Source organism: Dromaius novaehollandiae, chromosome 2 (genome assembly GCF_036370855.1).
Source record: "Dromaius novaehollandiae isolate bDroNov1 chromosome 2, bDroNov1.hap1, whole genome shotgun sequence".
Classification (NCBI taxonomy): Eukaryota; Metazoa; Chordata; class Aves; order Casuariiformes; family Dromaiidae; genus Dromaius; species Dromaius novaehollandiae.
Window position 1 is genome coordinate 16,792,347 of NC_088099.1, and position 131,636 is coordinate 16,923,982.

Below are 131,636 nucleotides of genomic sequence, written 5' to 3' on the forward strand. Positions count from 1 at the left end.
CGGCAGTGCTCGCTGGGGCTCTCAGGGGCAGGATGCACTTCAAAGGGTGCCTAAGTGTTAATGACATGCATTGAAACTGTATATCTCTATAAATGCTCTCAGATGCCCAAAGACCCCTGTGAGGGAGTGATTTTGTTTCTTGGGCACTGCCAAGTTCTTCCTTCTAGAGATTTTCACAGCTATGTCTATGCAGGCACCCATCACCTCTCTAAGGCAGGGGGCTGTATGTAGCCTGGCTCATGGCGTGAAATTGGCTTTCCCTCTGCATCCAAGTCTAATGTTGGGCCCTGGGGGGACATGGAGCACTGTTTCTTCATCCTGCTTAACAACGGCCTTGTCCAAGCACTTGAAAATGATGACGCTGGGACAGACCCATGTCAGGAGTGGGGTTGTGAGGCGACCTGGGGCACATCTGGAGAAATCTGAAGTAGTTGTAGGGGAAGATAAGTGTCTGCAGTTGAAAATATGAAGAGGGTGGGTGTTGGCTGCCAGGAATTTGAGTGGGACAAGTAAAGTGGTGAATAGCGGCCATGGTGGCCCATGCATCCCCATGGGCTTCCTGCAGTGTAAGGGGCCTCTCTGAACCTCTGCACAAAGCAGAAGGGCAGAGCCAGCTGACTGCCTGCCTCTTCCAGGTATGCAAGAAACTAAGGGTATAAATGGTATCTTTTTTAAGTTTCAAGAGATTTAGCCATGTAAATCACTTTTTCACCAGGTGAAGAAATGTCAGCCCTTTGGAACTGCTGGAGATCACCAGGTTATGGTCACCAGCAAACCCCTGAGGCTCCTTCCCCGCTGCTCCCCATGGAGGTGGCAGGAAGCTGTTCCAGTCAGGTCCCCAGTCGGTGCTTTGGTGGCCTGGATAATGCTCCTCTGTGGGTGTCTGTGTTACCAAATCCCCAGTCCATAAATGGGAGGTCTGCCTGGGCATGGAGGCTCTGGCAAGGCCAAGGTTCTGGGCAGGACACCACAAAGGACTCTGTTATTAGTTGAAATCAAGTTAGTAGCTGGAGAGCAAATTAGCTAGTGACGCTGTTGCTCCAAATATGTATCACCACAGCCCATTTGACCACCCCTTCTGTGAAAGCAGGTTGCAGTGTGCTCCTGCTACCCGTGGCCCCACTGGGACATGCTGTAGCCCTTACCCTGCGGGTGGAGGCCAGCCCTTTCCACCCGACAAACCATGCAGCCAAGCTGCATTTATAGGCCAGCCTCTTATTCTAATCCTCCCTGAGAACAATTTTTTTGCAACATCTGTCCTGGGTTAATCCAAATCTCCTTCCACCCTGGCGGTGGCCGCAGCCGTTCCCCAACAGCTGGGACACCACCACTGGCTGCAGGCAGACGGCGTGGGGCTCGGTGCGGGCGCACAATGGGGCCGGTGGGGCGGCCGCTCATGCGAGCTAATCCCTGTGGCAGGCTGGCGAGCGGGAACAAGGCGAGGATTGTTCCTCAAGGCCCGGAGCGGGTGGGAGAGCTGGGGAGGAGGGATGCGCCACCACCCTCTCGGAGCCAGCGGTGGCAGTGGGGGCGACTGTGGATCCGTTTCGCTAAGGGCTAATGGCAATCCCAACTAGTCGTGACATGAAGATTTTGGACTCTAAGATCTTGTTGCTATTGGATAAAAGAGCGAGTTTCCTCCCGAAGGAATCAGATCGTCAGCCCCCGGCACAAGTTGTTAGCAATTAGCTATGCCCTAATTCACACTGCTAAGGGGTTAAAAAAATCCGTAGGCACGATCGCGGTCTTTCTGGTAGGAGCGGAGAAAAAACAGCGGTGATGTATATGGGCCCTGGCAAGCGTGCAGTGTCTGCAGGGCTCACCCACGTGAAACTCTGTGTGTGTGTGTGGGGTGTGTGTGTGTGTGTGTGTGTGTGTGTGTGTGTGTGTGTCACAGGCCAAGTCCTGCAGCCGGGAGGGAGAGAGGCGGTGGAGGCAGGTCCAGGCCAGGGCTTCGCTCCCTTGGCCCTGGTGGTGGCATCCAACCAGATAGGACGTGTCTTCTTCGTGCTGCACCCGAAGAGATCCTCAGGGAAGGAGATAACGATCAGGAACATATTTATGTAGCCACGGCTTTGCCAAAGATTTGCTGCCACAAAGTATTCCTGCCGTTAGCAGTTTCTGCTGGTTTGAGTGTACCTCGCTTGCTGCTTTGATGTGCAGGAATTTGGCGAAGCGAGGCGGTGGGTCCACCACCACTAGGGAAGGGCCGTCAGGCCTTGGGTCCACCACCACTAGGGAAGGGCCGTCAGGCCTTGGGTCCACCACCACCAGGGAGGGGCTGTCAGGCAGTGGGTCCACCACCACCAGGGAGGGGCCGTCAGGCCTTGGGTCCACCACCACCAGGGAGGGGCTGTCATGCGATGAGTCCACCACCACCACCTGGGAGGAGCAGTCAGGTGGCGGGTCCACCACCACCAGGGAGGGGCTGTCATGCGATGAGTCCACCACCACCACCTGGGAGGAGCAGTCTCTGGCATGGTTGTGCTGCTCCCAGTTCAGCCAGTCGAGTGCCTTGCTGAGAAGAGCTTGCAATTTAATATCGGCAACAGCAGAAAAGACCAGTTAAGTTTGTCCACAAGAGTAAACAAAACCAAGTGTAAACAAAAACTTAGAGATAAGTTCAAATAAGAACCGGTTTATGTGGTTTGGGGAAAAGGCAAGGGAACTTCAGAGAAGTGTGTGTTGTGTTTGATTGGAAAGGAATAAAGGTTTACAGAATTTTTCTTTCTCAATTTAATTTCTTCCACTGTCCCCACGTTTACCCTAATGCTATCCCAGGAAAAGCCTCTGGCCAAATATTCTGAAGCATGTATTTCTTTGCATTAGCCTAGCTTAGGACCCCTAACATAAGAGAGCTGGAAAAGTTTGCCCACTGCTTTTAATAGCAGTGAGCAACGTTATTAACAAGATCATCAACAGAAAATCCAGTTCCCATTGGGAAGTTTAGGACTTCTACAGACCTCAGACATTTTAGAGCAACAGTAGTGAGACACTGCCTTTTTTTTTTTTAATTCCTGTTTTCATTTTACAGCAACGCAGATGTACACATCACTGCTGGGAGTCACCCCAGCCGCCCCTGCCACCGCACCGAGCCCAGCCGGGATCAGGCAGACCCTTCCTCAGCCAGGACGCGGTAGTCCTTGCCGTGGCGACTGTGCCGCAGGGAATGCTCCAGGATTTTGTATTCGGTAATTATAGGAGCAAGGACGGGGAAGGTCTTTTCCACTTTTGCTGATGAGTGGCGACCTCTTGACCAGGGAATCATGCTTATTTGACCTGATTAATATTTATGGCTTCCATACAAAAAAGCGAGAGCTTCAGCAGGGCAGTGAGAGTGCACAGTTGGCCTTGGGTGGAGGAAGGGGCTGGACCAGGGTTTCACATAACTTAGCCAACATTTTAACCACAAAACCCATGGGTGGAAGTGGCAGCAAGGAAAACAAACCCCAGAACCTAGATGAACCAAAACAGAAAGTCATGATTCATGCATGGGTCCGCAGAGAGGATTCCCTCCTCCCACTTCTTCTATGCCTTCAAAGAGCTGAAAAACTTCCCCCTTTGTTTTTTTAAAAATGGGATTAGATAGTTACAAAGAATATTTGGAGAGAGGTGTTTAAACCCTTGCATGGAAAGGGACTGGGATCTACCCTCGCTGGCAGCTATTCCAGGCTCTACCAGGGGCACCTTCAGGCTCCCTGCACTGGCTTTTAATCTCATGATTAGGTGCCTACCTTCTCCACCTCCGCTGTGTACCTGGGATGTTGGGAATCCTCATAGGGTCCCATTGCAGCCCAAATCTTCCCTATGACTCAAGCAAGGGCCCATTGGTTTCCATCCTGCGGGCAGTACGGGGTAGCAGGACCGTTTCCTATGCTTGGAGCCTGAAAATGCCAGATAGAGAAGGAGAGCTGGGGAATGCATCCAGCAGGGGTGGCAGCTTTGTCTTCTGCACATATTACTTACATGATCGTTTATATATGACTCGGTGAGTTTATATCCAAGATGCATTTGTTAAGAAATATTCATTAAGGTCAGACAGAAGCTAGCTGCTCTCTTAGTTACCTCAAATACCTCAAGCTACTCACAGCACTACACATTGTACACAGTATTTATCCAGTTCGACATGCACGTGTTTTTATATATATAAAAATGTCGGTGTGCATATGTGTGTGCAAATATATGTATGTATACATACATTTGGATTTCTTATTCCTCTGGATAGTCCTGTTTTGCTGATCCTTTGATACAGAAACAGGCTTGTGGATGCTCTGTGAATGCGGTGACCTAATTCAGTTTGTGACATGAGTTTTAGGTCAGGCAGAGGCTGAGGTGCCATGCACATGGTCTGAACCCGCAGAGGCTGACGCTGGCGGTGGGTCCGTGCTGCCCGGCAGCCACGGCAAGCGCCCACCTCGAGGCCCCGCGGCCAGTGGGGAGGAAGCAGCGGCCCCAGTCCCGCGCCGTCCGCGGTGGGGCTTGGGCTGCAAAAAGCAACACGGTGCAGCCTGAGACCTGCGCCAAGCGTCAGAAGAGCTTGTGGTCTGTTTAATACGGCCTCCTCCGAGGCAGAGCCGGGGCTGGCAGAGGTCCTGCAGGCCGCCGCAGCTCCCCGGGTGGAGCCGATGCCTGTGCTGTGGAGCGCAGCAGCTGGCAGCTTGGGAGCACGCTGAGCGCTGCCCACGTGGAGGGTCGAACCAGCACGGTCCCGCTCATGCCACCGTCCCCGGTGCCTGCGTGCCCGGTGGCCAGACCAAGGAGGTGGTCGGCAAGCTGGGCAGCTTGCTGGCGGGTGACCCTGGTGCCGCAGCCAGGCTCACTGCCCTGGCGACGGTGCTGCAAAGCCGCTTGCTGCCGCCGCTGTTCCTGCGCAAGCACCCCCAGGGCATCAGCGAAGTGGAAGATCTTGTCCTATACTCTGCTTTTCTTGGAAAAATATATGTCACTAAGTATTGACTCACTCTGCAGAGACTAACACTTTCCAGACAGCTGCAGGTCCGTCCTGCCCTCTAAATGCTCTGATGGAGAATGATGTGGAACATGTTCCCCTCTCAAACCTCATCTTTACTCTCAGTGTGTGTGTTCATGAGTGTGCAATACCGTCACTGACATTACCCAAGAGTGTCACGTGCTGGAGACGCTGCGCAGTTTATTTCTGTAACAACACTTTTAACACTAAAACTTTTGAACCATCTTCTAAAAATGAAAAGCAGACAAACAAGTATTGGGAAACTCCTGTTCGAACTGTGGAAAACGGCTCCTGGGGGAAAAGGCAGCAACATTTTTATTTTGCTTAGTTTATGAAACACTTCATAGAGGCCAAACTTCTTTCCTTTGTTCACAGATCACAAGTGGGGATACGGAAAGATTTTCTGAAAGACTCATAATGTTAGTTGCCGAGACAGACTATCTTTTTTTAATTAGTTTTAAATAATTAATCTTAATAATTAATTAAGATGCTGATGGAGGGCGTGAGGGCAGTGGGGCTGCATTTACACTAAAGTACCTTGATTTCAGTCTACTTCTTAAGCTGCTTTCTCCTTGCTCTCCCGGGAGCTCTGAACCAAGCTGACTGTCAAGCCAAGCTGCGTCCGAGGCCATCCCTATCTCCCCTTGAAGAGGGGGCATGTGTTTGCCCGAAGGAAAGGGAATATTGAAGAAAACCCACCCAAAACAGGAAAGGGCATTGTGTTTTGGACTGAATCGCGGAGCAAGGCGGCTCGCTCACTCGCTCCCCGGTGAGTCACGTCCTTGCTGGCCGTGAGCAGCAGCTACAGCCGCAGCTTTAATCAGGATGTTGACGGATTCCAGGGGCAGCGATGGGCATGTTTAGACTAAACCGAAGGCTTGGGTCGCGGGCAGAAGGGCTCTGGCAAACACTGCAGTAAAACGAAGATGTACCAGGCTTGACACAGCAGTTTAGGGGCATTTTGTCTGCTTTACGGGCCCTTCTGGAGCACTCTGCGCTGCTTGTGACAGCGTCCAGCGTGTCACCTGTGAGAAGAGCCATAACTTTAATTGCACCACGATTAGGAAACTCCAGAGACGGATGGAGGAGGTTTGCTGAGGGTGTTTGGGCAGGGAGGAGCCTCTGGCACCGGAGCGCGAAAATGATCTGTGACTCAGTGGGAAGAGCCCTGGCCCCAGGGGTGCTGGCAGCCCCCCGGGCACGCTGTGGGCACGCTGCCGCGCTGCCGGCCTCTGCTCTGCCTGCGTGCTACCATTTCTCTTTAAAAGTTATGGAATTAAATTGTTTGGAGAAGTATAATTCATAATAATGTTTCACTTGATTAACCTTTAGGTCAAATGTGAAGCCAGGAAAATGCTATGTTAACAAATCAGGAGGTCAACATACACTCTTGCTACTCGACAGAAGTATGTACGAATTTTGCTTTTACTCCATGACATGGGAAGGTATCTCCAGTTGACCCCTGGCCTTTTTGCTGACACTACCTCTACTTCAGATTTGTTATAATTTTATCCCTGAGTGACTGACTTGGACAGGTCAAATATCTGACTTATTCCCATCAATCCTGCACATGAGAACACAAGGAAGTGTAGAAGTATTTCTCGGGACAATAGTAATTACTTGCAACTTCTGATTTGAAATATGCAATTAATGCTCTTTCACATGCCAAGTGTCAGTCATGCAATGACAGCATTCTGGTGGTAATTAGGAATTCCAGAGTTTTAGGGCAATTGCCATACCAAAAATGCTGCTCAGCTTGTACAAATTGTCCCTGGGCAATTATTAATCCATACCTCCCAACAGCGGGACTGCTTGCATCTCTCAGGAACTCTCTTGCAACCTACTCTCCAAAGAGATTGCAATTTTTCTGTACTGAAGCACATCTGTGGATAATAAGGTAACCCCAGAACCTGCTCTCTCCCTGCAAAAATCCATCAGTGAATATTAAAGCTCCTCCTGCTCCAGGCTTTGCTTACTTGAAATCTCCTCCTGTGCAACCTCCAAAACCTCCCTCTCTCCCTCGTAAGCCTCTCCTTCCTCTATGGAGACAGTGGGGCACGCAGGCCTCTAACCCGCTGACCCATACGAGAGCTCTGGGACGGTGACGGCACCACTTCCCTCCACTGCAGTCACTGGAAGGATATATTAACACAGCACTTATGTGACTCAGGAGGGTGTCTCCCTGACAGCAGCCTGGGAAGAGATCTCCTCACTCGTCCTTCAAACATCAAGCAAGCAGAACATCTTGTGTTCTGCTGCCTGTTGTGCCAGAGGGTTTCTAAGCATGAGATCTGCACAAAACCACCCTCTCTTGCTAGCTGAGTCAAATAAGACCGTTTTACAAAATCTAGCAGCCCTTGCCTGCTGCCTAGCAGTTTGGGCAAACTGAAACCACAGAGTTATGTGCTGTTTACCCATGGCTATTCTGTCTTCATTTTCATACATCCAAAGCATCTATCCCCGATCTGAGGTATCTGAGCCATGGCTAAGTGTGTGACCCACCTACCAGTAATATTTTCCTTTGCAAAAACATCCTGCAAGGGAGCGCTGCCCATCACCTGCTGGTGACGACACCTCTATTCTCTGCTCCCGACACAGGAGCCAGAGGAGTGCAGTCGCATCTGTTGGACTGGGAACCAAGCTGGCTGTTGATTTCTGTGTGTTTGTTTTTTCGCAGTTACAGTGAATACAGGTGCTTGGGGTATTTGAATGGTCACCTCAAGACATAGCAGAAGATCAGACGAGTTGCATACTAACCAAAGTGCGAACAAGCAAGTGGTCTGCCTGCAGAGCCTTGGCTGGGCCCTCCCTCCCCACCCCACCACTGATGACAGCCCCGAGTTTCAGCGGGAGACTGAGCTGCAGTCATGAGGTCTTGCTGCAAACCAGGTGGCCTGACCAGAGCTGCCAATGCCTGGGCACAACAGACAAATCTACGCCACAGCCGGAGTTGCATAGGTGCACTGGATCTGGCCTTAACCCAGCTGGCACAGTGACCCTTGGCTGTGCACGTGCAGAGATACGGACTCCAGGGCAGGCAGAGACTGCTGTGCGAAAGCGGCATCCTGGGCAGGCTTGGTCCTTGCCGTAGCAAAACCTGTGCCGCTGCATTTCCCCTGCTAGGCTGGCTAACCCGGCTCGAGCGACAGCACGGGCGCTTCAGCTTGTGCTGAAGTCACCCTGACTTGTAGCATGGACCTGCAGAAGGACCTGTGTGTAGAGGTAAGTCAACAACATCTTTCCTTGATAAATTGTTTCACGTTGTCAAATAATTTAACATAATCACCTTTGGAGTGTGGAGTGTACCTTTACATTGATAACTATTCTTTCCTCAGTGCCTTCTGATTTATTAATTAGGTTTTATATCTTTTGGAGGTGAGACATCATGCAGAGAGAAGTGCTGTGTTATCCTGCTTTTGTGGTGTTGGTGCGTAGCTGTGCTCTGTTTGCCTCCCTGCTGCGCTTGCCCGGAGGCGACTGACGGTCAATGATTGCATTTGCCTGTATATGACAGGGTATCTTGACTTCACTGCTCTACAATCTTTGGCATAAAACTGCATATATGACAATGTGAAAATGTCAAAAAGAGCAGTCCCCGGTGCTTTGCAGGGTATGTTGTGTCTGTGGCTGATTAGCTATGTTCGATACCACAGCGATGAGCATAATAAAGAGTAATCTCAGTAAAATCAAACCCTTTCTAATACCCGCTGCTTAAAAAAGAAAAAAGATTATTTTTGGTGTGTTCTGACATAACGGATGTTTTTCGCCAAGTGTTTTCCACAAACCACCCCAGCAGCCCCTGGGATTAGCCGTCCCGCTGCCCCGCGCCAGCCTGGCTTTGGCTCTGCAGGGAGCTCCCCGCTCGAGCTGCGGTCTCGCCCTGCCGCCCCCGAGCCGCAGTGCGGCCATCTCCCGCTCCCTGCGGCACCGCGCGGCTGCTTCCCGCCGCAGAGGCCTCTCCTCCGCCAGGCCACCTCCTGGGGCTGCGTGAGCACAGCACGGGGAGAGGGGGAAGATCAAGGGAAAAATCACAAATGAAGTGAATATTTAACATCTAAAATGGGCCAATCACCATGGAAAGTATCATCAGGCTCAGGCGGGGAGGCTCTGCGTATCTGAAGGGCTTTTACTTGCAAATGAGTTTGTTTATTATGGACTTCAAAAAGAAACTCTAGGTTACAGGATTGCTCTTTCTTTTTGATTTGCAAGGAAACAAGTTTGTCTTCGTTACCAAGTGCCTCCTACCCTTATAGGCTGGGTTCCTCGTGATCTGTTACTGCTTCTCTGAAGTATTTTGAACTAACTGCAACTTCCAGACCTGTCCCCAAGCCCCGCTGGCAGTGCTGGGAGCAGCTTTTTGAACCTTTCATCCCTGGGTCCTGGTGAAATATGATCAAGCAGCTTCCATCAGCTGTCACAGCTGCAGGGCCTGATCCAGCGACCACCGATTTCTGTCACTTTTGCTGAAGCAGCACAGGAGGCACTGAAGCAGAGTCAAACCCGGGTCTCACTGCCGGTGTCCCACGGGTGCCTGTGACGGCACCGCAGGTGCTGCCAGTCCTCTGAGCGGGAGCGCTACCCGTCCCGCGCGGTGAGCCGCTCTGAGGAACCGCCGCTTTTTTGTCTCTTCAGCAGCTGAGCTGACATGTTAGCCAAAGAAACAGAGATCAGACTGTATGTGAAATTTTCACGTTTTTCTTGTAGGTTAAAAGGATTTTTTTTCCACACAAACCACTCCATTTGACCCAAACAAAATAATTTTTTTCTGGTATTTATTTATATTTTTAAAAAGCTACATACACACATCTGTTCCCACGTACACAGATGTGCCCTCCACCAATAGCACCTCCCACAGCAGGGGGGAAAGATGGGTTCAATTCTCCCATTTCCTAAGAGAAATTTAAATCTCCATTTCTCACAGCCTAAAGCTAAGCTCCAGGCTATTGGGTATCCATCCTGAGAAGGTGATTTCTTGCTTTCTGTTTTCGTTCATACCAGCCCTCCCGACAAAAATAAATATTGACTGTAATAAAGACACCTTTGATGTAAGTTACTGTATTAAGCATGGAAATGAAAGACAGAGTGGTCCAGGGCTTTCCCCGGCGCCTTTACAGGAGTCGCTCCATGCAGCAAGTATAAACTGATCCCTGTGTGGGAAATCTCAGTGTATTGCTGTCTTTTCCTTGTTGTTTTTAGTGTTTGCTGTCCGTTCTTTGGCTTCGTCCTCTTTGACCCTGCAACACCGCTGGGTGCGGTGCTCTCAGGCGGGAGACGCGGGGGCTCAGGGCTCCTCGGGGACGGATTTCTCTTTGCCTGGGCTTGGAGGCCTGTTTGTGGTGAGGAGAACTACCACCACCAAGTAATCATGACCTTTTTTTTCCATAAAGAACTATTTGGATCAAATTTCTGAATAGTTTTGGGATGCCTGAAATTAATTTTGGGGCAGAATTTACAATTTCATGTTAAGAAACTGCCTAGGCCCCCCAGTTACCTACTATCAGCACTTCTGAAGCTCCTCTGGGCAGACAGAGAGCATGATGCAAGTGAGATAAAACCTTTTCTGAGCAAAGATCTAATTAAGGATTAGGCAGCCTGATCCCCCTGTGCAATTAGGAGATTACGGCATGGCATTGGCCTGGATTAGACTCCACTGAAAAATCCCTACCATGCTATAGAAAATCTTTCGGGTTTTGAAACAGAAACCTATAAACAGCTCTTTGCTATCTCAATGCCCTGCGCTCAGGCAGCCTTGCACCGTGTGGACGTGGGGACTGGACGGAAACCCGTGCGGTCCCGGGGTTGAAGTAATTCCTGGACTCTGGAGAGGCGCTGGAAGGAGGCTGCTGCCCGCCCCGCCGTGCCCGCAGGGACCCGGCCGCGGCTCTGCCTCCTCCCGCTGGGGCCATGCCTCTTTCCTGCACCTGCCCCTGGCTCCCGGCCCCACCGAGGCTCCCCGCCACCATCCGGGAGCGACTCCTCCTGCCTCCCGTCCCAGCGGCCCTCCGGCACCCGGGGTGGCAGCGAGCAGGTCCGTCCTCGACCGCGCTCTGCCTGCAGGGAGGGAGAGGGGGGAACCCAGCTGCGCGCTGCTACGTCAAGCAAACGCAAAGAAAATTCTGAGAATCAGCTACACTGGTTTCATTCCCTTGCCTCCTACCCTAATGCATTTCTAAAATCAATAATTCAAAAAAAAAAAAAAACCCACCATACCTCTGAATGGGTCCCCGACAGGGCAGCCTTTGTGTGCTCGGGGTACATTAGTTGATTAATTCTTGCTAAAAGTCAATGAAACACTCCAGTAAAGCATCCCTTGAGTCGGGCGGTGTAAGGCCAATACCGTCGTTCAGTCGCGGCAGTTTTTGTTGCGTCTGTAGCTGTGTATTTACTGGAAGAGAACGAGGGGAATGGGGACGCTGGGACGATCAGTTTGCCACGTGTTTCTTCGGCACGCAGCATGTTTCCAGCAGCAGGGCTGGGCAGTTCCCACAGGATCTTTGCCTCTCCTTGTACCCCTCTCGCTTGTATATAGGATTCAGCCTATCATATTTTATTGTATTACACCTGCTCTCACTTATTCACAGCAGCACGGACTGTAAATGCGAACAACTGTGAATTCATTGCTTACCTGGGGGTCGCATTATATGCTCTCCTTCAAAGGGGTGTGCAAGCCTCCAGCACACTGGTGGGCAATCAAATAATAATCTGAATTTTACTGCAGTCAATTAGCAAGAATAAATTCATGGACAAAACATATGTGACAAAATTCTAGTGTGAGAAGCCCCTGCATCCTGTACAGAATCGATTTTCTGTTTTGCCTTACGAGGATTAAAAATCAATTTATATTAAAATTTTAGTAGCCTTCACATGTAAGTGCTGGAAAATAAGAGAAGATCTTGAACAAATCAAAGGCTTTGGGAGTACTGCTTTTAACAAGCTCATTTGTCCTTCTCTTGCTGTGCAATCACAGAATAAAAAATTGCAGAATTTACAGAAAAAAAATAACCAGCAGATCATCCTGTCAAACTGTGATTTGTCTGGAGACAAACGAGTGCCAGATTTCCTCAGCCTAGAGGCTTCTCTGAACACTGTCTGTGGTCTAGCAATTTCCTACAGTTCCCAGCACCGACACCAAGCCAAGCATTCAGGAAACTAAACTGAGGCTACTTAAATATGTGAAGTTTTGAATAAAAATTATTCCAGGGGAAGCAGTTGGATTCTTAGATCCATCCTCTTTTTAGTTATCGTGTGGAATTATTTCACAGTTTCATCTATAACGTGAACTAAGCCTTTGTGGCACACCGTGGGCTTCTCCAGTGATGTTAATTGTCTGCCATCTGAAGTCTGTTTTCCGTGGTCGAGATTATCACCTCCTTGCGCACCCTACTTAGCCTCCTCCTACCTGACAGACCAATTAAAAGTTATTTGGAACTGTAAGTAAAGAAGGGGAGATTTAGAACTATAAAAAGTAACCTGCATATCTCCATAAAGGCACCTCTCTGTGGGATATTAAATGACTGTAGCATACAGTGAGGAAAAAAAGGTAACACAGCAAATTGGAGCTGTCATTTCATCTCACATTCAGAGATTAATTAATTTCCCTTTCACAGTGATATCAGTTGAGCTTCAACATAAAGACACACAATATGAAAGTATAAAAGTTTCTTTTAGAAGTGTGTCCTGGTAGTCATCTGCCTGGATCCCATAATGTACTGCAGGGTTTTTTCACATTTGGCATAGCAGGAGAGGTAAGGGCTTCGTCAGAGGATGGAGAAAGCCAGCGCTGGTGCTCTTCCTCCAACTCAGCAGCTCCTGAAATTGGAGTGCATCCCTATTTCAAGAGGATTTTTTTCTGGTTTTGTAAGATGCTAAATAAGGATCTTATTGCTGATAAAATATCTGGTTGCTTAGAGGGATTTTAAATGTGTTTCTTCTCACTTGTTTTCAGAATTAACCATTGGGAGAGAGAGAGAAAAAAAGGCTGCTTGTACCTCTAACCAAACGATGTGTAACGAACTGTATTTGGGAAAAAAGCCCACCCGCTGCGCAGCCGTCCTGCTCCGTGCAGTGACTCCATCGCTGCGACACTGTGGCTGCTCCACGCGCGCCCGCAGCCCCGAGGGCAGCTCCTTCCCATTTTCAAGCATGCACATTTCAACGCGGCGATGACAAAACCAGTCTGTGGCTGCTGCTAGCGATTTAACCGGCCTGGCTTTATTTCCAGGCATTCAGCCGAGGTGATGGGGTAGCCCGCCCGGGTTTTCCAGCAGATGGCAATCACCCCCAGTGGGCGAGCAGGGCGGCGGGACGCGCTCAGCCCGCGGCCGGAGCCCCGGCGGGGCGGCAGCCTCCAGCCCAGCACCACCACGTCCCCGGGGTGCCCGGGGAGGGAGGAAGCGAGGAGGAGAGAGCCGGCCAATGAATAATAGATCACTAAAATCTAGCCAGCTAGAAAAGTGCATACACAGGAGAGGGGAAGAGTGCATAATTCATCTGTAATTGCTGTGGGGGGAATTTTAAATGAAGAAGAGAGACAAGCTGCACATTCCCTTTGTGGCTTTCTGAGGTTCTACTTTTTCTAAGTGTGTTCTTCTTCACCCACCTGTGCCTTAGATGGCAAAGGTGACCCCGCTTCTGTTGTACTGTCTGCCAGGTGATGTGGCCGGTCACGCAGGGGACACCGAAGCATGACCTAGAAAGGACAACAGCCCGTGACACTGCAGGCAAAAGTGGTGACTGCAGAAGATGCGGCTTTAAGAAGACTAGGAAACAACTGTGGTAGTCCTGGGGATGGCCGTTTCGTAGCTCCTGAAAATACCACAGAGGAATTTCTGTCTTCTGATTTGTTGCTCATCATCCTGTCCACTTTGCAAGCCATTTCGTCAATGTGAGATGGGCTGTTGTCATATCTAACTTTCTGGTGTTCTTACAGAATAAACAATGAAACCTGAGAGAACAATATGGGTTGGCTAATCCGGAATCTATAAACAATGTTTCCTCAGGGATCAAGCAAGTATGTGTCTAGGAGGGACAATTTTATGTGATAAACCTATAGCCTGCATTTGGCCAGATGTCAAACATTTGTCAAGATTGAAAGCCTCAACATTATTATTTTATTGGGATTACAGAAAGCAACATAAATACAGCTCCATAATGTCAGATATGGGCCCATCTCCACTAGTATCTCTTCTCTAAAAGTCATAAAATTGAAGCTGTTTTGGAGGAATAGTAAATAAGACAACATGCCCTGGGTTTCTTTTCTCCAGGGGAAGGTACTATAGACTGGTTTATGCTGTAAAACCTGAGAGTTTATAATCACTGTCATTACAGTGCTACCTGTCTAAAGCTCCTGTTGTTTTTTCGTCTTGCTACACAGTTGGACTCGGTGAAAGATTGTGGCACCAAGTTGCAAGTTCTAGCTGTGTGAAAAACTTTCTCAGTTTCTAATTTGTAACATTTCAGTATCACTGAATGTTCCCTTCTTTTTTTCTTTTCTTTTTATGAAACAGAGTAATTATGAAACTCTTGATCATCTTTCTCTTTACCATGATGTTGTATTTCTTCTTATCATGTTTCCTTGCACTGGCCTCTCCCATAAAAGAAAGCATTTTAATTTTTTCAGCCTCTTAAAAAAAAAAAAGAAGGCAAAATAAAGTGGTAAGAAAGAACAGGTAATGCCTACTCATAAAACATGCAGAGTAACACTGAGATATTCCTGCAAGAAAAGACACTTCTTCCCTTTTTACATCTCCTTTGCTCACTCCTGAGAAGCACATGAAAAGGGCTGAGAAAGGTAATTGGTTTTGGTGGCCATGTGATTGAGATCTTAATAGTTACATAACTGAAAGCTCAATAGTTGAAGACCTGTATCTGCTAAAATATAGTAAATTTTTGTTATTTACCCACTGCTGTGCCAACAGGCCTATTTTGATTTCTGTTGGCATGACAGCTTCTCAGCATCCACAGCAACAACTTGTTCCACGATTATTTTTGAACTGTTGTGTGTCCAGCATCTAACGAGACATCCTGTTTGTGGCATGGATGGAGCATGTGGTCAAGATTACCAGTCTTGCATCTGCTTTATTGTTCAGTTAAGAAAAGCCGACGCAGTGAGGTGAGAGTTAGCACGTCATTCAGTGCCAGGGGACTGACACAGACAACGGCAGTTTGAGAGACCCACTTCAGAACTGAGTATCTTGTATTTTATTTTCTGACCAAGAGACAAAATGCCTGTAAATACTGGGTTTCACTAATGATAACTTGTGGTTACTAATGCACTTAAACTATTTCCATTAAACAAGTACTAAATAAGTACAGATGATATATCTCCCAGTGAATAGTAAAATCACCAAAAATATGGTTTCATTCATTCAGAAACTATTTGCAAATTTGGTCTGAATTCATTTAAATGATGCTGCCTAGGGAGAGAAAAGAAAAAGAAATGTCACTATATTTTCACCACCGCACTGGGGAGGGGTGGTGTCTCTTTGAAGGCTCGTTCTAAATGTGAAAGACAGGTTCAGTGTCTGCTCAGGGGACTCAAGTCCCTTCCACCGTCTCTTTCTCAGTACTTCTTCACACGCTAACCACCAGGCCATCAAATATTCTGGGGTGCTTGCAGTCTCTCCTGTTGCTGCCATTTCACTTTGCATTAATAATTGAATATTCACTGCCAGAGGGACTGAGCTTCAGATATCATCCATCCCAGATGAGTGCTCTAGACATGAAGTTAAGAAGCATTCATGTCCCTTGCTTAAATGACTTCATATATTTTTGACAAACCAAAACAGGGCTGAGCAGAGAGATTGAAGGTGGCCCACTTTAAAGTGACTGTCTCATGGTGAGGATGCTAATCTGAGGGAAATGGTAAACATGATTTTAAATCCTGTTTCTGCTTCATTTCAACTAAACTACAAGGTCTTTGTTTTGGCATAGAAACTCCCACAGCTGAATTTGTTTTGACCCAGATCGAAGGCTAGTTTTGTTTTTAATCTTCTTTTCCCCCTTCCTTTTCTTGTCTTGGCAGGAAGCCTAACAACTTTCTCCCCCTTTTCATTAACTGTAAACATAATGATAACAAAATACTAAGCCAGTGAACACCTCTCCCTTGGCTTTGGAGTTTACTCATCTTTCAGGTGCAGTTCTTATTTCATAACTGGAAGCACCTTCTAGGTGCCCTTTTATCAGCTGTGTTGTACGTACTTACAGCTATTACTTCCTTGTGAACTTGATCCGGTGCTAACAGCCTTTATCTTGGCTCAGCTGTTCTCTGGGACTCCTCCCTTTTAGGACACAGTTTCATCACGAACGAAACCAGCACCCTACACAGCACGACTCTGCCTTCAGGCAGACAGGTGCTGCCCCACATTTCCTCCTGCCCCGCAGGAAGGATCTTGACCGCAGTTATGCAAAACAGTGGACAGAGCTTACATTATTATGTATTGCTAAAGTCATGACCTGGTACGCACAGTGCTTCTAGACTTTCTAGTTAGGGACTGAACTAATTAGAACTGACTAAAATGACCATATTTTTGACATGTTTTTATTTCGTGGGATTCAAAGGAGACACAAGGCTCTCTCTGTGCCAAAAACGCTCATGAATATTTGCCATGAACATTTGCACTGAAAAGCTGAGGAATTATTAAATTGAAATCTGTTTTTCAAAATAAAGTTTGAAATTACATGAATCAGTGGTTTTGATAACAAGTGAGTGAGTCTGGGGATCGGTTTAATAACAGTTGTATTATACGTAATTTGTACCCATTGCCTCTCGTGCCGTCACCTCAGAAGAGCTTGGCTCCACCTTCTTTACAGCCTGCCTGTACAGGACAGTGAACCACTGGGGCTGGGGGAGAAGGAACTGGAGAAGGGCTATGGCGAAGAGGAGCAATGCCATGCCACAGCCAGCACAGTCTTTCCTCCCCTCCTTTCTTTGTGCTGCAGTAACCATAAAGCTATGATCTAGCCCACATGTCTTACACGTCAGCTTGGGGCTCAAAACCTGCACTGCTCTGGTCAAAATACTACAACACTCCATTCTTTCTAATGACAAATCAATTTTACTATTAAAAAAAATACAAATAATTAAGACTAAAGCCCAGCCAGTCTCTTTTGATGAATTTCTTTCATGGTTTGCTCTCTAGTGAAAAACCCAAATGACTCACTTCTGGCTAAAACCAGCTGAGACAACAGAACCAAGAGCAGTGTTGGCTTTTGCTTATGGCTACTCTAGCCTCAAAGCAATAAAACATTTTGCAATGGTTTCTTTTCCATTTTCAGTGGAAAACAAATGGGCAAGCAGAAACAGCAAGGAAAATTAGCAGAGAAACTTGTAGGAAAGCAAACATAAGACAAAACAAGGACTTGGATTCCTGATGATAATCTCTATTTGAGGAAGGAGCGACAGGAGTTGAAAGGGTTTGGTCCCTGAGCTCCAGTGACTCCTTGGGAATGGCTATGATATGCTGAAATAACCAAGGACTCAAAGCCAGCACATAGTTTCCTTCATACCAGCCCACTCAGGGACTGGAAATAACTTTTTGTCGGAAGCAAAACACAAAATTGAAAGAAACAAATCTGGCATGCCATGGAAATGTCATAACCTGCCTCTTTCTCTATGTATTGGCACAAAAGGTGGGTTTATCTTTTACCAAACAGAGAATTAAACAGACAAGAGAGAATGCAGGGGCTATAAGGGATCAAAGGAACTGGAGAAGCCCGAGTAAAAGGCGACATCCTTACTAGTAAATTAAACATGGTCACAGGCATGGGAACCTGATCGCCTGTACAGTTGAGTTGTGAGAACTGTCCTTGCAACTGTTTTGGTCAGAGGCTTGCTTGCCGGGGCCCAGCCATCTCCGGTGATGAAAGCGCGGTGCCCGTGGGCTGTTTAGACGTGAAAGCAGGCTCTGCAGAGCAGGAGCATTTGCGGAACGGCTGAGGGCCCTCTCCGGGCCAGCTGGCCCCACTGACAGAGAGCAGCCTCAGGCCTCTGCAGTTCAGGGATAGAGGCCCAGCCGCAGCGCGCTTGGGGAGCTGCCCACTCACTGTTCATCCCTCCTGTGACACAAGCAACCAGGGCAAATTGGCTTTTCTCTTAATATATCTAACAGCATCTTGGAAGGAGCTAGATTGTTGCTGATCCCAGCGCTCCTACTGAAGGCCACTGAAAATCTCCATCCTCCTGACAGCAAAGAGTGTTTTTTCTTCTTCTTCTTCTTCTTTTTTTTTTTTTTTTTTTAATTTTAAAGGCCAATATACATCCATTTTGCTTAGGGAGAAAAGCTTTTATCGGCAATTCCTTTTGGTTTATCCCCCCACATGTTTACAGAGAGTAATTGAAACCCCTCTCCACCTTTGCTGTATTCAACTAAGTACAGGAGAAAGGATACGGCTAGGAACCTCCCAGGAGATGGACTGCACCGCTCAACTATTTGAAACCACCGTGTCAAATAGTTTCTTTCATGGGCTGACAAGCTGAATGCTAAAACTAGATAGATATTTTTTACCCTTGCCACTACCAGCAACAGCAATTTCAATTCCTATGTATGGCATGGTTAGAAAGCCTCTCCTGATTTCCAGCTCACATCTATTTCCAGCTAGAATAGGACAGCCCTTCTGCACATACAGTACCTTCTGACTGTAGCCAACAACTGAGTCTAAGAACAGGGGAAGAATACAATGATACTTTTACAGCATATTCTCCCAGGCTTCACTGATCTGCAGCTTTTATTGAGCTAGAGGTGTCTTTGTACTTAACAGCCCTCAGTCAAGTCTCTCATGAATCTGCCTCACTGCTTTTAAAGACGAAAACTTTTGGCATTCGCCAGTTCCCATGGCAATGCTTTCCACTGTTTAACTACATCAACAGAATCTAGAGTGCACCTAGCCTGACCACGTGTAGGTGCCTGCTTGAAGAGATCAGTTGTTCTCCAGGCTCCTTCAACTGTAATGAACAGATCTCCATGGCTTATAAAGGGAGCTCAACATCTAGCTTAGATGTAGATACATACCAATAGACACCTAAACCTAGGCAAGACGAATCTCTCCTCTAACTTTCAGTTATGTTTATTAAGGTGAGATGAATCCTATTTACCTGATCTATTTCTGCTGTTCCTCAGAAACAGCATTCAGTGTAAATCGGACATCCTTGGACAACTTTGTGTTGACAGTCCACAGGAACTTCATGGAGCCTTGCAAACCCTCTGCTGGTGCATGGGATTAGTAAAGCTCAGCATGATTTTGAAATCCTAGTTTCAGACTGGACTCCAAAATGTCTGGTCCAGAAGTGAGCATACTGCTAGCTCAGCCACACTGGGGCCCTTGCACTGGAGAAAATTCTGAACTCGTATGATTTGGGGAACTGAAGATGGCCTCATGTTTCTTCTTTAACTGAATTTTGTGTAACTCTGAATTATTAAAAAAGGAACTTCAATATGAATAAAATTTCATTTAACACAAAAGGCTTAATTTTATTCTTTTTGCACAGCTATGTAATATCTTTGCATTTCTTTTGTTTCTGCTTATCAGTAATTCATAAATATAACTATTCGTTTTTCTTTAGACAAAAAAAAAAGCTATTTAGAAACTACACAGATTTGTGAAGGACCCTCCTTAATTCTCCAGGGTATAAAGGGACATTTACGTTGCAGTCTTTTGAATGTCAATACCTTTCATTATAGGTTTACTCCAGGAAAGAGACATCACTGTTTAAAGGATTAATTATGCATTTGTATGTTTTGTCTGCTAGCCGAAGCCATTGCCCGGATGAAGACAAAACTAGTTGTGCAGAGCTGACTGGTTTGACGAAGTTTTAGCTTTGTGGTTCTGTGCTAAGGCAAGGTCTTAAGTCAAGGCAGTACAAAGAAATTTCCTCCTTCACCCATTATTTGCTTTAGTGATTCTATCAGAAAACCATCGGGTACCCTTCTCCATTTTAAATTTTGTGCTCTGACTCAGAGAAATACTTTAATGCCCAACACAAAAGCGATACATTTTAGAATACTATGCTGAAAAAGAGAAAAGAGATACACAATTTTACTTAATAGGTAACTAGCAAGCTTCTCTTCTCCAAGAACAGAATTGTTCCAACTCTGACCGATACTGGAGGAAAACAAATATTAGTTTGTTCTTTGATAAGGCTGACAATCAGATAGTTGTACAAAATTGGTCTTTAGTCTGAAACTGAGACTGCTATACAAACAATAATTAGATCTGAGTTTTTGTAACATTTTCCACTGGATGAGCTCAGAGAAATACAGAAACATTGAACATCACAGTGCCCACGTGGCAAGTGAACAGAACAAGGTAAAAAAACTAGGTGTTAACCACAGTCCATTCTAATTCACATGATGTAAAAGAATAATCTGCTGGAAAGACAGAAGACAAATTGCGCTCTGAATTTTCATGGTAAAACAAGCATTTTCTCTGAACTTTTGATCAACCATTCCTCCTTAAGACAGAGAACATTCCTTCATGTCGTAATGGTGGAACAAGTTCTTTGCTGAACTTCGGAGAAATCTGGGTTCCTTTTTTATATTCTTTGCTTTTTTTGTTCCCTTTTCACTTCATTTTCCTTATAATGCACAGTTACATAAATAAAAATGGCTCATCTGTTAGTCGAGTCAGGAGATGGGGAGCAAATTGACAAGTTCATGCAAAAAACCCACAGTTCTGCACTTTGTTAAAAAGTGCTTTTGTAGTAGTTATAAAGAACAGAAAGAAGGAATTGATTGTATGCATATGTGTAGGTGGTAGAACTATTTTTAGATAGAGGTGAGAGGCTAGAAGCCTGTCAAAAAATTGAGAGTAGGAGCAGAGTAGACAGGAGATGCCCCAGATGTACTTCGTATCAGGCAAACTGAACCGTTTTTTAAAATAAACTTTTAAGTCAAATTTGAAGCTACTTTAAAACAAAAATATTTTCTATTTGTATCAGAATTGTTTGCTTAATTAAGTGCAATTCTTTCTCTAAATTCAGAATGGTTTCTCTATTGCATATGACTACCTAGGTTATAATATAAAACACAGAGAAAAAGTCACCAAAAAAAAGGAATGAAAAATGCAGAAGAAAGCAAAATGAGTAAGGTGGATACTTGTAGCATGTGTTTGCTAGATGCAAGAAAGCTTTTGGTGTTTGCCTTTTCAGTTGATTCTGAAAGAAAGAATCAATATAGCTCATAATAAGATTAGTCTGGTAAGGGGAGGGGAGTTAAACAATGAATTAACAACCTGGACTAAATAATGATCACAATTTAGGCAGCACATTTTTATTACTTACCTAACATCAATTCTGGCATTATGAATAACAGGATGGCAACGCATCTTAGACATGCATTTCAGATGAGTCAGAGCATCACACTCATCTAGCATTACTGCAACTGAGGTATACAATAATGGACAGCTGAACTTGCAGAGATTTCAACTAGAGGACTCATAGGGGAAAAAATGGCAAAAAAGAAAAATGGGATCTCGCCCTTTCAATTTAATGGACTCAGGTTTTTATACACGTGAACCTCATATTTCTAAATTTTGAATCTAAGATGAGTCATAAGATCGTAAGATGATCCTCTCCATGTCCAATACAAATGCCAGAAATTCAATTTTCCAAGACTGGATTTTCACAACTATGAAATTTGTTTCCAACGGATTTGTGTTTTATGAAAGATTGCAAGTATTGGGTCAACCTATTCTCCGTGACTGGTGCCATTGATAACTTTCTTATGTGGCTTTTCTTACACTCCTCTACGGCTGCCTGTTTTCCAAAACTTGTAGGAGCTTAATTATCTTTGAAGACAATTCCTTTTTGGCAAACACAGTTGAATGTGGACAATGGTTTTGAAAGATATGAGGTGACAGGACAGAGAGACTCAAATCAAACACTGACTTTCAGCGTGGAATCAGTCTGCAAAGATAGAGATTCAGTACATTCAGTATGTTACTTATAATATAGAAACATTCAGAATGCAGTAGACAGAAAAACTAGAGACTCCTGTAGTTTCTCCCACAGCTCACTTATACTGTGTACAGCATTTGTATTTAGTGATTCTTTTGATCTGAAATTCATTAGGTCACTCCATGTGCTGGATCTTTTCGGCTAATGTACATATATAGTCCTATCTGAGGTGTCAGTACGATAGCCATCCTACGCTAGCACGTCTCCAAGAAAAACAAGTCACGATGAACAAACATTCTGAACTCTCTTTTTACTTCAGTGAAATTAGAGAGAGATTTTTCACAAGCAGAATGTGTAACAGATGCTAAAATTGGAACTTGTGCTGGACAGTTTATTTGTAATACAGTAGTATGGAATCTTGCATGACTGTACTTGGGCAGGGACTCAAAACTGCGTATCTCCTGGCACCTTCAGCTCTATTATGCATGTCAACAGTATGTGGGAGCATCAGTTCAACACTGACTCAGAGGGAAGAGTGCCTCACACTGAATCATAAATGCCATATCCTGCAGCACCCTGTAAAGCCTTAGCAGTAAGGAAAGATAATGACAATGTGGTTACTGTGACTGATTTTTGAGATGCTTTTATGTATACCTTAGGCCTATCAGTAGATAAATTGCAGTGAGCTTGATTGGAAATACCCAAGGCTTTTAAGTATATTATTTTCTACTGCTGAACTGGGTATACAAACAGAATGCTATGAGACAAAAACACGAACTGAACACTATCTTCAATTACTCTGTGTCTTGTAAATATATATGTATATATTTATGAAAAAAAGCAGGAATGCAAAATAAAACTACTTTCCTTTTACAAGTTTATTTTGCCTTTTAATGATATAAATGAACATCCATAATAAAAGATTATGTTTCCCTTGCATCAGAAGCCTTAGTCTTCACTCTGTTTCTCCTGACTCTGCGGATAACTTCGGAGCCGGTAGGTGTGACAGTGGCCCACCTGGTCAGCCTCATTCCACCAATACCGTTTGCAGAATTTGAATGACGATCTTCTGTGGACAGAGAGCTAGCCCAAAGTCAAATTATCCTGGGTGCCCTGGCAACATTTGCATAAGCATGCAGGCTACAATACACAGAAGCAAAGCTTTAAGGTATTGCACTATTTACTGTTTGTCTTGAGTGTTATCACACGTCACCTGACGGAAGGTATCGAGGAAATACCAATATTGGGAGTATCACTCAGTATGAAAACACGGCCACACGCTGGGCTGCACCTATTTGCGCCATTGCTCTCCCTCCCTTTTCCTCAAACACAGTCTCCGCGTCGTGGGTACCCCTCCAGCCTCTTCCCACGGTGCCTCCCTCCCCTCAACCCGCTCTGAAGGGCTTCACCGGGCGCCGAGGCGGTCGGCAAGGAGCGTGGCCCAGCACGCGCCCCGGCCGGCGTGGCAGAGCGCAGGCCGCACCAGCACCGCAGTGCCGCCGCCGCCTCGGGCCCTTCGCGCCCCCACGGCCCCACCGCCCACGGCTGTCTTTGCAACCGTGAAAACGAGACACTATTTTTCAAAGCGAACGATAAGATTACTTAAAATTCGGACGCTACCAAGGTCACGTCAGTTTCCAGGCTGGATCGCTGGCTGAGGTAGCCAGAGGCACCAGGCGGGCTGGCTCCCAATGACGGCGCACCACTGTCATTACTCCTTTTCGGGGGTATGACTTAGGGCAGACATTTCCTTCTCCACCTGTGTTTTCCTGAGGAGCAGAAAGCGCCGGCCACTCCGCACCGCCAGCCGAACCGGCAGCCGCCGGCAGCGGCCCTGAGTCGCCCCAGGAGGCGGCGGTAGCGCCGGGGGCGGGAAGGCTTGCGCAGCCCGTGCGCGCCCGGCCTCGGGCCCCCAGTGACCCCCGCGGCCGCGCTCGGCGCCGCTGCCGGGGCCGCCGGGGGACCCGGGCGGGTTCCGAGCGGCGCCTCCCGCCCCGTCCGGTCCGGTCCGGTCCGAGCCGGTCCTAGCGCCGCCGCGGGGGACCCAGCGCCCCCCAGCCTCTGCTGCGGCGGGTCCTAGCGCCCGCCGCCTGGCGCACCTCCCCCGCGACACACCTCCGCCTGGCCTGCTCCGGCCTGGCCCCGCCCCTCCCTCGGCACGTGACGCGGAGCGGTGACGCCGCTGTGCCCTGGAGCTGACACTCCGGCGGGCGGAGGGGCCGGGAGGGAGCCGCTGCCGCCGCCGCCACAACCGCCAGCGCCGCCGCAGCGGGGAGCGGGCCTGGCGCCGCGGCAGGTGAGGGGGCGGCGGGGGAGCGGGGCGGAGGAGCGCGGGCCGCCGCCGCCGGGGCAGCCGGGCCGGGCCGGGCGGGCGGAGGGCACGTCCGCGCCCGCGGGTACGGCGCTCCGCGGCCGCCCGCCCCCGCCCGGCCCGGCTCGGGCTCGGCGCGGCGCTGCCCCGGGCGGGCGGGGAGCCGGTGGCGCCGCCCGCCTCCCGCCGCCGGGGAGCGCCGCCCCGGGGAGCCCGCGGCGCGGCTCTCTGGGGCAGCGGGCGGGGGGGCGGCCCCTCAGCGCGGTGCGGCGGCGGGAGCCGCGGGCTCGGCGGGCCGCGCGCAGCCGCCTTCCCCCGCCGGCTCGGCTCGGCGCGACGCGGCTCGGCGCGGCGGCGAACAAAGGGCCCCGCGGGCGGCGGCGCCCCGCGCGCCGGTTTCGCCTTTCGGCGCCCGCAAGTAGGTGGGAGGCGGCGGGAGCGGGCGCGGGTTTGCGGAGCGGTTCATGGCGCTCGGTCGAGGCAACAAGTTAACAAAAGCGGCCGGCGCGGCGAGGCGAGCGGGCCGCGGGGCCCCGGGAGCTCGTCAGGGTGCCGGAGCCGTAACGTGGCGTTAAGAGTTGCCCTGGCAGTAGTTTAAAATGCGTCGCTTGTTCAGGGCTCTGAGTCAGTAGGCAGTTATTAAATGGTTACTTATTATACCTTTGATTTTTAAGGAAGTCGGAGCTCTGGGAATGCGGTGTTTGAAACAGTGCTTGATCTCAGTAGTGTTTGTTTCCGAGGAAGGGTAGAGGAGCCAGCTTGTTTTCAAAGGCTTGTGGGTTGCCCGTGTTTTGTTTATATTCGTTGTTTGCATTTGCCTCTGATATTTTTTTAAATGGCTTTTGCTTACAAATGACTGCTGTGAAATCTTAAATCGATGTCTCCTGAACAATGTGTGTGTGAAGAAGTTGGCTTTGTGACACTCTGATAAGAGAGTGGGTTTCTGCACACATTAGATGAGTGTTACAAGTGCTACTCCAAGCTGGCGCACTGAGAAACCTACACTCTGCAGATGTTGTTTTTCACAGGCGCTAGTTCAGTGAGGGTTGGTTGTCGCTGTTGAATCTGACTGAATTGAAAATTTTGCTGGAAAGTTAGTTCTGCTGGATGAAGAATGGTGCCCATTTGGAAGAAAGGTATAAATAGGGTCAAATTCTGAATGCAAGCCAAGATTATTGTAGGTTCAGTCTCCCAAGAAGTAGGCATGCACTGTATCTCCTTGAACTACTGAGAAAACTGACTGCAGAGGATATAATCATGAATCTAGTCAGCTGCAGCTGAAGTATTTTATCTGGCCTGAATTGATAAGAATTCATCCTAATTTAGTTTCAGTAATTGGGTTTATTTCTGTATCATCATCATAGAAGGGTTCATTTCAGTAATGGGTGAAGTTTGATGCTGAAAATGGAAAAAGATTACACAAGTCAACTGCTGCTGCTTTGTAGGACATCATGAGCAAGGTCACAGGAAGAATTTTAAGGAGATCGGTCAGAATCCTCAATTTTTTTCTATAACTTATCATTTGTTTGTATCGTGAAGCAAATAAAAATTCCATAGCCATGGTGATTAAGGTTTTCTGAGAGGGAAATGAACTAGAAAAAGACTTCCTGGTATATTGCAAAATTTTAATAATCTGGTTCTAGAAGATTAGAAAAAATATTCTGTATGATAATTTCAAAAGAGAGGTATGACACTCATCTATTGTGTACATGCTGTGTTTGGTTTGTTTGTTTGTTTGTTTTTGCTTTGTTTTGGTCTGAATTCTAGGAGGATGCTGAAGTTAGTCATGACTATAAAATATATGTGTGTGTGTTAGGACCATGCTGCTTTCAAGACCATTTGTATGAGCTTTAAGATCAATTTAGTGAGCATTTTTCTGCAGTTAAGATTAAATTGATTTGAGTACTCTAAATAGGTGAATATGTTACTATAGGGTTACGCTGGGCTAGAAAAGGCCTGCTTCTAAACAAAGATATCTGAAACAAATCCGTCTGAGAACGTTAGAAGATGTCATTGCAGTAATTCAGGTTTGATTAGAAAAGATCCCAGTTTGTTTAGAAATGTGTAAAATCTCGCTAGTGTCAAGCGCTGCCATGCGAAATAGAACTTTATCTTTATTCCCTCTTTGAGAAAAGCATTTAACTCCCCCCGGCCCGAGGTTTCCAGTGGGAGCGGGGAGGGTGGGCTCCTGGGGAAGGTGTGGGGTTGTGCTTCGCTGCTGTCGGCACGGGCCCCGCTGCGGCCAGCCGGGTGGCCAGAGGGCAGGGGAGCAGCAGCACCCTCCAGGTAGGGCTGGGAGAGGGAAGGGGAGGGAGGAGCCGACCTCTGTAAATACCAAGCGTTGCCAGTTTTACTCAGTGTTAGCTGAGTAAGAGTTGGGAACGGTTCCCATCGGAAATTGGAGCCTGAAGAAATCTATGCCTGAATACCTAGTGAAAGATCTCTTAACAGTTTGTTTCTTTAGTGTGGGGAGTACAGTTGGGTGCTGGCTTGCAGCTGGTTTCTTAGTGAGATGATGAGCAGCCGATGCCCTGTATGTAATCACAAGTGAGCTCTCTCTGTGTGCTCGAGTGCTCTGTAAGATGGTGGAACGTATTTCCGTGTGGGGACGTAGTCCACCTTAAATTAGTTACCTGTAGCATTCAGGTTTTACTTTACCAAAACACAAGTGTGGCTCAAGTCTGATTTTTGGTGTTCATGATAAGTTTTCTTGTATCCTTGTTAGTGGGTCTGTTCATAATTATGAACCTCTTAATCAGGTAAGATAATTCAGAGACTTTATTTAAGGTGCTAAAGCTTACAGATGTCCTCTGTGGAAGCAAATCATTTTATTTCATACTTATCTTTTGCTAATTAAGGTTCTCGAACCTTCTTTACCGAAGTGGGTGTCATCTTGCATCACAGGTAATGGTACGGGGAAAAAATACTGTGAGGTTACAAAGTCTCCCACTGTGTTGCCTCAGTTGTCGGCCAGTGGCACAATAAAGTCATACGTGCCAGGCATTGATACTGCGCGCTTGCTTCTAATCGTACTGCGCCCTTTGTGGCAGAGGTCCGGCCACGGCTGTGCTGCCTCTTGAGCCCGAGCTCACAAGACGGATGCTTGGACCCTTGGAAGAGCGTTACAGGTAGCTGTCCCCTGGGGTGCACGTAGGGTACGGGAAGTCTGTCTTCTCTGGCAGTAGAAATAAAAATAATATTAAAAAAAAACAAAATAAAACTTACTGCATTTGAGTCTGTGAAATAAAGACTATGGTAGTTAAGCTGATGTTAAGAAAACTCAGAGTATTGAGCCCATATTGAAACAACGCTAAGCATGCATGTTTATGTATGTAATTATACATAATAAATTTTCCCCCTCCTCCCCCCCTCGCTGGATAGGTATATGGAGTAGGCAAAAGAGAAATGAAAAAATCCAAGCTTTTAAATCCTTGGTAGCCCTGTGGGAAAACATAGGCTCGTGGGGGTTTTTTTGGCTCCTGTATGGGACGAGAAAACTGAGTCCTCTTACTTACCATTTATTTCAAACATAGCAGAGCTTAGTGGTAGACTGTAACTCAGAAACACTTGCATTTTTCTGGCATACGACCTTGAGGCTGTGAAAGGGATTGGTAACAGTTTAGAAGAAGTGTTGGGATGAGTCACATTTAGTGACAAGAAAAAATAGCATGTGAATGAGACAGCTTCCAAAACGAGGATGAGAGTGAGAATGGCTGCGATTTGTGTATGTTTACCTTCTGTTACAGTTGCTAAACAACTGTAGATCTATGCAGAACAGCAGGTAAGCTAGTTATTTTGTACCAGTACTGTAAATAGACTATAAAGCTGCTTATTTCAATGTCTAGCTTTATGGCAGAGAGAGTAAAACAGACAGTCCTGGTATTTTTTTCTACTGTTTTGTGTTTGTTTTGTTTTTGTTGTAGCCAGCTTTGTCTCGATGTGGTACCATCTTTTCTTTCTGCCCTGGCCTCCCATAAAGTTGTAAGTCTGATCTTGTTATTCCATTTGAAGTCTTGTAAACAATTACACCTTTAAAGCTACCTGTAGGAAATACTTCCTGGGTGTAAAACAAGATGGACTGAGGGGGAGGGGAAAGGCTATTTAAACACAGGTGACTTTTTTTTTTTTTTAGGCTGTGTTCTTGAGCTGTTTTTTTTTTTTTCCTACTGACTTAAATGGGAAGTGTATTGTATTCAAGGATCAGCCCAAATAGCAGAAGTGGTGAAAGAAAGAAAAAAGAAATGTTACAGAAAGGGGTTTCTGCTTCAATTCTCCATAGAAGTCTTTAGAAGTCTTTTTTTTTGTCACTGAGTGACTGTTTCTGCAGTTAGGCCCTAGTATGGTAGCTGAGTTCACGCTGCATCTCCGTGCCTGCGTGGAATTGCATTAGTTCCACTGTGTTGCAGGATAAGCCCTGCAGATCTCATTGTAAAGTCTGAATTTGCAGAATTGCAGGTTTCTAAATTACTTGCCTTATTCATGAAAAAAGCGTTTTTTTTTTTTTTTTTTTTTTTTTTTTTTTTTAGATTTATTCATTAATCTTTCTAAAATTAGCTAAGGCAGCATTTCTCTCTGGAAATTCTGTCTGAATGTTAAATATCTTCCATCCTATTTATATGCTTGATTTTTTTCAAGGGTAAGAAATCAGATCTTTCTTGTTAACTTGTTACATAGTGTTTAGTATAAGTTGTTAAGTTTGGTTCTTACCAACTCATGAATTGTGCCTTTGCTATACGATTAAACAGGAAACACTTGGAGTTCATGGACAGGAATACAGTTGTTATCTGGACTACGAGATGCAAAAAGTCCTTTCCAAAATTTTCATTTATTATCCTTTCAATTTATTTATTGTCCATTCTTGGTTCAGGTTCTTACTCCTGTTTTGTTATGTTTTGGTTTTAAGTTTGTTTGTTTTTAAGCTCTTGTAACTTTTGGTTAGCTTGGGTTTTCTGTGAGGTAAGTATCTTTACAAGTGCTTTTAAAAGCAAAGTAAATGGTAGCATTTAAACCACTAAAACCAAAGCATCTTGGAAACTCTAAATACTTTTATTTAATACTGCCACGGTTATGGGTAAAATTCAGCTATGGTTATGGGTAAAATTGCAGTTATGCTAGCAATTTAAAGAAATAAATAAAGAATAATTACACTACCAGTTTTAAAGACAACATCCAGGTGCAGAGGCAGTGTAATCTCTATCCAGAGACAGACTAGGTTGCGTTGTTTCCTAGTGATTGGCTTTTTCCCTCAGGTGAAGGCTGGTGTGTGGAGAGCGTGCCACATGCCTGTGACAAGGATTGCTAGCCCATGCTGAATTGGTGACCGGAGTGCAGTATTGAAGGGAGAATTAAAGGGTTTTGTAGGGAATTCTGAGCACTCTGAAAGACTCTTGAGCAGAAACAGGATTTGAAATAAGCAAACAATAATCCTCTCCTTTTAAATATTTCTTCAGGTATTAGTATTCTGCTTCTTAAGCAAAATTAAGCCTATATGTAAGCACGAGATTGTCTCAGCTATTCCCCCAAGCCCCCAAACATGATCAACTTTACTTAGTAACAAATGAAACAGGCTTAATGGGTAACTTAGAGATAACAAGATGTGTGCATATGAGGGTTAAATTTGTTACCAAGTTTCACTGCTGGCTTTCTAGTTCACAGCTGAGAAAGGTGTCTGAAAATCTTGCAATTTTTCATTGATTTATTAGTCTGAGGTCGACATAAATTGAATATGCAGTGTCACTTTTGAAATGACTTTCTTCTGAAGTGCTCTTAGACAATTGCTTCATTACATGTATATATCTCTCTTTCTTACAGCTCTGATTAAAAGCAGGAAAAAATACTTTCCAAACAGAATGCGGCTTACCTTTTGCCTGAAAAGGTGAAATCTTTCAAGCAAAAATGGCTGACAAAGGTGTGAAGATACTTCCAGGACAAATGTACATTGAAGTGGAGTATGACTATGAATATGAGGCCAAGGACAAGAAAATTGTGATTAAACAAGGGGAGAAATACATCTTGGTGAAAAAGACTAACGATGACTGGTGGCAAGTCAAAAGGGATGAGAATTCCAAACCCTTCTATGTGCCAGCGCAGTACGTGAAGGAGATACCCCGAAAAGCACTGATGCCACCTGTTAAGCAAGCAGGTATGCTGCCAAATAGCACACTGAAGTTGACACATGTATTACAGAGATCAACAGAAAATGTGAATAAGCTACCAGAGCTTTCTAGTTTTGGAAAATCTTCTCCGGTTCAAGTGTCTTGCTTAGTTCGAGATGCCAATCAAAATGTGGGACCAAACAATAGCCCCAGTCAAACTCTTGGTTTGAGTCTGGACCTTACCCAAAACAATGGAAAACTTAACAATGAATTGCAGTCTCCCAAGATTTCCAATCAGTATAGAGCCCTCTCTGTGGGCCATTTCCCATGTCCAGAGTTCTTGGAAATAGAGAAAACCAGCTTCTTGCATGAACAATCTTGTGATTCAGCAGGAGAAGGCTCAGAAAAAATCCATCAAGATTCAGAATCTGGAGATGAACTCAGTAGTAGCTCCACAGAGCAAGTGCAGGTAAGCTAAAAAATCATCTCTGTAGATCTGTGGAGTTTTCTTTTTACTTTCAAGTATTACTGTAATTGTTTTCCTACTGTTTTGAGTTTTCTTCCTAATAAATTAAGATTTATTTTAAAAAGCATATTCAAGTAAAAAGTCTTGCCTCAAATTTAAGGAATTGATATGCATCTATTACTTGCAAAAATGCTTTGATTAATTCGATTTACATTACCCTGTGATTTAATGTTATATGAATATTTCTGTTAAAATTTTTTCTTTAATAAGATTGTTTTGAGGTGACATTGAATTTAGGTAGTACAGTGATTCTCTTCCAGAGTCAGGGACTCTACTGGTGTAGCGTCTTGTTTCTAGGCTTGTTGAACTTTGAAACTAGAGGAAGATAATGGTGCCAGTTACAGTAGTCAGCTTTGTCTAAGTATGTGTACAGATAGGACTATGAGCTGTAAATTAAAGTATTAGTGAATTTAATAGTTTTAAAATGGTACATTTAGAATTTGTACAGAATTTAATTTCCAGATCTGTTGTTTTATTTGTAGACTCTTCTTGTAATGAGTCAGACTTGCTAATTCTGCTTCCCACAGTTTTACTCTGGATAAAACTCAAAGCATGCGAGTTCTCATTAATTGGTATGGAAGAATCTCAAGAATGATATACTCCCTCCTTAGGCTAAAACTGAGCATTGATGTCCTTTTTAACTTAGTAAAAGGATGATGATTATTTTTTTTAATTACGTTTTAAATCCTCCCCCCCCCCCCCCCCCCAAAAAAAAAAAAAAAAAAGTGTCACTCTGACTTAGTTCATCAGGTCAATTGTGGTAAGGGTAACCAAGTTAATTCAAGACTATTGTAATTCCAGAGTTGTTCTTGAATGATTGATGTATGTGTACACACAGGTATGTATGTGTGTGTATAGGTATAATTTTTTTGGCCCCTTATGTTTTTTCTGTAGAGAGACGTTAAACCATTTCAAAATTCTAAGGTTAATAACTCCCTACTCTTCTACACTTTCTTACGCTTAGTAATATGAAACTTGTGGCTTGGGTAAAAACTGATTGCTGTAGTAAATCTCACTTGCCAGCATCTGTTCAGAATATGAAAGGATCTGACTTCGTGTTTTATTCAAGTAAAAGTTGATATTAGCTTTAGAAATAAAAATCTTGTCATGGAGAGTGGTGGACTGATACCAGTTTGCTGATAAGACACTACTAAGACAGTGCTGCTTAGTTCATGTGAGTGCATACGGGAAGATCTGAAAGATAGAATGGATGATTTATGTAGTCTTCAACTGCGTGAGCTCATATATATACATATGTATATATGTTAGGTATACATATTAATCAACACTCAGAATTGTTTTTTATATCTCACTCTGAAACTGAGTGAACTCATGCCTATATTAATCTTGCATATTAATCACTTGGAATTGGTATATTTTTATGTAGCTTATTGTACTCTTGGCCTCTTTCTTGAAATTCTGAGTTTCTCTAGGTACAGGGCTTCATGCCTCTAATATTTGTTATCTTTTATGACAAATTTAATTTCACTTATGCTTTTCCCCCCCCTCAAATAATAAGGAATAAATAGGATTGCTGTATTTAGTTGCTTCATTTTTTTAATACTTGTTTAATGTGAGGATTGATCAGTTTTCTTTTATTTTCTTTACAGCAGTGTCCTAGCTCACTATAGTTGGTTTGAGCCACTTAAAACTTGTAAGGATAAAATATTTATTTGATACTTACTTTAGAAGCATGTCTGTTAGCCCATATACTGTCCTAGTAACTATTTGCCAAATTAATGAGAGCACTTTTTGAATTTTTGAACATTTCTTTATATCCTACTTTAAATAATTTACCATATTTACATTTATATTGCATGTCAAGTCCGTTCCTTTTGCTGTATTGAATATAACTTGATGTGTCACTTTCTGTATTTAAAGCAGATGAAATTAACATTGCATGAGTGTGTTTTGGCAAACAATAATGAATATATGGCCTGCGGTTTAGTCTCCAGGTGATTTTGTCAATATTGGTATCAGACTTACTGTTTTCAACTCTTTTCTTTTCTTCTTTTTTTCTTTGGTCCCAATTAACTGAGTCAACACCAAAACTTATTTTTAAGTTTGGATTTGAGTGGGGCAGATAGGCACGTATACCTACAGACCTTGCTGTATTATGCAAGGTCTGAAGATGTAATATTTTTAGGATCCATACTTTTAAGCTTTAAGAAAATTTCCATTTCATCTATAGAAAAAACATGGCTTCGTTTTACTAATGTTGCTGTGAAACTATTGCTGTTTTTACAGTCTCGGACAATAAGCGTGTTGATACTCAATGTGTTTTGCAGTTGTCTTATTTTAAAACTCTGAAGTAACCTAATTTCATCATGTGGAATCACAGCCTCTTTAAACACAATTAAAATACTTGACATTTAGTAGCCATAGGGTTTAAAGCAGTAGTAGCACTGATGTCACTGTTAGCTCAGTCTAGATATTATGAGTGCCAGCCTTCTCTGCTGGAACAGTCCCATGTTTTTTATAATTCTTTCAATAATAAGCATTGTTTAGCAGAAATCAGCTGTGCAGAAATTAATGGCTTAGAAAGCTGTTTTTATTGCTCTTAGTCTGTAGTGAGAACATCAAGTTCCAGGCGTTCACACACAAGCACAACTTTCACTTCGCAGGACAGGCTGACTGTGCATCTCCATCCTCTCTGCCTGTTGCGGAATTTAGTTTTGTGCAGTCTGTGTCATAAAAACCTTCAAGTTATGGTGAAATTTAAGTAGTATTTTGTCTTAGATTTGTAAGAGTGGAGGCTTGGATGGCCTTAATATCTTTTATGTAGATGAAATTTTCTGCCTACGTGAACTCAGGGTTTAAGCTGTCTGGATTGACAGGCTGTTACTGCTGATGCAGGACAGAGCAGATATAGAGGTAGACTGAGAGTTAAGGATCCTGCCTTTGTTATTTGTGTCTTTTTGGAGAAGGAAACTTTAAATCAAATGAGCTCCATGGCTCTGTTTCCAGGCAGATGCAGAATTGAGGGATGGATTAGTCTGAGATGATAATATTCATCCTTTGTCCAGCCTTCAGCGTTTTTTGTCTGTATCCTGAGTACAAATGTATGAGAGGCAGAGGAGTGCTTGTATTATGAGAAGATCATGCTAAGAAATGGTTATGTCATTCTCTGAAGATTATTTTACAGCTCTTTTCCAAAATTAAAGTGCAGCTTCTGTAGCTGGACAGTCTCCAGCTCAGAGGTTTGTTGGCTGTGGAAATGCTGGAGGATCCACGTTCTCCAATGTACTGCACAAAGAAAGGGATTTTTTTTTTTTATTTTTATTTTTATTTTTTTTTAGCAGTTAAAATCTTGCATGAAATGAAGGGTAGAGAGGTGACAGTGTGAGAGCAAAAGAATTCGCTGATGAAGATATGAGCAAATGACCTGGTCAGGGGAACAGAAATGGGTATGAATTCCTCATGCCTTTTATACAGAGAAACATCAACAACTGGGCGCAACTCTGATGCATAAAGTGTTCCAAGAATCAGCTGATTGCTTGTGGACTTGAGTTGTAGGAGGGATAGAGATAACTAGAGGAAGCTAGGGCTTGGGCAGAAACAAATTCCAGTTCAACCAGGTTTAAATTAATAGCAGTCCGTTCTGGTGGGGATTGTAACCACAAGTAGAACTGGAATCGAATGAAGCAGATCAGGAGTGCAGAAAGACTTGAGAATCACTGCTTACAGTGCTTGAAGCTGTGAGAATCAATGACATTGTTCAAAATTTTAGGAAAATGGTATCAGTTGTGAGAAGAAGGGCAGAAAATACTCCTCAGGGAGGCTAACATTGGGATAGAAGGAGGCTGAGAGGAGAGTTTTGTAGCTGAGGTTGGACAATACTTGAGAAGCAGCTGGGAGGTTACAGCGATATGGGGTCTTGAGTAATTGTTCTGGAGAAATGATTTTATATTTGTGCATACCTAACTTCTCAGGAAAGAGGAGTTGAAGCAAAACTGGGAGAAGTTAAAATGGTCTTGAAAAGGAACTTTGGACAGTGTTTGGAGATAAAAATCTCTCTTTTTGAGAGAGGATATGCAGGGAGAAAGAGTTGGATAAGTTTGGAAGTCATGCCAAGAGGGGAGAGAATGGTGTGGTCTCAGGTCCTCTCACAAGAGACTGTACGAATGGTACTGCAGGATAGATAAAATTGTTCACAGACAGGTATTAGAATCTGCTTTCAGCAATGCTAATGCGTAACTTACCTAAAATATTTTGTTTCAGGTGAGGATGAGTGTTCCCTGCTCTTCTGTCATAAAAGACATAGAATATATAAAACTTTAAAATATTTGCACTGACTTAATGTTACTATTTTATGCTTATTAAAAAGATACTTCTAGCAGCAGGCTGCTTTTAATCATTATAAATATAGACGGTGACCTATTTGCAAAGATTGTTCTTTCATCCTCTTTAGTAATTGACTATTGCATAAACTGTGAAGCACTAAAGGGGATTATCATGAGGACGACTGTTTTGCTTTGATTAATTCTGAGTAGTAAAGATCTTACAAATGGAGCTCTTTCTCTTTTACCTCTGCAGTTTCTCTGGGAATTGCTATAACTTTGTTTTTGCTTAGTTTAAGAAAAAGTGTTGTGTTTCTATAGAAAGCGTGAGAGTGCTTCTGCAGATCTTGGCATTCTTGGCTTTGTCTTGCCATTTAGTGGATAGTCTAACACTAATGATTTTCCATCAGTCATTCTCGTTGGTCAAATATGAACCCTCTAAATAAATGACTACTGGTTTTCTTCGTCCCATATTTAATTTGCTTCTATTATAAGAAAAGTGCTGCTTTTTTTTGAACTTTAATTCTTATGCTATATAAAAGATTTATGCTTAATGAAACTGAACATGTTTGCAGATTTGTGGTAGTAGGTATAATGTAATATTTTAAATGAGGTTTTAAGTGCCATCTTTTCAATCTCGGTAACTTTTTAAAATCAGCATTAGAATAACTATGTTAAATGCTGAAATATGCCGATTATAATGAGGTAAGAACACTTCATAGCTTATAATGACAAAGAACTAAAAGATCTATAATTCAAGGAATTTTGTAAAGCACTAAGACTAGGGTTTTTTTCCCTATAACTGCTGGTAGAACCCTAACCAACGCGAAATATATTCTGAATGATATTGGTAGCTCTGAATGCTGTCTTTCCAGAACCTTTCAGGAATGGTTTTTCTGTTTGTGTGTTTTCTTTCTTCTTACTCTATGTTAGCAGGCCTGGATAACTTGAATTTGCTGTTTTTGATCAGATCTTAATATTTTTAATGTGGAACAACTGCAAGCCATCTAGCAGATAGCTGTCCCTCCTTGTCAGGATGAGTAATTCTGGAACTAGGTGCCCTAAAATGAGAAAACTGCATGTCCCACTAACCCTGCTTGTAGCCCATATGCTCCTCTGAACTTCCCTGCTGCAAATTAGATTGTCCTTCTTTTCCAAAAACAAGCATTATTGCTGCAAGACAATTGTGGGAAAATCATAATCTGGGAGAAAAATGTGTTTTAGTTGGCAGGCTTGTTCTAATACCGGCATAAAAGCCGGTGTCTGAATGTTCAGCTGCCTAAGACACAGATCTGCTTGGTATATGCAGTTTTGTTTTGAGTTCAGAACTGGAACACAGGTCCAGAGCACCGTTAAAATTCTGCAAGTGCCAACACAGTTTTCTGACTTTTCACCCCTATTTACCTTAATTTCGTGCAGAAAATGATGAAGTGGAACTTCCAGGACATCAGCTTCCGTTCATATATGCTTTAAACCCATGCTTCTGATCCTGATAGGACTCTTTAATATAGCTCAAATGAAGCTCAAGTGGCACTGCTTAAGGAAAAATAGTCATAATATGGAATTAAGGTTTCTGGATTTCACCCAGGAAAGCGTCATTTCTAGTGTGCAATATGAGTTTTAGTGCCTGCTGTCCCACCTGCCTTTTCTTTAGGTAGTGCAAAATACCACCCTTAGCACTGATAACAGCAGCATCTTTATGGAAGGCAGAGTAAATGCTTAAATAGAGAAGCAGCACTAGGAAAGTGAGCTGATGTTTTGGCTGAGTGCTGCCTAAACTTAAAGCGGTTGGAGATACTGGAGATTTCTCCGTGGGCAGCTCTTCTGCCAGTTTTAACTTGAGAACCTGGCAGACGTAGAACAAACTCTAACCTGCTTTGTAATAAACACAAACACTGCTGGAAAATACTGGATCGTATCTTGTTCTTATGCATAACATAACTGTGAATGTAAACAATTACATTCTGTATCATTTAACCTAGTTACTATCTAGGCAGTTGTTTAATATTGCAGTGCTTGCATATTAAACAAGTATGCTGTTAATTTGTGGAATGTTAGAGAAAGTATCACTTGTTTCGCTGCAGTGAGACAGAATGGTGGGGGACGTATGACTGGGCAGAGCAAAACGCACAACACTTCTTTCAGATAGGCTGTTCTCTCTGGAATAGTAGAGACGTTTGTGTTTAAAAAGGCAAATAAAATCTATGCATGTCTAGTGCCCAAACAGCTGCTCTTTCTCTGACGTGTCTTGTTGGATATGTTTAATAAAAATAACGCAATCAGAGAAAGGTGTTTTGTTCTTGCATAGGTTTTATTTTGGTGCTGAATTTCTTGACAAAGAGTCTCTTTCCAGTATAGTAAGAATTGATGATGATTAAGAGTTTCAGAAGACTTCCGTGATGGTGAGTGATTGGAAAATACTGTGGTAGATTATACTTACCAATTTTGAATTTAGTCTGTCTTTATATGTGCAGTTGATGGCTTCTGAACTAGTTCTCAAGAAAGATCTTGACTTTTTACTAAAATGCTTCATGAAAAAGTGTCGGGTTAATGCAAAGAAGCAGTCAAACAAGCAAAGAGAGCATTGGTAGTAGAAAGCAGAGCAAAACAAAAATGCAGAACTTTGCAACTAATTCCATGGTATTTCTGTATTTTAAATACTGTGTGTGGTTTTTGGCCTACCTCATCTTGCAAAGGAGACAGTAGAGCTGAAACAGCTTAGAGAAGGGTGGAAAGTATGAACAGAGGCATAGAGCAGTTCCTGTGTGAGGAGCAGCAGCTCCTCAGGTTGGAAAAGACAGGAGTGAAATGGGAATGTACTGACTTTAAAGAAGCTGTATAGAGTGTGATTGTCCATGGTATCTTTCAGTGCAGTAACTGGGAATTATGAAATGAAATTAATGTGGCAACAATAAACAAATAAAAAAAAGGAAATTCTTCATACAACACTTATGCAACACTTGGCTGAGCTCTGGAAATTATAACCACCGGAAATTGTGAATGTTGAAAGCTTACCTGTGTTTAAAGGATTGATTTCATACTTTCGTGGAAGAAGACTCTATCGAGGCCTATCAAGAAGAGAACCCTTACCTATGGCTTAGCTGGCACTTGAGCTATGAATCGGCTGAGACTGAGAATACATTTGGGATGTCAGTGCAGGCTTCCTGTGCCTCCCTGGGCAACTGCAGTTGATGGATGTTTGGTCCTTCTTATTCCTTAGCCTAGTGCCTTTCACAGGTGTGTCCCTGGTATCAGAAAGATAATGGATAGTAGGAAAAGCGTTAATTCTTGAAAATTTGGCAGATGTCAAAGGCTTTGAATAAGAACCATGCAAAAAACTTACACTCCAGTAGATGCGCAGTTAGTACTACATACAGAGAACTCCTAATTAAGTAGGTAGCATATTGTAAGTATTGCTGCTGAAATGGCTAAGAGATTGTTGAGAAGTAAAATAACCTATTTTTGATATTTTATTTTCTTTCTACATTTTTTTTTTCCTCCTTGCGCTGTCTTTTCTGTTGTAAGCTTTTCAGAGACTGCGAGCATCATTGGGAACAATGATGTTCTGAGGACTGGCATAGGTGTTCTGCCAAGCAGGGGCCATGTTTTGATGAGTTCTGGTTCTCCTTCTGATAAAACAGTTTGGTAAACGAAAGCTAGCAGTTGAGGAGCTGTCTGAATGGACTGGGTTTATTGCTTTATGTTGGTTTTTGATGTTGTTATCTGGCTTCAACTTCTGATTGTAATCAAAAATTCACGATTAGAATTTACTGCCACCTGTCTTTAATCTTGCATATAACTTTTTTGAATTTAATTAACACAGTTTTAATTGTTCACCTTTTAAATGGTTTGCCTGGGGCTTTTGGGTGATCTTCAGATCATCCCGTTAATTTAAGTAGCTTCCCTGTATTCTGTTAAACTTGCCACTGAAAAGTGGAGTTTTATGTATGATTTTGGTGGTGGCCTGTGTAAGCAGTTGTCATCTTTCTTTTACTTTCCTGCGTTATCTTTCAGTCGGAACACTTTGCTGCTCTAGTCACTGCATGGCTCTACAAATATTTATTGACAGTATGGCACTGAGAAGAAATGGTACTGCCTTACGCAGTGTTGTGACCAAGTAGGTAAATACTGCAAAGCAGTGTAGCAAAGGCCATGCTCCTTTATAACAAATTGAATAGATACAGTCGAGTGCAAAGCTCTGCAAATCTCACAGGCGGAAGGACAAACTTGCCTTTTTAGTATCACTTAAAGGATGATACTTCTGCTACAAATGTGCTAATGTATAGAAACACTCTGAGAAAACATTATATCTGATTTTTTTAAAAAAATACTATTCACAACGTTTCCTTACTCTCAGCTAGTTGTTCAGTGCATGTAATGGCGTTGTGAACACATGTCTTTTCTAGATAGCTTGGTAAATTGCCAGGATGTTGTTTAGAAACGATTCGTGCTACAACAGAAACTTTACACCATGTTGCTTTTAGTCATTGTTTGCTCTTCAAGCATTCAGAAAGATATTTTATATTTTATATTAGAAGAAACTTTGATCTATGGGAAGGTATTGTAATGCTTCGAAAAAATGAGGTTCTTGAGTAACTAATTGACTGCTTTTCCCACTGAAATTGATAAAAGGCTTCCCCCCCCCCCAGGATGTGTCAATACATTTAGCACTATCCATATCAATTCCTGGTTATCTGCATCCAGTTCAAAGAGCTAACTGATATCTGTGTCATGCATAATTGCCTAGTGCTTTTAGATGCAGGGGAATACATCTATATGTGTCTGTATGTATGCACCTGTGCGTGTGTATTTGTTTTCTCACATTTTTGAACAAGACATAAATAACTGCTTTATAACCAGCCTAACCAAGGCTGGCAGTTCTTCCACTACCGTAGTTTCCTGACTTTAGATTGGGGGCCAGTGTTCTGTTTCTTGCAAGCAATTTGATCCTCATGTGCACCCCCAAGTGTTCAAGGTGCACTCCTGCACAGTAACTTCCGGAGATACAACCATCAGTATCTGATGTGCTGGGGGGGGAGAAGGGAGCTAGGAGGTGAAGAACGTGTCCTGGCTGAGGTCTTATCTGTCTTTATCCTCCTTCCCAGGTGGTCTATTCTAACTTCTGATGGTATCTTCATGCTGCCCTAAGGCCCTGTATTCCTTTCACCATATCCCTTGTTACTCCTTAATCCCTGTTTCCCTGCCTACACAGATATCCCGGAGGATTTCACCACTTCTGCCAGCCTGGCTCTGTGTCTGCCTGGCTCTGTGTCTGCCTTGCTTTAGCTAGGGAGCTTGTGCCTGAGCTCCCCCGCAAGAGGAAGCGAGGCCCTGCCAGCGGCCCTGCTGTCACGGTGCATTTTCCTTCCAAGCGCGCTTGCTCTCAGCTCAGCTGCTCGTACCTGCGCCCGCGGCAGATCCCGATCAGTCATCCGTTGCTGCCTTCACAGTTATGAACTGCCACTTTTAGCTTGCTTGCTTGCTTGCTTTCCTCTCGTCTTTGCCAACTCAAAGGGCTACGTTCTTGGTGCTCTTCCATGCCTCTCTCCTTGAGAGGCCTGTCTCCGTTCCTCTTCTCCCTAAGTTTGAGAACAGTTGTTTTTGTAGCAAGGTGTGGGTTGTTATGTGCCAAGACAGAAATTTTCCTGTAATTTTGTTGTTTACTTTTTCAGTCAAGTTAACTGTGTATATAAAAACTGCACTGCATCCCTCTTCTCTGCTTCATTTTATATGAATGTGGAGAATATGCCCTTAAATATAGCATTTATGGGGGCTGTAGACAGAGTGCTTTCCAGCAGGTTGTTGCAGCTGCATGTCTTCAGCACAAATTTTTATTAAAACAAACAGAGAACTTCAGGGGGAAACGAGAAGTTACACTGGCAATTTCTTTCCTTGCAGTTGATTTCTGAGGAAAGATTTTTCTTTCTCCACTATGTAGCAGCCAGCAAGAAGGGCCACACTTGAGGTTAACCCTTTCTGTGGCTGTCTGCTTCTTTCACTCTGTTTCATGACTCTTCCTTTGGCTTCTTGTAACAGGATTTCTCCCTGTAACAAATGCAATCAATATTGATAAGTGGTGTTTTTTTTTTTTATACTGTGTGCTAGGCCAAGGTGACTCCAACTTGCTCATTCAGCGAGTGGGAATGACAGAGCAAAATCATGTTGCACTTTTGTGAACTGCTCTGTTGTGGCTAGTGGTCCTAGCTGTGCTCAGAAAGACCTGGTTAAGTAAAACTGAAACATGTAATGATAAAGCTCCAAATTCTGCGATGGAAGTCTCATTCTCGCTCATCTGTACCAACTGCATTACCAGATGGTAGGTCTTCCTTTTGATTAGAAGATTTATCTACCTTTTACCCACTGATCATTTGCTGAAAGTTGCAAAGCTAGCGTCTGGTTGCTCATGCTGAACACAGCCAGGCGGGAATGGCTAATTAGGCAGTCAGCTGGGACTAAGACAACAAACTGATTATTGTAGCTTGAAAAACTCTGTTCAAAAACTGTGTCCACAGTTGGTGTCAAGTATTTCATGTTCTTTTCCTGCTCTCACTTCATCCTCTCGCAGTACCTCCTTACTGTCTGTCCAGAAAATGCTGCTTTGCTTTGCTACGTGTTATGTTGTCAACTGTGATTTGCGTTCTGAAGATGAGGCCTCTATGTTCTCCTTTGTACAGCTGGATCTGGGCTGAAGTGCAGCTTCTAAAACATTTTAAAGTAAATAATAAAAATTCCCAAATACTGTATCTTTCTATATCTCTGTCATAGGAAAAAAATGCTGGTTTAATATCTAGTTTCATTGAAAAAAGTGATGGTTTAAGATCTAGCTTGTTTGAAAATCTGTTTTAAATTAGAGTATACTTCTGTCACTTCATTTTGTATTTCAATTTACTCTGAATACTGAATTACAGCAATAACTGTGTTCTTAAAAATGAAGGAAATTCTTGCTAGAGTAAGGAAAATAAAGGGGAAGAAAGAGTACAGAAATGTGTGGCTGTGTTTCATGTTTTCTGCCCTAAAACTGAGTGCCAACAAACTGTCTGCAAATAGAGAAACAGACTAAGCACAGTCGTAGAGCAAATGCATATATTTTTAGTTGTTGTGGGGGAAAGAGATGCAACCTGATTTAAATTGCTGTGAGAATTATTGCTGTGCTTAGTTCTGCTTCAACTAGTACGTACAGCTTGTTGCTGCATAAAATGATCGAGTGTCTCTGGGATTTTGAGATAGTCTTTAATAGCACAATTGTTTAGTTCTTCCTTTCTTCATTTAACAAAAACTGAAAAGTGATCTTAATCTCTGCTAACTTCTTGAAGCTATGCACTGTGGGTTGGATATATCTCTAACAACATTTGTTTTACCGTTTTGTACACTTTGCAAAATGGAATCAGAATATTAAACTCTTTGAGTTATCGTAGCCTATTCTAGCTCATTTAAAGATTGAGAATTTAAAAAAAATGTAGAAGCAACATAATTATTTATAGGCTTTTTTGTGTGGCCTTAAACAGCTAGTAAAGGTAATATTCTTACTTTGCTCAAATTTTGATAAAAGATCTCTTACCTAAATGTGCCAACTACTAGCACTTACTTTATTCATCCTATTATGTCTTTTAAGATCTTTCAGAATTTGAAACTGAAATCTTGACTTAAATGGATGTGTGCATGTCCGGTTGGGCACGAGGCTTGACTTTGTACCTGATTCCTCATTACCAGAAAAATTAGTTGCGCATCATGTAATAGTGGATGTTTTTTGTGTGAAGTCACTGTAATACCTATGAGCATGAGGGAGTTTGAGCAGCCCTAGTAAAACTCCAAAATTTTGATTGTGCTCTGGAGCGAATCCATTGTGGAAGCAGCGTCTTCTGAATTTAGAAGGACTTGTGGCATTTTGTCCTTATTCTTCTTCTCTTCAGTTCCATATTTCCATATATTTGCAAGCATAAATGACAGACATTAGTATATGTGAAATTGTTATGGTTTATTTGAAAATTTTATCATGCAAACTAAAAAGCTGAGTATACGTGTATACTGGAGGTGACAATATATGTAGCCAGCTTGATGTCCTGTTAAGAGCCCAACTTATAATGGGAGTTTAATTTTGAAATGCTTTTCCAGTGAAGCTGTAAACTTTGTTTACACAAGTGCCTGACATTTTCCTAGTAAACCTCATTAAAGGGAGGTAAGGTTGATTAACTGTGTCTTTTATAACATGAATGTTGGCATCCAAAATCATTATTGCTTTTCCTCTTCAGAAAGGTTTAAATGCAAAACTAAAATGTTGCAAAAAACAAGGAGCACATGTTGACTTAATTGTAAATGCATAGCTGAGATCATGCTTTTGCCCTCTTTTGCTTGTTGCCTTAAGGCTTCCTTCAGGCAGGTTGGTGAATGTCCCAGTCCAAAGTCCTCGAAGCCAGCAAGAATGACAAAAAAAATGCAGTATCCTAAAATACCAAAGACTCCTTTGAATATTAAGCAGCAATCACCGCTCCGAGTTGTTTCACAACTGACTTTGTCTTATGCCTTCTATAAATCTTGCTGTCTATCATGCAGCAGTGTTGCAGAGTGAGAATGTTAGATAATATTGGCTACAAATGCTGATTTGGTAAAGGATGATCCAGTAAAGGGACTGATATGTGGCAAGTGGTTTTTACAGACAGGGGAGACTTAGCTATTCTCTGTTGGTTGAAATTTGCCAGGTAAAAGAGTTTTGATTTCAAATACAGATGTTTTAAATATTCTGTTTTCATAATGAGCTAAATCAGTAAGTGGGAGCTTAACATCTAATTTAACATCTAACAGTCAAATGATTACCCACATTAATTGAAATAATGTTTACATATGTTAAAACTATGAATAGCATGTGAAAATATTTATTGTATCATCTTGCTTCAGTGATGCTTGGGGGAAGGTGTATGTGGGTAAAAGGGCCTATCAAACCGGCAATCAAAGCCATACCAAACAGCTGCTTATCCCAAATTCTTTCCAAGTGAGGATTTTTTCCTCCATATTAATATATTATACTAAGCCTTTCAATAAAGGTATGCTTAGTAGAGACAGAAGTGACATCTTTTTAATTGATATTTGTAACTTCTTGTGACTGCTAGATTTTCGTTTCTGTGTGGTATGTCAGTATGGCCAAAAGCTAAATGTGACATAAAACTTCTGCTTTTCCTCCTAGCTGACTCTGTGTGATAAAGCATAAAGTATGCACATGTGTTTTAGCAATGTTTAGCAGTGTAAAATCTTCCTGTGACTTTTCTTCCTGTTTCTCTGAGATGAATGATGGCTGCGTGGCTAGTGCTATGTTGAGTCCTGCTGAACGCCTTCAGGTGTATCTGTTTTTAGGGTTTTTATGCTGGCGCTGTGCCAGACTGTTCGCTTATCTTCTAACCCCTCAAGTTCAGTGGAATTCAAAAAGCACAAATACTAATTATTTCATTAAGTATTCTTGAGAAAATGTAGGTAATCACCCCATATACTCAGTTGTAGCTCCTGTGAAGACAAAAGAATTTGGGGTAATCTTACTCTAAAGCCTACTAAGATATTTAAAATCTTCCAGTGAGGTTTACATTTTTAATATAGCTGTGACTGAACAGCAAACTTTTAACGGTCATCAGTCAAAATAAGCTTTATTTAATGACAACAATGTTTCAAAATGCTTTCTGGGTAGCTGGCTGATCAAATTGCAGCTCTGTTAATTCTTTTACTGACCATCATAGGACCTAGAGCCTTGGACTCCTCGAATGCCTGAGGTTACCAGTATCTATCTATCTGCCTAGAGAAACGCAATGCATGTACTGAAAATCTCTCTACAAAAAAGCATATAAATCAATGGCAAAGCGTTTTTGTGAAAATGCTTTTACAAAGCAATTTTAAATACTTTAAAATCCTGTTTTTCTTTCTGTTTTACTCATGGCAAATTATTCCATTTTCCACAAATAGTAATACTTCAAATATTTTTCACTTGTTCATGATAAGCTCCTTTAGCTAACTCATGAAATAAATGCAACAAAAGTCTAAGGGCACATCATTTGCTGTCATATGTAGTAGAAAAATAACATGCACTGTACCCCCATATATATTTTTCTTGGCGACTACCAGAAAGTTCAGCTTCCATTTTAACACCTGTGTTTTCTATAGCTGAGCAGCTGCTTTCTGTCAGCTTTGAAGAAAAGCTTTAAGTGCTGGGCTTTGCTGTATACTTTAGTGCAGAAAGTCTGCTGCATGTGTATCCTCAAAAGCAATTTTTTCAGGAGCCTGGCGGATGGTGCTGCGATACTTTATTATCCTTGCAGTTTCAATGAGAACCTTCTCCAAAGGTTTGTCGGGGTAGCTGAGCCTCCGAATGCTGAGCACAGAGTTATAATTCACTTGCCTGGGGGATGGTGGTGTTTGCTGTAGTGAGTGCTAGGGCTCCCGCTTACTGCCCCTTGCTTAATCAGCATGAAACTATTAGCAAATTCCTGCAATCTCAGCTATAACGTACTGCTAATAGGTTTGCTTTATTGCATAGTTAAGTTTTTTTTTTCTTTTTTTTAAAAAAAAAAAGCCTGGAATGTTTTAGTAATTTTAAGTAGCATAACATTCCCCTTAATGAAGTTTGACAGCATTTTCTAAACTCCCTCGCATAATACACAGGAATGCATTTATTGTACTCTTGTTATACAAAATGCTGCTAACCTACTTGTTTCTTTTCCTAAGGAAAACTTTTCTTACATGAAACCTTTTTCCATAATTTTAATTTATAATTTATTACATAAAATGCATTCCTGGCAACAAAAGGAGCTGTGTAATCAGCTCCTTTTGAAGTATTTTTGTCAGAGTTTTTTATATTTGTCAAGAGAGCTTATAAATTTTATTTTGGTCCAAAGATTTTTTTTGGTAAGGTTTTTTTTCCTGTTTTTTTCCCCTGTAGTTCAGAAAATGCTTTGTAATCTGGACTATGGGATGGCCGGGCTGTCGGTGTGGCCTGCTTCACTCAGACCCGCAGCAGCGAGTTTCAGAGGGGGCTGGGGCCAAGCATCTCGGTCCTGCTTTCTCTTTTACTGCTTCTCTGCCTTTTGCTGTAGAGGCAGTATTTGTTTATTCTTTGCGGCAGCTGAATCACTTCATTTTACTGATGAATCAGAATGAATCTCCAATACCTAGAGATTTTCATTTTTAGCTGTGAATGGTGAAAACTGGTGTTATGTGGCAGAAACCAGTTTAACTGTGTTACCTTGTTTTATCTCTTTTATTAATTTGTGGAACTAGTCAGTCTCCAGCCGTGGGAGGAACTGGAAGGTCACTGCGTCTCCCCACTTGCCGGCTTGGTAGGTAGTATCGGTGGTCTGTGGTGTGGTCAGAAGTGTGGCAAAGAATAAAGCTTCCCATTTCTATTGCAGGATCTGATTCCCCCGCAGCTGCATTAACTCATTTATGTCTTACAGCTGAGTGTCTTATCTCACTTCTGGAGCCAGCCTTTGAGAGAGGTTTTTACAGTCTAAATCCAGCAGTGTTGTTCATAATTGGAAGGCCTCTACTTTGCAGGCTGTCCCCTAAATGGGATGACAGGATGCCGTCTTTGGCAGATACACCGTGAAGAGACCCCTCCTGGGCTGATCTGACTGCGACAGCCGACCTTTGACAATGGAGCCTTCACTGAAATATCAAAATACTTGAATTTCTTTGGTATTTCCGGCAGGCTGTACCTCTTTGTAAGAGATCTTTTTGTAAGAGATATTCCATCTTATGAAAGCTTTGCTTGAGAAGGACTTGCAAACAAGCAAGAGTATTTCTTTTAAATGTTTAACTATGGTTAGTTGTTGACACTTATGAAGGAGTGAAATAAACATAGAAAGCTGGAATAAGACTTTTTTCCAACTTTTTCAATCAACTGTTACTTAGCAGTTGATTTCTATAGCAAAAGCAACATTTTATGTTGAAGAGATAGTTGCAGGCCTTTAAAAAAGAATTTTCAAATTAGGATGCCAAGTGTGAGGTAATGGCTTGTGGTTTGTGGTATTTATTTTTTGTAAGGTGTCAGAACTGAAAGATATCACAAAGTCGGTGATGTTTGAAGTAACTGCATAGTCCGACTAGTTGCTAAAGTTATGTAGATGGTTACAGTGGAACAGAGTAGTCCAATCTATAAGCTTTTTTTTATACTGAAAGATGTTATGGGAAACTTGGCTGGCATTCTGTACGGTTTAACCGTCCTCTGTTTCAGGTTTTAATGCTAGGGCGCAGCTGGAAATACTAAAGTGAGGGTGTTTTCTTATTAAGTAGATCAGAGGAGCCAGAATATTAAATATACATTTTAATTTGATTATTGAAAACTTTATGAGGAGTTGTTAATTCTCAAAAAGCCTGAATTTTTATTTAAAATCAAGTGGCTTTTCTGTGGCGTGGACATGTAATCTCTTGGTTCTCATGGTGTTGGACTGTTAAACTATAAGGCTTCCTGTTCAGAACTAGTCATGCTGGGGTGGCGGTAGAAAGGCCGTCAGGGTTTTATGGTGTGTGTGTGGTTTGTTTTTTGTTTTTTTTCCTCTCCTCCTTACAGTGATCAAACTTTTAGCTGAATGCTAAGGTTTGAATTTTTTTTGACTTGCACAACAGTACATATTTAAGGACAAAAGGAACCACTAGAATCTGTTCTGACACAGCTTTTGTAAAACATACCAGAGAACATCATATGGTAATCTTCTGTACGAAACCTATAGCTTGTGTCATTAAGGAAGGCCACTTTTTTTTTTTTTTTTTTTTTGGAAGATATTCAGATTTATTTTTGGCTTTTGAGGATGAGTTGCTGGGCAGAGCTTCTGGGAAGGGGAGTTTAGTCTACTGTTGAGAAATCCATTCATTATTATTCTTTGAATATTTTGGCACGCACTTTACTTGTCAGAAAATGTTTCCAGAGCATGTAGCATTGCCTTCATCCCTTCACCAGCTCTTTTGAAAGGTCGTGTAGTAACTTGCTATACATTGTATATGTCATGATTTTTTTTGTGGTTCTTTTCTCGATTGCTGTAGTGCACAGTCCACAGCATTTTTTTTGTCTTAGTGGCTACACTAAAGGCCACGAAGATGAGTAAGGGACTGGAGCGTCCCCCCTGTGAGGCGAGGCTGAGAGAGCTGGGAGCGTTCAGCCTGCAGAGGAGAAGGCTCAGGGGGATCTTGCCCATGGGTTTAAAAACTAAATCCCTGATGGAAGCGAGTGAGGAAGACATAGCCAGACTCTTCTCAGTGGTGCCCAGGGCCAGAGGCAACAGGCACAAATGGAAACAGGGGAAATTCCATCTGAACTAAAGACCGTGAGAGTGATCGGACGCTGGGACAAACTGCCCGGAGCAACTGTGGATTCTCCATCCCTGGAGATGCTCAAAACCTGACGGGACGCAGTGCTGGGCAGCCTGCTTTAGCTGACGCTGCCACTGCTTTGAGCAGGGGGGGTGGACTAGATGATCTCCAGAGGTCCCTTCCAACTTCAGCTATTCTGTGATGTGATATTTGAACCAGAAAAAAATGCAACTAATCAGTTCTGAAAAGCTAAAATATTTAAGCTTGGATTGCCTTGCAATTGCCCAGAAGAAAAAAACCAAAAACAAAAGACAAAAACAACCCCTGCCAAACCCAGTTCACTTTGCTTGTAATACAAAATACAGCTCTTGCAAATAAGCAAATGATGAAACAACTTGCATTTTGTAACTTCTCAGGGAAGACAAGTGACATGACGTTTCCTGTCAGTGCTGCAGCTGTGAAAGCTAGTAAGTCGGAAATAGCCACAGATCTCAGTAAAACTATCCTTCATTGAACATGTGGATATGCAGGGCATGCATACTGCCATCTGTCATTTCACATTTCATGTTTTTTTGCAAATTGTATCTGGGAATTGACTTACCAACTCAATTTCTGATGGTCATAAAGTGATAATATGTAACTAAGGAAGAATAATTCAAGCACAGATGTTTCCAGTTGTCTGACAGGCTTCAGTAATTTGCTTCAGGTGATTTAAGTTCTTTGCTAGAAAACTTTTTTCATAGGCATGATTTCACTGCCCTTGATAGTTGTCTTAAAACACAAACATGGGTTTGTCCATTGTTGAATTTACCTGCTCTGAAAAATCTACATACTAACTTTGCACAGTGTAGTGTCATGTACATTTTCTTGTTTTCTTTTGCTACCATCTTACTAGATTTCTTGGTTAACCATGTTGTTGAACAGGACAGGTGCCATGATGGAGTGGAGTTGAGTGGGTAAATGGGGGCATGTTTTTGTGTGAAATCTAAGAAGCCTGAGTCTCCAGAACCCAGCTCTCAGATCTGCAGGAATGCCAGAAATGCGTGACTGAAGTGTGGAAGCTTCTTGCTTTATCCACGTCAATTTTGCTCCAAACTGAAGAAAATCGTCTTCAGCTTTTGGCATAAAATCTTTCCTTTCTTTACCAATATGTTTCTGAATGTTTTACAACTCTTCTGGGTTGTAACTTATTTTAAGTATTGATAGACCCTGGAGATTTGCAGAGGAGAGAAAATACAGTATCTTTTCATGCTTAAATTGATTTAGATATTCCCACCATACCTGACCCATTTTTTTTTTGCTAGAAATTAATATTAGTAAAATGAGTTTTCTTAACTTTACAAGAAGTGACTATGAGCACTCTGAACAATGTGTTGTTCCTCTTTTCTTTTCTGAAAAACTGGCAGACTGCAGTCTAGCATAGCTAAGAATAGGTATTAGTCCTTTGCCTGACTGTACTTTCTATCTGTCTCTCTTTGACAACTGCGTCAAAAGTATCCTTTTTCTTCTTTCTAATTATATTAAGAAATACATTAGGCCCAGGGGACAGAAGCGATAGGGATTTTTCTGCAGTTGCCCCGCAGACTGATGGCAGACCTTCTGCATTACCAGAATCAGCAGGTGCCTCACTAGTAAACAATCAACTCGTGTCCTAGTCTATGCAACAGCTGAATTTCCTAGGTGTGCTGATTTTCAGGTACTTTGGTTTACCTGTTTCCTGAGATAATCATCATGGGTAAAGCTTATCATGAAGTTTCTTCTTGTACCTACTTCAGCTGTCAGTACGATATCCTTTTCCTATGGTTGGAAGGACCCGTGTGGCTGTGAAGAAAATGTTTTATATTGCATATATAAGTATTGCATGTATTCTAATATACATTAAAATAACTTTTCTCTAAACATTAACAAAGTCACTTTGTTTCTTTTGCGATGAAGTTTTTTCACTCCAAATGGAAGACTTAATTAGGCTAGTGGGCAAAACTATATTTCCATTCTTTGCTCTTATCATTCATACTATTAATGTGTTCATACTATCTGCTTATAGCAACAGCTGTCCTTATTTAGCTTAATCCTTCGTTATTCTCTATTTGAGCTGCTTTGTGGTAGTTCTTTCTTTGGTTGCATGTGGCCTTTTCTACTTAAGATATGTTCTTTAATGCTCTGATTGTTTTTGTACTGCATTGCTTCTTATAGGCTGATATTCTTCCTATCAAAGCAAGAACCTGAGCTCAGCACTTCATTGTGCATACTTGTACAATAAAACAGCTTCTTACTCTACATTTTCAATAGCTTGTTCCATTTCTGTTTCTAACTTGAGATGAAAATGTGCTGACCTTCAGAATAAGGGTTAAGAATGTGTTGAAACCTTTCAAGAACAATAAAAGTAGAGAAGACTCTGCGAAGTAGTCCTTTTCCCTTCATTGAGGCAGAAGCAAGTATACCAAAACTACCACTGAAAGTTGTGGACTAACCTGCTTTCAAACAAACCTTCAAGAAGAGTCCCCTATTTTCCTGATTGACCTTTTCCAAAGTTTCATTCCTTTTACCATGTCCACTTCTCCCCATCCCAAAGTAAACCTTTCTAAGATTAAGCCAATTATTTATTGTCCCCAGCAGAAATTGGCAACTCTCGACTTCCTATTATCTTTAAAAACAGATTCTGTTTTAGATGTTGGAAGACTGTCTGTCTCCCAGCTGCCTTCAAATGTGGTTTCATGATGCAACTAAACTTACCCAAGAGCTAGAAGAGATTCTGAAAGAGAAGGTCCTGCCTTCTACTCTCCTTAGCTAGTAAGGCACTTCAAGGGCTTTTCTGGCTCTTTCAGGGCTTTGCAAGCTCCTAAAGGGGCTAAATGTTTGTTTTAAAGCAGGGAAAAAAAAAATCCAACTTGGTAGAGTGATCTTTCTGCCCCTCCAGTTTCCTCCATCAGCCTGCTGCAGGCTCTCCTGAGCATCAGTGCTGATGCCACGGAGGCAGCAGCAGCTCATAGCTAAGGGGGAGGGAAGTGGGGTTGCTCCACTTGGTCCACCTGCTACCAGCTTAGCTGGATCCTAAAACTGTATCAGTAGTCTTTTTTTTTTTTTTCCTGGATTTTTTTTTTTATTTTCTAAACATCGAGTTGTTGGCTGAGTTCTTTGAACTGTGTGCTCCATTAATCTGGTGCCATGAACTGAATTAGCAAAAGTATTTGCTGAACTTTCGGTATAAGCAGAAGTGTCACTGTGGCTCCTGCCTTTATGCACAAAGGAAATTCTTTTCTTGTGTGCATGGGGAGTTAGGGTAACTAACTCATTTAAAACAGCAGATTACTTTTCTCTTGGCTTCCCTTTCTGTTAAGATATGCAGACCAAACAGTTTCAAAAAAACAAAAAAGAAGAGCAGGAATACAATTTTTTGTAGTAAATATTCTGATGTGTTAAAGGCAGCTGCCCAATAATTCATCTGAAATTAGAAATATGGGAAAATTGATGACTTTGCATATACAGACTGTAAGAACAACTGAATCGTGAGACTCAAATGCCCTAACCTAGATCTGTTTTATGTTAGAGTATGACTAAATTACTTGATGAAACATTTTTATCATAATTTTTCCAGACTCTGGGTGTATAATTTGATTTTTGGTTTGCAGAGATTCAGAGCTAACGTAAGTAAAATATGGCACTTTGAGTCATATTTTAAGATTGTACAGCAATTTAGAATCCTTAAAGCACACTTTCCAGATGTTGCTCTCTGTATATAAAGTGTACAGTCTTGGAACTTGTTTCTCAGGATTTTTTTAAACAAAAGCTAACATAAATAGCTGTAGTAGCTGTTTTCTGAAGCGACGACTTTCCCAGTGAGATGTTCTAATCAAGTAACCAGCCCATGGGAGATTTGGGGAACGCAGTAGCTTGATAATAGTTGTGGACAATAAATTTAGAGAGGTCTGAGAAGTAGATGTGGGGGGTGGCAGCTGTCTATTAAACTGTGTGAAGTGCAGCTGCCTGACCCTTAGGGAAAGGATAATGCCTGCTCATTGCACAACAGAATATATTCTTGTTGAGTCATAGTAAGCCAAGCCAACACGAGTTATTCTAGTATCTGGTTTCATGCTATACATTGATTATTTTCCAGGCCTGTTAGCTGTGTATTAACTAGGTTTTGCTTTCTTCATTTATTACTGTATTTTCAGTATAGCAATAAATGTACAGATTAGGGAGGATTTTTCATACCATTTGAATATTGGTGATGTCTTGTAGCTGCATATGTTATTAAAAACTTTAAAACCTTGCAGTTGACACGTTCAACAAAACATATTGAAATTATGCTAACACCTGACAAAGAAATACTGGCGTAACAAATGTTTGCGGAACTTGCTGCCATAAGATTTACTGAAGCAGAATTTCACACAAGCGAAAATTGCTTTTGCAGCAGAGTAGAAGGACAACAGCTGTAAGTAAATTCTGTGGGAGTTCTGCATTTTCTTGTGAAGCGTTTGGAATTGAATACTCTTTCTGACAGAACACAGATCTTGCAAATTGTTGTTTTCTTACTTTTTTTAAAAAACTTAACGCCTCACTTTGCCAATATTTTAGTCTTTTTTTTTTTTTTTTAATTCTTAATGGCTCTTTTTTTCTTTCAAGTAGTAGAATGCTATAGTTTCTGTTCTAATAAATCTTGGCGGGGGGGGGGGGAATAAATTTAAGTAGTATTAGTTAACTTCATTACACCTTTGGCCGAATGGTGCACAAGCTGTCCTTCAGGCTTTTTGAATGTGCTCATTCATACAGCTTCAGCAACTGTTCAGTAACTTGGGAATGTTATTGGAGGTGATCTTTACTTCCTCATCTGCCCTTTCCCTGGGTGCCCAGCTTTACACCGCTTTGCACAAGCGCTGAAAAATACTCTTGAATGTTATTGGATCTGTATTTTTGAAATGTAAAATGTGGGAAAAATAGCTATTCAATTTGAAGTGACTTAAACTAACGGAAACTTTTTTGCCCATTAAGCTATTGTAAGTTCAAATAACACTCTCCCCATCCCCCCAATCGTGTTTTATAGTTGCTAACTTTTTAGATGTGCTTTCATACTGTAATGGTGACAACATAGAAGTCCTTAGAGATGCTAGTAATCTATCTTAAAACAAAAAACAACAACAAAAAAATTACTTTGACTTTTTTGAGGAACATGTAGGGCTACACATTAAAATGGTTAAAACAAAACAATAAATGACTTAAGTGAGAGCTGTCCAGTACTCTTGAGACTTTGCTGTTTGTTTATCCTAACTGTAGGATAAAGATCCTACAAGTGTAAAACAGCTGAGGAACTTGTGTGCCTGTACTAGCAGCATCTGCTTCATCAGTATTATGGAAAAACTGCATTTTTTATTAGTGAACTACTTGTTTATTGACTGAGAACCCAGTTGTCAAAGCACTGGATGTGAATCTGAAACACATAAATGTGACTCTGTAAGAAAGAAGCAGGCCTAAAGGATTTCAGCCTGCGCTGTCCGTACTTAGACACCGTTCCTCCATGGTGGTGCTAGTGAAAACTCAGAGCAGTAGAAGGAAATTTCACTGTTGCCTTGTTATGTCCTTTTTGTTCATAAAATGCTTCCAGCTCACTTTGCAAAAATGCCAATCAAATAACACAGAAAACTAAGTAACTGTCAGACGTGTCAGTGTTACCACTTCTGCTTTGTACTGTTTCTCTTAATAGTAGAAGAACTTTTCCATTTACTTGGAAGTATTAGGCAGCTGTAAGGATGGTAGTAATGACTATTACTGCCTCAGAGAAGCAATAGCTGTTGGGATGTTACAGGACAGTTTTTGCATTGAGGAAAATAAGTTATGTTTTCCTGGTATTTTCTTAATGTAATATCTCTTTATAGAAATTAATCCTTAGATATCACAGTGATACCTGAACAGCTTTATTCCTCACAAATCTGCATTCAGACATGTACTTCAGTTTCCCTAGAGGTCAAGAACTGACACCAGTTAAACTAAAAGTCAAAACAAACTTTGTTTCTGCTAGCTTTCTTCAGACATCTACATTACTGAACCAACTTTATACTGCTTCCATGAAGCTGTGAGAGGAGGGGGAAAAAATGTGTAAAACTATTACTATATGTTGAAGATGTGCATGGCCAGGTTGTTCAAAATGCTGGCTGAATCTGTGAAGTACGATGCAGATGCTATGTTATGTCTGTTGAAGAGTATCAATATGTGTGGTGAAGTAGATGGAGTAAAAAAGGAGTGGAGGAGATTTACTGGCTGACTTCTCTATATGTTAAATTTGACTACTTTTGCTAATCTGGGTAAGCTTTTTGTATAAGCATGGATGAAGCAAAGTGCTTATTTAAGTGTTATTTAAATTTGCTACTATAGGAAAAGCAGCTTTGTCTATATCCTTGGACAAAAGCTTTTCTATTGAAGGGAAAAGCTAGAATGTGCAAGTGGCAAAGTACAAGTACGGTAAACACTGTCATCTTTGTGCATATTTTACAAAGGATCTCATTGTAAGAGCTTATTTCTGTTTTTTTATAAAATACTTGACATCGCTTTTGCAATCCTTTGATCAATTATATATTTCCTATTTTGCCCTAAAACTCATAAGTCCATATATAATCGTGCTCCTCATTGAGATGGTTACAAGTGCTATACAAGTGTGAGTGAGAAATCTGTAGTGTGTGCAGAAAAAAGGCTTTCCATCACTTTTCTCTGATCAGTTGATTACGACTGATGATCTGGGAGCGCTGGCCCCGCTAATCAGTGCCCTAGCCAGCTGCCAGGCCAAGGCGCAGGCCGAGGCGCATTAGAGAGCTGTCTTGCCGGAGTGGCTCTCCGGCGCACGTCGTAATTGGTTGCGGATGTGATGGGAGAAGCAGCCTCGCGACTCCCCGTGCTGCCGCAGCTTTGCAGAACGCTCTGATGAATCATTGTCTGGATGACTACAAAACTTGGGGCTTGAAGTCATTTGTTTTAGGCTACCAAGAAAGGGGAGTGTATTTTCCTTTGATATTAATCAAACAATTCACTGTGTCCCTCTAAGTTTTTATTTAGTGTTGTCCTCAAAACGTAAGTGTTGGAAGCTTTTTGCTACGCTTCTAGCTTTTTTTTTATTTATTTGTTGATAAGGCATTTCAATATCACCGGATGAAGATCTATATTTTCAGCAGCTCTGGGAGACACGTTTGTTTTGTTCTGGGAGAGCTAAAGCAGAAGGGAACTCAAATGGCTCAAGTAACACGAGCTTTCTGGCAGAACATCATGTTTTATGTACTAAGACACTTTGTTTCATAATCTAGTTTCATAAAACAAAATATTAATAGAAATGTTTCCATTAAAATTATTTCTGTGGTTATTTACATACAATTAGGACAAAGTAATAGCTCAGTCTCTATTTCCATGCAAGAAAAATGCAAAATGACCAAAAAATATAATTAGCAAAAGTAAATCAAATGCTTAGTTTTATTATTTTTAATCTGAGGAGAAGTTATTGGCTAGCCATTTTTTTAGGTTACTTTCTTGAGAGTATCTAATTAGTTTTTAAGTGGGTCATTTTAAACATTTAGCTGTTGAATGGCCTTACTAGGCAAATATATTTGAGGGATGTACTTCTGAATTTTATTTATTTATTTATTTCCATATAGCTTTATAACACCAAATCAACTGAGCATGAAGACTTTAAAGCTGTTAAATATTTGCACCAGTATAACTTGTCCTAAATTCAGTGAACTGTTAATAGGCTTATAACACTTACTGTCTTTGTTTCATGCTTTCCTTTAGACTTACCCATTGAATCATCCACTACTAGGCCAGGGAAGAATTGCATAAAGAATTGCTGTGGATTACCATTTTTAATTAGCTTTTTCAATTAGTTTGTTATTCTTACCTATTAAGTAGTAGAAGACTTACTGAAGACCTCTTGCCAATTGTTAGGTGTCACAATAACTTTTAAATGTGCCTGAATGTGTTGGTACGATCCAGAACATGGTTGTAAAAACATAAGCCAAGAGCAGAAATGGGACAGAGGAGATTAGCTAATTATTCTAGTTGAAGACTTTCTTTCCTAGCACAGCTGTCACTTGATAAAAGATAAAATGTAGTGTTTTTCAGATTTCTTTGATATCATTCCTGACTAATAAAGCTGGTATTAAAGTCCCAGGCCTTACTAAAAGGACAGTGGCAATACCTTGGCAATAAGCCCAGTTGCTGAGGAAATTGGGATTTTCTGTCTGTGGATGTTGCAGAACATGCCTGTTCCCCTTTCCTTCCTGCCAGTGCTGCGAAGAGGCAGTGTTCCCTCTTCTGCTCTCTGTGCTCTGCTCTTCCACCAGAGTATGGACGATCTGGTGCATATAGCTTCCTTACGAATATTAAGGTGAGGTGTATGTGTGGTGGTATGTGTGTGTTGTTCCCCCCCCACCCCCACCCCCTTGACTTTCAGCAACATGAATGCTGTTAATGAAATGGAAGCTCTTAACTTCAAGGTCATAATGTTCAGAAAAGCTGCAAACAGTTGCAAGACAATTAAAGCTGTTTATTTGTGTACCAGGCAAAATCATATTACAGCAGCTTATGTTTTGAAAGCTAGCATTGCAATCATACTTTAAAAAGTTGTTTTCTAGCAGTTTTTGCCTTGGATTTAAGTGCTGTAAAAGGAAAAATGTAGGTGACAATTTCAAGGAAATTTTGTCTTTTAATTGCTGGCATTTTCAATGCAGTATGTTCTATCTGCATGCATATGTTACATTTTTGGGCAGAGGCTAGCTAAGTTGAGATCTGTGGTCCTTGTTTCTCCCAGAACTGCAGTTGTATCCTGTTGGCATGCACTGGGCCTTTTCTTTTTAAGTTTGCTTTAATTTTGAATCCTTGAATGAATCCTGTCACCTAAAACCCCATTTATATAAAGTGACATTAAAAGTTAAAGTGCTCTCTGAGAAGCTGATATGCATTTTGGTATTGAAATGTACCTTCTGAAGTATAAGAAGTTTGCTTTACAGGGCATAGAGTTAAAAGTAAGGCTCAGAGGCCCGAGAGTCTATGGCCTTCATTGAAAATGTTGACTGTTCATTCATGAATGATTAACAAGTTGTTTTATTTAAAGGCACGTATCTGCTTCATACTGTGTCGGTATAAAAACTGAGCTCTGGAGAAGCTGTGGGTACAGCCCACATCTGAAGAATGTTTCGTGTTGACCCTGAAAGTTTTGTCCTTCTCTTCTTTATTGATTTACAAGGGTTTACAGCTAGCAGACTTCTCTGTGTAGATACTGCATTAAGACCGAACTTAAATGTGGTGGATTTCTACAGTGTTTAAGACAGAGAAAACTACAGAATTTAGTGAGAGATCCTTATATTCCTAAAGCTGTCACAGTGCTTGGTGGGCTGTAGAGTTTTAATTCAAATTCTGGTAGATTTATTTTCCTGTTTATGAGCAATCTGAGCTCTTTAGTGCAAAAATGAAGCTCAGGGAGGGATGTGCTAACTGGAAGTCCTCATGTACGTACAGAAATGTTTATTGTTTAACATACATTTAAGTTTCCCTTAACTGTACATGTCCAGCTTGGGGGAAAAAGTCCATGGAAATTGTTAGAACTATTTTATGTAGTTAATGCTTTATCTATTTAGACTTATAAATTTGCAATAAATAATGGGTTTAGTAAATGAAATAAATACCTTCAAGTAAAAAAAAATTAAAATAATTTAACTGCAGGAGGTTTTTTTAGAATACAAATTCTTTTTAAAGCAAAACACTTTCACCTTAAATGAAATTGCAAAGTTGTTTTAGGTCCTGGAGCTCTACAGTGACATCTAGTGGGAAGTGTGCCCTTTAATACGCTCTCCCCCCAAAAAGTGGGATTGACATTACTTGACATTACTGCCGACACTGATTTAGAAAGTACGTTAGAGTTAATTTCACAGAACTTGGAGCTTTTTAATAATTGCCTTTATCATCAATAAATGATAAATTCGTATTACGTAAAATCAGTCTTGCTAAGCGTCAGTGTCGTTGAACAGAGTGTTGTAGAGATGACACTGTAGGGCTTCCTTGCTTGCCCTGAAGTCTGAGGTTAGTGCCTGCCGCTTGGTTATGCAGAGCAGTTTCTGGTAAGAATATTCTGTCCCTCAGAGATGTACTTATGAGCTAAGCTGTATCTTGTAGTTAGATTTATAGCGATTTTCTTTTCTTTTTCTTTTCTTTTTTTTTTTATTCACTGAAAATAATAACTTACAAGGGTGCCTTTTAAAAATCCTCTGTAAGATTTTTTCTGGGCAAATGGTGAGCAAGAGCAACAGGGAATGAAAGTATCTGGAGATCTGGTTGGCAGGGTGATTAGCTCTTTGTTCAGGACAAAAGCAAATTTTCTTCTTTCCTCTGGCTTTTCTACTTGAATATCAGAAATTGATATTTTGAACTTAGAAATACTAAGCATTCAGAAGACAAACGCTCACTTTATCTACTACATTGCTTGTGTTACATAGCAAGCAGTATATTGGCCATCAGCTTCCTATGTTGTCCTAGCGTAACATGTATCCTGCAGTCTCATCTGGAGCTGCTTTAGTCATAATACTGAAACCTTTGAAAATCTTAGCACGTGAAATCCCCGAGCCAGATTCTTCTTGTGTGTGCTTGAGAAAATGGTTTAAACACAGTATTAAGCATACTGTGTCATCAGCTTTATATTTCGAAAACATTTTTATTAATAACCAGAACTGTTATTCTAGTAATGCTCTTCATTCTCTTAGCCTTTTTTTTTAAAGGCAACTAGTAAATGCAAACCAGACAGAAAAAAAACTTTCTTTTTGTCCTTTTCATGGAAGAGACAGAACCAATCAACTGTCTTCCGCACCCCTAATTTTTTTCAATTTTTAGTAAAACCTCTAGATAGCAGCAAAATAATGTTGCTTTTGCCACTTCCTTTAAATAGAGGAAGAACCTGGAGGTTTGTACACTGTCCAGTGCAGGTATGTGTTGGTTCAGGGGACAAGCCCAGTAACGGCAGCCCACTTTGCGTGGGCAGTGCGGCTGCCCAAGCCTATTAGGAGACGGATGCAGAGACTGCCCAGCCCAGCAGAGGCTTTGCATAGTGCGGGTTGGGAAGCTGATCAGAGTTATTCTCATGGCATCTAGGGGGATGCGCTCATCCCTGAAGATAGTGGGGTGATTTTTTAAATTATTTTTAATATAAGAAGAGAGAGATAGTAGAAAAGTGTTTTACTGTTTCTGTCAAGTTTTGTAACTTTTTTCTTCTTAGAATTAGATGGAAGTGGATACTCTTTTTGGCTCACTGGTTTTGCCAGTGGGGCAACTCTTCATTATTTTTCTTTCCATGTTATTTGCCGTGTGTTCCTGTTAAACATACTGTACTTTGCTATATCTGTATCTGGTAAGTTGTCTTTTCTCTTTTAAAGACACACACCAAACAAGTCTATGCTTGCTTTAATCTCATTAAGTTCCTCCCTAGCAATTTCCCTTTTGGCTGTGGGTGTTGCCCGTGTTTGGTTATAGCTGTGGTGCAATCGGCTTGTGTCTGGTTGTGTGGTACAATATGCTGTCTTGCCTGAGCAAACCCCAATAACTTATGATTAGATATGGCCTGGATTAGCAGTTTGATTTTTAATGCTTAAAAGCACAGCATAAAAGAACTTTTATGTGAAGCAGGACGTTCGTGTCCCCCCACCCCCACCCCCCTCGCTTTGAAAGAGGCAACAGGAGGTGCAAGGACTTGCCTCCAGCAAGGCTTCGTTTTAAAACTAAGCAGGGAGAAGGAATGGTATAAATTACATTGTTACTTCCTTTAGAGCTCCTATATAACATGCCCTAAAATAGAGAAATAGTTGTGCATTAACAGGAAACTTTATACAACCTGGAAGCAGCTCGTTACTGAACCATAGTCTTACAATCACAGTTCTCGTGAAAGCGGGCTGTTGCATTCTGTATGGTGTGTTTTATATGGTTGTAGTCTGTTTTAAAAAATGAACACCAGAAAGTTTATTTTTTTTCCTAAATGCTCTTGTAACTTATTTAAGACTATTCATAGTTTTGGTGAGTGCCACAGACATTTAACCATGTCTTCTGCTGACCTTCATGTTAGCAAACTATTGGTGAGGCATCGTCACTGATAATTTATTTTCTTGCAGATATTTACCATTTACTTGTGTGCATATAAATAAAATCAGGCAGATAAAAGTATTCACTTAATTTCTATAAGAAAGGGGTGTGGTAATAGGAATGATATAAAATATTTCTCAATAAGCATCTACTTGGAAAGGCTTACAGGTAAGCCATCCAGGTGTTTTCCAGAGTTTCTTAATCACAACATTGTGATCATCTTTTATACTGAACTGTTTCTTTAGATCTTGCTGACAAGATAGAAGTGCTGCCTTATATTCACCATCATCTATATAGCAGGAGGGGAAAAGGTTGGGGAACCATCTTTGCTTAACAAGCTGCATCTAAGAAACAGTACACTTGGTCTCCGAGATCATGTTACTTATAGTCACTGAGCAATACTTGAACTGTAAAGCTGAAGTTTTCTAGCAAGGGAAGCATGTAATTATTTTGATTCCAGTGTATTTCAAATCTATTGCAAAACGTAATTATCAGCTGTCATCTGGAGAAATGCTGAAAGATTGTTTCAGTGTTAAGTAGATACAGCTTGTGATATTAACCTTGTAGTTAACAACCTAATCCTTTCATGCCCCCGTGTCTTGTTGTAGTTTTTTGTTCTATATGTAACAACAAAAAGTAAGGGAGTTTGTTGCTTTGTTTTACTGCATAATATATTTTGATTTGTAAGAGAGCATTGTAAAACTCATTTGCCCTTATTAATATATTTCTTTTCTTAATAGCCAACAACTCCACCAAGCCAAGGGAGGCCTGATTCACCAGTTTATGCTAATTTACAAGAACTGAAAATATCTCAGTCTGCACTTCCTCCACTACCTGCAAGTGCTCCAGTCCAAATAAATGGGGAATGGGAAACCCATAAAGATACCACAGGACGCTATTATTACTACAACAGAGGAACACAGGAACGAACCTGGAAACCTCCGCGTTGGGCCCGAGATGCAAGCATAAATAAAGGGGATTCCCAGAGCCATGCAGATCATGAGGTAGTTCTTTCAGAGATCACAGACAATGAGCTTGTAATGCATATGACTACTGTTTTTCTACGGAATTTGATAATGATTTAATTTCCAATCATGTATCTCTGCATTTTGAGGTTTCAAGGAGTATCTTCATTTGTCTTCTCAGTCATGTGGCTTGATATGAAGTAGTAAACATAAACAATTTATCTCTTTGTTCACTTATGTGTACAATAATGAGTATATGATGTGTACAGGAGATCCAGAACATCAGTACTTACAGTTATGGAACTGCTTTACAATTCCTTAGCTGAGTAGTGCAGTTTTTCTTTGAAAAAGAGACAGAAATCAATAAGAAATTTTGAACCTATTAGGGATCATCTAGTTGATGATCGAATGAGATCACTGTAACTTCTGTGCCGCAGAGCGCGTCCTTTTGCAGTGCGTTCAAAGTTCTGAGCGTGACAGTGCTTTCGGAAGCAGCGTTTTTGGGGAGGAGTGGAAAGGGGAACTGAACACTTCTCTTGAGGGAAAAAAAACGGGGAGGGGGATTTATATGATTGTTCAAACTTGAATCATATTCCATTCATGAGTTCTTAGAGGTGGAATAATCATAGTGAATAGAAAAAAGTGAGTTTGGTTGTATGACTTGTTACGGCATTTTACTTAGCATTTGCTTAGGAGATTTGAATTTACACATTTGTCAGTGACTTCTGTGTGGAACAACCAAGAGAAAAGGCAGTTAAAGGAGCAATATTTTGTTATAGAAGTTCTTAAGTTAGCTTTGAGCAAACCTGTTCTTCATTCTGTGAATGATATCTGGGTATCTTAAAGCATAAAAATTGCTGTACTAGAAGGTCTGCATAGCCAAGTGTCTTGGTCCAACAGTGCGAATGCTTGGAAGAGAGGAGGAGGTAGAAGGGATTCATCCCAGCTTTTGGCAGCCTGGCTAAGGAGCTTTTGATGAGATTGCATTCAGACAATGAACACTGAGTAGATCAATAGATTTCTTTTGTCATTTATGCAAACCATTTACACTGAATCTTTTGTCCATGATGTACTCTTGAAAGCTGTCTTCAGTTGTCCTGCTTTGCCCCAGATCTGATTTAAGACAGTTAAAACTTAATACAGAACTATTTACTTTAAAAGATTGTTTGGGATAGTATTTCTAAAATGCAGATATATTGTGTGCAACTGGTTGCCAGGGAGAGCCAGGCAGTGGTGTTAATTTACCCGCAGTGGTTCAGCTAGAGCGAGGTAATGGTGGAGAGATGCAGATTACTATTTAAATGTGCTTAAAATAGTACTCTTAAAATAGTGCTCTTGTATCCAAACAGTACTTAGGCTGGTCAGCTTCCTGATTGAAAGACAAAGCAAACGTCTACAAATAAATCTTCCACTTATTTCACTTTTGTATACCCTTTAAAAATATATATGGTTTAGACAGATTCCCTCCTGAGGTGCTGCTCTTGTATAGTTCTAAAATTTAATTTAATTTTGAGCTGCTCTAAAATTTCAGATTGCTAAGAGTCCTGTTGTACAAGTCTACCTCTGGATCACTAGTGTCATCAATGGGCAAGAACAGAGAAAGGAACCCCTCTTCGTCGGCATCTGCCGGCACGTCGGCAGTCTTGAGGGCTTGTCTTTGGCTGTTGGCAGCAGCAGCAGTGAGATCTGTGAAATGTTTCTAACCGTCACTTTGCCATCTCTGGCAACTGTCTTATTAATTTCTCACTCAACCTTTTGCTGCGTAAGGCCTTGGTTCTTATGGGTAAGATAATTGCTTTTTGGAGTGTTAACTCTCCTCACAATGAATGTAGCTGGTTTTCTTTTGTCATCGTTCTTCCTCCTTTTCATGGAGAGGACTTCCAATAAGTCTTTGTCTTTTCTCCGCTCTCAGCCAGATGCCTCATTTGCAGATGTGTTATTCATATCTCTGTACCACCACTTCATCATGTGGTTGCATGTTCAGAAACCCTTATTTTTAGTGCCCATATCTTATTTCGCAAACAGCGTAGTTCTTCAATTTATTTGTGATGCTTAATGCATTTGGCTTTCAGATAATTGTTTACCAAGTTTCCAGTCTTTGTAATAATTAGTAAAAACTGATGTAACTTATTTTAATGGAGTAAGTTAAATTAGCTTTTACAGGTCTAGTCTGAGTTACCCTCAATCATTTCAGATTTAGACAGTAGTAAAAGCATATGAAGGAAGGTTAAATGCCGGTTGTATCTCTAATAATTTGTCTTGAGAGGAGTTGGTAGCTTACATCTTGTTAGATACCAAAATGGCAAGGTGAGTAAATAGGAGGACTGTTTATAATTTAAAAATATTAGAACCTGAAGTAGCTTGTAGTTGGTCTTAGAATGCCATTATTAGGAAATGGATTTTTTTTTGGATAACTAATAACAGGTAAAATTGTACTCAATTTTGGCAAGGAAATTGATGACTTAACAGATGGCACAAAGAAAACAGTTGTAAGTTATGGCACTTATTTACAGTTTGGGGGGAGAATGGTGAAGCCCTAATGACAGGGGAGTAGTATAGGAAATTACGAAAGATTTTGGAGTTATGGATAAAAGATTTCAGAGGTACTGACTTAACATATTTGAGAAAAGAAAGACGACTAAACATTAACTGGGAGAAATCTGTCAGACAGTAAATTGATTTTAATTAAGGTGGACTGTATGTATATGAAATGAGATGTGTTGGCATATCTGAGGAGACAGGCAAACCTCTAAGATGTACCTAGGTGACCATAGCATGAAATAGAGATCAACGAAATATGTAATCTGTAGAAAAGCAACAGGATTACCTTTAAATTGAAAACTGTACATTTAAAATATGTGACCAAAATATAATTTAATTCCTTTGGTTTTCTGTTTGTTTCAAGATTCAGCAAAATATATTGGACTGATGAGAAACTTCTCTTAAGTTATTCCTCCCGCTGGGCTGGAAACAGTAGGAACACTTCCAAATCTAGACAGGTTACATGACAGAAGGGAGAGCAGAAATGCCTCCCGAGAGTGTTTCTTTTTTTCCGGGTGCTATATGCCCGGAATAATTTCCCATGTAAATGGAAAAACGACAAGGAAGATGGTAGCAAAGATGACATGGGGGCATTTTTGTCATCAGCTTTTTAGTCCCGCAGCTCTGTTGTTAGGAGGCAGAAGGTTTGGTGTCAGGCTGCTTAGATGGTTTCAGTGAGGAGTGGTGTAGTGTCATGGGGAAGGGGACTGTGGGAGAAGCCATGGAGGATGTATTAAATGACAGGGAGGTGAAGAGCATATAGGCAGTTAATGCTGAAGAAGTGTTGAAAATGAAATTGAAAATTGTTGAATGTGGTTTAGCCAGAGTTCTCCTAAACCCCCATTTAAGCAGCTGTCCTCCTAGCTAGGGGATAAACAAAGCCTTGGCTTGATAAACTTAGTAACAACTTAGGAATTTTGTTCATGTTTAGATTTGCAAAGGTTAAATTCCTAGATTGTATAGTAGGTGGGATTAGTTAGGCCTTGGAACAGCAAGGCTATTATTATACAAATGATTTGCAGATAGAGGCATATTAACAATTCTTCTTATCAAGCAAGGGTTTTTTTTTTTCTAGCAGGATTTTCACTTGTGAGCCTCCTGTTTTAGTTTTAAATGTGTATGGTGGTACTTCAGTATCAGAAGTTGTTTGGAAGAAGTAAATACAAATGCATTATGTTGTTTGGCAGTAATTCCTGTGAATAGAGAAGTCCAAAGTCTCTTCTTTGAACAAATCTGCGCATGATATTTAATCATTAAAACATAATGTAAATTATGTGCATATACTATAGCTATCTTATAAAACAGCTACTCAAATAGGCCAATAGTATTATTAACTTCTCAAATTCAGTTCTTTTAACTATAAAAATGTGACTGAGGACTCCCTTATCCAATGTTTAAAATTAGCAGTTCAGACCTTCATGTTACCCCACGTGCAAGAAAAGTAACATTAATGCATGCTCACATTCTGCAGGCCCTTGAAGACATTTACATCTTTCACATTACTTTATTAGTGACTGAAAGACTTCCTATAGGTTTTGCTGTGCTTGATAAGCAAGCTTATGTCTGTTTAGGGAGTTTCTCTCATGCAAGTTGTAAACTACTCTGAAAGACAGGATTAAAAAACAAAAAAAACCCTATATAATAATCATTTGGAAATCTCACTGAATACTTAGTCTTTAAAAAACTGACTTAAAAATCTGAATTTCTGGCTTATGGTTGATTTTCTTCTCCTCCCCCCTCCTCTTTTTTTTTTTTTCCTTGGTAAGACAGGCTTTTCAGGAGAGGATTTTTTTTGTTTAGCTTCAGATTGAAATTCTGTCTTTCTCCTGCTTTGCAGTTTTCCTTACAACCCTTATACTTGTCTCGTAGAACTTTTGTCTGTATTTAACTATCATCATCTTTGAATAGCAAGATGTGTTCCCTCTTAACAGTTATGCATGCTACTAGCCTAGGAGGTGTAAGACAGTGCAAAAGGAAATCTGGACTGAGTTCCTTGGGAGATTGTTGTGTGCCATTGCGATACGATTGTTGTCAGAGATGAAATGCATGCAGGAAGGTTCTTGATGTGTGGAACGGATACTTCCAGTAATGCTGTGATACATTAGGAAGAAGGTGAAGGAGGAGTATTAGGGGACAGAAACTGTCTGAGGTGTTTGTGCTAAATCAATCTCTTGCTCTTTTTTTCCTTTTTTTTTTTTTTTTTTAACTTGCATGTCAGTCTTGTTTTGTGTTCTTTACATTATAATTCACTTCTACCTTCAGAAGATAATCTTACAGCTCAGATACCTGTGACTGCAGTTGGTATAATATCTGGCTTTTCAGTTGTTCATCGTCCCATCTGTCAGAGTTGGAAGAATGAGAGTGCAAATTCCTCATATTTTAGTATGCCTTGCACAAGTTCTGTGAAGTGTTGGGACTTAACTTGAAATTCCAGCTGCATCTGTTTATTCTTAATGTTTATTGTGTTTTTGTATACTGTTTGGGAAGGGATGAAGAGGATTTAGGCATGAACAACTGGGATGTTGCTAGAAAGCCAAGGCATTCAGGTCTTCCAACTTCTCTGTGCAATATAGATTACTAAAGCTAACTCTTTTCATCATTCAGTAATGTAAATTTATGGGAATAAAATTTAGAATGGAAAAAATTTGAAGTGAAAACTAGTTGATTTGAAACTGTTATATGGCATAGTATGACTTTGGGTAGTTGAAAGCTGGTGTCATGGAATAGGTAAAGCCGTATCACTGCTATCTCAGTTGTTCTGGAAAATGTTTTGAATTTACCTAGCAGTTATCAAATATTTCTGTGCTTTGAAAATGCATCTCTTATTTTTCTGATGTAAGATATGAAAGTGTGCACTCCCTGGAAATTTTCTTTCAGATTTTAAAGCATTTTCATTCTCAAAACTGCCTTGTGTGTTTCTGACTACTTGTAGCCTCTTTCATCAGAAGAAAACGACCACAGTTCTTGTTACAGCCAGTCAGATAGTCAGTATGGTTCTCCTCCAAAGGGTTGGTCAGAAGAGTTGGATGAACATGGTCAAACCTTATATACCAATGACTATACTAATGAAAAGGTACTTTTTCCTTCTTCTCATCACAAGTGTTCTAAATCCTTTCAGTAAATTCACTGTTGGAAATAGAGATTTTATTTCTAGGGGTGAAAAAACATTCTTCAGTGGTGCTTTCTTTTTTTTTGTAAATGTGCCCAGAACTTTGGCATCTGAGCTAACTTTTTTTTTTTCCTTATATATCTCCTTTACTATTCAGTGAAAGTTTCTTATTCCAGTTGGGTATCAGATCATTTTAACTGAACATATCATTAATAGTTTTTTTCCCTATCCTCTTTGTTACACTTCAGGACTGAAGTTCCTATCAATATAGTGCTCCTCTTATTGTCTCTTAAGAGGAGTTGTTCTTTTCTGCATATGGCTTCCACATAGGGTGGCTTCAAATTGAAAATAATGCTGCTTTATTATCAATTTTGTCCTGTACTTTTTTCAGAGGCTTTCAGTAGTGTTTTCAGATTTAGTCAAATTCAGTCATTAGATAATAGCACTATCAGCAGATTTTTATTTAATTATATAATTGCTGCTGACAATTTTCTGTGATTCTGGGCATGTCACAAAAATTTCTTCCATGTATGAAAAATGACAATAATATTTGTAGAGCAGTCTGTTTTTTTAATTGTTAAAAATTGTGTTTTGATTCTTTTTTAACTTCGAAAAGTGTAATTTGAAACAGTGATATATTTACCATGTTATAGCACTAGCTCTTTGCCAGTTGATGTATGCAAGTTTGTTTGTTTTTAAAGAAGCTTTTAAATAGTTGAGTTTTGTGTCAGTTTTTAGATGACTTACCTCTGTTAGCACTGGGAGCAGTCTTTTAATGGATTTTTCAAACAATCTGCAAATATGTAGTTACTTTTTTCCCAAATAATTTTGTATTTTTATCCTGCTTAATCTAGTTGTGCTAAAACATAGAGCACATACCGCTGTTTAGGGAAACATGTAAAAGTTCTTAAAAAATTGCACTGAGATTGATAGAAAGCAGTATTTCCTATCACAAAGAATTTATTGGAAGGTAACCCTTGTGAAACCTATTTAACCCAAGAGCCATGATGTGAATGTTCATGTGCATATTTTTGTATGATCGTTTTGTAGCTCTTTGCCCATTACAATTCTGTCTTTTCTGCAGAACTAGGTTGTTGTAGTTGTTCTTGTGTGGTTCTGGGAGTTGCTTACAGAGGTTATAGAAATAGTTGCATTATCTCCTTCATGACTGAATTAGGAACTACATCTCATGTGCCTATTGCTGTTATCAACATTGAATTGTTTAACAAGTTGTGCAGTAATCTCTTAAATTATCAGCAGCTTGCGTTAGCCTTATCGGGGACCTTGATTGAGCTTCCTGTAATTTTGTAATTTTATGTATAAAGTCTTGACACAGATTTGGTGCAAAGGCTGCTTGCTCAAAATGACGTCATGATGTTGAGAAGCGTTTGATATGTCATCTTTTGAAAAATATCTTTTTATCACAACTTCTTTAGGTAGGTTATGTGAGTCATCAAAATTGAGTAGCTGATATTGCAGGACTATTTTCTGGGAAGTTACAGAATGAAAAAATTATAGTGAATCTGATTCAGGGAGTTGAAAAGTAAAATGGGTTGGTATTGTTGCTTCTTGACCTTGAGACTATCAGAGATTTCCTGTGTTATGACTGTCTTTCTTATTACATTTCCTATAATCACATTTGTTTCTGCAGTGGATAAAACATACAGATGAACAAGGTAGACCGTACTACTACAGTGCTGATGGCTCTCGATCGGAATGGGAGTTACCTAAGGTAAGTGACCTAAAAAAGAAACTTGAACAACTTGGGATTTTTCCCCCTCCCCAGTACACGTTCTGTGAGATTTTTTGGAAGTTATTCACAACAGGAGGACTTGTACATTGCCTTTAGTTATTTCTGGCACTTCTGTGGAATTTGTGATTGTGAAGAGAAAAACACTTTATACTAAAGGACATCAAAAATACCTATATATAACAGTATTAAGATATCAAGGAAGATCTTGCATCTCTACTGAACTGAGCTTTTCATGTAAGGCTGCAGTATATCTGGTTTTGCTGTGATAATGACAGATTATATAGGGGGAAACAGTTTTGTTTGTGTTTTTTTGTTTTGTTTTGTTTTTAACTATAAAATGTTCCTGAAAAACTGTAGTCTGTTTTTAGTACCTTCCAATACATGACCTTTGTCAGGTATTTCTAAATTTGGTTGTTTGGATCTTACATAGTTGTGTTTTTATTTATTTAGTTTTATTGTGGGAAGAGGTTGAAAACCAAAAATTTCAACAGACTTGTCCAGTATCTTTGAGGATACACTTGTGAGGATGACACTGATAGCTTTACTACAAATGTGCTGTGGTACTTATTTTGGAATGAAAACAGAGTTCTCGCAGGTAATCGACAAAGCTAGGGAGACTTGGTAGTGTTAGGATGTACCTAATACTATTTAATTCTCATTTCATTTTCAGAAACTTAGGGCACTTGTCATAATGATGTAGCTGTATACATCTTTCATTTGCTCGATGCTAAATAGAAATATGACCATAAAAAGTGATTCACACAGAAATGCGTCATAAATATACAAAAGAATATGTTGCTCAATAATTTTATTCCATCAGTTGAAAAATCAGTGTCCTAAGGCATTTCCCTTTAGAAGAAGGCAACCTCTATCTATAAATGTTTTCCACAAATATTATGAAAACACTACTTTTAAACTGATTTATGAATGAAACTATGTACTAGAATTTTTTGTTATATCAACAAAAGAATTTGTTACTGAGTCACTGAAAAGTTAAATTATTTTTATGGATTCTCTTATGTCAACGTGATGTGTTAGGTATCTTACATTGTTAGGTTTATAGATGTCACAAAATTTATCTGTAACTATTGGTTTTAAAAGTTGCATAGTTATTGATTAACTGCATAGTTATTGATTAGCTGCTTAATTAGACTAATTAGAGGTCTGATTCTGGTAAAACAGATTCTGGTAAAACAGTTCAAAATTTGTTGTGAAATAAACCAATGGACTTGCATGATCATATGTGGTGTTAAACCAGAAAGAGACTGCTTTTGTTAGATCTTTCTACACCATCCGGAAATCACGTAGAACTCAAAATTACCTGAAGGTTTCTAGAGATAACATATTAGCTTAGCTAATATTGTACTATTAAAAATCTTCATTTTTTAGCATATAACTGTGTATATATAAGAGTAAATGTGAACACACTGTGAAATAACACCTCCAGTATTCTTACCTGTGTGTGTTTAAAAAAAAAAAAAAAAAAAAAAAAAACCACACTTGAGAGGGTATACCTTTCCTGTGGGGGAAAAATAGTTGGAAAACAATTTACTTTAGACAGTCTCATGGAAACACCTCCAGTCAAGTGTGCAAAATGATACCTACGAATAGCAGAATGCCTCTGGCTAAAACGGTGTCTTGGCTGGAGTAGCTTTGACAGCTCCTGAAAATTCTGTTAAGAGTTTTGAAGAGTGTGGCCTGGGTTTTTGTAGTGGAAGTGAAGAACATACTGAATTATTCTTTAAACTGGGTAATAATATTTACCCACAGCTTGCAGTACACTTTGCATGCAAAACACTTTCTGTTTTCCTGTACGCATTCTGCTGAATTCAGTTCTTACAGATTATTTTTAAAAAAGGAAATAAAACAGCATCTATAAGTTCTTTTGTGAATAGTTCACTATGCTAAAATAGCATAAATAGCATGATAAAATAGAATAAATTCTTATGTGGTGAATGAATAATATCTGAATCATATTGAGGAATGACATAGTCCTATTTCAGAAACCTAATAATTTTCTAATACGAGTTTTTTAGTTCATACAAATGAGAAATTGGTATTAAGGGAAAAAAAGTTAAATTGATCTTAGAAATGAGAACTGTCTCATTTCTAAATTCAGAAAAAAGATCTATCAGTGACAAAAAGCAAGGAAAATTATATAATAAATATTGGAAAAAAATAGCTCCAAGGGGGGGAAGAGAGGACAGCCTAATAAAAATGAGATACGGATTAATGAGTTTTCAAAATGCATTCCTAGGCTCACATACAGCATAATAGTGTGGTTACAGGCATCCTTTGACTGAGTTCTCTAGTTGGAGAGTAGACTAGGAAAGAAAATGCTTATACTATAAAGCATCAGGGATGAACTCATAGCTTTTACTGCTATTTACACAAACTAGGATATCACAATTGCATTTCTCTTAAAAGTTAGTGCAGTATTAGCTGCTCTGACTGTATCCACAGGGGAGGCACTAGGTGGAGGAGCTTTCTTTCTTTCTGGATATCTTGTTAGACCAGCAGTCTGTTAATTCCCTCTCTTCACTGTTAGCATTAAGCAAGAGCTCAGGGACCTCTGTTCTGGTACTCGGGTGAACGACTTTCCAGCTCAGGAGCTGAATGCTGTCACACAGCATGCTACCTGAAAAATTGTGAAAGATAAAGAAGATACTAGTAATAACAGGAAGAGATCATGCAGTCAAATGGAGAAAGAAAATAAAAGTGAGGAGAAGAGGAATGTGGAAATACCCAGCTAAGTAAGCAGTGAGAAGAACAATTTGGCAGTTAACTTATTTCTCTATATTGGAATAGCTGCAAAGCAGTGATGTATTCTTAATGATGAAAAAACCTTTGCATTACATCAGTTATAGAGCTAAGCATATCAGTTTGTTGCGATCTCCTATTGTAAAAATTACTATGATCAGAGATTCAATTGCAATCCTGCAAATATATTTTTCTAGACTGTAGTGTAGTGGAGATTAAGTTGGTTTCTGGTAGATCAGCTCAGGTGTACTGTAGCTTTCTTTATGTGACTGGAAGGATCAGATCTTTGGGCTAATGATGGGTGGGTTCTTCGAAGCAGGCTTTTTTAGCAGCAAACATGCCAGCTGCATAACTACACTATGAATGGAGCTTGACTTCCTTTTAAAAGAAAAGAAAAATGATGAACTGTGAACTTTCCTGTCACTTTCTTTGTACTTCCCTTTTCATTCTAACCTAAGTATATTTAGTGTGCCTGTGATCTCTTGACCATGTGTGCCAGCAGTGATGGCTTAGGGCCACATACAGTCACTACCACACTACCATTGCATTCAGTGTTTCAGCTGTGGTCTTTGCTTTGGCATCTTAAGCATGCAACTTAGTAAAAGTAAAGATGATACAAGGCAGATTAGTTGTCAGATTTTAATCAAGCCTGCAAAAGATTGATCAAGCTTACTGGCATGGCAAAAAATGTATTAAAGATTCAGAGGAAATAATGGCAGGTTTGAAAGAAAAGCAGATTTCAGCATTGATCAGAAGTATTCTGTTTTATGTAGTCACATCTTCTCTTTTCTCAAACCATTTGAAAAGAAAGTTTCAGGTTATGGACTAATTATAAAAAAAAATCTGCTTGTGCAGTATGGTTCATGGAAGTCAGAATCAAAATTGACTGGAAGATTAGTGGAAAGGTGTCACAGTATGGAGTGACTGGTAAAATGGTGCATAGCATTCAGTACCTGCAGATACAGAGTAATGTGCTGAACTGTACGTGTGCAATGGTAGGCTCTAAAGCAGTTATTACTTTTTTTGAGACATAGTGAATATTTTTCTGAAAATAGCGATTTAATCCAAGTAATGATCATTAGGAAATACTACGGAAAAAAAATAGAATAAAAAAAGAAATCCCAGGAAAAAACACACTATTTCTAAAGTCTGCGGTGCACCTACATCTTCAATATTACATGCAGTTCTGGTCTCTGCATTTCAGTGAGCCCTATTAAGGGCCTGTCAGATATTAAATGATAAGAAACAATGTTGCTCTTTATCTTAGAGGCTGTTTTTCTGTTGATGGAGGTTCTGTAATACCAGGTAATGCAGGATGCAAAAGTTCCTGGACCATCTCCCACTTGCAAAAATTTGTGTAATATCAAACCACCCAGTTGAGATGCATTTGACTTTAACAGGAATAGGTACTACGCTTGATTGTAGATGCTTGTAGAGGTTGGATACTGCTGTATGGATCTTTGGTCTGATCCTGATGATGAGGCAAGTACATCTGTGTGAGATGAGAAGCAAGAACTCTTGAGAATTCAGCATCTATTGGCCGTTTTTCATTTGCCGAGGGGTAAAAAGAGCTGTATTTACTTTATCAGCTGCTAGTTTATATTAGACAATCCAGTTTCATGTGGAAAGTAATGACTTTAACTGTCACTTGTAATTACAAAAATACTGCAGTTCTTCTAAGCATTGAGTTTAGTTGTTATTTAAATGGCAGTATTTTTTTAACCGTAAAAAGATCTCAAATGTTACATGGTCAGGCTCCAGTGGCACTGCACGGGAGCTTTAGGATGCTTGACTGTTTGAGTGAATAGCTTATGCATCTGAAATAGGCATGGGAGGTTTCAGGGCCCTACTGAGTAAGTAGCAAACTGGTAATATTCAGAAATAAAATTCAAAATAATTCAAGCATTATTCCTGAAGAGTGCTCCATAGACAGTAATTCTATTGTTTTTAAAAATACCACAGCACAGCAGTAGCTATTATGATTACTCCTTCCACAGGTAAGATGCAAAGCACTAAACCTGTCCTTGATTGCAGGATTTTGGTTATCTTTTTTATCTGTTGTAAAGCAGCACACACTCATATGCCTAAATTTCTTTTGGTGTATATAGGAATAATCGTTACGGCTATCAACATGTAAACTGGTCCTGTTCTGAGCAGTGCTGCTTGAGTTGAGGTAACACACCATGTGTGCTGGCATTAGTATCTCCTGCAAGTCAGTGCACCAAACCTAATCTTCAACAGTGGTGAATAATCTTCACATTCTTGTTGTAGAAGTGAGATTGTTCAGAGAAAGTTGAGACTGTCTCAGCTGATGGGAGGATCGAGAGGCTTTTTTAAGGACAAAACTGTGGTAACTGCAGCTGTGTATTATGACAGACCTGAGATAAGGTTAAGGAGGTAGTGTTGTCCCTCCTGTATGTATTTTTCAGTCTTAAGGGGCCTGGGCTGGTTTTCTTCATTGTTCCTGCTCCTCCCCATCTCCCTCCCCCCCTGCCCCCCCCCCCCAGAAGATGAAGGGGAAAAAAGTCCCCCCAGTTCTTGCTCAGGTAGAAATTGAGCTAGCAAAGGAGCAATGCCTGTGGCAGTCAGTGCTGACATGGAGCTATTCTTGAGCCTTCAAAGATCAGCAATCTTGGGAAACCCTGAGGGTAGAAGGTCAAGCAGTGAACACCCAAGGCTGTAGAGTAATTGGAGTGGGTTATCCACAAGTGTCTCTCAGTCACTTCTGCACTAGAGGTTTAGTTGCTTTCTCTGGTCAGTATCTTCCCACTGTGAACAGATTCCATTGCTTTAGCGCAGCTGATGCCTCAAACTCTGCTGCCCTACAGATGTACTATAGCAAAAAATGGGGAGTCTTACTTCTGTAAAGAAACAAGATTTAGTTATTGATTTATTCAATAAGAAAAGCAAAGCCTGTAATGTAGGTGTTACGACAGTCATACCAATGAGAAAGTTAATTCAAAGCCAAAGATAAAACGTTCTTGTTCTGAGGCATCACTTTAAAAACAAACAAAAAAACCCCACTCTCACACACTTTTTTTTTTTTTTTTTTTTTTTTTTTTTTTTTTTTAATCTTCAGTTTCAGGCAGTCTGGGAGAACTGCAAATAATATGGTAGAGTATCCAGAGTGGTGAAGGGTTCTACGATAGCAGAATATTTTTAAATCTGCTGTTCTCATCTTTGACTGCAGGAAAGTAGAGTAAAATGTTTAATTTCTTGTTTTTACCAAGTTTCTGTCTCAGTTTCTTCCCACTCTTTTCTCCTTTCATTTGGCTGTGGATGATGCTAATGCAAACAAAGAGGAATCTTTGTTCTTTGTTTCTTAAAGCTGACAGATCTGTGTCATCCCCCATAAGAATGGGGACGACTGCTACAAATAACTCGGAAGTGTTATATTTATTTCACTCACAATTAGGCTAGGACAGAGCCTTGAGCCATGCCACATTATCAGGTTAAAATTAAATATAAACCACTTGGCCAGTTCAGAGGGTTAAAAAATTTTAAACTGAGGCAAAGAAAGCTTTTAAGTAGCTTGCAAAGGTGTTGAATTAATTCAACAATGGGAATAACCTGGCGTGACCTAAATGTACAACACCTTACCCTGCACCAAGACCTATTATAACAAGAAGTCTGTGTTACTTGGTGTATGTGGACAGATTATGAGCAATTTAATGATGTCCTCGCTTACCAATGAAAGAAACTGGCAATGAAATGGGGAGCAAATTGAGGTTATGTGCTAGAGGGATTAACGAAAGGGTACCAAAATTGAGTTTGGAGAAGAGTTTTCAAGAAATAGTAAGGTACATATTTGGAGCTCTGTGCCAGATTATCAAAAGCTGTACAAGTAAGAGAAGAGTAGCACTTTCTTACAGCGTGAGATTAAGGCACGTGGCATCATAGTGACCACACTGCTAGGCAGTGCATAATCTGGAACATGTCAGTTTTATTGAAATGAATGACCCGTGCCAAATCTGTCTTGAAGATTACGCCAAAGTTTAGGCATAGAAAGTCTACTTAGTTGTGTAAAAATACCATTCCCTACAAGGGAAGGGGAACCCAACTTGGTCATTTAGTGTTGTTGATAAAATGTGAGAAATATCACAGTGCCTGCCCCTAACGGAAGGAACAGCTTCTGCGCGTAGTAGTGCTGCAGAGCATTAATAAACGAATCTGACCTGAGACTGTTTTGCAAGGCATTTTGAACTAGAAACACTAAAGAAAAAACAAGATCAAAGAGTGCGTGTGGGAGGGGTATTCATCAAAGTGTAGGCATCTGACCTGATCACCCTGATCTCTTTAGCCAGTGGGATCTAGAGGATGGCTAGTTCAGCTGACAGTGCAGGGTCTGAAATAATACCTGTATGAATTCTCTTAAGAAATCGGAAGTTATTTATTTTAAAGGTTGAGTCTTGTCTTGATTCCAGAGATACATAAGCTTTTTCTGATTTGTTTTTTTTCCCCGCAATAGTGCATTCTAGTGTTTGTAATGAGAAGGGAAAGAAAGCATAAACACTGGAGTGAAAAATGTTTGACGCCTATATTGTGAGAAAATGGGGAAAAAAATGGCAGATGTTCCCGTAAAAACTTGTCAGGTTATTAGCACAGTTTATATCACCAGTGCAAAGTATTTAAGCTGCTAAGACACAGGGCTCTGTGTTTCTGAATTGTTAGCAGTGCTTTGTTGATGAGTTCCTTTGCTTTCTTGCTAAATAAGTTTGTAAAACTGGAATTTTGTAATGCTTTGCAGGTCCTTTATCCTTCAAGATGGGGTTGTCTGTTAGCCAAGTAAACTCCTGATGGCTTGTGATGGTATCAAAGGCACCTTTTAAATATATATCGCCTGTAATTAGGCTATGCCCATATTGCAACCCTTAACATAGACTTAAATTCAAGATAAATTGCTTTACAATCAATTGTTGACTCTTCAAATTCAAATTTTTTAAGTTAATGAAATGCAAAGTGTATGAAGGATTTCCAAAACCAATATTCACCAGTGTTGCTGAAATGCATAAATGGTTCTGATATAAACATAGTTCTGTTTCACAGCAAGAAATATTTGACCTGTTCACTTAAATGTTTTAAAACTGCTGCAAAGAACACTGTTTGCAGCAATTTGAACATAGTTTCACTGAAAATTATTTAGGTTTTAGTTGTAATATGAGCAATTTTGCTGCATAATGCTTTACTCAGACTGTATCAGCAAGTTGTCTGCAGGATGGATATTTCCATAACAAGAAAGTAAACTGGGATTAGATACCCTGCGGCATGAATGATGATTCAGTTTTCATTAAAAAGGGAAATAAACTGAGAGTTGCATACATCTCACCATTGCAATATAGCAGCTGTTTTCTGAATGTAAATGTGCTGAACCCGATGCAAATAAACGTGTCAGTGCAATCTCTGATATGAATCTCTACAATGATGACCAATACATTTGTGTCTGCACAAGAACTACCAGATTTTATTCTTAGTACTGCAATATCCTTTCAATTAGGAGTATTGCATTACTGTTACACATGTTGAAATAATTTAAATGAACTGCTAAAATTATCATTTATCATTTAAATATCTGTTGACTTAATGGAGCGCTATTCGTAGTAAAATACAAAGCTGCTAACATAAGAACAGTGTCTGCCATGGCAGACAGGAGTAATGTTGGCTCTTTATTTGGGTACTAAATATAACTACATTATGTTGTTTAACTCTAATCTCACTGTACCTCGTAAAGGTGCATTATTCTGTCTTTGAAGGCCTGAGGCATTGAGGTTACTGCAGTAAATTATTAACAACACTGTAGAATTCAGTGTGCTTTTAAGGATTAATGTTTTAGCCTTTTAAATTAAAACCCTTGACTTTCCTCTGTTTTGGATTCTAGTCCTTTATATGACTCCAGAAATACTGCCTCCTATTTCTTTCAGCGTGCAGATTTTAATCTTCTAACGCTGAATAGAAGGAATGAGATTTTTACCAACTTGGGGTGGGGGGGACGGCACTTATCTATGCTGTCTTTTCTTGTTTGTGTTTTCAGTATTAAACTTTGTTTTAAATATTTTTGTAATTAATTCTTTATAAAGCTGCATGAATGTTGGTGGTGATCATTTAAAATGGCTATGCAACTGATAATATGTTTGCTGCAATCCCGAGATCTAATTAAATGTAGGGTCCTTCTCGTGACTTCACATTTTCTCAACTTGTGCGTCTTTGGATGCTGTCGAGTTATTAGAAGCTGTATGCTGATACATCTGTTATCTCTTCTGCTTTTATAGCCCGCCCCCCAAATCTTAAAATTAGTTCCTGCTAAATATTTATGTTCTGTGCTTAAGTACATTGCATACCAACAAATTCTTTTTAGTGGTTTGATGTAGTTCCTTCTGAAAAAGTAAGTCCCTGCTGCCTAATGTCTCCTTCCTAGGCATGCCAAGCCTTTGGGTCTAAGAGAATTGCATCCACCACAGCTGGTCATAACTCTCTATTTAAAGGATTTTCTGTAAAATTACAGGATTTTTCTTTTCTTATACAAGAACTCAACAGGTAGTATAGTACTGTTTGTGCAATATGAAGAGCAAATGTTTAAACCCTGTAGTAATTCTAATTGTATAGTGGCTGGAAAGATTATAGTTTCTTGGTGGTTCTCAGTGTGCTGGTCGGTTGGAAAAGTGGCAGTAGGCTGTTACACCAGAAATCGCACATCTCTGGCAAAACAAAGCACTGTCCTAACAGGCCAGTTTTAATTACTGCCTCAGAGAAGCCTACTGCAGACAAGTTAGATCTGAATGCTAAATGCAAAATAAAAGCAAGGCTTTTTTTCCCCCTCTTGGGTGAAATCAGGGATCTGAAAATTTGCGCTATTAAGACGTATGAATGGTCCAGTTTCTGTATGAACTAGATTCTACTTATAGTTTCATTTTTCTCTTCTTTAGTATAATGCTTCACCACAGCAGCAGAGAGATATAATAAAAAGTAGGAGTCTGGACAGGAGGCTGCAAGAACCAATAGTTTTAACAAAATGGAGGCACAGTACAATTGTGTTGGACACCAACGATAAGGTAGGAGTGAGTGCATGGTGCAATACTGACTGTCTCTGCCTTTTCTATAAGAAATCAGTATGCACTAACTTCTGAAATCTCATCTTTCTTCTGTATCTTTGTGTATAAATATTCAGTAAAATCAAGATCTGTCTGATAACTTTGCTATTGTTAATTTGTAAGTAATAGCCTTTTTCTTGTTATCCTTGAAATATTTTAACTAGTGTTAGTTCAGTGTTTGTGTGAAGCCATTTTATTTATATTTGGGAATTCCCTGTAATTCAGTTCATACTATGGAGCATAATCAGGATTTGAATTTAAGAACTGTGGATGTGATCATGGTTCTCATATGAGGTATATTGATATTAAATATCTGAGTACTTTAATTTTTGGAAGCATCAAGTATAAACACACTTCTCAGATTGCAAATAAACAATTGAAATAAAATGTTTTGTTGGGAAGGTCCATGCAGTGTTTAACAAGTGGTACTGGCTAAACTAACAATTGCATTTTAAAGATAGAAATAGTAGCAATATTGCATAGCGGGCTTATTCCTTTAACTGCTCTGCTGATCTCCACTGTGATGCTTCTAGTAAGGAGAAGAAGCTGGGCTTGGTTGCAGCAGGGGTGTGATACTGTTTGTTATTGAAGGATGGAGGACAGTACTGAAGGCACTAAAATGCCCATGCTTAATCCCGGTCCAGAGCTGAGTTGGGAGTTTAGTCTGAAAAGACCTGAGAACCAGAAACACAAAAGCAGCTTTCTGTGCATTCTTAGGGCATGTTCTTGATGGTCCCTTTTGGACTATACAGTGACAGATGTGCTTAAGCGAAGAGAGGACAGAGCCTCTCCGCTGTTGCCCCCCACCTCTCTCCTGTTTGCTTCGGCACAGCCCTTTCCGCGTGGGCTGCGGCATGGTGCTGCTGCGGGAGGAGTATGGGCATCAGTAGGGGGGGACCGAAACCGGTGTCGGGGGCTGATGACTTGCTGCTTTCTGTAACTTGGCGGTGGTCAATCCCAGGATTTGTGGAAACTGCAAAATATTTTGCAGTACTGAAATTCTAGTGCAGAATTCAGTACCGGTGAATTGGACTGGAAGCTCCCTTTTTGTAAAGATATAGGGGAAAATGAAGTGAAATGAGTGTAGACTTGGGGGGATGGAGAAAGACCCATAAGTGGGCCTCTGTAATTACAGATGCCAAAGAGGAACTTAAATGGACAAAACCAAAGCAGCTGCAATGAAAATGGATCTGCTGCCCACAATATTAGGTACTCAGCCCGTTGTTTCCTTTATTTTTCAATAGCTTTTCTTATTGAAATTGAGTTTTGTTTTTTTTTTAATGGAAAAGGAGGAAATTGTGGTTGTCCAGATTTGACTTAGCTGCTCAGAAGAGGATTTATTGGGTTCCATCTTAAGCTTCTGAACTGTCAGCTTAGAATATGTTGTGTGTGGTGCTGAGGAGCCAGCGGACCAGACTTGGCTGGGGGAGGCACAGGTTGCACCTGTACGTGTTAGTTTAGCTTGAGTGGTTCTGAGGTCCGTTTACTGCTCCTTCGTCCTCCCTACTCCTCCTCAGCAGCATCTTTCTGTACAGAATGTGATTTGCCACTGCATAAAAGAGGCTGGATGGAGTCCTCAAAATCACAGCTGAGGTGCCAGTTCTAGCTAGGCTTATACTTCACGTGTATGAACGATTCTCTTGGAGCTAAAGTTATTATTTTGGCCTCAGTTTTGATGGAAGCCTGTATTTTACTTTTTTTTGTTTTCTGGCATAAGATTTAGTTTGGCTTTAGAATGGCCTCTAGGTGCCTCTGCTCTGAATGAGGAAGCTGTGGTAAAACACTGAATAAATGGAACGGTTTACTCGGCAATTCTCTTTTTACGACTCTTTTCTTCAAGACCAATGCTTGAGTTCCAAGACCTTGAACCCAGTGAAGCAAACAAGTGTTTACTGTGGTAGCCAAATTGTGATATATACCATTTGCCATGTTTGCAGAGCCAATAGCTTGATGTTGCTCTAATTTTAACAGCTGCAGAACATGCAGGCAGCATGCACTTGCTAACAGTGAGGAGGCCGTGCGTTTCATGTACAGCACGTGTTAATGCTTTGGGAGAATGAAAAGTATGAAGTAGAGGAATAAACTAGTATTTCTTGGAGGGCATGCAGGTTGTGGATTTGTTTAGCATGTTGATGTATGTGCTTTATCGCTACTGGCAGATATGCTATTATGTGTATTGGTTTAAGCTGGTGCGTGATAAGGGAAATCGTTCATGACCACATATACTAGGTTTCTTGTTCCAAAGCTGTTTATCGTATGAAAGCCAGGTAAAATACAGAGTGAATTAGAAGAAAACACAACTGGTATTTAGCTAAATATGAGCATCAGCCCACCGTTATCTTTGTAGCTGACTCCTAGGAAAGTTATTTTCATTTTATTTTCCTTGTTCTGTTTTTCCTGGAGAAACAACATAACTCAATTCTCTGAAAATGGGCCCATCCAAAGAGTGCTTGAAACGTGTCCGAGTGAGTGTATGGGTTGCCATGGCTGGCTAGAATTTGATGATATCAAATATGCTTGTTAACCGTTTATTGGTGGTGGTACGCACTTGCACATAGCCAGCAGGATTTACCCAGCTAAATAGCTTGGTAAGCGAAGAAAATTGTACCTTTCTGGAAGGGACAAAATCAATACCTTTCATGTGAAAACTTTTTCTGTGGACATCTGAAAGCCTGGAACGTGTAGCCTGTTTTTAGGAATGCTAATGTGTGTCAGCACAATAGGAAAAGAGTTAGCCTGCAGCTTCTGTAGGTAGATGCACAAGTAGATTTTAAAGTGCAACTGTGCGGCCTGTTATGTAATACTGGAAAAACAAACATTCTGCTCAAGTTGCGGCCCTGAATTTGGGAGAAGTATCAAGGGTATTAAAAACCAGGGGGCTGGAGGAGGAGCATGTATTAACAATGACAAAGAACAAGTGACATTTTACTTTTATTTGAAATTCTTTAGCAGATTTTCAAGCAGTCTATTTGTGCAAAGCGATCATTATTTGAGAGGAAACACATATGCCTTTTTGGTTCCAGCTGGGCAATTTCTCAAGTTTTCAGAGACATAGTGCTTTTTTTCTTTTGATCCACAATTAATGCCTAATTTAAGAGAAAAAAATCTCTAGAAAAATTTCAGTTCTCAATTACAAGGAAATTACCTTTCCTGAGTTACAAATATTAGTAGAGCTTGTATGTACTCTTCTACATGGAAAACTATTTATTGTACTAATCTTATATTTGCTAACCACACAGATGTAATCTTTTCTTTAAAATCATGGTATTTCATCGCATAGTGCCCCTCAACAAGTTAGCATTATGAACATGCTTTATAATTTGATGGCAATGTCATACAAAAGTTCTGTTCCTTAATAAGGATGAAAGCTTTGCTTTGGTAGATATGTTTATTAACACTTTGTTTTCAAGTTGACATGTGTTTATTAACCCAATTTGATTGCAGTCTTTAAATCTTTTAAGAACTCTATTTAGCAACCAGTTTTATAATAAAAATATTTCAGAATATCATGTATGGTTCAAAAAACTACTTTTTTTAAGTAAACATTGTAACCAGGAATGTAAATGCATTTCTCTATCTTTACGCATCTCTGGTGTTGAAAAAGATTTTTTTTTCTTTTTTAAAGACACTGTAAGAAAGAGAATAACTTGTATTGCCTATTGAATTTTATAGGAATCATCAACTGCTTCTAAGGCGAGTTTTCCTGAAAATGAGTCCTCTCCTTCTTCACCAAAACATCAAGCCACAGTCAGTATGCATATTGTCTAAATATATAAGTATATGCTGTAGCAACTGGGCTATATATAAAAAATATATATATAATGAGATAAAATTATTCTGAGGTTTTATATTTTAAAAGGAATGTATTGCATCTAAACTGTGTCTAAAGAAATACAAAAAGGCAAAGTAGGTATCCTTGATTTAAATACAGCGTGGTGTTGGGGAGATTGAGTTAGAAATTCATTATAGAATAAAGTTATGTCAAGTTATGTAGGACTCAGAATTTATCTCCTCTTGGTAGTTATAGTTCCTTGCCTAGCAACTTGGAGGGTAAAAGCAAAACCAAAATACCCCTCCTTGCAATAACCTCTCACTGTCAGTAGGCAGTAATGTTCTTTTGTATGCAGTGTCTTTATTTTTTTATTTGTATTTCAATCTCTTTGGAAAGACTTAGGAATTATGAGAACTCGGCAATAAGTAAAATAAAAATGTCTTTTCCTTCCTGTAGCTAATCTGCTAAAGAAGAAAACTTGAGCTTAATTAGCTCTGTGGTACTGGTGGAAACTTAAGCTCACTCAACTCTGTTATTAATGTTTAACAGCGTTTTCAGTTCAGTTTAAATTTTAAATGTGACCATTGCTTTTAAATAGTGGGAAATAATTTAGAATGTGCAGCACTCCTCTTTTGAATTTAAGAGCTACAATAGCATTGAAATGTGTCCCTAGATCAATGTTAGCAGTCCTTTAGTAGGTTGTTCAGGGCATTAAGGGCAGGAGTTCTCCAGTTTCATCCTCACTCTGTGCCCAGAGGAATGGTTCTCTGCCTTGTACGTGCTGATCTATTCTCATGACTTTTTGTATTGTTTTCCATAATAAAATCAACATAGTTTATTTACTAAGCAAGTGTTTTTGATAGCCTTACGCACAAGCAATCATTGCTGCTTATATTTTGATGTATTTAAATATAGCACAGACTTTGAGTTATTAAAATTGTATTTTGTACAAGAAGTCACTGCTGGTTTTAGAAGAAGTTCCTTGTTGTCATTGGCGCTCTGCTGGGATTTAAATATTACAAACAAAGCTTCTGAACCTGTTGCGTATTTTGATCCTTAACTTGCTTTCCTTCTCCTGTTTCCCAATTGCACATTATGTTAATTTTCCCGTTAGTACCCCCTAGTGTTGCTGTGAAGTAGGGCGTTATGATATTTACTACTTTTTTTCTCCTGAATAATTCTTGCCCTTCAGGACATTCCCAGTGGCTCTACCATGTGTGATTTATTAATAGCAGGGTTTGTTTGAGAAAGTGGGTTGCTCAGTCACTGTGAGCGTAGGAATAGGCTGTTGAACTTATTAAAGCCAAAGGTTTTTTAGGAGGGTGCAGCACATAAGAGTGTTAGTGGTGGTCTGTATGGATCACAGGTAAAGTAATCTAAAGAAAGTGCTAGTTTTAGAATTAAATTTTGACTCATTTTTTCTAGAGAAAATGTGAATTTTAGAAAATAAAGTACATTTGTCATTGGCTTGGGAAAGGCTTGCTTATGGAGGTACCAGATTGAGTATGCAGAGCAGTTAATGTTGCACTAAAGCAGTGTCTGAAGCACTGGCTAAACGTTAGTCTCCTTGAAAGCATGTCATCTTGCACTGTGCGTAAAACAAGTAGATAAAATCTATAAGGTTCATGAAGTACAGATCTGTCTTTGGTAAGAGTGTTGTCAGAGTATTTCAGCAAAAAATTTCTCTTCAGTATCCTCTTCTGCAGTTATAGTCCATTTAATTTTGAGATTGAGAAGAGAATGCTAGAAAGAATGTATGTGGTTTCTGTTGTTTTTGTTTTTTTTGTTTTTTCCTCCCATTGGATCTAAAATTGAGGACATTTTGTTAGGATAAAGCTAATTTGGATTCTTTTCCCAGTTGATTGTTTCAACTAATAGCTTAGTTCTTAAATTAGGAACTGCTAAGAACAGTTCTGTGGTTACTGAAAAGGAATTGACCAAAAAAAAAAAAAAAAAAAAAAAAACACCATTGAATGTTCCTTTAGCACCATTCACTGGTAGGACAATGAGGAGTTGATACAAGAAAATCATAGAATTTATTAGCTTATTTTGAGAATCACAAATGGTACAAATGCAGTTTCATTTTTAACATAGAATATTCTTTTCAAACAGTCTTTATATATTCTTATAAGCTAGATATATTTACCTCTTGACACTTGCAAAGTACCCTTCTTGTTCAATGATGTTTTTTTCCACCATTCATGGATCGATCTCCAAATTTATACAGAGGCAGGCCAATTTAGGTGATTTTCATCAACAAGACAGAACTAAGTGGTTTAGAATTCTAATCTTTTGCTTGGGGGTAGGAAAAAATAGGACACCAAAGAAATTTTTCACTCATCTGTTTTTAAAATGAATATATTAATATTTTTATGCAGTTCAAGCATGTTTTATTTAAAATATGCAATTATGTTAGAATAACTTTGACAGAAGAATTCAGAATTAAGGCTGATTGTTTGTCACTAATCTTATTTTTCTAGTACCAATATACTGGCACACAAATCATTATACCTTTATGTTTAAAATTTTCACTGTATTGTACCACAAAGAGTTTAAGTTTGGCTTGCCCAAGGAACCTAGACCTTGCAGAAGGAAAGCTTTGTACCTTATGAATGGTAATGAATACTTCCCCAGAGAAACCTTGTTTTCAGTGTCTCTGCAAATTTAAATACACTTACTGCAGTTTCTTGAAGTTGTAATGTAGACAAACATGGCTCATTGCCAGGAACAGATTATTTGGGGGGATTCAGTGCCTTAATGACAGGATAAATAAATTTTCTTTTATGTTTATGTCTAACTGCATCTTACAGGGTCAAGAGAAATATGGGTTATTAAACGTGACAAAAATTACAGATAATGGGAAGAAAGTTCGGTAAGTCTACCCTGAGACTCCTAGAAGTATGTATGCATAAGAGTTTGTGTAAGGTTTTTGACTTTAGTGTTTACAGCATATCAATTCTTGCTTTGTTTGTTTGTTTGTTTGTTTGAATTAGCCCTATTTATGTATGTACCACCCAACATTTCCCTGTTCCGAATTAAAGCATGCAATTCTGCCAGTGAATTAAAGATACTTTTAGGACTTGAGAGAGCCAGAGGCTGGTGTATGCCAGGTCTCTGGAGAACCTGCAGCTTGGCTACTGTCCATATCGGGCTGTGATTTCATGATGGCACACTGATGACAGAGGGCTTTTAAAAATCGGGAACCCTTGTTAGACAAAGAATCTATCAAAGCAGGTTATACATATAGCCTGTCTCTTTACTTTGAAAGAATCAGTGTAAAAAGGGTCTTCAGGCTTTCATTTCATGTCCCTTAATGTCTAAGGAGTGTACATTATGTGCGCATAACTCATTCTAACACATCACCTGTGAAGGGGTTCCAGTACAACATATCACCAAACACTGGTGTGCCCCCCTCCCCGCCATGGGTAATGACTTCATTTCTCATTTCCCTCATCTGTCCCACGGGGAGGCCTTTACAGCATAAATCATAGTAGATAATGCTGTGTAACCTAAATTCTACTGTTTTGCAAATAGTCAGTATCAAATATTGAACAAGTATGGCTCTTTGCTTCATCTAATTTAGGTATAGTTCCCCCCTTTTTTGTTTACATTTAATTTTTTGAATTTAATCTTTTAGATCTAGTATTGTGTATATCTAGATCCATGTTAGCTGGCCTCCTTCTCCTGCAGGTTTAATTGGTAGCGTAGCTGATAACTAAATGGTTAACATAGCTGGTCTTCTGGAGTCCCTCTGAGCCAGTCCAGTGCTGCTGGGCAGCAGCTCTCACCCGGAGCTGCTCTTTGCAACCAGTGCCGAAAGCCCACGAGGAGGGTGGGCAGTGGCTCCTGCAAGCTGCCACTGTACAGTATATACTCACCACTTCTGCGGCACGCTCCTGGGGCATCATTGACCTGGATTACTGGGCTACTGTACAGAAAGAAGCAATGTGGCCATCCTGTCACTTAGAGCTGTTCAGTAATAACTTAGGTTTGGGCAGTGGGAATAAGCTGTTGAGGCTTGACAAGCTTTTTATTTTTTTTAACCCCAGCAGGACAGGTACTCAAGCATAAAAACAATTTGTCAGACAGCTGGAACAACTCTCAATTTTATAGATACGTAACATTTTATTGCCGAAGTGGTCATTTGCATCCCAGTTAAGGGTGAACAGTGACGAGTCGGTTTCAGAATTGTGCAGTACTTTGATATAATCTGTTTGGTTGAGTGTTCCTCTTTAAAATTATACATGTATGGTGTTTCTCCTGCTGAGTTGCTTTTGCTACTAATGAGCTTTCTTTGGTTTAGGCTTTGGTCAGGCTGGGACTATTAGTATATGGTCCCTTTTACAAATATAATAGCAATTAACACTTACTGATGGCACTAATGACTGGATATATGGTTGAGTATATTAACACACAGGTCAGATGGCCAACAATATTGACAGCGCAAATATCTACTCTCCAAGTCAGTGTATCTGATACTTCTTTGCAAATATTTGCAGAAAGAACTGGATGTCTTCATGGGCAGTGTTACAAGGTTCATCATTGCTGTTCACTAAAACCCAAGGAAGTGGAACTGGCTGGGTAAGCTCAAGAATAACTCCCTCCCTCCTCCCACCCCATTTTAATGTTAATCGCATTAAGCATAATAAAGTCCATGTATTATTTGTAGGGCTTAAATACTAAGATGCATGCATAATTTAGAGGTGGGGGGGAGCGTGTGTGGAAAGCAGTTGGCAGGAAAATAGCTTAATGTAACAATTGTGATGTAGAGTGAGAAGAAAACCGTATGTGCTATCTTGTATTTCAGAAACATTTTTACATTTGATTAAAAAAAGCTGATAAAAGGGTCTTCAGATGTCCTGTAGCTTATTTTAATTAAATGAAAAGTATGTAGGCTGAAATTTTTACTCCGGACCAAGTATTTTTGTGTTCCTTATGAATGTGTTTGTCTAAAGGGTTCTTTTGTCTTACTGTTCTTGGTTATCTTTCACAAAATCAAGGTAATTTTGAATGTGATATATATAATAAAGAAGCTTGGCTTGTTGCATTGGAATATCTGAATAATACTGTAAGTGGAAAGAGCTCTAATAGTGGATGTGTAGGCAGGAGTGCTTTGAAGCTCAAGGGAGAAGGTGTGCTTGTAGTGTTGCTGTCTTACATATCATTTACTCTTTGCTGTTGTGAATTCCGTATTTTGTTTTATAGCTATATAATGCATTACAAATATTTGTATCTATTTTGATACTCCCCAAATAAGAACCAGTTGTTTGATATTAAATTCAAGATGATAATAGTTCAATTTTTATATTATCTCTGGCTTAACAGCATTTATAATTAAATTGACTGCATTTATCCAGCTGCATTCTTGCATTAATGGGCATAGAAATGGTTATTTATCTATTCACCCACTTTGGGAATTCTGATTTTAAACTACATGTGGATGTCCTATAATAACTAACGGAAGGTCAGATACACTATCGATTATTCCAGCAAATTGTCATGCTAATTCCAACAAAACTGTATGAATGTTATATGCTCTTCTGCCATGCTTTACTGAACTTTCTACTTGGCTCACTTTCTTTTTTCGTCTTTTTCCTTGTTTTTGTTTTGGGGCAGTATTGAGTTGGTATTGACTATTCTTTTCTAAAGCATTAAGTTCATTTCAGAGTTGTAAATGTCATTTTCTGCCCTTCTGCTTCTCTTGAAGGGATGGCTGCAGAAAATGGGTGAGGGCAGATGAATAACAGTGGGATAGGAGAGAATGGAAAGAATAAGGTTGGGCAAGATGGTCAAGCAGAAGGGAGAGGAGAAAGGAAGGAAAAAGTAAAAATGGTATGAAATAATGTAAATTACACCACTCTATGGTAGGAAGTGGATGTTGTGACATAGAGATCTGCTCACACCTTAAATGGGAGAAGCAGGTGTGCAGAAAAGAAGCAGCACAGCAAACTGAATGGAAATGTGTATACATCTGAAAGTAACTAACTTTCCCACCTGGAAATGTTAGGAGACTAGGTAAATGTAAGTAGTATACTCATGAGTGAGAAAAGTATAACAATAGATAAGTGTACAGAACTTGTGAATTACCTTTGTATATAACTTTCATAATAAAACATGTTGAAGAAATATTGGCATACCTTAGAAGTTGAGCTTTGAAGCAAGAAATACTGGGATTAGGAAAGTGATTTAAATTCATTGCTCTGCCTCCCTTCGTGTCCTTCAACCATTGTCCATAGTTTAGTCAAGTTCAGTTTCATCAACCGACTTGATAAAACAGAAAATCCTGGGCTTGATATTTAGTCTCTTTGCATAAAGATTATTACTACTTTTTTCAGCACACTAACATTAATGTTACCATACCCAATAAGTACTTTAATTTTATATATTTTATCTGGAAAATAAATTATTTCACCTGAATAATCACTCAAGTTTCAGAGATTTGATTACAGCTACCAGTATTCTTATTCCAAATTTAGCCATAGATCAAAAAGCATGTTGATTTATATCATTAAAACACACGCTAAGCTAAGAGTCTGTTTATAAATGTATGATATTGTTAGGAATGTATGTGTACTGGATTGAATTATTTGTAAAGGAGACTCATGCAACTCTGCTTATTACTTAGTGAGGCTAATGTAAATTCTGTTGTACCTTCCAAATAAATGCATTTGGTGGGGGGAGGGGGGTTATCATTTAGATAATTTAAGTACAGCAAAAATATGGTCACTGTATGATAAGAATATTTCTGTGTGAGGCTCAGGTCTCTGTACTGTCAGATATCTAAGTACTGTCAGCAAAATAAACATTAGCAATATGGATAAAATAAACAGAAGCTGAAAATGTTAAGGGAGAACTTCTTTCAAGGACTTTGTGTTGCATATCTCTTGGCCTACTCACAATTGGCTTGGTAGATACGTAAATATTCAGTGCACACGCTATTTATTTTGGGCTTGGGAAATATTTTGGGGGGTATTTAAAACTGAGATCTGCATCAATATTTTTATGATGCAATCAAATCTAACGGTCTTTCATATGGTAAGAATTACATTTTATCTTCATCTTAAGAGAATAATTGTTTAGCACTTGACCGGTGATTGATATAACCATATCTTTTTTTATGTGCATTGTTTTGTGACTTCATCACTCTTCTTCCTTTTTCTTGTCAAGTCATTTTGCCAGCCGGGCTCAATTCCTGAGCTCTTGCTCTCGCTGCTTTCTTCTTGGAAAAATGCTCTCAGTCATCGGCCTGCTGTCACCTATGTATACTCTGACCAAGTTTCAGCTATCACTGTATGTTTTCTTGTTGCATGCCTCTTGTCACTGTAAGGCTGTTTGCCGCTAATCTTGAAAGTAAACTTGAACTTCCCCAATGTTTGTTTTGTCATTTCATGTAACACCTCATGTATCCTGTTTGCTGTTTTGTGAAGGCTGTCTAAGGAACAGATTAACACAAGTGATTGTAATGATCTCATAATTATTCTAATGGAACAAACTGCAAAGATTATCTGGTTCATCAGTGCCAGAACTGAATCCCAAATTTGCCTACTGTTTGAATCATTAGTGTCTTGACTAATAAAGAGCATGATACAGTCAGTTTTTAACAGATATTTTATGTCTAATTCTTTCTAACACAACTAATTTAGTATGTTTGTAAGATACCTGTGATGCCTTTGATATAATGATGTACGTGATATTGGTTCATTATGGCTATAATTAAAATACCTGAAAATAAGCCTTATTCCTAAGAAGATGAAAGAAAAAGAGCTCAAGGATGTTCTGTTTATATATCAAAGGCAGAAAGCTGATGTAAATTGTGGGATGCTTTACTTGCAATTTAAGCATCTGTAGATAGTTATATGGTGTAGGTACCAAGTGCAGAAATGCTGCTTATCAGAAACTGATACGGTAGTGTGTTGCCAAAGGTGGGTAAGGAAGCATTTAGATAATAACGTTAGTAGTGGAAGAATGAAACAGGCTGACTGGCTGTGCAGTTGGTTTTTAATCTCTCTTTTTCAGTGCTTTAATGTAATCGGAATCAAACTAAAGCTTACGTGGAGAAAATCATATAGAAAACATTAAAAGCAGTGTCTCAGTTTGGCTTCTTGAGGACTGAAGCTTTGGTGGCTTATAAAATCGTTTTAGCATCTTGGCTGTATCCCTCTGAAAAGTAGGAAGAGAGCTACAAATCTGGAGTTTAGTTGGGATTCCTGAGGCTTAGGATGACCACTCTGGTGATCCCTGCATTGTTTTTCTGGGGGGCCAATAACTGCAGGCTTATTTAATTAACCTTGTGCAAAAAATGATGCAGCTGCCTTTCCTTTTGTCTTCAGATGCATTGCTGTGTGTGTGGAAGCTCAGGCCAGACAATTTGTACAAATTTTGTATTTTTTAAAATACTGTTATCTATAAGGAAATTTGTGGACTTCTTTTTATATATATATACATATATATATATATGTTATGTATAACATATATATATATGTTCTTTCAGAGAAATTTAATTTTTCAAATGTTGAAAGAAAGCCTCTCTCAAGTTCTGGTGTGAAAGAGCTGTAACATCCATTGCAGCTTCATAAAACACAACAAGTAGTAATTGCTTAGAAAGTTTAATCTGCCAAACTTCTGTAATAGCTGCATCTCTTCAATATTAAGTATGGCGGCAGTGGTAAATCAAGAAGTGGGTGAACTTCTCAATTAAACATTAAGGAGATAAATGCTCTTCAAGCTTGAACTGTGCAAATTCATTTTACTCTCTTATACCGCTGTGTTTATATGCAAAGATGCTATATGTATATTACTACAATTCATCAGTATTCCATAGCTGAGCATACAGGAGCTCAGATGATTATTGTGAAAAGTTTGGATTGCAAATACTTCCATCAGAGTCAAGCTGCAAAACTTTCTTCTGTCATTTTGCTGTGACCATACAGAATAAGTATGATTCTTCAATGGCATCTTTGAAAATATTAGTCACTCCAGATACTTTTCTGTACTGATAAATGCATCAGACATCCTGGAAATATATGGAAATTACTCCAAATTGTTAGTCTGAATTACGCTAGGTGACTACTGCAGATCATATTTTTGCATGTGCATTTCAGTTACATCAGTGAAAGGAGAGGGGAACAACAGTCTGGATTTAAAATAAGAATTAAATTGAATTCCAGTTGCTCAGAAAAGGTAGAGATAAGGGACATGGTGTTCATATCGAAAAAGTATTTTACTAAGTTTCAAACCTGTTTAGTAGCAGTTCAGTGATTTTGGAGAAACTTCGTGTGTGTGTTATTTTTGGTCACCTGCCACAGCTGATTATGATATAAAAAGCACAATACAGCTATTGGAAACTGTATGGATAACACAAACCGGTGAAAGATTTGTCTCTCTGAATGCTGATTTTTCTTTCTTGCCAAAGCTATTAAGTTTGGAAGCTTGTTACCAGCCACAAGGAAGCATCTGTCCCCTCAGTACTATTTCTACCTTCCATCCATACGTGAGGAAGACTTGGAATTAAGTGTTCTGCACAACTCTAACCAGGAACAAAATAATGAGAACGGCAGGTGTCATATGTACATGCCGAAGTCTTGCCATAAGCAATACCCGATTCTGTTTCTGAAGGATGCTGGTTAAAATGTACCACAGTACCAACTGCATCGCTCGCCCTGTGGAGGCTTCCAAGGCTCATCAGAGAAACTCCTGCAAGACTGAAGAGGCCTTTTATCTATTGGTGTCAGCACAGATCTTCAACATGGCCCTTAAACTGCTCATATCTACCGTGTCTGAAGGGGGGGAGGGGGAAGAATCTATTCTCTCTAAAAAGTAGAAGTTACTTCCGGCATGGAAATAGTGTAAACAAATCTCATCATTCAACCCCTCCCTCCAACAAAAAACCCTCAGAAGTGAGCGTGGAACGGCTTCATATGTAGGTCAGCTGGCAGTGTCACGATTAGACCTCTCCCCTCATTTTGTCTCAAAGTGCTTTCTTTTCCAAACTGCTCAGGCAGCTGAAAAGAGGAATCAGTGAGAACTGAATTTATCCTGGCTAGTGTTTACTTTGGCAGTGCACTCTGCTTTGGGAAAGCAGAATTTATGACTGGGTTGTAGCAGATGCTAAAGAAAAAGATTTTCTCTCTACTGCTCCCAATAAAACCTGCTTGCCTCAGGAGCATCCAGTTGCCTTCAGTTAACCCTTGTACGCAGCTGAGCAGCTGTATAGTGGATTTGCTCCTGGAAGGTTTCAAGGAGTGAAATGGCTGCTGGCTTCTCATTTTCACAAAAAACCCCACAGGCCATGATAAGACTGCTCTGGTGCATCAGAGAGATACTTGCTTGCCATAGGGACTGCTGGATCCTCATGAGGGAGTAATTAATGACTGTGCTGACTGTATCTTAATATAATGTGTTGAAACGGATCCTGAAATGCATGGATTTGGGCTATTAAATAATAGCCTTTTTTTAAAATGGGACACTCAACATACAAAAAGGAGCTCTTAATCAGAAGATGTCAGTTTTGTGCAGATATGAAAGAGGGAAATTTGGTTGACTTCATGTTGCACTGGGCAGGGTATTTTTAGAGAAAGAAGGAAGTTACGCAAGGCACTCATCAGATTTTGCTGCAGTATTGCACGCAGTTCTGCTTGCCGGGGAAAGTGACTTTAGTTTAGTGAAAATGCAGAGGACACTCTTGGGATGATTAAAGAAATACAAGATCTTTTTTTTAAATTGAATTTGGGTTATTTAACCAAGGTGAAATGTTAGTTAATGTTGGAGAGGAGCAAGTCAAAAGTCAAGAAGAAAGAGAACCTCATATTTTGAAGGATAATATTAAGTTGTGAAGCAAGTACATGTGGTCATGAGTAAACTTACAACAAAAATCTTTAGGATTTGTTTAACTCTTCAACGTGAAGTTCCTGAGTGGTCTTCCAAATGTACAGGGCAGAAGAGACCTAAAAAGGGAAGCTCATAGGACAGGCTGATTGCTAAACTGAGAATTTTTTTGAACAAGGAAATTAAGTTGGAGTATATGATATACTGGTGTATCAAGGAGGTTTGTAGGGAGGCTGGATTGTTTGCACTGTGGGTCCCCCCCCCTGCCACTGCTGAGGGTGTAGCACTGACTGTGTGACGGAGCTGGGGAAGACCTCCTCTCCCCCCTCTGATAAATGTGGCTTTGATTTTGGGGGGGTTTGTGCCTGTCTGAGATGCTAAAGGATGCCAAAAAAATGGGCAGGGTGCATTGGTGTTTCAAGGGGCGTCCTGGTCTTGCCATCCTGCTTGGCATTCAACAAATTAACATACTGGAAGTCAGGAGGGAAATTTTCCCTCTGGTCAAAAGAGTAGCGACTGTTACGGTTTTTGTTGTTGCTGTCTGACTTCCTTCACAGCAGATCATCTCCTGTGCTGCCCAGTGTCGCCTGGGAGGCTCTTTAACAACCTGCAGAGGGCTCTGGCACTGCTCTCCTCCTCTTTCCAGTCACAAACACTATAAATAGGTGTTGGTCTATTGCAGCATGTTTCAAGACTGTTCTAGGCTGTCCAGCAGTGTTTTGTGGCTGGTGTACTTTGGTCCTACGTGAAGCAGCTGTGTGAATCTAACTTAAATGGATAGGTGTTGCGTGGTTGCCCACAACTGTGAGGACAGTTCATGTATCCATGAGCGCCGTGTCTGAGCAGGGCCTCTGGCAAAAGCTGTGGGGTGGTTAGTCAGAAACCACCTTGGATGAGGAATCTGAGAACCATGTTAGAAAGCTGACTTGTTTTTCAGGTGCTAATTTTTTTTTTGCATTGGGCAAACTTGAAATATTCCACTAGTCTGATATTTTAAAGGTAGAATAAGGAAGTTAGGACGCTACTTTCCATTCTGTATCTAATTGCTGTTAGGAACCAAGGGAGGAGATTTTCTGGGATAAACGGCCTATCTAAAATATAATTAGCATTAGTTAACGTCCTTGCTGGGAATTTAATTAGAAGCAGATTAGTTCTGTGGTCTAAAGCAATTTTTCTCACCTTACCTAAGTTCCTCTTGACCAGAACGGAAGCCTTCTGCTTGCAGCCAGGAGCTTGTTCTGGAGCTTAAGTCACACAGAGCCATCACACAAAGAGCATTCACGCAGCAAACCTTTTTTTAAGAAATAGAGGACAAGCTTTTTGATGAATCTGATGCTACAAGCTCCCCCTAGGCTTGGTACAGCATGTAGTTTCTGTACCAAAACCAACTGGCTTATAGCTTTGCCTAGTTAGTTATTTACCTATTTTATTCAGAGCTATTTTTTTGTTTGTTTGGATCACTAAATTGCTTTCCTTGCTAAATGGCACCTTAAAGCTACACTGTGTAGGATGAAATTCTAGTAAGTGTTTTAAAAATTTACTGAGGATAAATGTAAAATTAGGAGGAAGAAATAGCTCACTGATGATTTCAAATTGTTGGAAGGGTTGCTTGTGAGCTAAATGCTTTTTTTTATCACTTGGTTATTTGATGTTTGTGTAATAGCTAGACAGTGAAATTGATTATTTTTTACTTTCAAGGATATGCTGCAGTACTGCATTGGAAGCACTGAAGGAAAATATGAAATAAATTTAATGTAAAAAGCATTGTTGAATTTAGTAAAAGAAGTCTTCTGAAAATGTAAAAGCTGAAAGCTTTGAGTGCAAGAGCAATGCCTTGTGTATAAGAGCATAGTGATTCCTATCTAGCAAAACTACTACTTCTGATTGGATGTTTTTGCTTTTACGTACGAATGTTGATTAACTGACAGTATAATTTTTGTTAAACTGTTTGTTAGCCAGTTTTTTTTTTTTTTCTTTTTTTTTTTTACGTTTTGGACTATCTTGACTAAAGTCTACTATAAGAAAAAATGGCTGGCATTTGGTTGGCATTTCAAGTTATTTAATTTTAAAAACTTTAAGCTGAGTAGCTTTAATTAGGCATACTTAGAGGATTTGGCTTTTTTTTCCTTCTTCTTCTTTCCTGCTATCACCTCTGGTTTGTGGCAAAGTACTGTTTTTGGGTTAAATTGTGTAGACTGCAATTAAAATGTGTTATACTTAGAGAATTTCAAGACTTGGTATGCATTAGGAGTTCCTTTTTAAAAAATAAATTCATCATCATTGTTCCTTTTATTTCAGAAGTTCGGCGTCAATCAGTCTAAGCCAGAATTTACTGTGGATCTCAAAGGGGCATTGATTGACTGGGCTTCAAAGGACAAATCCAGCAAAAAGAATGTTATTGAGGTGAGTTATTTTATATAAATGCAGAATTACTTGTACTTAAATATACTTTCCCTAAATCTAAAACCTTCAGTTTGCTCAGTTCCAAAATTCTATATATTATCTTGTGTCTCAAATATATGTGTAAGCTTATATTAATACTTGCAAGGGCTGTGCATTCTTAGTGTACCTATATGGGATTTAGTTTTGAGTTGTAGATAGAGTGTTACTGTTTTTATTGGTAAGTGTTCTTGAGCTGATATTTATTATCTAAAAGTTATGCCAGGTAGAAGTTTACACTGTCTTAGATAATTTCACTCGAATTCTAGCATGTTTACCAAGTCTGATGATGTCTCTTTTTGTTTCTTTAAAGCTAAAAACTCGCCAAGGAACTGAGCTCTTGATTCAATCCGATAATGACAGCTTTATTAATGAATGGTATAAAGTTCTGAATTATACCATCAACAACCAGGTATGTGCTTGAATCGTGAAGGCCCTGTTTTCAAGGTGATGGTATTTAGCAAAATAATTGGTGTACTATCTACAGGAGTGCTTCGTCTACTTCTTCATTTCCTGATTTTCTTTGGTATGGGCAGGAGGTTGAGGATATGGCAGTTCCTGCTGCTGACTAGTGAAATAAAATTAATAGTGATGAATGAAGAAGGATGGTCCGCTGGACTGAGAATCGGGAGATGTGGACTACATCTCCAGCTCAGAAGTGAGCTTCCTTCTGCGGCCAAATGCTTGTTCTGTCCCAGTGACCTGAAAGGTGCTAATGAAGGGGCACTGGAGGTGAAGGATGACCACAGGAGTGCTTTGTAAAGTACATCAATCAAAATTTGTTACTATTCTTCACTTAAGACTTCACTATTGTGTAAATTGAAAGCCCTGACAAAATGTATTATCTCTTCTGATCAGACTGCATAATGCCAACTTCTTACAAACAGAAAAGTGATCAAGCATTTGCTCTGGATACTGACAAATGAGATTTAACATCTTTGAATTCAGAAAATGGAGAAAAAATTACCTTCATTTCAAGATAGTTTCATGTGTGTCCTTAATTTTTGTGGTTACAGGCCTGGCGGCTGCCCATAAGCTGCATTTTTGTTGACTATTTAGTCTCCAGGCAATGGATAATAATTAATGTTGATGCTTTTGTTGTCAGTCAGCAGCCTTCATTTCTCGTAGCCCTGACAGTGTTTTCCGCATATGAGAACCCAAACGCAGCAGGCTAATATGAATGGTTTAGTTTCTTTAAGTGTTCGGTTTGAGGCCTCTCCTGGTATGAAAATGTCATGAGCATTAATGAGCAAGCAAGGCAGTCACTCAACAGTAGCTTTCCCCTGTTTGATCCATGTAACGCAACTGCTGTTTCGGCCCTGCTTTAGTGTATATGAAGATGAGAAGACATAATTTGGACAGGAATGAGGTATTACATTTTAGATTGAGGAGGTAAGTGGTAGAATAGGGAGAGTTTTCAGCACTCTTGATGAAATGTGAAGTATTACTGGCAGGTGGTGGTAGCTGAAAGACCGAAGATTACAAAGGAAAAGATAAAAGGTATTTTATTAGATTACCTGATAATTCGGAGCACTGAAGCTTTCGAGCACACAAATCCTTCAGATCTGAAGCAAATTTCAAATTGATGGTGGTAGTGGCCATAAATACCTTTTCTGGAATGGCTAGTTCCAGTGTGGTGAAATATTCCTCAGAAGAAGGTTGTTACTTAGCGTCCCAAAGGAGCAAAGAAAGAGACTAGAACCTGTTATGTCAATATGCGGTGCAAGAGGAATATCTGTAAACCAGTCTGTGAATATTGTAGCTGTTGTTTTACATACAGAAGCTTCCAAGTTACTAGATTACACTTGTTCTGTAATATGAATATATGGTGATTTTTCTGAAGCAAATTTAATAATCCTAAAATGCTTTGAGGCCTCCTGAAGAGAATCCCGTCCAAATGATCTCAGTGGTGGAGGAATCCTTAGCTGGGACATTAACTGGGAGGCTGATTATACTGACCTTTTGGCATGTAAAAGGGCTTTCCAAAGCTTTTGAAAACAACTAAGAAAGAGGGCTGGTTAAAGCTAACATTGCCCTTCAAATTAAAGTGCAACTTAGTTGATGTGTTTATGCTTTTACTTATTCAGTGGTCTGAAGTATGCAACACTGCAGTATTTTTAAAATAGCCTTGCAACAAAAGATAAGGTCGCACGGACAGATTTTTGTAGTAGTGTAGAAGTAGAGTCCGCTATAGTGGAAGTAAGGTAAGAAATATGCAATTGCATAAGTGAGCATGGTACCGAGGCCAAAGGAGGTTGTTTTATCTGGTGAATAATACATCTGAGGTCACATGTGAAGTATAGGTATCAAGTTGCAGGTACACAAACCCTTCAGATCTGAAGCAAACTTTTTTTCAGAATTAAGTTTGCTTCTGATCTGAACGATTTGTGTTCCCACTAGAACAGTATCTACATCTTTGCTTGACTATGTTTGTTACATTTTATCAAAAATATGTTGAAAGAACAGTAACATGCAGGACAGCGATTTTAGATTCTGATATATTTGCTTTGTCAGAGTGATTTCAGTGTGTGTTGTGACAATAATGAAAGTTTCCAGCTGGCATTTCTATTTTCTGTCGCAGAGAATTCTAATTGCTGAAATTAAAAATAGGGTAAATGCTCAAGAAATGTTTTTTTAGACCTTATTAAGTGCAAGACCATGTAAATGAAATAGTTGATGTTTGTCTACTGGATTGAAAAAACACTTAATATATTGTTCACTGGTTGACATGACAGTGTTATCGTTAAAGGCTGGTTGTACTTCAGTGTCCAGCAAAACTTTCTCTTGGCCAGTGAGAATGGTATCGCCTGTGAAGATATTTTTAGCATCTAGAGTTCAGGAAGGAACCAACTGACTATCATTAAAGGGAAAAAAGGTATACTGAAGAACTCTACAAGAAATGCTGTTGTTCATGCTGTGTTCTATGTACTGACAAACTGACCACTGTATCTTTTTAAATCAATAGGTCATAGAGCCTGATGAAGCATTAGAAGATGAAGTACCAGATTCCCCTGGGGTAGAAAAACAAGACAAAGAGAAAGAGAACAAAGACTCTAAGAAACTTCGTTGTAAGTTTAAAAATTTCTAGTGATGGATTTTAGTTGTGCCTAACAAATTAAGATTAGAAGTGGATATAAATTAATAATAATAAAAAAAAAACTCCAAAGAACTATTAGTACACAGAAAGGAAAAAAAGTCATGTTTTTTTTTTTTCCTGACTTCAGTGTCATTAATAGAAAAGAAGAATTCCAAAGGCCATTGAAAATGAAACTACTCAAGTTTGGAAAGAGGCTTTGATATAGTTTACTCTATAGAGTAGTGCCAGTTAGCAACTGTTCACTCATGTTTACTTAATAATACTTAAAAACAAAGAAACAGAAATGCCAAACATCTTTAGTGCTTACTATAGCACAAACAATAGGAGAAGCTGACAGTAGTAAAATGTATTATTTTCAAGGTGTTGTCAAATGCACAGAAATAAACAGACATTTTTTATCTAGCTTTTAAAAATGAAATTGGATAAGACTTTCTGACCATTCACATATTCAAGTCTGATTCAGATTATATTCCTTAGTTTTTGTCTGTAATACAGCATCTGTAAATATTTTCACTGTTACCTTTTAACTTATGCTGCAGTTTCACTGAGTTGCTAATTCATGTTATAACAGCTCATTTAGAGAAACTAATAAATTTTAATTACTTCTTCAGAATTGAGAAATTAATTTCTCTGTTCCCTAGCCACAGAAATATATTAATCGAGCAGACTATTTTCCATCTTTGGCTTCCTGGCCTTATACTTAATTTGCAAGAAGAGGCAGGACTAGATCTGAAACCCAGTTGTATTTTTAAAATGTTGTGCTCAATTTATACGCGTCAGTTACCATTTAGTCAGTGTTACAAGCAACACTTTGTTTTATAGGAGTTTTGGAAAGGTGTTGTTTCTTGGTAGTTTGAAAAATGGATAGTATGTACAAGGAGTTCCAGAAAGTAAGCAAAAAAAAAATGTGGATGTAATGCAGATCTGAACAGGTTTTTTTGTTGATGTGTTTGAGCTTTAATTTTAAAATTTTTTTCTATTGCTTTTTTGGCAGATAGATGCAATGTTAACTTTGTGGGTATTCACACTAAATGCATTTTTTTCCAGCAGTGAAAGCACCTAGCAGTATAGATTCCACAGAACAGAAGAAGACCAAAACAAAGCTGAAGAAATTTCTTACACGGCGCCCTACGTTACAAGCTGTCCGTGAAAAAGGCTATATTAAGGGTAAGTGAACCTTTTAAATAAAGGAAATAGTTTGAAAAGCTGAATTGAAATTCAGCTGTGAAATGGGATTTAAATGATCTTGTTTTAGAGTAAAACATGTACATAGTTGGCTAAACAAAAGTCTAGGTTGTATAGTGGAATTGGTGATTGTTGTTCCTCTGAGCAATGCTGCTAGCTGCTAAACTTCATGGAGGATATTCTTTTCTTTAGCTCATTAGTGGCAAAACTGGACTGAAAAATGAGGGCCCAGGTGCCTGTCTGGACTTGGAATGCTTCTGAACTAGAAAGTCCACTTGGTCTGCTGTGCTGAGCAGGAAATTTTGGCTAGCCAATAATCATTTGTCCATACAAGGGAAGGAAAAGTTGTTGTTTTCAGGATGGGGCTGAGCACACATGCATGTTTTCATCTGTTTCACAGGGTTTTTTGTCAGTCTGAATGGAACCAGACAATCGTGTCATCTCTTAAGAAATTACATATTCAGGCAAACAGGGTGAGGCTAAAGGAATCTTGACTCAATCTCCCTCCCTCCCTCCCTCCTCTCCCTCCCACCCAAACCATTTTTTGAATGTGCACACTTTCTGAAGTGTTTCACAAATACTAAGTTTTGAAAAGATATTCTTGAATCAAAACCTACGAAGGAACTGATAGTTTAATGTATAATTTCGTTTGTCACACTTGTAGAAACTTTAAAAAAGAGTAGTATACGCACACGTTCAAGTTAATATGTTTGTGTAAATTACTGACTTGATACTCTATAACTTCATTTATTTGTGTGCTTTAGCAGGACTCTGTAGGTGATGCTCTGTTAGGATCAAAATAGCACAGGGGTAGGCAAATTTCAGGCTAAACTGTGCTGTGATTTGCCTAAGTATACATTTCAACCAGTGTGCTTCTGTTACATGTGACATTTGATACATTTGTGTATCTGCAAATGGGAGTTTAACTATCATTGTGAAATTTTTCTTTAGAATAAGAAGGCAGTATTCCCAGACTTCACCTTTTTACTCTGCTTTGCAGCTTAGAATTAATATCAGGACTTTGACTTAACTTCTGATATCAACAGTGAACACTAAGCGAAGTTTATGTACACATGCATGCTGATGGTTGGATATTTAATGAAGACATAAAGGACTGAAGAGTTTGTTTTTATTTAAAAGCATGGTGTAAATTTTGAAAGTTGGATCTGTGCTGTACAGTTTTACATTTACTGTTTGTAGTGAAAAATACAGAAGTCTATTTAAAAGTGCATTTTTGTTGCTGCTATAAAACAAACTTAGTAAACTGAAAACTTGGTAAATCCAATATGAGTCAAAAAAATAAGTTCTAGAAAAAGCACTTGAGATGCATTAAGCAGAGAAGTAACTGTTACTTGTGTTACATGGAAAAACAAAACTACAAAAGTTACTTTAAGATGGGAAGAATAAGTATGACTTCTGTATATGTGGAAATTTAATGTCAGAGGCAGTGGTAGCAAATCATTTTTGTTACATACCATATCTTCTCGTGCTACCTAATCTGCATTGCTTTACGTGCTCCAGCTTCTTGCTGGCCTTGCTTTCTACTGCTTGGGCTTTTTTTTGTCTCTTTTTACCAATTCTGCTTTTACAGCTGGCTGCTTGAGTAGCAGCAGGAGAACTGAGGTGTTTTAGGACACTGGCCTTAATGCATACAGCTAATGATAGCATTGTATGCAAGTTTTGGTGTTGTATATCTGGTTTGGTGCGCTGTCTGGATTTCCCAGAGCAGTTCTTGGATTCAAGCGTTATTAGATGGTCTGCTTAAGCTTACTAAACAGGAAAAATGGGCTAGATGCCATTCATGATGCAAATGCAAGAGCATTTCTCCTGAGTGAGCTTTGAAATAGGGCCAACTTGATATTGCAAAGTAGTTCACATACATACTTTATTTAAATAAACAAAACAAAACTTTATTCCCTTTATTTTTGTCAGCTATGAAATAGGGCCTCGAAATAGAGAGGTAGTCTCATGGATCTGAACTGGGGAGATAGTCTGTCATTCAAGCATCTTTACAGAAAGGTTGGAGATAGCACTGAAGTCTTTCCCAGACCTAACATAAAATCTGAACAAGAGGAGTTCACAACATTACAAGAATCTGTTCTCTGCCCAGCCTTATTTTCACTTTTGCTTCAGTTTATAGGTTAGTTTATAGAAAACTCACACCTTGGATTGTCCAGTTTTGAAAACAAGTGTCAAAATAATCAGTGTGCCTAAGTGTCTATATTCAGATTCCAATCCTCCAACTGGGTTACCTATGCATAGCTCTGAATGGATGTAGAGGTCCACTGTTTACAAATACATTTAGAAGTTAAAGACTGCATTAAAGCCTTCCTCTGTAAATGAATATCCAGTGGTAAATTAGACAGCAGTTGCAACAAAAGATATATATTTTACAATTTTTTTTCCAAGTAATGCCAACAGTTTCTAAGTTTACTAAAGTTTCTCCTCTCTCTGTTCAGATTGTTAATAAGGATTGCAGTAAATGTATTTTATACTCAACAAGAATTCCGCACAGTAGAATATGTGAATCCTTTACCTTTCTCATTACAATAATGGCTATATGAGTCTTTCAAGATAGGTTAAAATGATTTCTGTAGCTGAAGTTCCTTACTCAAGCACTCACACTTGGATAACTGCTGATACCTTTTCTTACTGGGAGCTGTTGAGAACTCAGACTGTTTTCACTTGAATACTGTGATGATTGTTTGCAGTAGTCTTTGCCCTTTGTAGAAGACTGTTTTAACCTGAACTAGTTCTGTCACTTGAACCCTGTTCTACTGTAAATCTGTCTTTTTAACTTCGTTCCAGATCAAGTGTTTGGTTCCAATCTCACCAGCTTGTGTCAAAGAGAAAACAGCACGGTGCCAAAGTTTGTGAAGCTGTGCATTGACCATGTTGAGGAACATGGTAGGGTGAAATTTTTTTTGTTTCCAAATCTCTTGTGCATCACACTGTCTAATTTTGGTTGTTTTAATCCTTAAAATTCTGTAGATTCCTTCGGAAAAATAATCTGAAACTCGTATCTGTAGCGGTGAGTTACCAAGTGTGGGGAGGTAGGTTGGATCCCCATCCTGGGAGTGGGAGGGAATCTTAAAACTGAGAAATTGGTCTACTCCAGTGTTTTCCAAGATGAGGAGAAGGCAGGGCAGTCTCCTGGCAGCAAGGGTCTGAAGAAAGAGGGGTTAAAAGAAGTAGCAGAAGAGCTCATCTTGTCAGATTTTTTCAGATAAGAGAGACTGTCAAAGCACAGCCATTAATTTTTGGAAGGTTTAAGCATGCTAACAAAATCATTTACATTAAAACTTACCTGAAACAAGCTTTTAGGAAAAAGTTGTACTCTAGCTCTGCATGTACTTTGACTGCCTGAGGACAAGTCTATCCAGTTACACTGATTGCTAGATGACTCTTATCCAAGTTTGGAGACTATCGCTGTCCACATTGACCCAATTTTTATTTGCTTTCATGGAAAATAAGTTTCTCCTGCATAACTGTGAAAGTGCTGTGTTTGAAAGCTACATGTGACATTCTGGATTGTCTGATGTAAAGGACATCTGTGCTTTTTTTGTTAAAACTATGTTGGTTGTCCCTGCTGGATTTGGCTCTGGTCTGGGCTGGTTTTCTTGCTGGTTTCTTGTTGTGGGTGTCATTGCCATCTCTTTGAAAAGATGACTAGGAGTAGATTATGGGGTATCCATAATCATCACTCAAATGCATACCAGTGTGTTAATTTGAGAGCATTCTCTTGAAAATCAGGGTAAGTGTTAAAGGGGAATACTACAAGTGAATTTTAAGGCATCTTCCATGGGAACTTCATTTAGGATTTTGTTGGAACGTGCAGCCTTCTTTCTAAATGTTGTCATTTTATTGTTTAGTGTGGGAAGGGAAGAATAACTACTTTCGTTGTCTCACTCCAGTTTCACAAACTGGCAGCCTGCTTGTAACGGCAGGTGGCTTTTCTTTGGTGATTTGCAGTTTGTGAGAAAGGGTTTTTTGCTTTTTTTTTTGTTGGTGGTGGTGTGTTTTTTTTTTTTTTTTTTTTAAGACAGGATTGCAGTGAAGATAGTGGTGAAGTTTTCCTTTTTTAAATACCTGAGGGGAAGCTGACAGAAATGAACAGCTTTTTCCCCACTTCTCCAACTCTTCTTTCTACCGCCAACACACTTCCAAATCAGTCCTTTCTGTAAAGGAATGACTAGTGGATTGTGGGGAAAAGGGATATGTCAGATGGTGCTGGTAACTGTGCTGTATTGCCTCAGACAACTCCTTGAGGAGCTACAGGGACTAAAGGCAACACTCACCTATCAGTGGCACTGACTCACATGCTGCATTCAAGTAGCATTTCAATTAAATTCTTTTCCTCCTAATCACTTTTGATTATCTGCAGTAGCAACTACAGGGACACGGTTTTTCTTCTTTGCCTGGTTAAGTGTACAATACTGTAAAGGCAAAGACTGTCTGTTCAGTTTTGAAGGCTGTTGGGTAGTGATGAGTGTGCATGCACATCATTCCTGCTCCATGCAAAACCAGTCACTTGTCAACTTTGAGGTGCTCTCTGTGCATGAATTAATTTGATTTTCTTAACTGTACATTAAAAAATGGAACATCCACAAAAATACGTGATCCTTGCATGTTGGACTCCCCATTTCCCCATTGCCTACTTGCCAAGAGCATCTTAAGTGGGACCCCTAATCTCATTGGGAAAACCTGGAGCTGTTGCCTCATTACTTCTGTTCTAACACATAAGAAGTTTGAGAGATTACTTTGAGCTTGATGCAACCAAACTTGTGTCAGCAAACTAAATCTTCTCTGCTGATGTGCCCTGCCCACCGAAAAAGCTACTTTAGCTACAGTTATCGTTGAATCAGGTATTCTGTGTTATCTTCTGTGTGGATTGCTTTTGTTTTTATTTTTGCTAAGCATACCTATAAATAAGCAGCCTAATGCAGATTTTAGAATAAGTGTGTAACTTTGTTGGATTTTAACTTTGTTCTAGGATTAGATGTTGATGGCTTGTATCGAGTTAGTGGCAATCTTGCAGTGATACAGAAGCTAAGATTTGCAGTCAATCATGGTGAGTTTTCTTCAGCTGTACTATTGCATATATCTTCAGCTTGTTTGTTGAAGTTCATAGAAAGCTCAGTAAAAGTTTTTGTTAAAGTGTAACTTTGGTTTTTCATGAGGAATGCTTGGCATCTTTCAAATTAAAATTATTTCTTAATTGCAGAATTTATTGTGTCATAGGTATACATAAGTAAAATATCTAGCATCCTGGGGTTTGGTTGTAACTGGAGCACTAAGAAACTGCTAGAACGTAATCCTAAAGAAAGGTGGTAATGCAATCTGAGGGGAAAAAAATTCAAATTGCTTTCATATCTTGTGGGGGGGGAGCATTAAGCATATTAAGCTTCTGTTAGCTTTAAACTTGTTAGTTAATGCTTTTGGCAAGATTTGGTACTGCCTCTTAGTATGGGGATCCTCAGCTCCTCTTGACCCTACTCTGTATACAAAAAACTCTTCACAGGGAGATAACTTAGTGTTTTGTTTGGTGGGAATTGCTAGGTAACTTGCAGCTAGGAAGAGGACAAGGGCTCATCTGTGATATGTCAGCTCATTTCCTGACTGACAGGGACTGGATGTGTGTCATGGCAGCAGTTTCTGTTCCCCTCTGGAAAGCCCTCATAGTAGGGGAGCTGCACGGGGTGCCAGAGGCAGTTGGGCCACCTCTGTCCATCGTGGCCCAGAAAAGACCCTGTCTGCAAGCAGAGGTGGAATTGCTACTGCAGTTTCTCTCATCTGTCCCTTTCCTGAGCAGTCTGAAGCCCATTTGTCTAAACTGTAGCAGTTCTTACAAGAACTGGCCAGTAGACAGTGTTTTATTTTAGCTCTTCTAAGAGAGCATGGATGGCTATCGTTATAATTCAGCCTTAGGAGCATCTCTCTCAGTGCTCATTCTGAGAAGTAGTCTCCCAGCCAGATACAGAGTCTTTGCATCGCCTTTACACTGCTGTATTTCCAGCAGAAAAGAGGTTGAAGTGGAGTAATTTTTCACTGCTTTAAAAACAATGAGTACAGGAAAGAAGAATAGTTAATTTAAAAAAAGAAAAAAAGGCTTTTATAATTAAATTTCTAACATTCATTATAATTTTCTCTTACAGATGAGAAACTAGACCTGAATGACAGTAAATGGGAAGATATACATGTCATCACAGGAGCTCTAAAGATGTTTTTCAGAGAATTGCCAGAGCCGCTTTTCACTTATCATCACTTCAATGACTTTGTCAATGCAATTAGTAAGTCTGGAAAAAATGCATGTGCTTTTTATATAAATCCTGCTCAATATTCAGAATTCACTTAATTATTTTAGACGGTAAAATGAATGTTTTGATTATGAATATCTGTAAGGCTTACTTAAAATTGCTTGTCAGTAATATACAGTCTGGCCAGGAGGTGGCAGTATACTATCTAATATTAGTGCTGCAAAATGGTAGCTTTTATTTTCAATTTGTTAAGTTTTATGCTAAAGTTTTAAACAAAAATGATGACATATTGCTTCTACACTTTTTTCTCTTGCAGAGCAAGAACCAAGACAGCGCGTCCATGCTGTTAAAGATTTAATCAAACAGTTGCCAAAACCAAATCAGGATACTATGCAGGTGCTCTTTAGACACCTAAAAAGGTAAGTATCAGATGGAAGGAAAAGCTTTGTATTGCTGGTAATCTAAATAATCAAATTAAAACTACTAGCTGATAGTTCCCATTATGTTTTTCTTGAGTATATTGGACTTGATGGAAGTAATATATCAGTCTGTATTTATACAAGCTTGCAGAGAACCAAACCAACTTTAGACAGTATGTGTCATACTTGTGATGTTTGCTGCCAAGTCCTTATGTTAGAGAGATTGTGAGAGTATCAAGAATAGTATTTCAAAACAAAACTTTTCCTTGGAGAAGGGAATCACAGCAGCTGTGTGTCCTAATAGTGAGAGTAGTCATTAAATAAATACTGTGAATACTTACTTGCTTTTGGTCTGTTTCTTTTTCTTGTCATCCCATTTCTCTAATACTGATAAGTCTTTTTTTTTTTCCCCCCCTCCTCTCCTCACTTCTAGAGTTGTAGAAAATGGAGAAAAGAACCGAATGACCTATCAAAGTGTAGCAATCGTTTTTGGTCCAACCTTATTAAAACCAGAGAAAGAGACTGGTAACATAGCAGTTCACACAGTATACCAGAATCAGATTGTAGAATTAATTCTACTGGAATTGAATTCTGTCTTTGGACGCTGACATTTTTCTAAGAGTGGACACTGGAAATGATGAGTTCGCAGCAGTATTCCATCAGAAGTCAAATCTCTCATTATACATGATGTACTATGTTTGTGGACCAAGCAGCAACTTGATTTTGCACTTTTGGGGAGGGGAGAAATGGGAGAAATGTTTGAACAGTTAAATGCAAGTTAAAGAGAACACTTTGGATTTCTTTGAAAAATTCTGTGTAAAAAGTGAATTGAAAAGTTTATAGTTTACCTTTTTTTTAAAGTAACATCTGAAAATTGCAATATAGGTTCATACACTGGATTTCTTGGGAGAGGAAAGGTATTAATCTCAAACTGGATAGTCTGGAATTTTATTTAAAAATTTTTCCACTTGATAGGTAGAAGTCCTGTCAACTGGTTATTAAAAAAAAAAAAAAATCTATGAAGTTGCATCCTAAGCTTATGTATTGCAGCCTACACAAATCTGTGCAACACCTTTCCATGGGGCTTCTGCATGCAATGAATGTCTTAAAGTTGTTCTAACAGTTTGGTTTAGTTATTCAGATCTAATCCCTCATTTGATACCTGTTCTCTTTTTTCCTTTTTTCCCTTTTCCCCTTTTTTTTCCTTTTCTTTTTTTTGTTTTAACTTCTACTTTTTTTTCCTTTTTCCTTTCTGTTCTTTTTCTTTTTTCTCCCATAGTCATTCTGGAACTTCTAAGTTGCTTTATAGAGCAGCACACTATTTCAAACACTGAACTTGTAAGAATATCCAGCAGTGGATATTTCTTTTGTGGCATAATAGAAGTCATATTTAATATACATGTTCCTTTTTTTCCCCAGGATATTTCCTGATTTTTGTGTCATACTGATTTACAGCTAAAATCCTAAGTTAATGCCGACTTTAACACTGTACTGAGTTCTTGGTATAATCCTGTGGTAGTGGAAGTTTCTTGATGTAAATACAGGCTGTCTTTTTGGATTTTGTACATAATTCAGTTGTTGTATAGTTTAAAGACATTCTAGTCACACATTTCTAATCATGGGTAGACTAGCTACAATAGCATAACGTTTCCCGTGGATGTCTGGGTTTCAGCAGCGAAATGGGTTATGGGGAGGGAGGGGGGACCTAACTGTGTGCACTTTTAGATGTTAATTACATTTGCGGGCAAATAACTGTAATGCAAATGGTACTGGAAAAATACTGAGTGTGCTTGCTAAATTGTTAATGCACTACAAGAGGAGCCTTTTAGGTTATTTAATATGTACAGGATACATTAGAAAAATGTATTATGAATTCTAACATCTACAAATAGTGAAACTCATGTTTTGATAGATAGATGTTTGATGGAATCCATGATACTAAATTTAAGAATTTCTTTTTACATTAATGTAGAATTTGTAAAATTGGTTTTGAAAGATTTTGTTACAGGGAGCATGGTCTGCTGAAGATTTTTTTAAATGTATTTTTCTAGACTAACTGCTGTATCTGACATATTTGTTATGTCTAACCTGAATAAAGAAAACCATTAGTTATTTTGCAGTTTGCCATTCCCAGCTCAGACAACGTGGACCCCATTCAAACAGTAAGACTGCTGTATCTTATTGCTTAGCATGGATGCTGCTTACAGCAGAGAGTCGTCATGCCGTATTAGATGAATGCTTACTTTATAACCTGACAAATTTAGGAATCTCCCAGTCCCTTTCTTTTAACAACTTTAACTCTGTTGTAAGATTCAGAGAGGGCAGAAGTGATTTATGAATCTAAATTGGTGGTCTTTAAACCATATCCCAACTTATTTCACATATCCCGACTTATTTCACCTTTGATCTGTTGTATACTTTTCACAACAAAGTTCCACAGCAAAGGGGGTATGTGGTGAAATACTGAAGTGTGATCAGATGAGCGATAGGAGAATTTCATGAACGTAAGACTTGCATGAAATTCTACGTAGATAAAAGACAAGTTACCTTGTGGCTTTCTCACTGTCTTTTTGTGGTAATGGTGAAGTCTTGTGGTTTGTTGCAAAGCAACCTGGGTGAGAATCGTGATAGCTACATCTCAGTGTTGTGTTTCAGTCTCCTGTTGGGCTTTCAAACAGGAACTGTGCTGAGTTGCAGGTGTGCCCCAGTCTACTAGAAAATAAAATGCATTGAAATCTGTTGTTGTAGGGTATTCAAATCCCAACTTCAGTTTTAAAATAAAAACAGAATTCCCACTGTTAAATGAGTGCTTCATTACAGATCACTTTTTCTGTACGAGTGTTTCTGTATTCAAAGGAAGGATGCATTTTTTAAAAACAATTTGATAATGAGGATGAACATAACATTTTTTCTTGTATTCTCATAAAATAAAGCATTTTGTTATTACTATATATAGTTTGTTTTTGTGTAGTAAAACTTGAAGTCTTACTGTTCTCATTATAAGTTTGGCGAGGTGAAAGTGCGTTTTATCATTATTTTATTTTATTGAAGGAGGAGCAGCTAAACACAAACATCCAGGAAAAGGAGGTTGTCCAAGCTGATGGTGTGCTTGTCTTGACTAACTTGAAATTTTGTATGTCAGCACATTAGGTTTCTTTACTAGGTGTAATACATTGTCTTGCTGATCCTACAGTTAGCTTTCTTTTAAAATCAAAAACAGATTTTTGCATGAACACAAGGGAAAGCTGTTTGTATTAGATGAAACATAATTAAATTTAAAGCCCAAACTGAGGAATATATAAACCAGATTTGGCTCCAGTTTATAACCTATTGTAAGGCTGAATATAAACAATTTCAGACACAACCACTCGAGATATACTGGAGGTCTAGTGCTATGTATTGATGCCAATTCAAATTTTGTTCCAGTAATAGAGCTGCTCAGCTTCATAGCGTTACTACAGAGCAACTCTTAGACTTGCTTGATCTATACCGGTGAGGAGTTTCTTCATTCTAAAGCTTGAGAGAGGAGGCACAAAGACATAGCAAATGTATATAGTCTTTTCATGTAGGACTAAAAGTACTTCTAAATCAGAGGTGCATGTAAATGGAGCCTCCTGAGTGCAAGTTTACAGGTCATTCTTACTAGCTGGGCCTGAACTTTCCTCACCATCTTCTCCGAAAGCCATGATAAATGCCCTGTTTACTGCATCCATTGTGTTCTGGCAAGTAAATCCTTGGCTCTTGCAGTCTGAGAGAGAAGGAAGTTTGCAGGTACTGTTGTAGCATCAGATAATTCATATATGAAGCACTGACTTTTTCCCCTTAAAGGGAAGAGCTTTATTTAGAGACAAAGTAATGATATTTTCAGAATCAATTGGTTAATTCACAAGCCGTAACTTAAACTAAGCACAGTGGGGCATTCTGCTGGGGCGAAGGGGGAGGCACAGACTGTCTAATGAGGCGTTCAGCAGCCGCCCAGGAGAGGAGAGTTCCTCCGAAGAATCTTAATTAGCCTCCACAATTGCAAAGTTTTGTGGGCAAGCAGCTGGTGGGACTGGATCAGACCTTTACAAAAGTAGCCCTATGTGATTGTGGAACTTAAATGATTTTTTTTTTCATAGCATTCTTGTAAACAGAGCACTTGTAAAACAGGATCACACTGTGTAACAAAACAACATGAAAGACATTCAGAGGGAACTTGGCCTCTTCCCCTCCCCACTCCTTGGGAATGAAATGGCAGCTCTAATATTAGTTTCCTACAACTTCCCCAAATGGAGTCATGTCACATACAAGAGAGTTTAAGGTACTTGGCTACTACTTTGTTTCAGAGGAGTAAATCTATGTTGCATTCAGCAAGCCCAGAGCTACAAATAGAATAACTAGAGAGAGAATCTTTTTTTTTTTTTTTTCTAATTATAGAAGTAAATCTTGCAGCTTATTGCACTAAAATGTAGTTCATCAGAGAAGGGGAGAGCAGATCCTTGGTGTGGGCAGAAAGTAATACTAAATGCAGAACACTTAAGGCAACCAGACAAAGCAGATGTGATGGACAATCGTGATAGCAAAGAAAGTCACTTTAGAAAATCTGCAAAAGGAATAGGAGCCAGAGAGCTGAGAGAGAGCACCAGTCTGCACAGATTTGTGTGTGTGTGTGTGTGTGTGTGTGTGTGTGTGTGTGTGTGTGTGTGCGCCCTCATGTGAGGGGGGGTTCCCCCCCCCCCCCTCCAGTTCATGCAATGCCGAGGAAGGCCTGGCCTATGTTTTGCAAGGTAGGTTCCTCTGTAAACAGAGGGAGTTCAAGTGGCATTGCAAAATGACATTGCCCATCTTTCTCCAGACTTTCCCAGAGCAACCTCTGTGTGTGTGTCAGCTCTTCAGTTATTAGCTTTTGTCTAGGTTCACTTGACACAAACACCTGAATGCTAATGAGAGTCAGGAGCTGCGTTCCTCTCATGTAATCATGAAGACACTCTAAAGAGTCCTTCCCAAAAGTGCACTGGTCTTGAGTGTGGCTTAAAAAAACTTTTACTAAACTTCTGGTATTGCAACTAGGACAGACAAACTGAAGCCTGGAAGAGGCTCAGGCCTAGGGTCAATCTAAGTGCTGTTTTGTCAGGCAGTTTGATGCTATTGCCCCTGAGGACTTTCTGGGTGATGTTCTAAGCACCACATTTAACCTTTCCTCTAATGAAGGATCTTGCTATTCAGTTAATTTGCAAATACAGCCATTGGCCTTGTACAATGTTAACCCCAGAAATAGAAAACTGGCCACCTCGGTTTTAACTGAGGTGAATTTAATTCACAATAGTTACATCAGTGTTCACTTCAGCTCTACAGACCTTCTACAACCATCCAACAGGATATATTGGTTTCTAATGTAAGAGTTATTCTTTTACTATTCCTTCCATCCTCTTACTACAGTAGCAGCCACTGCACAGCTGGTATATGTGTCATATAAAAATAAAACTTTTAGATTTTCATGTATAGTGCAAATCTGCTTAGTCGGAATGGATTGTTAATTTGTAGTATACAAGACAGAGCTGTCCTCCTTAAGAAACTCTATGTATACACTGCAATTAAAAACTTTCATTTTTTTAGATAAGACAATGGAAGAGAAATGCTAAATACTGATGCATTTAATTTGATGAGTTTATCATGTAGTGTAGCCACACAGATGAAATCAAACTGTTAAAGGTGAATTACGTGTCAGACCAACTTATCTGTACTCTGCGTTTTTCTTCTGCTGAGGATGCAATGCTGCACTGGCAGAGGGGTTGTTGGTGGGTTTTTTGCATCTTATGCATGGGGTTCTTGAATGCTTTGCCTAGCTACTCACTTCAGGTAAAAGGAAGTCCCTCACCTAGAAACAGAACTGAAAAATTCAACATCTTGTGTTTCCAAGTGCCACTCTCACATCAGCTGGGGCTGGGCAGCACCGGGCTCTTGTGGGGTGCTTGTGGCTGCAAGGCCCTGGCCACTGTGCCCGGGAGCCCGCTTACCTTTACAGCACCCCTCCGTGAAGCAAAAGGGAGAGACATTTGTGCAAGAGGTAGAGGGTCTCTTCCAGCCTCCCTTAAAGCCCTCTGTGTGCCTAAGGCTGTGGCCACCTTTCCCCTTACCAAATACCTGTTTCACAGCCAACTGCTGTCCTTGCTGATACACCAATCCTGCACTGAGTTTGCTCTTTGAAGCTTTAAAGATAAGGCTGCTTTTCCTATTAATCTCCCTTTTCCTGCATCCACCCACCTGCTCTTTCTGCTGTACTGAAAGCGGACGTGGCTCGTTTGCTTCCTTATCTGCGCAGTGCCCTCGAGCCCGGGGCTGGAGTGCGCCCGCCACCTGCAGAGCCTCGGGTGCCTGCGGGCCAGCCCGAAGGCACTTTGGGAAAAGGAAGCCATCAGTGCTAATCCTAAATGGTCATGTAGATTAAAAACCAACAAACCAACAAAAAAGCTTGGACCAGGAGAGGGGTCCCTCCCACGTAGCAGTTAGAGCAGTCTGCCTGCTGCTCCCCTAGTTCCCCAAGTGCCTGTTCTGCTCCTGAATTGCAGAAATGTATATAAACTAAGCAATTAGGCATTATATTTGGCATGATACTGAGGCAAAGCGATGTAATTCCATGTTACTGTTTAATCACCGCCTGTATCATCTGTGCGTAGGCTGATCTGTGAGCCAGCTGCCGGCCGCCTGAGGCTTGCATTAAAACGCTGCAGCTAGAGAGGGGGATCCTACCTCCCCCCTTTTTCTGCCTCCTCATTCAAATGCACGAGGCTGAACAACTTTCTGCCCACCCGTCCTGTTAACTCCATGGAGTGCAGCCGCGCTCTCAGCCAGCCAAGCGCTCCGTGTGCCACGGCTGCAGCTCCTTTCCCTGCGTATACACAATTTAGTTAACTAAAGAGGGAGCAAAGATAGCTTACTATAAACAAAGAGCAGTGGGCGGTATCATTAGCTCTTAAAAATCACAGCTAGCTCCCCAGGTGGTTGTCCTAATGCGTTCTGGGCTTTCATTGCACGCAAGGCAAGGATGCGGGGCAGGGTAAGTGCTCGGCTCTGTTGCTGTTCATGTGGCAAACTTCGTGTTGCCTGCACCAGTCCTTGGCTGTAGGAGAGCGGGGATGGCTGCGCGGGCGCGAGGTAGGACTGCTGCGTGTCCTCCCTCCTGCTCCCTTCACAATGTGTTGGGTGCTGAGCTGAGGCTGGCGGTGTGTTGCAGGCCAGACGGGACAATTGTAGTGGTCCTCACTGGTCTGAAAAACTGTGAATGAAGCTGGCATTTAGCCTCCCATTTAGACATTGACATCCTTGTTCCTACTTAGCCATTCATGCCCTATTGCAAATCAGAGTAGTTCTCCCGGCCAAAGTTTAATTCCCATTTCCCTCTCAAAGTGATGGTGTTCGGTGGAGTAAATCCCCCCTAAAGCAGTGGTGCTTAACGGAGTAACCCTGCGCCCTCGCCCTGGCCGCACTCACGGCCCCGCTCCGGCGTCCCCGGAAAGGGGATGGATGCGGCAGCACGGCACAGTGCAGCTACCGCCAGCACGGGGCCAGCGCCGTTCGCGGCTCCACGGCCGGAGCTGGGCGTGCTGGGCGTTGGGCTCAGGCACTCAGCTGCCACAGCGCTGGCGAGCACCTTGCCACTGTGCCCGTGGCTTGCAAACCTGGAAAAGCAGAGGAACTGCTTTCTAATCTGCCACTGCAAACAGAAGCCTGGCACAACCCGCTGCTTCCCCTCGTAGCACACCCAAAGCCTGGCAGACACCCAGGGCAGGACCAGTGACCCCAGCCAGCGGGTGCCCCCAGCCGCGGTGCCCCCCGCTGCCCCCACAGCACCCCTCTGTGGCAGCTGCTCCCCGGCCCCACCGGTTCGTCCTGCCCAACCTGCACGGCCGCAGGTCCTGCCGCACGCGAGGAGCAGCTCTGCCAGCTGCACTCCAGCGTCACAGAGCCGCCGCGAGAGCTTTTCTCCTTGCAGCGTGGCTGTCACCGCTTGAGGGATGGCACCGCCAGCTACGCCGTGGCACCTGGAAGTGGGTTTTGGAGACAGGAACTGCTGTTTGAACACATTTAGGCATAGCTTCATTATCATTTTCAAGCTAAAGCGTGTTGTGACAATGAATTATTTAGCTTGGATAGGTTCTCAGCAGCTTAAATTTATGTACAAAAAAAAATCAAGGCACTGATTATTAAGAACTAAGGTTAAAGAAAAACCAAGGTATTGCCTAGTCTAGCAGATATGCTTGACAAATTAAAAGAAAGTAAGTACCCACCAAGCTCGGTACTGGTGCGTTGTTCTACCCTGGCCCGGTGGTCAGCACCACACCTGGGCGTCCTTCATGCCAGCAGGGAGAATGCAGCTAATCACAGATTTCCTTTCCTTTCCAAGCACCCAAGAAAACACTGCACACTACCTAAAAGCTACAACTTGCACCCTGAAAAGAAAATATTTTAAAATCATGCAGTGGTCAGTTGTGGCTGATTTAGTACATTGCTGTATGGAAGATTTGTCCGAGGCAGTCACCTTCCTGATCGACAGCTCAGTGCCGCAAGGCAGAGCCGCTGGAGTCCCTGCTTGTGCAGCCAAGGGGTTCCCAGCCGAGCCGTGCAACCCTGGGGAGACCCGGAGGAGCTGGAGGTCACAGCCACAGCAGAGCAGGCGGCGGCGTGGGGAAGCCTGAGCTGAGCTGAGCTGAGGGGCCTCTGGCGCCACCACAGGTTCCCCCCCCCCCGCTCCAAGCTGCCCTGCAAAGAGACCTGGCAAAGTTTTTAACTCTCCCCGAAGCCCTGTTTCACCCCATGTAGGTCGATGGCCTCTTGTACTAATCCACAGCGCGTCACTTTTTTGTATCTGAAGCACTGAAAAGAGAGGGACCAGCTGATTAGGAGGACGCCAGTCCTCTTTCTGCAACCTCACCTCTGCCCAGCCCCAGCCAGCAGAGCAGCACTGTAACCTTGCCCCGGGATAACGAACCTGACTCTGTCACACGCTTTCCAAGAGAGCTGAAATATCCAGTCACTTCTGCTCCATGTTACCCATTAAGCACAAATTGCTTCAGAATTGCCTTGACCCTGATCGCATCACTTGTCCTTGATCCCGGCCATCATCTGCGTTACCTGGCCCTGGCGGAGCAGAGCCGCCGGGGCTACCGGGATGCAAAACCCTCCCCTCTCGCCCCGTCTTTGCAAAAGGGATGTGGTGCAGTGGGGAAAGAAGCGCCCCGGCTCCTCACTGAGGAAGCCACACGGGCCGCGACGATGCCCCCCGGCAGCCCAGCCGTGCCCCCCTGCAGAGCATGTTGCAGCCCCCGCGAGCGGCGGGGCAGCCCCTGCCCCTTCTCCCCCGCTTCGTCCCCAGGAGCGCCGGGCGAGGCCGCCGTGCGCCTCTCCGTGGGGCTCCCCCAGCCTTGCCTCGGAGCGCCGCGCGGTCTCAGGCGCCGAGCAAGCTGCTCACGGCGTAATTATCTGCCTTTAAGGCCTCAGGAACGGCGAGATTCCCGGCGTTTTTCATCATCTGGACAGGTGCAATTTTTCATTGCTTTCTGGAAGACTCTTGCACTTCGCACCAGCAATGGAGCAGCTCCGCTCCACGCAGCTGCAGGCTGCAGTTTATTTTTCTCTCTCGATGGACATCAGCTGAAGGCGTTCAGCTCAGACAGATAGGGAAAACCGGAATGGGTGAGCAAAGCTAATGGGCAAATGATTGCAGACGCCAACAGCAAATCTAACGTATAGTCTTGTGGATGGATGTAACAGGATTTATGGTGGCTGTAACATGATTTTGAAAGTGCACAATATTGAAAAAAATTGTAAAGAATTGTACAAAAATGCAAATACTTCTACATAAATTTACAAAAAAAGTACATAAAATGTACACAAACATACAAAAAATTGTAAATTGTACAATAAAAAAAATCTACACTTTATCAAATACTAAGCCATAAATAAAAGTAACAGGAGAGAAGAGATCACAGGTTACACTAAAATACATAAACCTTCAAACCAGTAATATCATGCCTCTAACTTCATCTGCCTCCAGCTACAGCTCTCGAGGCCAGATCCCCCCGTGGATGGTCCGTAGCGGTGTCAGCTGACCTGCTGCTGGAGGAAAGGCATAACTTCATCTCCAGGCTGCACACTAAGAAAAGAGCCCAGAAATTGTACTTTGGCAGGATCTGCACATATCCAGCCGGTTACTGCTTTTTTTCATGTAGTCAGTTTAAAAGAAAAGTAATTGCAACACAAAACACTCTTGTGAGCATCTGGTAAACAAAAAGCACTGCAAAGGGCTGAAATTTTACTTCACAGTGGAAGTGCATGCAAGTTAACTGAAAAAGAAATGTTTTCAAATACTTTTGAAATCTAGCATCCAATTTAACTCATCAGAATAAGTGACCAACAGTCTATAAGCCTGGAAAAATAAAAACATCTGTGTTTTGGCAACCGTCCCTGGTGATTTGACAAAGAATCAGTATTCTAGTTGCAAACTCTTAAAGGAAAGGGAATTAGCTATGAGAAGAAAAGCTCCTATGTTGGAAGACAAAAATTAAATTCTCCTTTTATTTATTTTTCTGGTAGCCCCTGCGGTGGAGTTTGGGAAAAGGCAGGACACCGGCCTTCTCGCCCTTCCTGCCCGCCCTTCCCCTCCACGAGGAGCAGCCGAGGGGGGACGCGCTGGTTGCACCAGTGCAGCCAGTCTGGGAACTGGCGCTGGGCAGGGGAGCGCAAATCCTCGCTCCAGAGTCACCCAGCCGCCTTCCCGACTTGCAATTACTGCTCCCTTGTGTCAGACAAACTGCACCTAAGTTGTAGAGTAAAAGTCCATTGATTTTCTTCAGCACAGTCTAGGGCAAAAAAAATTAGTACGGTGCTGCTTTGCTCCAGACAGAGGTGTTTTTTTATTTTTTTTTCTTCCTTAAACCCAACCCTAAAATTCAAATTAGCCTCCAACTCAAAGCCTTTACCACCAGGGCATGAATGCTAAATAGCCTGCTCCCAGTCCAATCTGTTCACTGCCTGGCTAATGATTATTCTCCATAGAAACCCTACCGGAGTCAGTTATTATTCTCTCCTCATGCACTTGTATCTCTCTTGTATTTATATAAGATTAAGTAGCCCTGTTAGGTTTTTACCTCTCTGATTGGAGCTTATTTTAACCTCAATTAAGCCATCAGCCCAGCTTTCTGAAGGCAGAGCAATAGCAACGCCATTATAATTCTCTCCACCTTTTGTATGAAAATGATGTTGAGGATTGGTTGCTTCGGGGATTGCTCGGTGGCAGGTAACCAGCGCGCGGAGTCAGGGAGGATAAATGGTGCCAGACTCCCAGAGGTGCCGTGGCACTGTGTAATTATTGTTCCAGACAGCTGAAAGCAGCAGGGTTTCTGGTTCCCCTGCTTAGTTTCAGTCTGCCATGATTGCTGGCACAGAAAGATGCTGATTATAAGTAAACATTAATTATGCCCTGCTACCCCACTGCTAGCATCGCTGTGCCTGCGCCCGGCAGAGCTACAGTGCCGCGCTTGGTGCGCGCTGCCGAAAAATTGTCTCTACGGATTTCAACGGCCACATTTTCATCTCACCTGGGCAGAGGACGCCACTTCTGAGTATTAGCCTTGGGCAGAGCTGGAGTTACGGCACTTTTTGTTCCCCTGGTTATGCACTGTACTTCGGCGCAGTTGCTGCAATAAGGTATAAAGCACTTCTTGTTCTTTGATGCAGGTAAGCTCAGGTGATGCAGCAAGCAACCCACTCACCTGCTCCTGAATAGAGGAGACCTTTTAGTGTCTTTAAAGGAAAAAAAAAATAACCCACAAACAAACCAAGCAAATAGGACTTATCACCCATCCTATATACCAAGGCAGGTTTTTCAGGTGAAGTGTTTTTTTTAAAATGACAGCCTATCCCATATTCTTTTTTTTTTTGGCTTTGGGCTCTGTTTTTTTGATTCTTTGTTAAAAGGCATTTAAAAATGCAGAGCCCACAGCGTCGCAGACGGTAACGGCGGCTTCTCGAGTGCTGCGGACAGTTACAAAGCGATTTCCGCGGCGCTCGCAGTGCAGCCCCGATGCTGATGGAATTTCACTATGCCGTGATTGCGCCGCACTGCAGCGAAATAGGTTCAATTTGATTATCTGGCTATTTCGTTTCGCCTATATTTACAACCCGCCTGACCTCTGGGGAGAGGGGAGGACGTCCAGCCAATCCTGCTGGAGACATTTTGAAAGGTCAAAGCAATACAGCATTTACTACTATAATTCACAGGCTCTACAATTCTGAGACCGTGTTCTCATGACAAAAAGTGGCAGAAGAACGTAGTTAATGTGAAATATTTGCCCATTCCTAGGGCAAACACGGAGAATAGAGAATGTTTTAAAAATTAGCCCCCTTCTCCTTTTGGTGCACAAGACGCACATTACGGGCAAGTGCACAAAAGGAGCATACGGACAACACCACATCTTTTAAAAGTTGCCCTTGGCAAGTGCTGAGGGGTTTATTTTGGACTGGCTGCCTGGGACCTGCCCTCCCCTCCCGCACCGCCCTAGCTCTGACATGAACACAGTCATCGCCCCACATCGCCCCCGGAGAGGCGCAAACCAGGCTGTGCCCACGCGCCGAGGCTTCACGCCAAAGGGAATGTGGTGCCGAACACTGCTGATTAGGTCGCTCTCTACCCTGAAGGCACAATCCTCCCCTTTCAAAGCACAAGGAAAATAAACTCCAATAAATTCTTTCCAGCACCTTTCCAAAAAGTTTTAATTAAGCTTCATATGAAGTCCCCCTGTTCTTAAGAAAGAGTTCATTAATGTCATAAACAACCACCACACATTTCAGCCAGCCAGCTTGTAAAATCCAGCATGATGACTCCAAAGCACTATTTTAAAAATCTTGCATAGATTCAAGACCCTCAAAATCTGAAATGAAATTGAGTAGCTTCAGGTTCATTGCACCTGGTACAGCTACTCAATCTACATTTTGCAGTCCCTTGAAGCTTGGATGCTGGGTCTGGAAGGCCACACAATCCAATTTTGCACCTCTTGTCCATTTGTATTTAGACACTGTTTAGTCTTAAATCTCTGCTGAAGCTAAGCTGCCAGAACTCCTGAAGCCAGAGACAGTATGAGTTATGACAGTTTCATTTTTAAAACTGGACTGGTTTTTGTTTGTTTTAAAGTGAACACTTTGTATGACATCTCATGAGAATTCCCATCTATCATCTTACATGTTATTGGCTTAATACAGGAGAGAGTGGAGTTTGAAAGGCAGCCATAAGACCTACTTCTCATAATCTTTCATCTTTGCAGGAAAGATCTATTTGAAAGGCAGACTAATAAAACATACCTGGTTGAAATAAGGAATTGCATCAGCTCCATGAGTCAGCACCGATCAGAAATACTAATCGGTTCTTTTTCAGAATCATCTGATTTAGCTGCTGCATCAAGTGCAAAAAGGATCGCTCGAGGCCGAGGCTGCCTCTCCCAAGGTCATCCCCAGCTGCAGATGGTCGTGGTGGCTGGCGGAGGTGTCTCGTCCCTGCTATGCCCGTCCGATGAGCCCTCCTGGGGCAGGCGAGGTCTTGGGCCAGGGCAGAGGCTAATGCTGCGCTGGATGGTGCTGGCCAGACTGTTTTGGGCACAACGTAGCTTCCTCCCCTCCAAAAGTCAGAACCCCACCACTTCCTTCTACCCAGTCTGCATGGGGCTATTTGATGATACACTGAAATTATACCAGCTTGCAGGAGGGGAAGAAGAGGAAATAAGACCCGTGTGCCTTTGAAGATAACAAGCCAAAACAACAAAGATGAAAAAAGGAGCAGGCCAAGAGACATGACTGTGCCCGTCCAAGCCTGACACACACATGCATATGTAAAACCACATGCAAAACACACAGCATCTTCTCTGAAGCCCAGCTCACCCTAGCAGAAGACCCAGCTCAGGTCAAGGAGCAGGGATGTAGTTAGGAGCTGCTTGAATGTAACCGAGCAGCTTCTGCTCAATGAGCTTTGCATCAGAGGAGGTCAATACCGATTTAATAGCACAGCACCTGGCACCAGCTGGCTGGGCTGCAAGAGCAGGATGCTGCTAGGCGAGGTGCTGAGGGCTTAACGCATGGCACAGGTCTGGCTTTTTCTTAAGTGGAAATGGTTACAATTCACTTTCACTTTTAGCTCTTTTTAATGGTTCCATTTTTGCTCCATCTCCTTCCCTTTCTTCCTCCTTGCTCTTCGTTTTGTGTTTCCAGTCCTTCAGCAAGAAGCACTCACCTTCCCCCACCCCTTTCCCGAAGCATCTCTATATTTATAACTATCTACAGTTGAAGCTGTCCAAAATTCCTTAACACAAGACTATTTTCCAGTGGATTATAAAACCATAAAAAGCTGAAAAGTTTGGCAAGTTTTGCCAAATGTGGGATTTCTGCTCTAGTTTGTAATCTTTGAGAGGAGCCATTGCAAAATCTGCCTAGACAAGCCTCAGAAGGAGCTAGGAGAAGATAGATAGTTTATGGACACTTCATCAGAAAGCGTTAGCACATCTGTTGTTTGAGGCAGAAATTCAGAAACCTACAGCGAGATCAGCCTCGTGTTAGTGATGGGCCTTTGCTGTCTCCACAAGGCCTGACCAAATCTGGCCAGTTTTTGAGCCTCTGAAAAACCTCTCGGATGGTGCACAGGCAATAAACGCCAGCTAAGTTCCCTCCTGCTCTGGCCGTGCTGGAGCTGAGGGCCGGGGAGGCACGAGCCGAGCTGCCCGCCCTTCCCACCACGGCATCTGGCAGTGAGAGGCGACAATGCGGGGACACGCAGGAAGGGGCTGTGGGCTTGGAGCGCTCCGCTCTACAGCCTTAAAGCTGTGCGTATATACAAGAGAAAGATTTCCACCATAACTGGGCCACTGGAGAAGTCCAGTATTAACTGTATCTGCAGCTGGAGTACGCAAAAACTAAGGCTGCTGTGAGAAACATGGTTCATGTCAGCAAAAATGTCAGAAGTGTGTCATTCTTGTTGGAAATAATTGTTTAATTTATACCACAGTATTGCATTTCCAAGGTTTGCACACCTGTTCAAATAACAGCTGCCTGAAAGAGCGAGAAGACTTCTTCACAGAGAAAGCTTGTGTAACTGGCAAAACCTCATCTTGGCTGGGCTTTATCATAGATTGTCTATAATATTAAATTACCAGGATACGGAGTAAATAGGAGATTAAGCCCAGCAGGCTGATGCTGGGGGTGGGGATGCGAAGAAGGGCAAGAGAAAACATCTGCAGAGAGGGCGAGCGGAGCAGCCTGCACGCAGGGCTCAGCAAAACCCTTTCTAAAAAGGAAGCAAAAGATAAAAATAGCAGAGCAAAAAAATGAAAACAAAACAAGAATACCCACACCAGGAAGCAAATGCTTCTCCAAGGAAGGATGAGAGAGTAACTCAGGAAATGCATCTGAAGATAAGACAGTGCAATAAAAAAATGAAAAAAAAAACAAACTCGTGCATTGATCACGGGAGGATTTCATTTACCATGACGTCAGCCGCAGCTAACCAAGGTGAGGGAAGGGCACCGGCTTGCTTTTGCAGCTTACAAAGGCAGCGGCTCTCGCAGGAATCAGCTTGCAAAAAGGGGAGATTGTGACCAGGACAAACAAAACTCCATGAAAGCAGTTGCCTGCGACGTTGGGCACATGCACGGAGAGCCGTGCTGGCAACTGGGGGCATCCAGGGGAGCGGGGGCGGGCTGGCCACAGCCCCTCACACTGCTCTCCTCCCAAAAGCAGCCACGTCCAGAAGCAACATGAAGAAACTTTATACAGTTAACACAAGGTTATTTATAGAAAGCCTACAAAGGAAGATATCCCCTTGTGCTTCTGGCTAGCAGGGAGCCTTTCCCAATTCATTTCTATCTATCTAATTCAAAAGGTGAGCAAAGGGAAAAGCTGAAAAAGGGAAGAGAACAAACCCATGCAAACCTCTAGGCCATTTACCGCCCTCTGAATAACTACAGTTATGCAGCCTTGACATTCCTGATCTTTTACAGCAAGCTGGGCATTAAAACAAGATTTTCCAGGTTTGCTTTCTTCCTTTAACAAGAATTAGGAAGGAACAAAAAAATCATAGATGGTACCAAAACACACAGACGCAGAGCGGCACTCCCGCAGGCGCGCCCCGCGTCCGACCAGGGCTGGCTCTTCCAGCCCGGCTGGTTGGGAAGCGCCGGCCACGCTGGCAGCACCACGGGAGCCCCGGCCATGGCCCCGGTTCGGGCGGCCGGGCAGGGGAGAGCCGCAGGAGCGTTCAGGCAGCCCCGTGGTCCCGTCCTGCGAGCGGTGCCACAGGTGCTCGGAGGCACCCGCGTCCGCAGCGTTAGGGCTCCCGGGGCCTTGCCCAGTGGGAAGCATCTCCTGCTGGCCTCTGCCCAGCCCTGAGCACTGCATGGTCAGACCTGAAGCCCGGCATCTGGCTGTTGCCCTCCAGCCCCTCCTCCTCAGGAGACCTCGCAGGAGGCTTGCTCTGTGCGCCGTTCAGACCCTGTAGAAAACACACCAGTATTCAAAAGTCCCCTTTCCCACCAAATACATGCTTCGTGGCAGCATCGATGCCGCTGAGCAGCATCACCTTCCCCAGCTTCACAGCGGTCAGAGCACGTAGCTGGCGTGGACCAGACCTGGGTCTGGTCATCTCCCCAGCTTGAGGAGGCCCAAGTGGCTCCTGGGTCACGCTGCGGCTCACGCAGCCGCTGTAGCAGCAGGGCCAGCGGCACTTCCCTCTCACGGGCCCCGACGCCCAGCTTCTTCGCTCACTCCTCTTCCTCGTCAATCGCAGGGCTTGGGCACGTCGGCCAGAGAGCACACCAGGCTCAGGCCAGAGCTCAAGGGAGCAACAGCCGTCTCCCAGGAAAGGGGGAATTTCATTCAAATCCCCCACTTTCCTGAGCCAGTTACTCCTACCAGGAGCATGGGGCTGGAGCCATCCTCTCCTCCTCCAGCTACAGCTCTTCTCTCAGCACGTCCTTGGTGACTACCTCGGGGAGAAGTCTGGGCGATGAACTCCCTGATGGCAGGACCCCACCGCTCTACAGCCGTAAGCGGCACGTATCCTGGTGGCCAGCACACGCAACCCCCTCAGAACATCCTGGTCTGTAGGAAGCACATACACATTATAGGGAAAGCATATTGAAATGAGGGCCGGGGTTTCTATTTCGGATGGCTGAAGACTGGGCGTTGCAGTGACCGGCGTTGCTGCATCCAAATCTTTTTGGGCAGCCTGGGGTCCTGCAAAGAAGCAGCAGCATAGGGGACAGTAAACCAAATTACAAGGGCTTTCTCAGTGGCTAGCGAGGACTGAATCTCCAGCCTCATCCCTTCCCATCACAATTTTATCAGCTACTGGAATCGTGGCTGTACCCCCTGCCAAAACAAAATGAACATTCATGCTCAAATTGTTAACAGATGTTGGGAACATCTCAGAAAATACATAAAGCCCTAGACTGGTCTTTCACTGAGAGATTAATATAATAATGTCATCCCAGCACAGTGCTGCTCACAGTAATCTGCCGAGCCAAAGAAAGTAATTAACAAAGTTAAGACTCTGCTGTAAGTCCAAATAAGGGAACAGGGAAATGGAAGTTTATCTTAAGCTATCCTTAGCTCACCTTATTGTGTCTAGACATGGCAGGTTGTCAGACAACCCTCTAAGTGCCTTGGGAGCAGGCACGCAGCAGACCAGTGCCTTCAGCTCCCAGCTGAGCAAAATGCAACTGACGATTGCAGAATTTAGCTCAATATTAGCCTCAGCAAAAAATAGATTTTAAGCCTGCATTTTTCAGTCCCTTGATGCATTAAGCCACAGGCCAAATCTGAAAACAAAACAAGCAGAACTGCAGACAGGCAGGGATCTTCCACTGCTCTCTCACTGCCTGGTCTGGGCATTGCAGAAGGGTCTGAGGTACGGCCCGCTCGGGGGACTGCCACCGAGCCCCTCACTGCCTCTTAGCTGCTTTCTTAACAGAAAGTGTCCACTTACAGGCAATACAAAACCCTTGAAATTTTGCATTTACTATGATTTAACACCACAAAAGCCTTATGCATGCATAGAAGCCAACCTCAGGAAGGAAGAGGGGAAGATGAATAATAGAGCTACGGATTCAACAGTTTCCATAGGAAATGTGCATACAGAAGGAAAAGGGCTGCTAACACTGAACTAGCCAAAGTACTACCTGGCTAAGTAGGATTTTGTCTTCTCCCATGTGCTGGTGCTCTTTGAAAGTATTTTGGCGCAGCAGAACTTGCTCAAGAAACCGGGTTTTGAAGAAAGGATTTGACATACTTTTACTTAGAAAGTAGTATCTGAATTGCAGCAATAGAAGGAGATCAAAGTGGGCAGGAGATGGTTACAAAGAAGGAAAAAGGCAGAAGCCAGATGGAGTCGTAAAGGGTCAATAAGTATGAGTGGAGTTTGAAGTAGACAATAGCAATTACGTTGTCATTTTGCTCTTATGCCAGTGCTGTATTTTGAAAATAGTGTTTTTCTGTTCTCTGCTACATAGCCCACAAAGTATTCAGCTTGCTGTGCCAAAAGCCTTCAAGTTAACAAGCCATATACTTATATCATTAAAGAAATAAGAGGCCACTTCATTCATGGTATTTAAGCCTATATATTTTAAGGTCTAAACCAGTTTTGAGTGACAAGGCTTAGTAAGGTTATTCCTAATTACCTACTATGAAATTCCTCCAAAGCTTCTGACTGACTGCTGCTACAGACACATGCTGGCATAGCCAAACCATTCAGTACAGCAAATTCATCCTTCTGCAAGTCTCTGTATTTGCACACATCCTCACGCTCACACCATCCCTATCTCAGATCAAAGGCAACTCTGGGTCCTGGTTCACAGCACTGCAAGAGCTGAAACTAGAAGTGACATGTTTAGAGAGTGGTCATTTAGAGCTAGCACAGGTTTCATGAATTTCCACTCTCCTTGATATTAAACAGGTGTTAAACAGTAGGCAATTTTCTAAGTTTCCTTTAACTGGAAACTGTCTTGAAAGCAACAAAAACCTCACAGAAGTAGTTTTGTGAAATGTCAGAAGGAAACATCTGTTATTCCAAACTTAATAGAAGGAAAGCACTCTAGTTAAAAATTTCTTTTTTGCACATTTTTTCACCATGCTGGGAAGTGCTCCTCTGGGACTCTATTCTCACTCTCTATGGCTTGCAGCTTTGCTAGCTGAAGGCTTCCTTTGCAAGAGCATTAGGATCTACAGCAGCTAGATGCTCAGTCAGGACAGAAGCCTCCAAGGGAGCAGGCTGGCTGACACAGCTCAGCATTATAGAGCACTTGCCCAGGCTTGGGAGGCCATGCAACAGCTTAGCGCCCTTTTTTGCCTCCTTAATTTGCCACGCTTCCAGCAAAATCTGACTTTTAAACACCACCAGTGCATGTCAAATTGTGTTGCTTAGGGAAAAAAATTATCTCAGGTTCTGTGCCTTAACTGAAGTTTACTGAGGCTATCAAGAAGGTTTCTAAAATGTAGGGAAGTAGGGATAGGAATGAACAACGAGCACGTACAGTAAAGATGGATTCATCACATTCCTTCTCTCAGCATCTACTACTGACTACCAGCCATAGGCAACCAGCAAGTCAGAAAATTGGTTTAATGCAGACTGGGTCTTTCCAAAGGGATAAATTTGAGGCAGCTCCTGAAAAGCCACCATTTCGGGTGCAGGAGCAGCCCTAGCTGCACAAGGGCACAAGAAGGACAGCAAGATTTTTACCTCAGAGTATAGCGATAGCCTCGTAAACCACCCTGGAGCTCTCTCATGCTACTAGTAAAGTGATAGAAAAAAGAAGGGTTCAGTACTGCCCAGAGGGAAAGTGGTGCTGAGCAGAGATTCATGGCCCTGGAGTTGCAACTTCCTCTAACGCCCTTTCATTTGCTCCAGCTACCCCAGACTCGCACGCTCAGAAACTCTTGCAAGAGCATTTCAGTGGTTATGCACGGTCCTAGGAAGATGCAAAAGGGTTGCTTTTCTATCTAGACACAGGACTTGGGGTATGAGTCTGATGTATACCTTGGTATTATTCATATGCAAAAACAGGAGATCTGAAGTAGATCATCATGTACAGAAAGATTCAGATCTTGTTTCTACAGTCATTTCTTTATTTTTCAACTTGACCTGAGAGCAGCAGGGCTGGTAGGCTCTCACGTAAGGGAGAAAAGGTTAGTAAGAGAAAACAAAAAGCTTTTCCTCTGTGTCCCATGAGCAGATCATGGCCAGAGCAGAAAACAAACTCAGTCCTGGGGGATTTTCTTGATCGTCCTTTGGCTTAGGGGAAGCTCTCAGAGCTGGAGATGCTGGCTGTTTGCTGTTATGCTGCCAGCTTTAAGCCGTTCAGTGCGACTGTTCTGGATAGAGTAGATAGCTTTTGTTTCACTTCTCTGCTGTCTTTGGCACCTGCATGTACTAGTTTATTGGATTAAAACATACAGATTAAGGGAATAAGCTAATCAACAGACATCAAACACTGCCAGGCTGGACCAGATGGCCGTGCAGTATGTACTGCCAGCTCAGCCATGACACCTGACAGCATATCCATCCTCACAGACCATGGCGGCTTTGACGTAATGGCGAATTTGCCTAAGCCATCTCTGGAGCACCATGCTCACAGCAAGCACCACTGCCCAGACCGGGGCGAGAAGCCAAATCCACATGCCTATTTGGTTGGACCCACCTAGTTCTAGGTTAGTTCCAGGTTAGCATGGTCCCGTCTGGTCTCTCTCTGCACCTGCATTGTGATGTCCTGGCATACTATTAGGCCCCAACCAAGTAGGCTTGCAATGTCTGTCCTGGCAGAAGCCTCAGGTGAACTCAGCCCAGTGCCTGTGACACAAACACCTATAAATAGGACATGCAGGCATTTGTTTTTCACATGTTTTCATGGGGCCCTATTTAGCCAACAGCAATTGGCACAGGACAGAGTTTATGTCTAACATGAACCCTTAACGGGCATCCCTGCACTGATTCGCAGGGGCATGAAGACCAGTTGCTATTGTGCAGGTTGCCGACAGAGTCAGGGGCACTGGCTGATACTTACTTTTACAACCCCTCCAACCTTTAAACAAAACCAAACATCCTGTTTGTTCACTAGTTACTTATTGATCTGGGGTTTGTGGGTGGAGTGGCCATGGTGCCCCTCTCCCTGTTAATGGGAGCAGGTTGATACACGTTATAAAAGCCTTCCCGCTGCCCCTCGGTGAGCGGCGATGTTCCTGCGTGGCCGCGGCTGCCTCTCTGCCAAGAAACCGGCCACGGGGCACCTCGGCTGCTCGGGCAGTGCAGCGGCACTGCCGGCTTTGGCTGTGCTGTAGGAGCTGCCCAGGTAGAGACCGCCGTGCAGCTCTAATAGCTCTACAGCACCGTCATCTTGCTTCCTGGGGCCCACATGCATGAGGCACGGGGGGCCCCTTCCACGCCGGCAGCCGGCCGGGGCCCACAGCCCCTTGCAGGGTCAGGCCCCTGGGACACGCTGGGTTGGAGCTGCTTTGCAAAGCAAGGCGGGGGCAGCCTCACCTGCGGCCGACCCTGGGCCGTGGGCTGCCAGTGGCCAGGCTCTGGATGGCGGCAGGAAGGAGCGCATGTGGGAGGGAAGGGAAAGAGTGACACACACATGCATTTTCTTTTCCAGGCGTGGGCTTAAGCAGATCAGGTCTTTTTCTTTTTTTTCTGAGTAATCTCTGGAGACACCACACTCGAATTGTTCCAGGTCTTCGCCCAGACTGCTGCCGTGCAAGATCCCAGCAGTTTTTGCTTTGAGCTAGCCTCCTGAAAGGCTTAGCATGAAGTCCCTTTTCCCTTTTAAGAAAGTTATTCGACATTCGTCTGATAGTCTGCTCCAGGAAGGCTTTTCTGGATGGACTGAAAAGTTATCATGTAAATAAATGTAGTTTTACATTACAGAACTAACTCGGCCCTGCTTGAGGACCCACAGCTGAGCCTGCAGGGGAAACCCAGAAAGCGCCTCTGAAACGCAGCAAGTGCCTCTGAAACCCTCTTGCAAGTGCTCTGCCCTCCCACGCAGAACCAAGACCACTATTTTGGAAGACCCTGTTTCTGAGACTGTTGAACCCTGCACCTCATGCTTCACAGTTGGTGCAGTGCCACAGCCACTTCCTTGCTGTGAGGTGCATGGCCATGTTCCGATGCGGCAATCGTGTTCAATCTCTCCTTTCCTCCACCTGCTCCATTGCAGTGCTGGTCTCCACTTCCTCTCTTGAACTGCTGTGGTTAGCGATGCTGTGTGCTTCCATCCTTAAGCCGGCTGCACATCAGTTGTAAAAGGAGTTTGCAGCCCCAGGCATCACGAATAAACTTCATGAGTTACAAAATAATAACAACTATCCCATTTTCATTCTTTTTCTAAAAATTCAGAGTGGAGCAGGAAACCTGACCTCAGTAATTGCCTTCTTCTCTAAGGCAGAAATCATATAAAAAAAGGAGCCAGATTCTCACCCACAGCCACACTTTTAACTTCCTATGAACACAAAAAGGTGATGCAAAAAGCCCATGTTATATGTGCAAAATTTAGGTTGAGCTGGGCATAGGCTCTAGAAACAGATGACATGCAACCTAAAATACTATTTCAGCATGTATTCCTATTAGAAATATGGCCAAAAGAGAAATACTAGCTGGAGCAACAGACAACTGCTTCACCTCACAGGGAAGTCGAGCTTGTGCTTTCCATCGCCACCTGCCACTGTTCCACAAGCTTAAAGGCAACAACTCACTCCTACCTGTGCTTTCAAACCAGTTTCTCCTGCCTCCCCCTCCTATCTGTCTCATTTTGACTGCTTTGATTTTCCAGACCCTTTTGCAAGCGTGGCTGGCAGTAGACACTACTGAAACGTGCAGTCGCTTGCCTCAGGAGCATACTCCCTTACAAAACCCCAAGTCCTGGGCAGAGTCACTAGCTTTGCTGCGAATGGTCTAAAGTTCGAAGTAAAGCGTTAACCTTCACTAATTGGGAGCCCTCTTTTTAAGGATATATTTTAGGCTATACTGACATCTGCAGGTGCACCATAATGGATTTTGGAAATTAGACATGCTATGGTTGAAAAATCAGACTCCAGGTTTGCAAAGAAAATGATTATTGTAGTGCTCTGTCTAAAGGAAGTACATGAGCAGCGCAAGTTTCCACGACGGGGTGCTATGTATTTCAGCGGCTAAGCTTCGATGCCGAACCTTCGCTAATACTGTAATAGCAGACTTAATTACTTCTTGCTGATGGAATTGTTCTCAGGCCAGAAAAATCACATTGAGCCAACACAGTCAAGCACCCGCAAGGTGCAGCTCTTCAGGGTTATCAGAGTTACATTTAGGTATATTTTTGCATGTATACAAACCTGTGTGGCCAATGTTTGCCTTAATTTATAGTTAAACTACAGCCAGAGAAATCTACATTTGGAAAAAAGCAAGGATAGTAGGTGAGAATGAGAATCAAATAAACTTAGATCATTACCATTTGAACTTAGAAACATCCATCAGAAATTGTATTCAGCCAGAATGTAATATTCTTAGCAAGTGTTTCCAAGTTTCCACAGTTCTGTTCTTACAGTAGAGTGTTACATTTCTGTCTGCTTGCAAAACTGCAGCAAGATATCATGCCTTCTTCAAAATGAAAAGGGATTCACGGTCTTTTTTCTTTAATGAATTTTGCATGTAAATAACTTAAAACAGTTGAAACACACATAGAAGGCCAAGTGCCAAGACTGACCGGAGTTTCTGAACAGACCTGATTCATGCCTAGAAGTTCCAGAACTAAAAGAAATTCGCTGAAGCCTCACTACCCATGACAGAAGTATAGCATAACATTTTTGCAGAGGTGAATTACTCTTAGACAATTTCTTCATAAAGTAAACACACAGCAGTATCCTCATTTTCCTCCCAGAGATTTTTCTGGCTTGTAAAAAAGTATTCTATTACCAATAAGAGACTTTTTACTTCATCTTATCCTCGAAGTACTTCAAGACACAGGCACTGGACAGCCATTGCGTTACTTCTAGGTATTCTTAAAGTATTAAAAAAAAAAATCCATGAGAACACCACACACTCATTGTAGTTTAAACACAGAAACTTACAGTATCTAAGCTGCAATTCATTCATCTCATGCCAGAGTAAAATCTAGGCTCTTTGTCTGTTGCCTAAAGGGCCTCAACAGGCACGCAGGAGCCCCGGAGTCCCCGAAGCCCCTGAGGGGTCTGCAGTGGGGCACTCCGCACCTTCTCCTCTGCTCACTGCCCTCCTTGTGTTCTCTAACCCCTGACCTGCCATCACTAAACTGAAGCACCACCTTGCAACCCATGTCAGTGGCGACAGGAAGAGATCTTAGAAGAGGTTACTTTTTAAGATGAGATTGGCATGGTTTAGTTTTAATACCCTGCTATAAGAGGAATTACATGTCATACAAAATAACCATTTCTGCCAACACACAGAACAGCAGGAGAAACCAGGGAATTAAGACATCCTCCTATTACATCAATGGCCAGATTCTGCCCACTTTGCCTTTACAGATACTCCCACTGAAGTCAGTGAAGCTACTGGGACAGGTAAAAAGAAGGGACCTGGTGTGCTAATGTTAGAAGATCATCCCCCCCCCCCCCCCCCCCCCAATCAGGCTGCTATGTCTGAGCATTGTCCCAGCGACAGTATTAATGCAGAGCTGCTTTTGACTGTACCGTCTCAGAGAGCTGAGCAATCTGCAAGTGTCCACGGGGCACCAGAAGAGGAGGCATCTCCTTCATGAGCAGAGAGGGGAGGACTCTGGCAGCCTTCACCTGTGCTAAGGACTATGTGCCCCAATCATAGGTATACAGGAGGAGGCAAGCCAGCTAATACAGATGTTGTCCACACAGTCCCCAAAAGAAGCACATCAGAGTGACTGATGCCTTGGAACAGCTCTCAAAAAATTGCAGCAGAGCTTAAAAATGATCCCAGAGCCCATTAGT

General features: G+C 41.1%; 1 protein-coding gene and 2 long non-coding RNA genes across 12 annotated transcripts; 1 reads left to right on the forward strand and 2 right to left on the reverse strand.

The window, feature by feature from the left end:
* Positions 1-22,720: 22,720 nt before the first annotated feature.
* On the reverse strand, positions 22,721-23,938 carry LOC112984011 (uncharacterized). 2 transcript variants are annotated; one of them, XR_003259377.2, is made up of 2 exons: positions 23,481-23,938; positions 22,721-22,929 (listed from the first exon to the last, which is right to left on the reverse strand). It is a non-coding gene; the product is annotated as an uncharacterized LOC112984011 (long non-coding RNA). The 2 variants fall into 2 exon arrangements; XR_003259378.2 differs by having other exon boundaries at positions 22,721-22,943.
* A 78-nt stretch (positions 23,939-24,016) lies between these two features.
* On the forward strand, positions 24,017-109,606 carry ARHGAP12 (Rho GTPase activating protein 12). Of its 9 annotated transcripts, none has more exons than XM_064505816.1 (18): positions 24,017-24,156; positions 29,983-30,735; positions 61,190-61,453; positions 66,888-67,028; positions 68,716-68,796; positions 78,498-78,623; positions 82,335-82,409; positions 85,245-85,306; positions 86,934-87,015; positions 95,557-95,661; positions 96,011-96,109; positions 98,663-98,765; positions 99,845-99,961; positions 102,788-102,886; positions 104,973-105,050; positions 106,135-106,269; positions 106,553-106,655; positions 107,089-109,606. In XM_064505816.1, the coding sequence occupies exons 2-18, from the start codon at positions 30,067-30,069 to the stop codon at positions 107,261-107,263; spliced, it is 2,514 nt and encodes an 837-aa protein (XP_064361886.1). In that variant the 5' UTR covers positions 24,017-24,156; positions 29,983-30,066; the 3' UTR covers positions 107,264-109,606. The 9 variants fall into 9 exon arrangements, with proteins under 9 accessions (XP_064361886.1, XP_064361885.1, XP_064361887.1 ...); XM_064505815.1 differs by having other exon boundaries at positions 95,560-95,661; positions 99,842-99,961; XM_064505812.1 differs by having other exon boundaries at positions 24,018-24,156; positions 99,842-99,961.
* A 6,654-nt stretch (positions 109,607-116,260) lies between these two features.
* Positions 116,261-120,232, reverse strand: LOC135327275 (uncharacterized). Its single transcript, XR_010387377.1, has 3 exons — positions 119,994-120,232; positions 118,235-118,414; positions 116,261-116,790 (listed from the first exon to the last, which is right to left on the reverse strand). It is a non-coding gene; the product is annotated as an uncharacterized LOC135327275 (long non-coding RNA).
* Between the last annotated feature and the right edge of the window lie 11,404 nt (positions 120,233-131,636).

Coding starts and splice junctions, on each gene's coding strand:
- ARHGAP12 (XM_064505812.1), top strand. CDS start 30,067: ATGGCTGACAAAGGTGTGAAGATACTTCCAGGACAAATGTACATTGAA. Junction 67,029..68,715: donor ATGACTATACTAATGAAAAG/GTACTTTTTCCT, acceptor TTGTTTCTGCAG/TGGATAAAACATACAGATGA. Junction 95,662..96,010: donor GCAAAAAGAATGTTATTGAG/GTGAGTTATTTT, acceptor GTTTCTTTAAAG/CTAAAAACTCGCCAAGGAAC.